The following is a 134923-nucleotide window of genomic DNA, read 5'->3' on the forward strand; positions in this document are numbered from 1 at the left end:
AATGCACCCACTGTGCTATCGATGGCTGCTATAGCCTGTTGCTAAGTGATCACTCACAATATTTAGCTTTGAGGCAATAACAAATGGAAAGTGGAAACTCTTGCTAAAGGGACTGATTAGTAGGGTTGCATAATCGTTTCAGTGCTAAATTGGAAACGAAATTTAGGAATAAAAATGTAAGTGTGCATAACAGAGATCTGAGAAACGAGGAGCAACTAGAACTTTCTACAGATTTCTGAGCATCTTGTATTGCCGTCTTGGGGGTTTCCTAACTGGTGGGTGTGTATATCTATCTTACTGTTTCGACATGAATATTTGAGCTCCTAATAAAGAGAGAGGGAGGTCCTCAGGAGATTGAGGCCAAAGGAGAGACTCCTCAACACAAACCCAGTCAATCATGTCTCTCAGGGATAGCAAACCAGGAAGCTGTTCTTCTATATCCTTACTCAGCTGAATGCCCTTTAAACTTAATAGATGTCATTGGACACACCATGACAAAATCCATTTATAAAGACAACAATGCTTTTCTGAGACAGTTTTTTGTTGTTGTTGTTTAATTTTGATTTTTTGTTAATTTGTTTTTTGTTTTTTGAGACAGAAAATAATGTTTTCTCTGTGTAGCCTTGGCTGTCCTGGATCTCACTCTGTAGACCAGACTGGTACTGGGATTAAAGGCAGGTGCCAACACTTCCTAGATAAAGACAACAATGTTAAATGAACACTCGGTATCCCTTAGGACCAAAGAGCCTTGGGTCAGTAGGACTCACAACTAAGGCTGATAATATGAATGAAGGTTCTCACATTGACCTGTTTGAAATGTAAACATGATCTGTTTTACTACAGCGTAACTGCATGGCCCTGAAAGTGATGCTCCCTTTGTGTAAATAATGCAATGAGATCCCCGGAAGGGTTTGAAGATTTTAACAGAATTTGAAATTTTAGCCACTGAAGCCAGCATGCTTCTTCCTTGAGCATCATGCCTCATTCTTCTATTTGACTGAGACCAAATGAATCATGGAAAGTGAACTCGGGTTCCACGCTTTTTCATGAAAACACTTGTGTGAGTTCCACTTTAAAACAAGAATCCCAATTTGGCTTGTAATTTTGAGGTGCATGTTAGAAAGCAGGTTACAGTACAGTTCACATGCTCTGAATTGTAACTAAATGGGTACTTATAAAAATAGAAACTTGGGAGCCTGGAGAGATGGCTCAGGAGTTAAGAGTACATACTGCTATTACAAAGGACCTGAGTTTGTTCTCCCAACTCAGGGTGCTCACAACTGCCTGTAATTCCAGCTTCAGAGGGTCCAAAGCCTCATATATGCATATTCACACATAGGCACACACACCTACACAAAATTAAAAACAAATGTATATGTACTCATAATTACCTGAGAACAAAATAAATAAACTGGGTTCCTGTGTTTTTCCAGGGACTGAGTTAGTCATTACCCCCAAACCCACAAAACTGTGATTATTTCTGCATGGGAGAGGAGATATTTTTCACTTTCCTATCTGTCTTTTTAGAAACCATGCCAAATTTTATTTTGTATTTAAGGATAATATTATGAGGATTGCTCTAAAGATCAATGTCACATAAATAGATCTATTCCCAACATTTCACTAGACATGTTTCACTGCTGTTGTATGACATGTGCCCTGAATTATCTCTAGGCTCCAAAAAGCTCAGGAACCATAAAAACAAGACGTCATTCCAGCAGAGGTGGAAGAACAAGCCTTGAGTGTTCCTGGATTTGGAATATACAGGCTTGTCAGTAGCGCTCTGATAAACAGCCTGTTATTTGTAATGAATCATTTGCATGTAGAAGCTGGGAAAAACAGATGTGGCTGCTTCCCATCAACCTCAGGCTAGTGACAGGGGAAACAGACCTTGCCCAGCACTAAGTCTTTGACAAGGATGCTGTAGATAGCAAGAAGGTACAGCCTGGGCTTGACAGCTTGTGACCAGTTTTCAAATATTCTGACATTCTTTATTGGACCAATCTGAAAACTGACATGCAAAAATTATAGCCATCTAATCTCCTTTGCTACCTGTCCATTCTAATATATTCTTCACTGAATATATATGCTCTGGTCTTCGGTTCAGGCAGGGAAAAATGATGTATATTGTCAACCTAAACAGACACACTACGAACAAAATATTTTAGGGTGCTATTGCTTTTCCAAAACATAACTTGTTTTGCCTTTTTTGTTGTTGTTGTTGGCATAAGTAAGCAGATTTTACTATATCTGTTTTGCAAACATAATGACCAGTCTTGATAGAAATTCATCAGCAACATGTGGACTCTTTTCTAGAAGCTCTTCAGTTGATAATGAATTTCTGTCCAGCCAAGAGAAAGTCAAAATAATGTGGATGCCTTCTACATTATGAGACAGGACTGGATATGCTGATTCCATGCCATGCCATGTCCTGGGTGGCAATGTCTTGTGTAATGGATCGTGGTATAACTAGAGAGGGAAATGGGAATTGATAAGTCCAGAGGGCTGGCTTAATCTCTGTTAAACAGTTTTCCCGCTTTGCACAAGCTTGAGACTAAAAACCCTAGCAAGGGTTCTGGAAATTAACAGTCCTCATTGTGTTCAAGGCTGTTGCAGTTTCCCACATGGAACTGCATGAGTTGACCGTCCTATGAGGGAGGGTGGCTGTTATTGCTGTGGACTTCCTGGAGCTTCGTCAGTAGATGGCAGGTGGGAGCACGAGTCGAGGAGAAGTGCTTTGGTCCCTTGATGGAGCACAGGAGAGGGCCCTTTTATTGAGTCTAGTGTGCTAAGAGTTTGCAACTATAGATTCCTCTTCTATCCTATAAGCCACTGCAAAAACAAAACAACAACAACTCCCCAAGACTACATATTGGCTAGTCAACAATCCGAAGAACTCATAGACCGACAATTACCAAAATCTTCAAACAGGAAATATCTAAGAAATCATCTTTGTCTGTCTCTTTCATTAGATTATAGATTAAGCCCTAGAGAAATGAAATGATTTGCCCAGAGCCACACCTCAGGTTCTTTCCATAAACTTCAAAGCCAACCGACTTCCTTGCCATCTTCAAGGACAGCTTCACTCAGAGTTGCCAGTGGTGATATTGTGAAAATGGCTTGTTTCCCATTGTGACAGTGTGCTGACTGGGAACTGTCTTCACTGTTGTTTCATCCCAAGAGACCATCATAGCTCTTCTCAATAGCTCAAGAAAAGATCAAAATTCCAAAGTGCAAGCACAATTTCTCATGAATTCACGTCACTCTTAGACTATCGTGAAGCCAAGAGATCCACAATTTGAGCCCTATTAAGCTTGGACTGACCACCTGTAGAGCATTTGACCTGTCCCACATAGGGCTAAATCAGCCTGAACTTCCCTTAATGGTTGTCTTTGGGGTAGGTGTTGAATGTAGCTTGATGGTCTGCATAGGAGATGGAGAGGTTGTCCCCTTTCTCTTCAAGCTTAAAGGAATTCCCCATTTTCTTGTATCTCCCAGACTCGTATGGAGATACAAACAACCTAGTGACTAGCTAAAAGCAAACAAGGAAAGGATTATGAAGCATATGGTATATTCCAACGTCACGTCTTCATGTTTGGGTAGCAAACTCTTTATAGACTGATTCATCTCCCCAGAACCTCATTAACAGCAACATTGATTTCTAAAATGATAAAATATCAAAACTGCATAAAGATGTGTTTTGAACTGTGCTAAATTCTAACTCTGTTCTTTACTGGGTATTTGCATAAATCACTCAAGGATGTAATATGCATTCTGTGTCTTGGCAAAAAAGAGATAGTGGTGTTTGATAGTGGGTTATGTTTCTGTGTTCGTTAGGTTGGGTCATAATGCCCACATGTGTGGTCAGACATTGTCTTGGATGATCTGAGAATGTGTTTTTGTAGCTAACATTTTCTATGTAAATCGATGTACACTGAGTAAAGAGATTGTCGAGATTCCTACCATGTCTCTCTCATCCTCTACCTTTCACTTGGATCCTTCTGTGGCTTTTGTTCCTTTCAACCTACAATGTAATCGATACAACCAATAAATATACTCACTGACATACTCCTCTGACTCTGGGTTAATTCTTTCTCACTCTCTAGAATGGAAGAAGTGCTAGAGAATAGGTTAGGCTTAGGCACATCATCAATGACCCTTTCCAAGATGTCTGTGACAGTATGAAGGCTAAGTGAAAAAAAAAAATGCATGAATGAAGGGCATTGCAAGCTTTCCAGGCAGAGGGATCTCAAAAGCCATCTGATTCATTCAGTGACTTAAAATTAATTAATTAATTAATTAATTAATTATAACTTATCCTCCAGTTTAGAATACTTGTTGATAACCTCATTGAGACCATTTGCTTAGATATTCAGGTTTAACCACAAATGGGCAGTCCCTCCTGAATGAAAAAAAAACAGAAGAAAAAAAAGAAATAAAAAGGAAGGACATGACTACTGCTAGGTATGATGGAGAAAGTTTACTATAGATAGGTTGGAGAGCATAGCCACAGGCAGACACATCTGGGAGAATCCAGGGCACATGACCCTGGACCACATGGGAGAAGGGGAGAGGAAGGGAGAGAGGGTAACTAAGTACAGCAGCCAAGAGGTCAAAGATACAAAAGAAGCAAACAAGCAAGAGAGTGGGTAACCAATATGTCTGGATTAAATAGGGAACAGCCTCTGTGGGAAGGCCAGCCCAGTCCCTGGACTGGAAAGTTCAGGGTAGAGGGCAGGGCATGCCAGCCATGCCCTGTAACAGGTAGGGACTGAGGAATGCTGGGAGAACCTGGAGACCAGTTCTGCTTTGATATGTTAAATAGGCACCTCAGCCAGTTGGCCCCTGTTTGACACTTAACGGCTCCTTCATGGGCCTTATCTGTGTATTTACTTAATTGCTTTATTAATTCATGTGATAAAAGTATAAGTTAGGGTTCTGTGCATATTACAAGTATAGAACCAAATAAAACAAACAGAAGCCCCTGTTTTCTTAGAACTTTCACTCAAATTAGAGAAGACAGAAAATAACCAAGGACTTACATAAATAATACACCACACTGTCCCAAGTGCGGTGGGAAGCATCTTGTAGATTAAGAAGTCTTAGATTTCAAACCCACTGGGCTTGAAGTCAGTTAGCTCTAAAATTCCCATCAAGCTACAATATTCCTATACCACAGTGGTCTTCCCTGCAATATGCTGATAGGCACACGGCCTGCCTCACAGCAACTTCTGTTAGAACTGAGAAAAGTATTTGAGAGGTGCCTAGGATGGTGTCCAGCTACTCATTATTAGATGTGTGATCAATAAATAACAGCTCCCCCCAAAAAGAGAATTAAGAACAGCATCATCCAGAGAGACCCCCAGTTGACGGTAGGAGGTTGCCTTCCCACAGTGTCCTCATGCCAAATCCCCACTTGTTTAACTCAACTACCCAGCAGCGCTTGTCCTCTTCTCATCCAGGTTTCACCTTAGGTGCTTTGGCTGACAAGTAATTGTTAGTTTTCAGAGAAGAAATGAAGTGAAATACGGAGAAGGTGGAAAATAGGCCAACGGCCCTTCCACGTCGGTCTGAATATTTTCAGCAGACCAGGAAAAAGGCTCTCAGGCCCCAGCTCTTCCATGATTCAGGCCAGTGCCTTTAATGAGTCAGAAAATGGAAAGTCTCGATTTCCTTCATTGGGTTGGGACTTGGCTTGGCTTCTCCTGACTTTCTCGAAAATCAAGTGACACCTGTGTTGTAATGTGAATGCATGGTTTTCTGAAAAAATGACTGAGCCTCGGCAGCCTGTCTCATGAATCTCTCTGATAGGACACTGCATACATTAAAAATTCACCCATACACTACAGCCCCACAACCAAGCACTAGGTTCATTCACATGCAGAGCCAGGTGCCAGGCATCAGATTGGGCAACACCTTAAATTAACAAGGCTCTGGATTTTCTCTGGTTAAATAAGAAAAAGGAGACCTGGGATCACACACATCTGAGGGGCGGGGACTCCTATCTCACTGAGTGGTGGATCAGCACAGTTCCTGGAAGTATGTATGGCCTTTCTCGATACCAGAAGGTCAAGAGTAGATGTGAACTTCAGCACAAGCTCTTCTTCAACCCCAGGCACAGTTTGCACACGTAATCCTCACAACAGCCCTGGGAGAGAGGCGGCGCTTTCTCTCTGAGAAAGCAGGTGACATGCTCAAATTCCTGCTAGCTGTTGGGAAATTTACACCAACCTCTGCCTTCAAATTAGATAACCAACCGCTCCACTTGGCTGAATGTGCTCCCTAAATATGGGACTTCGGGTTAAAATACAACCATCCTAACAATATTGGGACAAGTTGGTGACCCTGTGTTTAGCAGAGTGCTTTCTATCAGTTGGCTAGTTGTGGCTTACATGAGCTGCTGCTATAAGATAGCCTGGTCATCCCCCAACCCGCTACCTCCATTGTTTGAAACACGAGAATTTCAAAATAGTTAAAAATGGCCTTTGTCTTTCCCTTCTCAACCTATTCCTCCACAACAGCCTGAAGCTCCATCTCACAATGTAGCCGACAGGTTAAGGACCTGCACTTATTTTGCATTTCTAGTCACTGCCCTGAAGACTCAAGAAGGGTGTTTCTCATGGACCATGGAGGAGGACAAATAGATTGTTATTGAGAGTCTGTGAATGGGTGTAAACATTCACATTAGTCCCCTTCATACCCCAGGACACATGGCTTCTTTGCTGATTGGCTGGATTATAGTGAAGTACTGGCCTGACCTTTTCATGATGGAATTTATATAAGACTAAAGAAATATGTAATGATCACTCAACCAAGGCCATCCATGGACCTTATGGATTTGAGTTTGTGATTTGGATAGGAAATAATATCTCACATGATACTGCTACAGTGGCAAAATGACAACCCAACTTTCATGTTTTGGGGGAGGGGTAGGTGATGATAAATAGCTCTGACTGGCCAAGGATGACCTAGAGTTCCTGCCTCCATGTCATGAATTTTATTTTCTTTTGTTTTTCTTTCTTTCTTTTGAGAGATTGCTATTTACTTGTGAGCAAAAACTTTCTTAGGAAAAAAAAAAGCAAAAACCCAAAGCAGTAAGACTCTCTTAAGAAATGCTAAGGGAGAAGATATGATAGCTCATTAATTGGTGTATCAGTTTCTATATGATAACAAATGCTGGATAGAAGTCATTAAATATTGTTATTGCACAAGAAGTAGTCAGCGTCCCTATGACAGCATCTGAGGGGCTTTACCACATCCTGTAAACTACTTTCTGGCATCACTGTACTAGTATTTCTCCAACAGAAGTAACTGTTTGTGTATATGTGTGTGTGTGTGTGTGTGTGTTGTTTTCTACAGATACTGAGGCTTCTTCTGAGAATCCTTTACAGTTCCTTTATCTATATAAATAGATATCTTCTAAAAACCTCTACTCACATCTCATCATTCAATGCAAGAACCTTAAAGATGACATTGAAATAATAAGCAAGATAGTAACTCTGGTTTTTTGAATGCCGCCACCCCCCCCACTCCCCACCTTCACAATCTACATGTTGGCTGCCAGGGTAAGGACAGTGAGAGTTTCTTAGAACACTTGATCAGTCCCCAGAGAGATGTCCCCTTAAATTTTGCTCCCTGGTACCTCTCACACTTACAACTGTCCTGATGGCTCCACTAACCAGAATGGACTAGGGAAACGGGCTTTGCCTAGCACTCAAGTGTGTGATTTAGACTGTATACATTCTCACTTGGGTGACAAATTGGTGCATTTAATGTCTTTCTTGTGTAGTGATTTCAAGGAGCAGCCCCCATATTAATATCTGCATTTACAAATACTTTCTCGTGTGCGCAGCTTTCTATCCAGTCCTCCCACCATTTTTCTTCCACATAATTTATTCTGAGAATATATTTCTAAATTGGGTATTTTTAAAAATTATATTCAATTAAAAAGATAGCCTGTTTAAGCCATAAAGATCACAGGTGTTCCTACTCTACAAAAATGTCATTCCAACGAGCCTATATCCCATGTTATACAACAACACAATTGTGTTGATCCTTCAAATAATTTAAAAATACCTGGGTGACTCCTTTGTGAGAAAGCCTTGTAGGCCATACGTTGCCTCATAAGCAAGGGATTGGGAACAAGAGTATACTGAGGTCAGAGTCCTTTGGGGGAAGTCATTCATGGTGATAGCTCTGTTTTATCATCCATCTATCTATCTATCTATCTATCTATCTATCTATCTATCTATCTATCTCTGAGCTAAGGATAAAACCGAGGCCTTGAATATGCTAGGGAAACATTAATTCTTCTGGGGCTTTTATTGTTATTTGGGGTTTTGTTTTTGGTTTGTTTTGAGACCCATTCTTCTATGTTATCTAGCCTGGTCTTGAATTAGTATCTTGAATTAGTAATCATATATTTAATGGTGTCTTGACTCTGTTCCCTCTATTAGTCCCTATATGAGGCAAGTGCAGAGGAACAACAATGATGCATTTGTGTGTATTTACTGAGGAGTCAGATTCAATGGTAGTCTGAGTCTGTCAACTTAGCTGTTTTGCAACACCCATGCTCATTTCTGTCTAAAATAATGGCATATTTATCTAGTTCAGCGCAAAGACATTCTTTAGCCTCTTCTATGGCTGGGTGAAGCCACATGAGTTTTAGTGAAGGCTGTCAGTAGAAGTGTTCTATGAAACTTTCTAGAAGCTTCCTTAAGAGACAAGGCATTCTTTGTTCTCTGTCCTCTTTTTCCATCCTTCCTGCTACATGGATCACAGATGTGATTCTCGGAAAGCCATTTGGACCATGAAAGCTGAGGACAGCCCTGAAGCGGTACAATAGGCAGCTGGGCTTCTGAGGATCCCAAATCACTGGCCTTTGGGGCTTTTTAACATGAGAGATGCATCCATGGTTTTCCGTATTAGCCAGTGATTAGGAATTTTGTATTTCTTACTCTGTGTTTATTATCTCTTCTTCAGAAACCCTTCAAGGTAGGCATTGTATAATTCTCTAGTGAATGGAAGTAGGAGCACTGGAATCCTCAAACTCAAAACCGACGCAGCTCTTCACACGGTTCTCTGCTGCCCCCTAGTGCCTCACTTCTCACTCTCACTCTTATTTTCCACAAGAAAAGATCAAGCTCTTGAAAATGACATCAAAGCAGCCAATTTTTTTATTTTTTGGATCCCTTTCCCCTAGCTGGGCTCCCTTGCCTGGCCTCAGTGGGAGAAGATGCGCTTAGTCCTGCTGCGACTTGAAGTGCCAGGGTGGTTTGGTACCCTTTGGAGGCTTCCCCCTCTCTGAGAAGGAGACGGGGGAGTGGACGCATGAGAGTGGAATTGGGGGGAGAGGAGGAAGAGGGCTGGGGTCAGGCTGTAAAGTGATTAAATAAATTTAAAATAACTTTAAAAGCAGTCGTTTTCCAATTCTTATGGCCCGAAATGTGTGTCACATTCTGCTTAACGAAGCCAAAGACCAGGGAAGCTAAGTACATTGGCCAAGGTCACATGATATAGGTGGAATGGAATCCAAACCAGGCAGAGAGCACTGTGTGTGGAGGAATGATAGCTGGAGTAAGCATCGAGGAAATGAGATGATAGTCAAGGAAGCGTACAATTTGGCATGAGGGTTTACTGCAAAGACAGGGAGGGCCACAGGCTTGTTGTCATTACTGGTTTTAGTCATCCTTCTTGATGTGAAAGAAAAGGGTAGGAAGATTTCTCATTTTACCTTTGATGTCAGAGTAGTCAACTGTGGTCAGGAGAGTGGGGACTAGGTTGGCAATATCAAGGCATGCTGTGAACTCTTCATTGTCTTAAGGAAAGAAAATAACAGATCTTAAATTCTTAGACATGGGGCCCGAGGGTTCCATCTTTGTCTCTGTCAAGGGATTTGGAAGTGATCTCACTTGAGATGGAGCCAGCTGTGAAAAGAATGCCTGCAGATGATCGCTAGCTATTTCTGCCTCCAGTGGGAAGGTATGAAGCTCTTAGGGTGATTCAAAGCTAGTGAAACATTGTAGTCAATCCTTCTGATAGGCAAGAGAGCCAGACACTCTTTCCACTGCTGCCCCAGACCTCAGGGTCCCAGGGTGTCAAGGTCTCAGCTTCTAATCCAAGCTTGCTTGTCAAGGGATTTTCTCCAGAACAAATACAACACCAACACCCTTCTAAAAACTGGCATTAATAGCTTCACAGGCACTGAGCAGTTTTATAAGAATTTTTTTCTTTCTTTCTACAGGACACTCAAAATGATGCAACAGGTAGGTGTCCTGGTTTTAGTTCCATTTCTGTGATAAAATAAAAAAAAGTAGGGGAAAGAAAGGTTTGTTTAATCTTGCAACTCGAGGTTACAGTCCATCGCTGAGGGAAGTCAAGGCTCAAGGCAGGAACTGGAAGGAAGCCCTGCTTGCTATTCCATACAGCATTACCTTCAACCAAGGAACTCACTTCCTGGGCAAAGAAGTGTGGTGTGAGCCACAGAGGACACTGCTTGCTAGCTCGTGCTGTTAGCTTTTTATGCAGCCTAGGGAATGGTGCTGCCCATAGTGGGGTAGGCCCTCCCACATCAATCATTGATCAAAACAATCCCCGAAGATATACCCACAGGCCAATCTAGTATAGGGAGCTCAGCTAAGGCTCTCCTTTCTCTCATATGACCACAGGTTGTGTCAAGTTGACAGTTAAAGCTGACAGTGACAAACGGTATTACTGTGACTCTCATTTGAAAAAAGAGGAAATCAGAGCCTACGCTAAACAGTTATTTATATGAGGTCCTCACATCAGACAGATTTATGGAATGAATTTGAGCCTGATATAGAAAGCAAACATCAGAACCCATCCATACCTTCCATCCACTTCTGTAAATTCTATTCCCAGAAATAGCCATGACCGTTCTAGCACTGAAGGATAGATCAGTGTCTAGAAGGCAAGCAAAGATTCTTTTCCCTTTTCAGTGGAGCGACTGGAGATGACGCTTTTGCCTGAGTGCCTTTGAACTCTGTTTCATGCCCTTTTGGGGAACCCATAAAATCTAAATAGCATTTGTAAAATTTAGTCAAAGTTGTATTCTGTTGTTGCAGTGAGAGCAACTGATGGCTACACTGTGTGGAGTGCCATGTGATAGTTTTCTCTCTGTGTAGGTCTGCTCTTTGCATAAGTTTTTAGGCGCTCTCTCACATTGTGTCACCTAGCAAGAACTATGTGTTTTGTTATGTCACTGCAGCACATCTTTGGAGAACAGGTGAATTTTCTCCATAGAGAACAGATGTGTTATTGCACAGTTTTCAAACCAAAGATTTTTTGTTTAACTCTGAAACAAAGAAACGAAGTTTGCTTATGAGCAAATACATTGTCCATTAATCGAATCAGGAGCTGATTCCTGGGCAGCTGGTTCTTATGGAGGAAGAGGAAGCAAAGGATATATGAGAAGAGGAATGCCTTAGGGGAAGCTGCGGCAGGGAAAGGAGAAGAGAAAACAGCAGAAGGAAGAAAGCCTAAGGGGAGAAGGCCAGTAAAGAGGTAGAGAGCTGACATGAGATCCTATGCAGGAATGACCAGGCCACATCTCACTGTCTCAGTTGGATCAGCTGGGCCTGCTCCAGAGGAAGAAGTTGCATCTTGACGAGGGGTCATCAGGAGGACCTCGTGGCCTGGAACACATGTAGAAATGGCGGCCCCGGTTGGGACCTTGTTTTTTCACAGTCCGCATCACACATGGCTCCCTGTGGGCTCTGCAGAGGGGCATGGGTGAAGGACCCGTCAGCACAGACTTCCAGAACAAGGTCTGTATCTCCTTCTCATCTTTGACTTCAGAAGCCTTGGCCTGCTCATCCACCGTTGTGGCTATCACACCCTCTTTCAGAGACTTTGGGTTTACAGGAGTGTCCACCAAAGGCAGTCTGGGTAGTTCTGCATCAGGAGAGGTTTGAGAAAGGCCAGGAGAAGGCTGAAAGTAACTCATCAGGTTTCTCTGGTGTCTTCTGGACCCACTCTTTTGAGGCCTGGATGTGTGCCGGTAGGCTTGGGCTTTTCGTTGTTTACATGCCTGGACTGGCCTGCTGAGCTGCAGGAGTGACTGCTCCCTCATGGGTTCTTGTTCACGACGGGCTAGGAAGCCAAGAATCTTGAGCTGGGTCCCTGCAAATTCAGGGAGAAAACGAGTACACAGAGCTGGGCATTGTTTGGCTGGCACACAGGACACATTCAAGGCAGCTCCCACAGGGCAGTGGTCAGAGCCCATCACCTCAGGGAGCAGGTAGGCAGCTTGGAGACTGTCTATAATGAGAGCCCTATCTCCTAGTATGTAGTCAATTCGGGCACCATAGTTGAGACTGCGGGCACCACTGATCACTGACCAGCAGGTGAAGGCCTTCTCCTGTTTTGGATAGAAATAGCGATAGCTATCCATGAAAGGCCCGACACGGGATCCAGCCTGGTACTCCAGGTTACTGAGCAGTCCATCCATCCACTTGCGTCCCAGGTCTTCTTCAAAGCACTCCAGACTACCAGCATCACAGTGGTCAATGGGACGGTGGGCTGTATTCAGGTCCCCCAGGATTATCACATGACTGCCTGCTGCCAGGAGTGCTTCTGCCCGGATCTGCAGCAGGCGATAGAAATGCGTCTTAAAGGCCAGCCGCTCAGGCTTCCCAGGATCTGCATGCGGGCAGTACACATTGATGAGGGTCAACGGCGTCTCTTTCCCTTCCCACGTGCAGATCTTGTGCTGTGTAAGGAGAGCCCGACCCTCACTATCCAGAGCCCGGAGCTGCTCTTGGGTGAACTCGCTCATGTTTCCATAGCAACCGACATCTCTGTTCAGGGTGGCAAACTGACCCGTCAAGCCTTCTTCAGCAGCTACTGGGGTGGCACTGTCCTTACAGAAAGTGGCTACACCAGAATAGCCGCTCCGGCTGCGGCTGAAGCTGAAATAGGAGTTATAGCCCTCAACAATAGCCAGGGGCTCTGTCAGCACAGCTCTGGTCACTTTGGTCTCCTGGAGACAGACAATATCAGCGTCCAGCTCTTTCAAAACGTGTTGCAAGGCCATGGCACAGTTGCCGGGCACCTGGTATTCGAGACTTTTCAGGGGCCTCCGGATGCCGTTGATGTTCCAGCTTACCACACGCAACATTTTGGTAAACGGTGCTGTTTCTTAAAGAATGTAGAGGTCCTGGCAAATTCTTACCCGGAAGTTCACTAGCTCCCATCGTCCTAGTGCGTTTGCGCAGGCGTTCTCAACTCCCAAGCCACCAGAGCTCACAGGCCCTTCTAGTTCTCTTTAATGGGAGTTGAACTATGATAGAAACCCCAGAAGGGTGGTGCAGATCTCAAAAAGGAAGAAAAGCGGGGTTGCACATGCTTGTAACCCCAGCACTCAGGCTTTCACCCTAGCATCTGGTTCCTGATCTTTATTGGTATAATCCAGCGACTGAGAAAGCTGCAGAACAAATTGAGCTGTCATTCCTTAGTTGCCTTCCACCTTGACTTTCAAGAGAGCATCCCTGGATCCTGGGTTTATCATTTAGGCTGGGGGTGTGGAAGGGAGCTGGAAACCTGTTCTTCATTGTTGAGATTCCAACAGTGCACCTCCGTTTTTAGTGTTTTATTGGTGGTGGTAGGTGGTGGGGTGTTGAGACAGCCATCTTTTTATGTGACCCTGTCTGTCCTGGAACTTGCGAAGTAGACCAGGCTGGCTTCAAACTCACAGAGAGTCACCTGCTTCTGATTCCCAAGTGCTGATAATTTTTTAACATGTTGTTTGGGGGGATTGAAGTCAAGACCTCATTCTTTTTTTTTCTAAGTCATTTAATTTTATTTTATGTGAATTAGTGTGAAGGTGTCAGATCCTTTAGAATTGGCATTCCAGACTGCTGTGAGCTGCTGTGTGGGTGCTGGGAATTAAACCTGGGTCCTTTGGATGAGTAGACTCTTAAACACTGAGCCATCTCTTCAGCCCCAAGGCCTCATTCTTACAAAGTAGCATTTAATGGGCTGAACCATCTCCTGGTTCCCAACATCATCATGGAAGGGAGCAAGCTAATATCTTTCAGTGGCTTTTAAAAAGTTTAGAAAACAGATATATTGTTCAAAGTCACAGAATAGTGTCAAAATATAAACACAGAATTAACTGCTCCAATATCTATGCTATTTTCAATAAATCAAGCAAATTATTTGAAGTTATATCAATTTACTTTATTAGTATCCATTAAACATTTTAAAAAAAACTAAAAAATTCTCCAGATGTTGAACAGTAAAAAAAAAAAAACAACAACAACAAAACAACAACAAAAACATTTCTAAATAACAATGAAATTGGGAACTATACTAAAGGGAATGGTAACCAGTGGAAATACTCAGAAATTCAGCGCTACAGTGAAAGCAGGGCTCCGAGGAAACTTACAACACTAAAATACACGTGTAAGAAAAGAAGACAGGCTAAAACAGCAAAGATCTAAACATTTGTCTCAAAAAGCTGAATGAAGCTATTCAAGGAAGTCAGAAGAAATTTCTATATTTCTGAAAATAAAGACAACAATTTAATTAAATAAAATAAATGAGAAAAGCTAAAGATTGGAGCTTTGAAAAGAAAAACAAAACAACAAAATTGGTAATTCCAAGTAAGACTGATCTATGAAAAAAAGGATAGAAAATATAAATTGCCAATGTCAGTAAAAAAATATATTTTAACTTTTAACTACCTATAAGAGGTACCAAGAATGAGGAGAAAGACAAAGAGGGAGCTTTGCAACCATCCATAAAAATCCCATTTCAGATTCTATTGCATTCAATTTAACACAATAGCATTTGCTGGACAATAACATAGGTTACTATCAATCTGGCAGTAAAGGCCTAGAAAAGAAAAAAAAAAATCATATGTTGTGGCCTTTGATAGAAATGAGTTAACTCCAGCTGTAACCACAATCCTAAGACTGTGATGTTAGGAAAATCAACAACCTCTCTCGGCTCCATTTAAAGCTCCTCACCAAGTTCATGCCAAACTTATTGGACAGATGTTGCAAGGGTTAAAGATTAGAGCAACCGGAATGTGGGTTGTCCCCACAGAGCACCTTCCCTATAATGACCCATGACCTCAGGTTTATCATTTGAATATTTATAGGAAGAATGCAAAAACATAAAAAAGTGAGGTCATTCATTTTGATAAGCTTGATGTTTCATTTTCTTTGTCCATTCTAACAGGGGATATGTGATTGCCCATTTTTCAATAAAAATGATGCTATCAGCTCGGCTGAGGGTTGAGCTCCTGGTATATATGCTTATTTACCAGATGTGAAAGTTCTCTGGATTGAGTCTCAGCCTGATTAAAAGAGAAAAAGAGGATGTTATTAATATTTAAGCAATATGAAAGTACCACATGAGAAAGTTAAAATGAAAGAGCAAGCACAGGGTGGAGGAAGGGAGGGATTGGGACGGGAGGAGGGAGAGAACCACAGGGGGGACACAAAGTGAATAAAGTGTAATTAATAAAGAAAAAAAAGAAGTATATTTAAAAAAATAAAAAGAAATGAAAATGAAGGAGCAATATGAAAGTTTAACTCTGCATTATGGAGTAACTTTTCTTGAATGTTAGTAGTATATAGTAAGAGCTAAGCTGAAGGCATAATTTCATCATAATTTGTTGGGAAGGTCTTCCATCACTGGTGTTGACATTGTATTGGAGTCAGCTTTCTACCAGTGTTTCTTCTAAGTCCTTCATCTTGATGCATGCACAGGAGCTCTAAGATTGGAACCAGGGATATATTTGATGACACGATGAATGCTCAGGATTCTTCACACACTGAACAAATCTGACAGGCCTGTGGTAGAGGAGCAAGAAAGGAAGAAAATCAGGGACAGAAGGAGGACTGGCAAGATGGGTCTCAGGGATAAGCGGTTCCCTGCCATGCCCAGTGACCTGAGAGTTTGACCCCCAGAGTTTATGTGGTGGAACAAAGCACTGACTCTTACAAGTTGTCTGATGTCCATATAAAGGGTATGGTATGTGTACATATGTATACACCCATACAAATACGGTAAGTAAATGAATATAAATGTAACAAAAATTTTAAGAGGAAAGAGACCAAATGATGCACCTATACTCCAAATCATTGATGAATGAAGACCAAAGGAAATCATTGATGAATGAAGACCAAAGGAAAATGGACCACTGAGCATGCACACACGTCTGTGTGCTCAGCAACAGAAAGGGATAATCCAGGAGTAAATGACTTGAAAGTGTGCCCCAATTTACTTGCAGTTCAATGTTAAGTCCCTAGCAACCAATACCAAGGAGGGTATGTGATGGTAACCCATGGAGGTAAAAATGAACACCTGGCTCAAATGTGTGACAAATGTAACAGCTGACGGTCATGAAACTGCAGATAAGGCCACTGCGACCAGACCCACACTCAGTTTCTTCCTGAGGATGCTGCTTTTCTCAGGTCAGAAGCTTCCTGATGAATTTTGGGTGAAAGCACAAGACAGCACAGAACTCGGAGACCTTCCTCAGGAGGTGTGGACACCACTGTCAGAGGACCGTGCTTCCTCTACAGGAAGCAAGCTTTAGGTAATGCTCTAACTGTTAAATTTAATTTAAAAGACTATCATTTTCATAAATGTGAGCTAACAAAACCACAGGGTCTATGTTCCTCAACCTGTTCCTGATCTGCCAGTACTTCATTTCCATGAAAACCATCATTGAATGACTTAACCTCGCCAGCTGTCTACAGGGTTTCTTTTATAGTTGATCTTCTCTTCTCTTTCTTTCTTTCTTTCTTTCTTCCTTCCTTTTTTCCTTCCTTCCTTCCTTCCTTCCTTCCTTCCTTCCTTCCTTCCTTTCTTTCTTTCTTTCTTCTCTTCTTTTCTCTTCTCTTTTCTTCTTCTTCTTTTTCTTCTTCTCCTCCTCCTCCTCCTCCTCCTCCTCCTCCTCCTCCTTCTTCTTCTGCATTTAACTGCAGCATCGTGACCGATTTTTTTTCCTGGCAGTTTCCACAGAACAGACAGCTGATTGATGGGAAATTTGGGTCATCTGGGAAATAAGCCATCCATCTTTTAAATCTGTCATCCTGCTTTTGAGATATGGTAGGTGATGTGAAGAGACTGAAAAATATTCCGTCTCTTCAGCTTGTACATACTTCAGGAAGCCTTTTCTCTCTGCTTTAGTCTTGGTGGAATCTAGTCCTCAGAGGAAAAGCTCCAAAAGTGCTTATTTGTAGAGGTCCCTGACTGTATCATTGTCCCAACCAGTTAAAAACAATGAGGGGAGCCCCACTTTTGAAGTTAAAGGAGACTTTAAAGACAATATATATAGGTTAATGGTAAAAATTTTTATGAATTTACATTAGTTTGGGTTTTAATTTAGGAAAGATAAATCTTGGTAGACTGCCAAGTGGAAATTTACCAAATTTACATTTGAATCTAACTAAGGAGATTTCACATGCAAATTTATAGCCAGTCACAGGACTTTAATACTTGGGCGAAAGGTCTTGTCAAAACACATTTCTAGTCCCCTAAAACTCAGCAGTAAAGCATGAAGCAAGAGTGAATGGCTCCTCTCAGAGCCATTCAGTTTCTGGGCCAGTCACTGCTTAGGGCTGGTAGAGAAGGAGGAGAAGAGGATGGAGGGATGGGCAGCCTGATTTAAGCCATTGGCTAGGGAAACAAGTTAGGGTTGATGTCAGGGCAGAGACCATGATATATCACACCATGGGAGCACCATTAAGCCCTAAGAGGGATTCCCAAAGCCTCCTCAGCTCACACAGCTGTTTTGTTCACAAGAAACCATTTACCTGTAGTTATCCTGGCAGGCAAAGGTAATATTCCTTTTTTGCACAATCAACTTCAGCTCATTAATGGAGGAGCTCGAGCATGAGTTACTAGGGAAGAAACACAATATTCAAATAATAAGATCTTTCAAACATTCTCTTATTTCCTCTGCACAACTGCTCCAGGGAACAACACTGAATAGTGGGGAAGCAGAAATCCACCTCGCAGGCTTCTCGGGTCAGCAAGAGCTGAGGTGTGGGGCAGTCGCTGTTCTTTGTGGAGACTGTAAGGAGGGCTAAGCGCAGAGCAAAGCCTGTTCGTCTGCTGAGCCAGCCTGTTCCCAGTGCATTCTTGTGACCTTGGACTCCTTCTCAGGCTGACTTGTAGATTGTGGCTCTGCTCTAAAGTATCTCTGTACCTGAAAGCTGTTTCGATGTCATGCATCACCCAGGCCTCTAGCTTATGAACCTTATCCGGGTCCAAATTAAAGACTTCCACACTTCCAAAGGTGCTAAAACAGAAGAGATAAACAACATCACTGACCCCAAAGCAGAAGGCAGGGCATCCATTCCTCTTGTCACAGTCCAGCCAGGTGGACATCATTGAGTAGAACCTACCTTGCCTCCCACCTTTCCTCATTCAACGTGACTCCTGGTTACCAGATTTTCAAGATAAGACTTTTAACTATATTTTGATGCTGATATATATAATATAACATATATAACTTATTAGTTATATAAATTCATATATTTTATCTATATATTATATAGCATATATTAATATGTATATAATATATATCAGCTATTCAAAGTGTAGCACTACTAGAGAGTTGATTAGAACCACACGAGCTCCACTCACCCACAGCTACGCCTCCTGTGGCAAGGGCTGTGGCACCAGCCCTTCCACTCAATGCCCATAGAAAAAGATGAAAGGAATAGTGTTGCTTTGTAAAATTAACTATTGATACAAAAGAGAGGAATGATTAATTGAGGATACTACAGTGCCCAGAGAAAATTAATATGTGTTCCTATTTTCAGAAGCACTTTTATCAGGAAAGATTAGAGAACAAAGACCGTGGCCACGACACAAACTAAGACGAGAAGGGGGCCCGAGAAGGAATGCTTGAGTTGTGAGCCAGTTCAGCCCTGAGGATTAAATGAGGAAATAACTGTTGATATGCACTGGGGAGTTTTCATTAGGCATGGAGCTCAGCACTGTTCACATCTTACCTCAGTTTATCTCTAGAGTATCATCAATGTATCACTTAAGTATTCAAGGTCTCAAAGAGGCCAGATGCCTGCCCAAGGTTACACAAGGCATGTGAAAGGACTTGTGGTGTCCTCACGGTTAAACCAGTACAGCGCTTTCCTGGTGATGCTACCAGGAGAGAATGAACATTGGAGCCCAGCACGGTTTCTGATGTCCCAGTAAGACTTCTACTGCTGACGTGGGGTTCCCATTCTCCACAAGGGAGAGAAAAGTGAGTCATTATTCCCGAACCATGAGGATGCAAATAGGGAGAAGTGGGAAGGAAGAACAGACAGTATGGGTGAAATGGGAGGGTCGAATTCAAGGGGGAAACAAAGCTGAGAATATTATGTGAAGCCCCCAAAAGACAAGCATGATAACTGGAAACCTAAAATGACCTTTAGGAACACTGGAGGATTTTTAAAAAAGGAGAAACCAGAGCAAACCTTGACTCAGAAAGAAAAATATCCTCAGAGACTACATAAGCATTACACTTTTTAAAGTTCAGCTCTTCAGGACCAATCTGAAACATGGAAAGCACATTCTTTCAAGGAATGCCATGTCTTACAGGAGAGCATAACCAACTGTTGCACATGAGATACAAAGAAAGGAGCCAAGTACCTGTTTTTGTGAAACGGTTCACTGAGGGATCCATTGAGCATCACTTGGACCACACCACACGCATCTTCTGCAAACTTAAAAAAGAAGTCTGTTAGCTGTGCAGTGGCAGTGCACACCTTTAATCCCAGGACTTGGGATGCAGAAGCAGGTGGATCCTGTCTCTGCCTGGCCTATGGAGGGAGTTCTAGGACAGCTAAAGCTACACAGAACAAACCTGTTACAAAAAATCCAAAACCAAAAAAAAAAAAAAAAAAAGTTCATTACTATTCTTCAATCACCCTCACCATGGAACTCTTAGTGCCAAAGGCTGAGATGGGAGTACAAGAATATGCTTAGTCTATATAAAACATGACCTGCTATAGAAGGTGCTAACACCCATGAAAAACATTCTCTGAAAAAACAAGCAAGCAAAAATATACAGTGTCTCTTTGTTTTCAAAACATCCAGTAAGTCTTCAACAAACACTTACTGAATGGGTTCTATAACTTAGCAAGATAGTGGTATTTTATTTAAAAGCAGCAATAACTATCTAGAATAGGCATATGTTGATCTTCATTTGGTGGAAATGAAATGAGGAATGTCCAAGAAGATGACTTATTAAAATGTGTCCCCTCAGAACAAAGCCCTCTGAATCAACTAAGCAAGGCTCAAATGAACCCACAGAGACAGGCAGCAAGTATGTATCTGCATGGGTCTGCACCAGGTCCTCTGTATATATATTATAACCTTCGGGTTAGTGTGAACTGAGTGTGTGAACAAGTTGGTCTCTGACACTTTTGCCCATTCTTGGAGATCTTTTCCTTCTGTTGCGTTGCCTTGTCCAGCCTCAGTGTGATATTTTTCATGTTATCTTATTATATTTTATTTTATCACATGTTTGGTTGTTATCTCCTAAAAGCCTGAATTTTTTCTTTTTTTTAATTTTTTTATTTTTTTTATCAGTTACGTTTTATTAACTCTGTATCCCAGCCGTGTCCCGATCCAATCCCTCATTCCCTCCCAGTCCCTCCCTCCCTCCCGAATTTTTTTCTAATCAGAGACAGAAAGGGAGTAGATCTGGAGGGGAAAGGAGGTGGCAAGGAACTGGGAGAAGAAGAGGGAGAGGATACTATACTCTGGATATATTGAATAAGAAAAGAATCTATTTTCAATTAAAGGAGGAAAATGAGAAAAAAAAACTGACTGAACTATTTACTACTAAAAAAAAAGTGTCCCTCACTTCCAGGTTAATTCTCTATCTCAGCACACTCCTGAGTCCTCTTCTAGTAGGAATTTAGTCAATCCAGGAAATTAAAGAAGAGCAAACGTGCATTCAGACAAGTGCTCTACCGCCAATCTAATTTCCAGACCCTAGCCTGCCATTTAAAAGACATAATCGTTAAGCAGACAGCATGTGGAATAAAGGCTATTGTCTAAAAGTAGGCTGACTTATACTAGGATCTCATCCCTGCTACTTACCGGCCAATGGCCTTGGGTTAGTCTCTTTTAAGAAAATTTTAGTAGTCCCTTAAAGAATTTTTTTATGATGAGTTTTTACCATATTCACCACTTGCCCAACTCCTCCCGGATGTAACTCCCCACCACCCAGCATAGTCTTTTTTTCTCCTGCTCATCAAGTCCAACTTCTGTGTGGCTTGTCCGCAGAGCATGGTTGACCTACCTGTGGCAACACTCACAGAAAACTGAATCCTTCTCCCAGCAGCTGCCAGTTGTCAGTTGCTCCCCTGCTAATAGGAGACTTTGTGACACTCCCTTCTTTAGGCTGAGAGTTGGTCTTGGGCTTGCACAAGTCTCGTGGCTGCTATCACAACCTCGATCAGTTCATATGAGCAACCACCCTGTTGTGGGCAGCGGACACTGTCTCCTTGTATTCATTCACTGCCTCTGGCCCTTACAGTCTTTCTGCCCCTTCCTCTGCATTGATTCCTGAGTTTCTTGAGTGAAGAATATTAGGTTCCTCACCTCTAATGTGAAAATTTGTTAAATTCTTATACAACTTATTGAGAGGATGAAACGGGAGTGACATAGAGACATATGGCTTGTCGAGCATGAAATTTGTATGTTGCTATGGTTTGAATGTGTGTTCTTTCACTCTCATCCTTGAATTCATAAATTAGAAACTGGGACCATTGTGATCTTGTTAAAAGGTGGGTATTTGGGAGGCGATCAGAGCACAAAGGCTCTGCCTTCATGAATGGGATCAGTACTCTTGTGACATGGCTTGGGGAAACTCTTTAAGCACTTTTGTCTTCTAACATGTGGGGACACAGCAATGAGCTGGCATCTGAGAAACACAGAACATCCCTCATTAGACATCAGATCTGCTACCACCTTGACCCAACTGAGGTCCTTTGTAAATTAGACAACCTTAGTTTTTTTTGTTGCCACAGTGCAAACGGACCGAGGTGCAAATCCAAGTCTATACCGGCCACACCTCCTCAGATATGTGTTTAATTCAAATTTATAATCCATTTCTTAGACCTTTTCCCATTTCTTTCACTTGTTTTTCTTGATTCTGTTTATTCTTTTCCCCCATGGTCTACTTACAAAGAAGCTTCTTCTTGCACAGATGCAACTAATGAGAAAAAAGTAAACATGCATATGCAACTTCAAGGGCAGTGAGATGAAGATATGCGGTGAGAACACTGATGTTTCTCAACCCAGGTTCTACAGCTGGAATCAGTTAATGGCTTCAGTGCTTGCTTGCACCTCCGTCTGGCCATGTGCAAAGTAGCCATGATATTGATGGTATTTCACATGGTTGTTATGAGCATGGAGTTCTTAACTCCTGCAAAGAGTTGGACACATATTAAGTAGTGTATAAATGAAGAAATTGAACCAATACGCGGGACCCAGGACTAAAGTAAGCCTGGCATCCTGGTAGATGCAGCCAATGAACGTTATCCAGTCATTGGGTATAGGTATTCTGTCCCTGATCTCCCAAAGCCTTTGTAGGTGTTCTGAAGTTGTGTGGAAGAGTTTTCTGGCATGTAACCCTGAGCATTTGTTCTCAGCAAAGATTTCCATGCTTTCATACCTAAAAGAATCTATGAACCTAAAAGGGTAAAAAAATTAACCAATCATTGACCGAACAGCATCTTCAGTCAAAACTCTAGGATTTAACTGTTTTGGACTTACCTTTTTGGAAATCACTTTCCAGTACACAGTGATAGGGTTGTTGGGACAGTTGTCCCTCCAATGTGGGCAAGACTCATAGTTCATGTCTAAAACACATAGTTTATAGAAAACAGTTAAAGTAGGAAAAGAAGTGCATCTTTAGGCTCTGTTCTTGGCTGTCCAATCACGGTGGGAGAGTTTTCCAGCAGCATCTGCGCCAAGTCAAACGCTGGAGAATGAACACATCTCAACTCAATTTAACTAAGTGTCCCCTGAACTCCTTCCAACTTCTTACCTCCCCTTCCAGTTCCAAGACAGGAACACTGTGATGAGTTTTGACTCACCATTCTGGGAAGTGGCAACAAAAGTGTACCCTTAAAGACACTAGCCCCCATCACTTCCCCGGAGTCCAGGAACACTTGGCGAGAAGGCCAGGTGTGTTTGGGAAGAAGATGCTTTCCCCAGACAGTTTTCTGATTCCCGGTAATTCTCTTGTGGAGCATTTTCTTTTCAACCTCCATAAGCTTGGGGCTCAGGTGGGCTCAGGCTTTCTATAGGCAACTCTATCAAAACAGGCCCAGCCCTTGGTGTGGTACAGAGTACAGAGTGTGGATTCTACAACTCTGTTCTCATGGTTATCTGCAGTAATATTTAGTGAGGGCAGGGTCTGGGGATAGAGGGGTGAACCAGGTGGGAGCCCTGCCTCACATAGCCTGTGAGGGAGTGAAGTCAAATAACCAGAGGAAGACTATCTTGGGTTGTGCAATATCACCAGAAAAAAAAAAAAGATTTAGGTTGAAATTTGCTTTGAAGAAGAATCACAGTGTTCAGAGGGACTCTAAAGAGAAGGGCGCTCTATGCAGATAGCAGGTGCAGGGGCAAAGAGCTGTGATGAGCTTTGAGCAGAAAGAGGAATGGAGAAGGGAATGATGGAAGGTGGGGCACCTGAGACAGAGGCCAGGCCAGACCAAGGAATTTAGCCTAGGGCAGAAGATATTTTGTTAGGTTTAATAGGGAGATAGAAAAAAAAAAATCACATTTTCACTGTAAGAAAAACTCTGTGGTGTCAGATTGAGACTGACCTAGAGGGGTAAGGAATGATCAGTAAAAGAGCATTCCAAGCTGGAAGGAGAAAGTGTTAGTGTCTGAATTAAGCCAGTGCAAGGGGAAATGAACAGATGGATTACGAGGCAAATAGATCCTGATAGGCTATAAAGGGGAAAGAAAGAGATCACCTTAAATTGACACCTTAGGATGTCTATGTTACATATCTCAAATATAATAATCAGTTCCCCACGCCTACTTACATCCAAACATTACACTGTACACCTTAAATATATATAATTTAAAACATTTTTAAAGTGTGTTCAAGAATAGATAATGCAGAGTGAAATAATATATAAAGATTTAGAGGGTATTCCTTGCAAAAAGAGAGGAAGAGAAAGTGGAAGTGGAAAGGGAAGGAGGGAAAAGAGGAAAGTGGGAGAGGCAGGCAAAGGGTAGAAGGAGGAAAATGAGAAGAAACTGGATTTGGGGGTATCTTACCTCAACCGCATTGTAAAGTAGCACTGTGGTTTAATACAGCTGCCTCACCAATGCTCACATTAAGCTTAATTCTCTACTGCAATGTGTTGAGTTGATGGGACCTCATGAGGGAATCTACCTTCATAAATGGATTAATGACTTTTTGAGAGACTGGGCTATTTTCCTCTAGACTGTATTAGCTTGAATGGGACTGGATTGGCTATCACAAAAATGAGTAATGAATGAATTTAGCTTTCTTGGCTCTCGGCTGCTTCCCCTCTTACCACATCATTTTCTTCACCTGTACGCCTACTGCTAAGAGATCAAGGAAAGCTCCAAACCCTGAAGCTGATATTTCAAAAGGACAGTGATTACTGTTTTATAAGAGACTGGATTGTCACTAAGGGAACTGATGGCCTTAGGGTATGTGCCTGCTGCCTTGTCCAGCTCAAAGAGCCTTCCCCATTCATGCTGAACCATCCCAGGTGGTTCAGACCCTTACCTGAAGTGCTGGGGTCTCCACACCACCTGAGGTCATCAGCAATGTAGCCCAGCAGCGTGTCCTCCAGAGTGAACAGCTTCCCCTGGACCCAGGTATACTTATGGGCCAGGTCTTTGGATTTGCTCCAAAAGAGACTCTGAGAAGGAATAAAGACACAAGTTAGTGGGTTCAAGAATAAGTGAAAGGGCTGAAAGTGGGGCTCGGCAGTAGGATTAGTGCTAGCACGTGAAACTCTGGGTTCTATTTTCAGCACTGGAGTCAAGTGATAAATCAATCAATAAATCCACCTTTTATAAATGAAAGAAAGTAGAAACTCTCAGAGTCAATCACGCACCCTGAAGACATCAGTTGGTTATGGCCTACCACCCTCCTCCTCCATTCAGAGCACTGTACTCGGTACTCCCGGGGGAAGAGCCTCAAAAACCTCCGGCTCACTAACAAGTGGGAGGAGAGGTGATACTTGTGAGTGGTTTGAGGACATCACTTAGCTGCAGACATGTTAAGTTTTGCTCATATGCATCTTCGGAAAAGTTGTACCTCGTGATAGACCTTTTCTATTATATTCAAAGGAGTGAACATAAGGTCTTGTTTTATTTACATTTCAGCTAGTCATTGAAAGCCTCTAAGGTGACTTTTTCTTTTCTTTCTTTCCTTTTTCCATTCTTTTTGCTGTATTTAAAATTTTTATTTATTTACTCACTTTTACATCCCTGTTGTAGCCCCCTCCCTCCTCTCTTCCCAGTCCCACCCTCTGATAGGCTCCTGTCTGCAAGCATAGCACAGTATCCTTAACAGTGTCCGGGGTTGGCTCTCTTCTATGTGGTGGGTCTTTCGTTGGGCCAGACATTGGTTGGACATTTCCTCAGTCTCTGCCCTGTCTCTTCTATCTTTGTCCCTGCTGGTCTTGTAGGTCGGGTAAGTTCTAGATTGCAGTTTTTGTGGCTGGGTTGTTCTCCTTCCACTGGAAGTCTTGTGTAGTTAGAGTGTTCTCTTTAGTCTCCACGGCCCTTGCTACTAGGAGTCTCACCCTCATATCCTCCCAGAGGCCTATTCTGAAGTAGGTCTCCAGCTTGTCATGGAAATGGCCCCACCCACAGTTTCTCTTTTCTCTGCAGGCTTTCTGTCCTTCCCCCGCCCCCGCCCTGTCCTTGCTTTCCCCAGGTCTGATTTCCACCCTTATTTCTCTCTGCACTCCCTCTTCTACCTTGTTCCCTCTCTTCAACTACTAACTCTGTCTATTCTGTTTCCCCTTCTAAGTGAGACTTAAGCATTCTCCCTTGGGTCCTTCTTGTTACTTATCTTCTTGGTGTTTGTGCATTGTTTATGTTTATCCTCTACTATAAGGCTTAAATCCATTTATAAGTGAGTACATACCATATGTGTCTTAGGCGATTTCTTTTCACCTAAACTCACCACTCCTGAGCTTCCCTGCTGTTGAAATAAAGACTCCAATATGTGGTTTGCCTACTCCATAGAATGGCTCTGAAGAACTAAGAAGATGTAAAGAATAAAATCACTCCAACGAGGGGGTTAAGGCTTCTCATAATATTTCCTATAAGCCCACACCTGTTTGTTTATATCCCCCATTTTTATTCATTATTAGCCAGATAGAGCCAAGTAATTGTGGTGATGACACTTGCTTTTTTGCCCAATGCTGGAATGCTAGTGAATTTAGGTATGCCCTGGTTACTCGCATGCCTCGCTGGGTGCCTGTGCCCGTTGATGCCCCTCACGCTATGACTCTCTTCAGACAGAAAAGGGATCTTGGAACTACAGCCGCCACTGTTACTGCCATCTCATTGGCGGCTGTTGGAGCTACCACCGTGGCATTAGCCAGGAGTCATACTGTGCAGACTGCTCAGACCCTGAATAATCTTTTAGCCAATGTAGCTCATGCCTTAGATGTACAAAAAGGAATTAATGCTCAACTAAAAGGAGGATTGATGGTGTTCAATCAGAGGATTGACCTCGTGCAGGAGCAAATTGATACCCTATGGCAAATTGCTCAACTTGGCTGTCAATGAAAGTATGCTGGACTTTGAGTCACTAGCATACAACATGAGAATTTTCCCTTGCTGCAAATCTGTCTAAACAATTGTCTAGCTATATTTTAGGTAATTGGACTGGAGAATTCGATACTACGATGGAGCAGCTGAGAGTGGCCATTATCACAGTAAATTCTACCAGAGTGGACGCAGGACTAGCCACAGGATTATCACCATGGATTGCTGCAGCCATGAATCATCTGAAGGAATGGGCGGGCATGGGAGCATTAGCAGGCCTTCTGGTGTTGGTCTCCTTGGTTTGCCTGTGGTGTATATGCAAGATCAGAGTCTCACAACAGCGTAATGCAGCCATGATCATTCAGGCCTTTACAGCCATTGAAGCAGGACAGTCTCCCCAAGCATGGTTGGCTACCATAAAAAGCTAAAATGTTATGCTCAGGATGCGAGGCTAAGCACTGCACTGAGGGTCAGCCACTTTGGACCCAGAGAAGAGCAAGTCTGATTGCATGCGGGTTGATGCCCCAGGTCCCGCCTCTGAGAAAAAGGTATCAGACGGGTCTGATGCTCTTTGGGTGGATGACACCTAAATGAACATCAGTACAAAGTCCCAATTTATTTCTAATATTAGAGATCAGACCTCTACTCTTGCCTGATGCTTCTAAAACAAAAAGGGGGAACTGTAGAGAGCTGCGTAATGCCGCGCCTTAAAGAAGGAGCTGGTTTCCGCCTTCCACCTTCCTGATGGTGAGTGCTCTCTGTCACGAACAACTCCACATTTGGCTAAGGCTGAGGATCTGGCTTGCTTCCATGTATGTGGACCTATCTGCATTGTCCACGTGGCACGCTGGGGTTGGCTACCCAGAGGCTATTTAAGCTGTGGGCTGGCTTTCCCCAGGGTCAGATGATTGTTCAAGGTTCCTGAATAAACTACATTGAAAAAAAAAAAAAAAGCTAACACGAAGGAGGACCCTGGGTAAGATGCTCAATCTTCATTCAGAAAGCCAAATGGGCTAGACATCAGAAGAAGGTAAAAACAAGGAACAAGACAGGAGCCTACCAGAGAGGGCCTCTGAAGGACTCTACCCCACAGGATATTAAGTCAGAGGCTGAGACTCATAGCCAAACTTTGAGCATAATGCAGGGAATCTCATAAAGAAAAGCATGATAGAAAGACCTGGAAGGATCTGGAGCTCCACAAGGAGAGCAACAGAACCAAACGAAATCTGGGCCTAGAGGTCTTTTCTGAGACTGATACTCTAACCAGCGACCATTCATGGAGATAAGCTAGAACCCCTGCACAGAGGTAGCCCATGGCAGCTCTGTCTCCAAATGGGCTCCCTAGTAAGGGGAGCATGGGCTGTCTTTGACATGAACTCAGTGGCTGGCTCTTTGATCACTTGGGGAGCAGCCTGACCAGGCCACTGAGGAAGACTATGAAAGCCAGTCCTGCTGAGACCTGATAGGCTAGAGTCACACAGAAGGGGAGGATGTCCTCCCCTATCAGTGGACTGAAGTAGGGGCATAGGAGAAGAAGAAGGAGGGAGGGTAGGATTGGGAGGGGATGGGAGAGGGGGCTACAGCTGGGATTCAAAGTGAATAAACTGTAATAAAATAAAATTATATTAAAATACAATTTTATAAAATAAAAAAAAAAGAATAAAACCACTCCTCAAATGTAACTTGGTCTTGTGTTACCGTTTACTTATTTATTACTATCAGAAGCCAGGGGAAAGTTCCATAATTATATAAGCCTGGGTTACTTTGTGTGGTATGGGGTTGATGTTAAATTCTCTCTTTCCTCTGTGTCTGCACCTCTCTCTTACCTTCCTTCCCCAGAAGTCCTAAACCATGATGGTACACCAGTTCTCCAAAGACTGCCCCCTATCAATACAACCCCACCAACCATATCAAATGATCCCTAATGCCAAAGTATCCTCTCTTTCTGCCTCCTAACTTTGGTCCTGGGACCTTTTCCCTCTGGCTTTTATTCTCAATTTAAAAAAGAAATAACTTGCCCTCGTTACCTTGTTACATGGTATGGTTTGAGTGGCCATTTTAACTAGTGGTTCATAGTCTTCTGTTGTGATGTTGCAAGGGTTCTTGGAAACAAATGCTCTTTTGAATGCACCCAGTAGCTTCTTGCAGTCCTGATCTCTATAAAAGGAAGCATGAAATATAGATTATAAAGACATTTTTGAAGGGTATGAAGAGATGCCTCATCAATGAAGAGTACTTCCACATGGTGGCTCACAACTGTGTGTTCAGCTCCAGAGGACTTAACCCCTTCATCTAGCCTCCATAGGCACTGCCAGCACACGGATGGCGCGTGAGCATACATACCAGCAAAACTACACATGAAATAAAAATAAATCTTAGGGGCTGGACACATGGCTCAGCACTTAAAAGCATTGGCTGCTCTTTCCAAGGACCCAACTTCAATTCCCAGCACCCACACAACAGTTGACAACTGTCTACAACATTCAGTCAGAGGGGATCTGACGCCCTTGCACAGACATACATGCGGGCAAAACACCAATGCATATAAAACAAAAATGAATAAGTAAGAAGGAAAAAAAATAAAGATTCTTTTTTTTTAAGAACTTAAAGATATTTTTGGAGCATAGGTAACAAGAGAAACGCCCTTCATTTGGGAATCATGTACTCAGTGGCAGTCGCTCCTAGACACCATCCCATCCGACGTGTGCAAACATTCCTATCATATGAAAATTGCCTGAGGCTGAAGCTCAGTGAGATTAAAATGACCCAAGTGCCCGATTACGCTAATAAGAAGGCAGGAAGAAAACTAATGCTTTCTTTTTCATGCTACAGCATGAACTTAGTGCCTTCAGAAAAAGCAAGGTTTGAAGTAGCTGAAGTGACAAGAGTTTCCAGTCACTATAATATGATCGTTATATATTGTGTACATGGACTGAAATGCCACATTGTGCCCACAAATATATCCAATTACTATGTGTCAATTCCAACTTTAAATAAGTAGCATCATTGCAGTTGGACTTGTTAATGTAGGGCAGGACTAGAAGTCGTGTATTCATACCCCCTCCCCTAGGCAATTCTGTCCATAGTTATGTGGTTATGCGGTTATGTTTGAGAATCAATGAATACAAATGAAAATGGGAAAGGCCCAATAGTGTTTTCTTTTTCAACATCTAGACATAATAGTTTAAGTTCATTAGCACCTGCCTTTGAAGACTATGCCAGGAAACCATTAGTGACCTCTCTATCCGTACCTTTTACATACATAAAAGGAGAAAGTTATGACATCATGTACTTTAGTGTCAATCAAAATTTATGGGGTACCACCACAGGCAATTTAGAAAATAGACATTTGGCAGATCCTTTGCTTTCAGTGTTTAAGTTTTCATTCCAGTAATTAATGCAGTGGCCTTCTCAAGAACTCTCTGTTCTAAGTCCCAACTATCATAAAAAGCTCCTCTACTATTTTCCTTTGAGGCATCTTCATGGCTTCCGGCAGAACGACATGGAAGAGTGAGAAAATTTCCACTTCAAAAAGGACCTGATGGGATAGAGAAGTCATCCAGCACTGAGAACCTACCACATATCAGACTTTTTCATCAGCGATCTCTTACTTAAGCACCAAAACTCACACCCTTCACAGATTATTTTTATGCTTCTCTTTCTTCTCTTAGGCCTTACATTCCAGTTCAAGAAATAGTAAATATTTAAGAAGCCAGAGGAGAGACCAAAACAAGGTTGTTGACCCTGACTGGGAAGAGTTGATTCTATTTTGGTGAGTTTGTAATTTGAAAAGAAAAACAAAAACATCATCTTACATACATTGTGAATATTGTTTTTAAATATTCCTACCCATTTAAATTTTTTTTCACTTGTAACAGAATAAAGATAATGTTAGGATTCAAGTTTTAGGGGCAAACTCCTAGATTAACACACTTTTAAAGTGTCCTTTTCTTTTACCATCTAAAACTATTTTCTTTCTTTAGAAAGTGGCGCATGCCCAGAGTTGTGTATTTACTGGCTGCCATCTTTATGACTCAAGCTGAGCATGCCCAGAAGTGTTCCTGTCCACAACTGTAATACTGCAAGTATATGCTTCACAATTTTTAGCTAAGAATGCCCCCAAAAGTGTGCTCCATCTTCTCTTCTTGAACCTGCTGTTTGAAGTGAATCTTTCTCTGATCTTATTTCTCAGCTATGCTTGTCTTTAGTTTGATCTCAGTGAGGTGGAAACTCCACTTTGGTTATAACAAAATTTATGAGTAACTGGGACTACAGACACTGGACACCACTGTAGTAACAGTACCAGATAGTTTTGTTTTGTTTGTGTAGTACTAGGAATTCAATTCGAAGTGTCACATGCTAGGCAAGTGTTCTACCACTGAGGTACACCTTCCCGTCCCATCTTGACTATTTGTAAATGTACAGATAAATACAACCATGATGTTTTGCCAGCCATTAGCATCAACACCCCACCCTTCCTCTACCCAGTCTCTCTATTTCCTTCAAGTTGGCTATGCTAGGTATCTCACAGAACTGGAATCTTTCCACATGGCTGATCTTACTTAGCATGATGTTCTCAGGTCACTTATATTGTATCACATCTTAATTAGAGTTATTACTGCTGTGATCAGGTTACACCATGACCAAAGCAACTCATAAAGCAGAGCTTTTAGTTAGACTTATTAAAGTTTCAGAGGGTGAGTCCATGACCATCATGGTAGGGAGCATGGTGGAAGGTGGATAAGCATGTGCTGGACCTGCAAGCAGCATAGAGAAAGAGAAAGAGACAGGCAGAGAGAGAGAGAGAGAGAGAGAGAGAGAGAGAGAGAGAGAGAGAGAGACTGGCAGGCAAGCAGGCAGACTGGGCTTAAACCTTAATGCATGGGCATTTAAAACCTTAAAGCCCACTGTAATGAAAGTTTTGTTTTCTTTGTAAACTCAGTTATATAAAATTTTTGTTTTAATCCCAAGTGTGAGATTTTGGTTGGGCTATAGTTTGTCCAAGGCTGTTAATTGTCTTGTGCAGAGCATGGCTTTTGCCAGCTGGTCATGGCCTTCCATGTGCAGCAAAAAGAGGGTCATGGTCTATGACTGAGGATATAAATGGAGAGCCCAGAAAGAGAAGGCGTGGCATACAGCGTGACCATGTGGTGTTGGCTAGTGGCAAGAAGCAGTGTGAAGAAACCAGAGAGGAATGGTATGCAGTTTAGAGCAGACAGACAGATAGAAATGCTGCGGGACGCAGCAGAAATGCTTTGGGGTCCAGAGGCATGGAGGAAACTGCTGTCTGCGTTTGCTGTTGATGGATATTGGTATAAGCCTAAAAGAAGTTTTTGACCCTAAACAGCTGGGAGAAAAAAGGAGCCCTCTCTCCCTACTAACCTTTTCTCTCTCTTACATAGGGTTGGGAGGTTGGAAGGGAGGTTGAGGCAGAAACACCCCAAATGAAGTAGCATTTTAAAAATGAGCACTACAGCCCGCTCCCAGTGGTACACCTCCAATAAGGCCACTCTTCCAAATTATTCCTAAACAGTTCAAGTGAGAGCCAAACATTCAAATATATGAGCCTTTGGAGGGGTCATTCCCATTCAAACTACCACATAGTGTATATTAAATTTCCTCTCTTTTGAAGGCTGAACAATATGCCATTGTAAAATGGTATCAGTTTGTCTGCTCATCAGTCAATGATAATGTAGGTTGCTTCTTCTATACATTCTTCTGTTTCATATTTTATGGGGGACAGCCGTAGCTCCTACAGGAAGCTTCCTCCAGGAAGCTATCAAGATAAACATTTCTGTCCTTGGGGCACTTGAACATAGGAAGAAAAAAAAACCACTACTCAATACTGGAGCAAGTATCCTTGGTCTTGACCTGAATGTTGGCTCTTACTACAGGGTCTTGTTCCATCATCCATTATCTTTTCACATCCATTTTCCAGTTAAGGTCCATGTAATCAGGTAATACTGAGGACAGGTGTCCAATCCTCATCCTCAAACCCAAGGATGTGAAATCTGGGATAAGGAAGAAGGCCTGCAGACTTTTACAATGAAAATTTTTCTCCAACTTTAAAACGTGCCCTTGTTAAGTCACACACAAATCACAGATGGTTGCCAGGACCAGACTTTGCCAGCCAGGTCAAGGAGATTGGCAATGAGAAAACAAAACAACAACTACAACAAAAAAACCCACTCAGACAAAAATGAAAAAGAGATGGCATACCGTGCTGAGCTCTCTGAGTTTCCCTCTCTTTTCTGTCTAAGGTACACACTCTTTAGATCAGAATAGAAGGAAGGTCATGCAGCTCTTTCTGTTGCTGGAAGAAAGTGGTTCCATGTTGTTCCCCTAGCGCTCTTTACTTTGTGTGACTTTTCTGGGAGTTATACCTTACAGGTTCTGAATATATTTTTTGGAACTGATGCTGTTAGCATAACAAACTCGAGGGCATCCTGCTAAGGGCCTAAAGAAGTAAGGTTTTGTTCTGGCCTTTATGGTTCTTTCATCTACTGAGCATCCAGATGATAAGAAGACTGGTTCAGTTCCCTGGTTTCTTTCTTTCCCCTGGGAACATCTCTCCCCAGACTGAGTCAACTGGTGGCAGGCCAGCTGCCTTAGCTCCTCCTCCCCAGGACAGGAAATGCACCAGCTGTTTGTGGAGATATTGAGGAATGAAGGAGTAACAGCCCTGACCGCAGAGAGGTCAAACTGTGATCTCATTCCTAAACCACATCTTAAGTTTCAATTCACCACAAGCATTTCCACCCAACACCCACATCAGATAGAGCAAAGGTAGATTTCAGTTTCAATAGAGACAAAAAGGAATCACAAACAAGAAGAAATGGTAGTAGAACCATCCTTGCGCCTGGCTGATAGAACCGATAGCTGCATTTTAGCTTGTACAAACCTTGGCCTTCGTCCTGTTTACAGCCTGGTAGAAAGAAGTTTATCAAGATTTCATATCAGACAATTAGACCCATCCTGTTGACTCCCTAACACCATACAAGTAAAGACAGCTTCCTTGAATGTTTCCTTAAACTCTTAAAACCAAGCCAAATATCCCCAAGTTCCCTCGAAGCCATGCCTGCCCCCCCATCCCGAACCTCTGCTGTTTTTCTTCTTACAGAGAGCAACAAACCCAACTCACACTCTTATGGAATGCTCTCAGTGGTCTTGCGTTAAGGTCTTGGGTACAGCAATGATTCTCAACCTTCCTAATACTTCGTACTTCCTAATACTTCCTTTAATGCAGTTCCTCATGTTGGGGTGACCCCCAACCATAAAATTATTTTGTTGCTACTTCAAAACTATAACTCTGTTGCTAGTGCGAATCATAATGTAAATATCTGATAAGCAGGATAACTGAAAATCAACCCCTGTGAAAGGGTCCTTCAACCTCCCCAAAGGGATCACGACCCACAAGTTGAGATCTGCTAGCCTAGACAGTAGTGAACAATCTTGGGGTACAAAAGATTCTAAAGGCATGACAGCTGGATGCCTTCGTGACTGGGCAGAAGGCACACTGGGCAGAAGTTTCACAAGATACCTTTGTCATTCTCTTGACTTGCTGGAACAAAGGCTTTTCTGGTGGGGAGAATCTTGATCTTAGGGCAGTTTTTTTTTTTCTCCCCTTGCTTTCCAAAATGGAGTTCTAGAGGCTTGCCATAAAGTAAATTAGCCCATATGTCAGGACTCAAGGTCAATGGCATGTACTCCTTTTTTTCTACCAATGTTTTTGTTTTGTTTTGACCAACAGGCCTTCACTTGATCTGCTCCCACCACTATAAATCACTTCTCACAGTTTTACCTTGCATTCCTTCCCTTTCCTATAAGTTACTCTGGGTGAGCAAAGATGAAAAGCAGCAATAAAGCAAAAGATGGGCAGTTGTGACCATGCCATAATGTTACCTGTGATCCATCCACTACCCAAGATGCCAATGACTCGTGCTTACATCAAAATCTCACATCAGCCAGTGAGGAGGACTCTATGTTTCTTACTTAGAAATAAAGAGACCAGAGCTCAGAGCAGTTTAGTTCCTGTCTGAGGTCAGGTAGGTAGCTCCAGAACAGCCCTGAAGGCTACATCTTGCTCTTTCTGCTAACCAATGCTGCCTCCCACAGGAAAATCAAATGTATGCACCTATGTTCCAAATAAAGTAGCTTCTCAAAGAAAAGAAAGTCATGAGTCCTAGGAGAGTCGTATCTTCAGGTCCCAGTAGACATTCAAGGTTAGAACAGGACAGTCATTTCTAGATGCTAGAATAACATAAACAGGGAAAAACGGTAAGTCTTGGACTGACAGGGAAATAGATAGATAGATAGATAGATAGATAGATAGATAGATAGATAGATAGATAGATAGATAGATAGATGTTAGACCCAGTTGTTGTTATTGTTATTTTTCTCTCATATATTACATCCCGACTGCAGTTTCCCCTCCCTCTTCTCCCAGTCCTCCTCCTGTGCCTCCTCCACTAACCCACTCCTCCCCCATTTCCTTTCAGAAAAGTGCAGGCCTCTTAGGGATATCAACCAAACATGGCTCATCAAGTTGCAATAAGATCAGGCACCTCCCCTCACATTAAGGCTAAACAAGACAATGCAGTGGAGAAAAAGGATCCTAAATGCAGACAAAGGGGTCAGAGAGAGCCCCTGCTCCCACTATTGGGAGTCCTGCAAGAAGACCAGACTGCAGAAACAGAACTATATGCAGAGGCCTAGGTCAGACCCATGAAGGCTCCCTAATTTTTTATTCAGTCTCCATGAGCATCTATGGGCCAAGATCAGTTGGTTCTGTGGGGTTTCTTGTGATATCTTTCCCCCCTCTGGTATCTACAATCCTTCTTCTTCGTCAGGATTCCCTGAGCTCCATCTACTGTTTGGCTGTGTTTCTGTATCTATTTCTACCAGTTGCTGAATGAAACCAGTCTGATGACAGTTATAGGCTCCTGTCTACGAGTATAGTAGAATGTCGCTTATTAACTTTTTTTTTCATTGCTGGTCATGTTTGCTTCTATCTTACGTGTCTGGGCTATCCAGCCTCTGGTTCCTGGCCCTCCAGGCACGTCAGGGGTGGGCTCCCTCTCGTAGCATGAGTTTTATGATGAACCTGTCATTTTTTTGGCCACTTCCCCCAATTTCTCTGCCACCTTTTACCCCAGCACATCTTGTAGGCAGGACAAGGTTTTGACACTCTATCGGTGTCCCAGTTCCTCCACTGTCAGTCTTGCCTGGTTACAGGAGATGGCTGGTTCAGGTTCCATTTTTCCCTTCACTGTAAGTCTTAGCTGGAATCACCCTTGTAGATTCTGGGAGTTTTCATTCTCCCTACGTTTCTAACTTAACTGTACCCCAATGTCCCCAGTTCCAGTTGTCTCTTCTAGTACACTCTCCCTCCATCTTCCCCTGACCTCATTCTTCCTGTCCCCGTCCCTACCCACTGTCAGTCCACCCATGACACCCGTGCTGCTTCGCCTTCCCATCGAGATCCCTATGAGTCCTCCTTGTTATTTAGCCTCTGGGGCTGTAGCAAGATTATCCCTTTCTTTACAGCTATGAATCCACTTATAAGCGAATACATACCATGTTTGTCTTTGTGTGTCTGTTGTTAGTATTTAGGCAACCTGCTTCTGGGTTGCCTAGCAACCTACGATATCATCATGGGCCCCCCACCAGATAGTCCCACCTGGCAGGCGTGGTTCAGTTGCTCCATAAAAGGACCAACCTGCCACTTTGTCTCTCTCTTGCCCTCTTGCACTCTTCCTCTCTCCCCTTTCTCTCTCAGGGGTGCCCCTCCCACTATCATGTCTCACTCTCTCCTTCTCTCTCTTTCCATCCAATAAACCTCTTTCATATAAAATCTGTTGTGCATCATCATTTCATCTGTAAACCCATTTTTTTTAAAAATTTATTTATTTTTATTAATTGCAGTTTATTCGATTTGTATCCTAGCTATAGCCCCCTCCTTCATCCGCTCCCAATCCTATTCTCCTTCCCTCATATCCTCCCATACTCCTCCCCAGGTCCACTGATAGGGGAGGTCCTCTTTCCCTTCCATCTGACCCTACCCTATCAGGTCTCATCAGGGCTGGCTGCATTGTCTTCCTCTGTGGCCTAGAAAGGCTGCTCCCCCCTTAGGGGAGGTGATCAAAGAGCCAGCCACTGAATTCATGTCAGAGACATTCCCTGTTCCTCTTACTAGGGAACCCATTTGGAGACTGACCTGCCATGGGCTACATCTGTGTAGGTTATTTCCATGCATGGTCATTGTTTGGAGTATCAGTCTCAGGAAAGACCCCTGTGCCCAGATTTTTTTTGGTTCTGTTGCTCTCCTTGTGGAGCTCCTGTCCTCTCCAGGTCTCCCTCTTCTTTCATAACATTCCCTGCACTCTGCCCAAAATTTGGCTATGAGTCTCAGCATCTGCTTTGATACCCTGCTAGGTGGAGTCTTTCAGAAGCCCTCTGTGGTAGGCTTCTGTACTGTTCCCTGTTTTCTCCCTTTTCTGATGTCCATCCTGTTTGCCTTTCTGAGTGAGGACTGATCATCTTACCAAGGGTTTTCATTCTTGCTTAGCTTCTTTAGGTGTACAGATTTTAGTATATTTATCTTATATTATATGTCTAATATCTATTTATAAGTGAGTATATACCATGTGTGTCTTTCTGCTTCTGGGATACCTCACTCAGGATGATCTTTCCTAGTTCCATCCATTCTCCTGAAAATTTCATGATTTCCTTATTTTTAATTGCTGAGTAGTAGTCCATGTACCACAATTTCTGTATCCATTCCTCAGTTGATGGACATCTGTTTGTTTCCAGATTCTGGCTATTACAAATAAAGCTGCTACAAACATGGTTGAGCAAATGTCCTTGTTGTATACTTGAGCATCTTTTGCATATATGCCTAGGAGCGGTATAGCTGGATCTTGAGGTAGCACTATTCGTAATTGTGTAAACCCGTTTTTTTTTTTTTTTTTTTTTTTTTTTTTTTTGTTTTGTTTTTTTCCCAATGCAGTTTATTCAGGAACCTTGAACAATCATCTGACCCTGGGGAAAGCCAGCCCACAGCTTAAATAGCCTCTGGGTAGCCAACCCCAGCGTGCCACGTGGACAATGCAGATAGGTCCACATACAAGGAAGCAAGCCAGATCCTCAGCCTTAGCCAAATGTGGAGTTGGTAAACCCGGTTTTTATATCAACAGCCTGTACTGGGTGTCAGAATGCTCTGTCACCACTCTAAATGTATACCACTCCCATAATAAGCACATTTCTATCTTCGGAGTGTTCTATCTTCGGAGTGTTCTACTTCTGTGGGAGGCTTTCACACCCTGAACCCCTTTCCTTCGACACATTTGGCTCATGACGGGTAGGGATACACATTTTATGAACTTTCCAGCTACTCGATCCTCCAGGTGAACCTGTCTCTGCGCTAAAAAACAAACGTAGCTCTTGGGTCTGCTGATTCTTGCCTTTGAGACCACGACAGCCTGTATTTAGAGTGGAGACTGCCACCTTGTGGAGAAGTCAGTGATCGGTGAGACACAATGAGGATTCCCCCCCTTTTTCTAAACAGGGTCTTAAAAATAAGAAAATTCTTGAGGTTAAAGGTGTTCCTAGAAATGGTGAAACCACAAATCCGGAAAATATTTAAATAAAATCTGCCATACTCTAGGTGCAGAGAGCAAACCCAAGATCATGACAAAGTCTGTGAAAGTTATAGAGCATGTTAGAAAGTTCCAGATTCTGTGTGAAAATAGGGAAAAATGACTAGAATAAGAGTGTTGGGGAGGGAAGCAAACAATGTTCAACATTATAAAGGTGGGGACGTTAGATGACATTGAGCAACGACTTGAAGGGAGACAGAACCTCACAGCACTAACATCCAAAAGAGTAACATTCTGGATAGAAGGCCTGAGTATCTGATGTGTCCAAAGAAGCCATTTTTCTGGAGCAAAGCAAGCAAGGAAGAGCTGATGGAAACAAAAAAAGAAAGGCAAATTTGATCTTCGCCATGGACTTTTGTCTGTGGCGGAGTTACAAACAACTTTGTGCACAGGAAATAGGAGATATCACTTAAGTTCAAAAGATACTCTGCTCTCTTTGCAGGGTGTAATCTAAAAGGAAAGGGGTGCAGGCACCCGGATTAGTCCTCCTGATAAGAAGAGCTGACTTTGCACCATGGAGAGAGAAGGGAAGATATTGGTCAAGATGGGAAAATGTAGCCAGGCATGGTGGCAAACATCTTTAATTCTAGCACTTGAAAAGCAGAACCAGGATGATCTCTGAGTTCAAAGCCTACCTGGTCTGCAGAACAAGTCACACAGAGAGGCACCCTGTCTCAAAAACAAACAAAAAAAATTACAAAAACAAAGAAGCAAAGAAAAAATAAGATGGGAAAAAAGTGATAGATTCTGAGCTCACCATGGATTTACATGTTTACCGTGGACTGAGTTTAAGTGAGCATATGGAGTTAGACAAATTCTAGAGTCAGTAACTAGAAGGCTTGGGGCTGACAGGCTCAAAGGATAGATTCAAATGGAAGAGAGCTTCTAGCAGAAGTTGCCTTGACTTAGGATTGGTTTTGAAATAGTTGGAGCTTGGGAGGCTTATATGACATCCAAAGAAAGTCATAGAATAGAGAAATGGATTTGTCACAAGGACAAAGAAGAGATGATGATGAGCTCAATAGGACTGAGTTTCGAGGCACCAACAAGACGATGCCAGAAGATGAGACATGAATCCCATCAAAAAAGCAAAATAAAGCGTTGTGACAAATGCTAAGTGAACACAATCTGTGAAGTTGAAGGTAATGTTCCACAGTGACAGATCCTCCTGATAGCCAAGGATGAGGAAGACTGATACAAGACCATTAGAAGCATTGGGAAAAAATTTGTGCCAAGAACTGTATGGTTTCTATATGTAATGGCAAGGGTAGAGAGGATCTATTTTTCTTTCATTAATGTCAAATATTGTATTTTGAGAATTAATTTGGGAGAATACTACCTTCATTTAAATATAAATATGTCATGAAGAAAGCAGTGGACCCAAATCCATCTTCCATGCCCTCATTTCCTTGCCCATTTCAAAGCTTAGCCAAGTTTCCTTACCAGTCCTCAGTTTGCTTGGAAATTTTCCTGAAAGTGTAAATCAGAATGAAGCATCAAAACTTTTTTGGCTTATCTATTATATGATAGTTATTTGTAATCTGTTCAAATTCCTGTCTTCTCTAAAACCTATTTACAATTTTCTCTTAAAATTCACAACATCTTAGCATATGCTTTGATGCACTCCTAGGTAGAGTCTTTCAGAGGCCCTCTATGGTAGGCTTCTGTCTTGTTTCTTGTTTTCTCCTACTTTCAATGTCCATCCTATTTGTCTTTCTAAGTGAGGATTGATCATCTTTCTCCACATCCTCCTTCTTGTTTAGCTTCTTTAGGTGTACAGATTTTAGTATTTATCCTATCTTATAGGTCTAGTATCCACTAGCAGTGTATCAAAGCAGATGCTGAGACTCATAACCAAACCTTGGGCAGAGTGCAGGGAATCATATGAAAGATGGGGGAGTTATAAAGACCTGGAGAGGAAAGGAGCTCCACAAGGACCAAATATATCTGGGCCCAGGGGTCTTTTCTGAGACTGATTCTCCAACCAAGACTGTGCATGGATATAATCTAGAATCCCTGGACGTAGCCCATGACAGGTCAGTCTCTAAGTGGCTTCCCTAGTAAGGGGAACACGGACTGTCTCTGATATGAACTCAGTGGCTGGCTCTTTGACCCCACCCCACCCCCTGAGGGAGGAACAGTCTTGCTAGGCCACAGAGGAGGACATTACAGCCAGTCTTGAAGAGACCTGATAAGGTAGGGTCAGATGGAAGGGGAGGAGGACCTCCCCTATCAGTGGACTTAGAGAAGGGCAGGGAGGAGATGAGGGAGGGAGTGTGGGATTGGGAGGGAATGAGGGAGAAGGCTTCAGGTGGGATACAAAGTAAATAAACTGTAATTAATATAAAAAATAAAAATTAAAAAAATTCCCAATGTCAAAAATGCAAATGTATACGATATACTTATCTGACATACTTATCAGATATCAGTACAGTACAGCTTGATCTGTTCTATGTGAAAGAGATCACATCATGAGGAAGCAGTCCAGAAAGAGTCCTTTCCCCTTCCTTTTCTTGTTTTTGAGGTAGAATCTCATGTAGCCCAGGCTGGCCTTGAATTCATCATGTAGCTGAGGATGATTTTGAACTTCTTATTCCCTTGCCTCCACCTCCCAAGTGCTGGGATTACACCATACCAGGTTTTACGTTAAGTTCTAAAGACGAAACTCAGGGCTTGGTGCATATTACAAATCACTCTACCAACAGAGCTACATCGCAGCCCATAGTCTTGTTTTTTTTCTATAAAACCATCTTAGGAACTAACTCACAGCAGGACAGGGGCACAATCTCTTCTCTGAGTATTATCTTAATGACTTTATTACTTTTCTCTGGGCCCTGCCCTAAAGATTCTCCCACCTCTTACATCAGCACACTGAGGGCTAAGCTTTGAGAACATGCTCTTGGGCGATGTACTCAAACTGTATCTATCCCTTTTAAAACACTATTCTTTAAAACTATATCCGTACCTTTAAAACTATCCCCAGCAACAATTTGGTGGCTTCACAAAAAGTTAAACACTCATCTGCCATTTGGTCCAGCTCTTTGTTTCCCGAGAGTTGTCTCGCCCCAAATGAAAACATATGCCCATACATTGATTTATACACTAATGTCCAGAGCACCTCTATTTACCACATTCAAAATGTGAATATAAGCTGGATCTCCATCAAGCAGTAAGTGGATAAATAGTCGTATACACAAACAGTTGACTTAGTTATAAAAGGACACAACTTTTAAAATAAATTATGTATGTGTGTGTGCACATGTGCAAGTGTGGGGTATGTGTGCATGAAGTATGCATACATGTGTGCAGACACATGCACTTTTGCACACACTCACAGAGGCCCAGGGAGGACAAGGTGTCCTGCTCTATGAACCTACACTTTTGAAATAGGGTCTCTCATTGAACTGGAGCTAAGCTTCTGACCAGCAAACCCCAGTTATTTCCCATCTCCCACTCCTTACATCTCTGGGTTATAGGCCCTAGTGCAGTCTCCTCTAGCTTCTCACACAAGCACTGGAAAATGAACTCAGATGGACAGTGGAAATGGCATTATCAACCCTGGATTAAGGTGAAATGTTCAACAGATAGCATTCACATAACTGATTATACACCTGAGAGTGGGAATAAAATCATTTTCCTAGTTTCTACACACACAAAGACAAATTCCAGATAGTTAAAAGACTTAGCTATGAAGAGTAGTGGTAAACATTTCTAAACCTATACAACTTACTTTTATAATGTCACATTAAAAAATATCCAGTCTCAAGTACGGTACAAAGGCGCTCACATAAGAGAAAATATAATTGCAATGACATTTAGATTTTTGGGATAAAGGTTACTACAAATAAAGTCAAGAATGAAGCCACAGATTGAGAGAATATGTTTGTCAACCATATAATTAACAAGAGATTAGAATATTAAATGTGTAAACAAACAAACAAACAAAAGACTATTCAGTAGTAAGATTGGCAGAGCAGAAGAAGCAATGACCAAAGATTGCATAAAAATTATCAGTTGGCCTACCTGATCGGGGAAATGAAACCAGAAATCACTATCACAATTCCAAAGAATGCTCAGAGTGATCATGCAAAGAGACTCAATTCTGCAAGTTTGGAGAGTAGATTTCAATGTTTTGGCCATGTGTTATGTATCAGGCACACTTGGCCCTAACCAAAAAAAGATTTCCTTCACCGTTCTCTGATTAGATAACATAGCTCCAATGAAGATTTCAAAGTATCAAATATTTCTTGAACCTCCGTACTCCTTGAGTTAGCCATGCAAGCCACTTCTGGCCAATGAAACTTAAGGAGAAGCCAGAAGCGTGGAGGAGGGATTCGGGAAAGACGTTGTTATCTGATGAGAGGAGTCCTAAAGCCCAGTCTCCCTGTTCTTTTTACTCTATATGTGAATATTTGAAGACACAATGCCTAGAACTGCCACAGCCATTTTTTTTATAAAAGGCTTGAAGACAAAAGATATCCCAGGACATGACAGACTAGAAAAAAAGAGCCTGGCTTTTACTGAGCTGCTGAGCTGACCCTGGGTCACCTCACTTGTGAGTATTATTTCAGGGCTGATCACTTGTATTGGATAATCAATTAGGGGGCTCATTCAAGAGAAAGGAGAATTCACCCAAAAAGACCATCAGTTGGAAAGGAATATTATAGAAGGATCATGGGAGTGGTTGCAGGGAAGAAAGGAGGGAAATAAAGTGATGTAATTATATTTTAATTTGAAAAAATTAAAATATTTTAACTGCTAAAACCCATCTTTGTAGATGATCAGTTTTCCATGATGTCACTGAGACAATTCCACATCCTGTATGACTAGGCTAATGTAAAAAGGGAGAATTTGGGATTGGGGTGATGGCTCAGTGGATAAAATTCATGCTGCTTCAGGGTGAGAACCTGAGTGGAGAGGAGAGAGAGAGAGAGAGAGAGAGAGAGAGAGAGAGAGAGAGAGAGAGAGAGAACAGAGTCTCTCACAGCCCGCAGGAGCTGCCCCTGCCGAGATCTCCATTTTTTACTTCCAGAATTCCAGACAGTCAGGTAGTACATTTCTATTGCTGAAGCCACATTTTTGAAGTACCTGTTGCAGCAAACTCAGAAGCCAGTGAACGTAACCATGGAGCATTCTATGGCTCATATTTATGCACAGATAAATGGCACCAAAATTGTAAAATACCCTTTACTGGAAAAAAAAAAAAAACTCAACAGTTAATTCCACATAATAAAAGTGTTTGAGGAATGTCAAAATGAATGCCTACAGATTGGGAAAGAATCTTCACCAACCCTTTATCTGACAGAGGACTAATATCCAGTATATACAAAGAACTAAAGAAGCTGAAAAGCAGCAAACCAAGTAATCCACTTAAAAAATGGGGAACAGAGCTAAACAGAGAATTCTTGACAGAGGAATATCGAATGGCAGAGAAACACTTAAAGAAATGCTCAACCTCATTAGCCATCAGGGAAATGCAAATCAAAATGACCGTGAGATTTCACCTCACACCCATCAGAATGGCCAAGATGAAAAACTCAAGTGACAACACATGCTGGAGAGTCTGTGGAGAAAGGGGAACCCTCCTCCACTGTTGGTGGGAATGTAAACTGGTACAACCACTTTGGAAATCTATCTGGCGCTTTCTCAGACAATTAGGACTAGTGCTTCCTCAAGACCTAGCTATACCACTGCTAGGTATATACCCAAAGTTTGCTCAAGTACACAAAAGGGATACTTGCTCAACCATGTTTATAGCAGCTTTATTTGTAATAGCCAGAACCTGGAAACAACCCAGATGTCCATCAACGGAGGAATGGATACAGAAATTGTGGTATTTTTTACACAATGGAATACTATTCAGCAATCAAAAAGAAGGAAATAATGAAATTTGCAGGCAAATGGTGGGATCTAGAAAAGATCATTCTGAGTGAAATATCCCAGAAGGAGAAAGACAAACACGGTATATACTCACTTATATAGACCTATAAGATATGATAAACATAAGGAAATCTATACACCTAAAAAAGATAATCAAGAGAATGGACATGGGGTAAGATGATCAATCCTCGTTTAGAAAGACAGATGGGATGTGCATTGAACGTATGACAGGAGTCTACTGAGGGCACCTGAAAGACTCTAACTAGCAGTGTTTTCAAAGCAGATACAAAGACTCATGACCAAACCTTCGGCAGAGTACAGGGAATCATATGAAAGAAGGGGAGTTAGTATGATGGGGAAAGGATAGGAGCTCCACAAGGACCAAATATATCTGGGCACAGGGTCTTTTCTGAGACTGACATTCAACCAAGGACCATGTATGGATATAACCTAGAACCTCTGCTTGGATGTAGCCTGTGGTAGCTCAGTAACCAATTGGTTTCCCATAGTGAGGGGAACAAGGACTATTTTTAACAGGAACTCAATTACTGGCTCTTTGGTCTCCCCAACCCCCAAGGGAGGAGCAGTCCTGTTAGGCCACAGAGGAGGGCTTTGCAGCCAGTCCTGAAGATGCCTGATAAAACAGGATCGGATGAATGGGGAGGAGGTCCCCCCTATCAGTGGACTTGGAAAGGCGCATGGTGGAGATGAGGGAGGGAGGGTGGGATTGGGAGGGAATGAGGGAGCAAGATACAGCTGGGATACAGAGTTAATAAAATGTAACTGATAAGAAAAAAATAAAATTAAAAAAAAAAGAACAGACTGGACCTAGTACCTTCTCTTACCATACTGGCAATCAGCAAGCTGAGGAGGACACCTGGCAGAGTCAGGGTGTGAGGAAATGGAAGCATTCCCTGTGTCAACAAAAGAACTGCCCTGTGAAGAGAAACTGGGCATTGTTTTGACTTCAAAATAAAAAATAATTATGTTTTAACTTAGCAAATATATTCTTAAGATTCTCTTACACACCCACAGACACAGAGAAAGAGGGAAGGAGAGGGAGAGGGAGAGAAACTTTCTCATAGCATTGCTTAGGAAATATTGCAAAAATTAAAGCACTGAAAATGCCTCTGGATGCAAATCCAGAGTAAAGTAAGTTCAGCTAGTGTGGCTCTATTAACTGTGAAGATGAGACCCAGCTGTGCTTATATCATCAAAAACACCGTTAACTGTGGAGGAAGAGGGAAGTGAGACATAGAAAATATGTTGAAAACAAAAACATATGCTGCCTTATGCTGAGAACATTTCTAGAGAGCTATGTGCTATCCACCCACTTGCTGCTGCTGCGTCTGCTGTTCTGTTTGCTATTGCTGGTGTGCTGGACTGCTGGATAGTCTGACGAAGAAGATTGGCATTGCACCAAGGAACCCAGCATCCCTAAACACAACATTAGCAGGAAGCAGCCTACAGAGCTCTAAGCTGCCTTTTCCCTCTAACCTTCTTTCTCTCCTACCTAGTGTTGGGGGATTGGGAAGGCTTGGATGGAATAAGGTTTGGAAGGGAGGTAGAGGTATAAGAACCTAAATAAAATAGATTAAAAAAAATACCCCTATAGCTACAAGAGAAACAAATGGCAGGATTAGTCTCTGAGAAACGGGGGAAAAATTGAGGGAGGTATTTTGTAACCATTTATTTATAACTGAATTAAAATAACAATTTCAAAAGATTCTAGGATCATTGTACTGGCTAGTTTTTGTCAACTTGACACAAGCTACACATGCCTAGAAGAGGGAAGCTTAACTGAGAAATTGTCTGTATTGGACTGGTTCTGTGGGCACATCTGTGGAACATTTTCTTAATTGCTGATTGATATGAGAGAGCTCCTGCCTAAGCTGTCCTCAAACTCCACATATAATCCAGGTTGGCCTCAAGACATGTTCCTCCTGATTCTTAATGATGAGATTAATGCATGTACCCACATGAACCTAGATATATTTTGATAGTAGAAGCCATTTAATTTAGTTTGTGATTGCATATGAAATGTGAAGAAAAAAAAAGAAAAGAGAAGTGATACCAAGATTTTTGAGTTGGAAAATAAGTTGCTATTTCAAATAACAAGAGGATGGAATGAAACAAGCTGAGAAAGGCACCAGGGATTTGACTTTGTACAACTGCATTTTGTAATGCCCACAGCTGTCCAAGTGGAGATTTTTCAATAGGAAGTTGGGTATGTCAGTCTTGGGTAGTAAAGTTTTGGGTGGGGCTATACCTTTAGAAGCAAATAGCGTATAGAGAGACTAAGGGAAGAAAATGTTTCAAAAGGTGGGTGTGAAATCATTCTTTCAAGTCATTCTGATCGGTCAACTGAGATGAAGGCCCGAAGCTAACAGCAGACTGATGAATCCAAAAAGATTGATTTAAGATAAATAGTAATGACACTGGAATGAACCAAATAAAAATTTACTTAAGAGCTTCTGGATAACTTTCTTAGTTGAATATTTGTCTTGCTACTATTTATCTATTCACAATGAGAGAGCCAACATGATCTTTAATTAAGCAGTAACATGCCAATACATAGTATTTTCAACATACATCACTAGTGGCATTAATCCTGTCTCTGAAGGTCAAAAAAAAGACCTTGAAGTAAAACTTGTGTCACTTAGAATATAGTGTTAACAATAACAATAGCATAAGCATAAAATATAAATATAATAATTACATATCACATATCCAGAGACATGATTATATTGTTATTAGGAGCTAAGATTTTCAATATAAGATAAATTAGATACAAACATAAAATGAAGGCTATTAAGGTCTTGTGCTTATACTCCAGATTGAGGTTATAAATGCGAACTCATAATGTGTCTGTCTCCCGTTTACAATCCTATGTCTTCTAGTGGCCAGAGAGATGATTCAGCAGCTAAGAGCATGTACTGCTTCTCTAGAGGGCCTGAATTTGATTTCCAGCTCCCAACTGCCTGTAACACCCACCTCACAGGGGACCCGAAACTCTCTTCTGTCCTCCAAGGGCACTGCACTCACATGCGCAAGCATTCACACGTGTACACACAATTTCAAAGATAAAATATTAAAAACGCTATATTCTACAACTATCTACTGAAGTCCAGAGAAAGCTTTCCAGGTTGCCGTGAGCAGCACTGACACACTCTCTAAGCTTTGTTTCTGCCAATGGCAGTCAGGGTTCCTCGTCGTAATAGCCAATGCCATCTTGAGGGCAGGACAGTCACAGAGTGAGTTTGGGATACCTCTGACTGGGGATTGGTTCTTGCCCTGAGAGTGTGAGCTCCTGCCTTGTACATCAGAGGTCCCGACTCCATGGCCCTGGGATTCCAGGCCTTATATCAGCAGTCAGCCTGACCCACAGGATTTTGGTCCCAGATAGAGGGTCACATTGCTGGCTCTGAGGCCTGAGACTTGGGACTGAGCAGTGCTGCTGGCATCCTTTGGTCACCAGCCTGAAAAGGCCAGCTGTGAGAGTCCTCAGTCATCATAACCCCATGAGCCAGTTCTGCTAGCAAATTCCCCTCTTATCTGCCCAGCCACATCTTTTACCAGTAGCTGTTTCTATGAAGAGTCCTGACTAATACATTTGCCACCTGACCGAGGAAGAGAAAGAATCAAGCACTTATTGGCCTTTCTTTTATGAACTCTTTTTCAGGACCACCAATGAAGAAAGCCCATTCCCCCAGAATTTAAATATACAAAAGCTCCCCACACCCCACCTCCTTGAGTGTTCTTAAAAGAATTAAACACACACCAAAGGACTTTCTCACTTACAAAATAGTCATTGGCTAACCCCTGTGGAACTGGTCAATCTTGGTCTCTTTTCTGCCTTCCAAGGGCTAGAAGGATTATCAGATGCCATCAGACTAACGGGATGAAAAGTCATTGCGGAATCTAAGAACATACGACCCTACACAATGCCCAGCTCTAATAACCTTCAAACTCTGGGACAATGTGACATTCTGGGCCGTTTGATGTGATGCTGGAAGAAGGCTTCTCTGTGATGTACTTCTGCCCACCCCCGAGTCTAATCAGCTCTAACCCGGCTGTCAGTTGCTTATAGAAGAGCATGTTAAGCAGCACCATGGAGGCCAGTAAGATGATGCAGCTGGTCAAAACACCAGCTATACAAGCCTGACAACTCCAGTTTGTTCCATGGGACCCACACGAAGGCGGAAGGAGAAAACTGACCTCCACACAGGCACCATGGCACATGGGTACCATGCCCCTGTGCCCTCGCAGACATCATACACATCCACACAATGATAATAAATCAAAGCACAAAAGTAAACACCACCACATGAATGTTATCATCCTAACCCAGAGGGTGGAAAATCCTAAGCCAAAAGGCCGTTCTGTCCCACATACTAATAACTATCTGTAAATGGAGAGAAAATTGTGGTAAGTTAAAGAAAATGCAATCTTGAACTTAATCATTAATCAGTGTAAAATATGACTCCTCAGTAGAACAAATCCAAGTTATATTATGTCTTTAAGAAGACCCTGGAAGATTAGACATGGCCTGGGCATTACTAAAATGTCACCTTCCAGGGAAGCTGTCCTTGTTGTGCTCCCATAATTAAAAATGTAAGCCCTCTTCCACATTCTTGCTATCTCTTCCCACCATGTGCTATATTGTATATGTTCTTGCTTTGTTTCCTGCCTACCTCTAGTTGTGAGAATGCAAGTTCCTAAAACTAAAAGAATTCTGTGGGTTTTGTTCGCAGTTAGGAGCTAGAAGAATCTGCAAGAGTTCAGAAATACAGCTAACCCTTTGTGCATATGGCTGCCGCATTTGTGGATCCAAACCACCTCAGACTGGAAATATTCAGAATAAGTTGCCTCCAAACAGACACACAGTTTCCCTCTTGCTATCATTCTCTGGACCACAGGACATAACAACAATTTATGTAGCATTTATGGTGCATTAGCTATTTTAAGAAATCCAGAGAAGATGTAAAATATGAGTGCAAAGTAAAGATTATATGCAAATATCTCAGAATTTTATAGAAGAACTTTAGTACACAGATTTTGGTTGCCTTCTGGGAGTCTTGGGCTTCCTAAAACCAGCTCCCCATAGGTACAAAGGAATAACAGTATTCATGAATAAATATGTTACAAAATTCTTAAAACTTTGAAGGAAGGCCAAAGACAAGCAGCATATCTTTGCAGTGTCATACTGGGATGTTGCTATAATTTGGATATTGTCTGTGTCCGTATCCCAATGGTTTCCATTCTGGAAGCTTGGCCCACCTTTAAAAAGTGGGACCTAATAGAAGATGTTAAATTAAGGGTCATCACTCTCAGAATAAATGAATCCTGTTCTGAAGGTGAGAGTTAGTTACTGTGTAAGTGATCTGTTCTGTGGGTTTCATCATGATGGCATTTGCCATGCTGTGATGTAGCCAGGAGGCTCTGACCAGAGCCCAGGAGCTACAGCACCAAGTTCTTGGACTTCTAAAATTGTGAACTAAATTTAACTTTCCTTCATCTATTTTCCAACATCTTATACTTCATTATACTAATAGCAATGGAGCAAGACGGGTACTGTTGGAAAGATTTACTCAAAATACAATTATCCAGTAAAATATGGCTGTCATTCCTTTTCATATAAAGGTATAGCTCCAACCTTTTAAAGTTAGAGAGTTGCTTGTCATTCTTGTCTGTTAGAGATACAAGTAATTTCTTTGCAATAACAAGGTAATCACAAAGTTTCTGCTTCATACTGTCTTCAAGAACATTAGCTAGGTGTATGTCTAACCTCTCTATCTGAGTCTCATATTCATTTCAAGTACTAGCAAATACAAAGTGCCTCAAAATATTTTTGAAGTGAATTTATCATTTTACTGACTTCCTCATAAATGACTATTTAAAGCCAGGCCTCTCTATCTCCATGTCCTGTTCTAGTTGCTTTCACCTCATCACTTTCAAGTGTCACTTTCACCTCATCACTGTCACACATGAAAAAATGTTTTTAAGTTGTAATGAGTCAGGCAGCTGTTGAATCTGATACTTGTTCTAGACTTTTCCCCGATGGATCAGTTTTCTGTCCCTGTAAGGGAAGGCCTGATACACTCTTACGTAAAAGGAATGGGTTTATTTTGGTTTACTGGTCTGGCAGTTCCAACCAATATCAGGAAGTCTTTACCCTGTGTACCAATTTTCTGCTTTCATCAAGACTTAACTAAAATGCTGAGACTATTGAAGTAGAAATTATAGGGAAGTAAAATGCACGGACTTGGCCTCCAGACATTTTGAAGAGGAAGAAGCAAAGAATAGTTTTAAAACAAATGTAACCTGAAAACAAAAGAATAGAAGGGCCAGCAACCTAAGAAAGAAATGAAGCAGGAAAACCGGGGCGACTGCTCTGACTTTCTTTCATCCATTTGCACCCAGCCATCTTGATCTTGACGTAAGTCTGTTCAGTTCAAAAGGATTTGCTTGACAAAGAAACCAGAATGTGAAGAACAACATACAAGATAGCTAGGGGTGGAGAGATGAATTAGAACCCCACCTCTCTGGGTCTCAGCATCTCCTGTGGCTGGAATGAAAAGATCTTTCACATACATGCCTGTTTATATATCTGTACTCTTGTTTGGACCTCCAGTATCTGCAACTGTTATCAGTGGTTGACATCCCCATCATCTATTGGGGAAGCTGATCTTCACCAGATGGGAGAGTCCTGGTACTTAAGTCATATCAATGAGGTCCCTCTCTAGAGACCCATCTTGCTCCACGGGATGGATCTCCAGCCCACCCTCAGACTCTCTTCTACCTCTGCACATATTCTGAGCCCTGACTATCATGCTCTCCCACAGAGCCAAGGGGTAACTATCAGTGTGCTGATCCTCTCTGCACACTTTGCTGAATCTTGGACATGTGTCTCTCAGTATGTTTACGGCCATCTTAGTTAGACGATAGCTCCCAAGTGTAGCCTTCAAAGGAGAGCTTGTTCAGGAGTATTCTGCATTTAATGTCCCTGGCTCAACTTAGAGGGTTGAGTTTCATCTTCAAGGACATGGTTTGATATCATCTTCCCATGGGGGAGGAAGTGGAGCTCAGCCATGGAGTATGTATACTCAGCACACTAAGGAGCCCAGGTTCAAATCCCATGTATTGGTTACATTTTTACTGCCGAGGACAAATAACTGCTACATTTATTGATTTTCTTTTGAAAATACTTAACAAAAGCCACTTTAAAAGGGAAACCTTTCTTGGAGCTCACAGTTTGAGCCACAGTCTACCATGGTGGCAAAAGCATAAGACAGAGACTGGTCACATTGTTTCCACAGTAGAAAGTATTGTGGGATTAGTCTGGCTGCCTCCAGTTTACTCAGTCCAAAAGCAAAGCCCTTGGAATGATACTGCCCACACTGATTTTGGGTGGTCCTACTTCAATGAACCCAGTATGAAAATTTCCTCACACATATGGCCAAGATCTGGCTCCTAGGCGATTTTGGGTCTAGAATCATGAGTTGAGTATCTGCTGAAGTCTGTGTACCAGCTGCAGTCATTGTTGAGGGATGCATACCACCCAAGCTGAGAATCTTCATTTTTATGCAGGTCTGTGTATACTCTTACATGTACTCTGTAAATTTATTATTATTGTTATTATTATTATTATTATTATTAATAATAATAATAAACACATTAGACCCTGTAAGGTACTTTCTTAATCATGCCAAAGACTGAGTTCTTCTGTGTGTAATGACCTCCCAATTCTTTTTTCACAATGCTCAGTTGCTGGGGTTCAGGATACATCACCCTTAAATATGATCATAGGAGACTATAATTTGATAGCCCAAGTTGATAATCAGCATAAGCTCCCACGGTTCACATAAAATGACTCAAGGAGGGCATGAAGGCTCCAGGAGTGGCTTAATCTGTGACCCTGACTGAGAGGTAGAGTAGGGAAATTCCAATACAGGCGTGTTTTTTTTCCCTCCCTGAGCTTTTTGTCCAGCCCAGGATTCCAGCTCAAACGATGGTGCCACCCACCCCAACTCCATGTTTAGAAGGGGTCTTCCTTCTTAGTTAAAGCTCTCTGAAAATTCTGCAAAAAAAAAAATTAAATAAATTTAAAAAATCTAAAGGTGCTTATGCTATAAATAAACCTTAACCCAATCAAGTTGATAATGGAAATTACCCTGACATCCAGCACAAAAAGCAAAAGATAGTCTGGTTGATGAGTTTTATGAGGATGAGAAGAACATCTTTTAAGAACAGAAGGGAAAGGAGCAGGTAAGAAAGATAAGAATCATGAAACCTGCAGTGTAGAGAAGACGGCTCCACTGGTAAAGTACTGGCCTTGCAAGTAATAAGGACCTGAGTCCTGTTTCCAGAACTGTTAAAAATTCAAATGTGGTGATGTGTAAATCAGTGCTGGGGAGGCAGAGACAAGAAGATCCCGGGGGTTCACTGCTACACAGAGACACCCTGTCTCAAATAAATAAATAAATAAATAAATAAATAAATAAATATGAAATAAATAAAAAATAAAAGTAGAAATACTGAAGAGACCCTGGCCTAATAGGAAGAAACCATGTGTTGAGGACCATGCAGAGACAACAAGAAGAAAAAGACAGTCACAGCTTCTCCGCTGAGCCAAGATATCAGTCACGAAAGCACAACATCTTGAATGATGCCCAGGCTGATAGCAGACCCCATGACATCCAGTGAGACAGGCCCCCAGACAGTCCCTGTCCACTCACAGAAGCATGAAATTTAAATGATCCTTGATGTACGTCACTGAGTTGGGGAATGGTATTTTATTCTAGAGACTTAGAAGATGGTACCTGGCAATAAGATTCTACAGGGGAAAAAAAAATCTTGAAACAGATGAGTCATTGGAAGTATCATCACTATGAGGCAAGAGCACACAGGCATGTGCTTAAACATATATGCCCACTGCTGTGAAGTGATCTATGACATGAAAAGCATTAAATCAATCCCCTGGTAGAAAGGACCTCAGGCACCATAATTGTGAGTGGGCCAAATCTTATCAAGCCTTTAGACAAAGACTCAGATTCCAGGAGGAAAGAGAATCCTTCAGACTAAAGCTTCAACACTGGCAAATTTAGAGCTTCCAACCTGTTGGCTTGGGCTGCAGGTTTTTTTTTTTTTTTTTTTTTTTTTGCATTGCCAGCCTCCACGACTGTATGCTCCAACCGCACCCCCACCCTCATTATTTTGATTTGTCTAGAGACCCTGTGACATCAGTACTGACATTGGATGTCAGGTAAAAGAAGAAATGTCTCAAGGAGCACCTGCCTGTTCACGTTTTCTTGATGGACACACAGGAAGTGGTTATTGGAGGCTAAAAGGAAGGCAGCCCCTTGCAGAAGTGATATAAGATGTTGTAACTCTGTCAACAGCAAGAACGAAGATGCAGAACACCCCCTCGGAACCCAAGACTTTGGTTCAGAAGCCTTAGAGTAGAAGCTGAAAGTTCAATATTTTTTTCTTTTTAGCTGTGCAGGAAAAAGTGCAGACTCAGAAAGGAAAGAATTATTGATTATTAGAGCAAAATAGAAAGTAAACATTTCCAATCTGCTAGGTTTGAAAGCAAAACTGCCATTCCCAGTATGTCTTGCTAAGGGTATCAAAATAAAAAGTAGCCCCAGGATAATAATAAAACTCAAGGCAGAGGTCTCAGCAATGTGTCTAAGAGGTATTTTGTGTATGTGTGTTAATATTAACTAGAACACAAAGAACCCCCAAACACATATGTAAGTAACTCAACAGAAAGGGTAAGTATCTGGACAAAAACCAGACAAGAACTAAGACTTGTTAGAAAACAGGGAACAGATATATACTATTTTTTTCCTATCATTCTCATAATTTAAAATAGTTGAAGACCTCCACTCCAAAAGACAAAGAGGATGGACACCACAAGAAGAAGAAAACAGGAAACAAGTCAGGAGCCTCCCACAGAGGACCTCTGAAAGGCTCTGCCCTGCAGACTGTCAAAGCAGATGTTGAGACTTACTGCCAAACTTTGGGCAGAGTGCATGAAATCTTATGTAAGAAGTGGGAAATAATAGTAAGAGTTGGAGAGGACAGGAGGTCCACAAGGAGAGCAACAGAACCAAAAAAAAAAAAAAATGAGCACAGGGGTCTTTCCTGAGACTCATACTCCAACCAATGACCATGCATGGAAATAACCTACAACCCCTGCACAGATGTAGCCCATGGCAGTTCAGTGTCCAAGTGGGTTCCATAGTAATGGGAACAGGGACTGCTTCTGACATGAACTGATTGGCCTGCTCTTTGATTACCTCCCCCTGAGGAGGGAGCAGCCTTACCAGGTCACAGAGGAAGACAATGCAGCCACTCCTGATGAGATCTGATAGACTAAGATCAGAAGGAAGAAAAAGAAACCCTCCCCTACCAGTGGACTTGGGAAGGGGAGTGGGTGGAGAAGGGTAAGGAAGGGAGGGATTGGGAGGGGAGGAGGGAGGGAACTAGAGGGAGATACAAAGTAAATAAAGTATAATTAAAAAATAAAATAAAATAAATTCTGCTTTTGATAAGCATTTCATAAAAAATAAATAAATAAATTCAAATTATCAATGTCACATCCAAAAAAAAAAAAAAGAAAAAGGCAATGTAATGTTAATGAAAGGACTCATAAAAAAATAGTTGAAGACATTCAATAATGGTCAGATCATGAAGTAGGCCCTGTAGACTGAGGTGGGAGTGGGAAATCATAAAACTATTTCAGAAAAGATTTTGAAACATGTGGAATTCAAAAGCCACTAAAACAATATGCACTGTGGTGTTTTGAATGAAATGGCCCCCATTGGTCCTTTAGGAGGTGTGGCCTTGTTGTACTAGGTGTGGCTTGGTTGGAGGAAGTGTGCCACTGGGGGTGGGCTTTGTAGTTTCAGATGCTCAAGCCAGGCCAAATGTCTCTCTCTCTCTCTCCCTGCTGCCTGGCAATCCAGATGTAGAACTCTCAGCTACTTTTCTAGCACCATGTCTGCCTGCATGCTGTCATGATGATAAACCCCTGAGCTGTAAACCAGCCCCAATTATATATTTTCTTTTACAAGAGCTGTTGTCATGCTGTGGGTATACTGTCTCTTCACAGAAAAAAAAAAAAAAACTAACTATGACATGCACAATCTCCCATTTTACCCACAAATTCCATCACCTGTCATACAGAGTCTGTCATACAGAACTCTCCAGTATGCACGTGAAGGTGTAAGATGAAGAAGCTCATTGCAGACAGAGAGCTGTGCATGAATTGGAACCATTATTCCTGTGCCACCAGTAGCCAGACCACTGCCTGGAACATAGTAGGGGACCAAAAATATGTATTGAAGAATGAATGAATAAACGAATGGATTTGAAAAATCAGAAAATGGGCCAGAAAGATGGCTCACTAAATAAAGGTGATTGCTGCCACGCTTGAAGACGAGTTTGATTCCTAGAACCTATATAGTGGAAGAAAGAACTGAGCCCCTCAAAACTGTTCTTCGAGTTCTGCTCATGCCCTGTGGCACACGAACCCATGGCACTGCCCAATATAATAGAGGTACATAATTAAAATTTGGAAATTAAATTTTTTTGTCAACTGGAGATGGTTACATCTGCCCTATAAAGAGTGAGGTAGATTTGGGTGGCCCAATATGAAAGACCCCTACCACCAAGTGTTAGGTTAACGAAACAATGTAACTTTCAGCATTGGAGGACTGAATTATGGGACTATGATTAACACATGAATGATGGTACTTAATCTGTATTTTTGTGGGGAGAGGGATTCCACAACACTGCATTTACACAGCAGTGACATTTCAAGCATTTACCCTGACAGGATTATTCCTCTCGGTCCTCTTCATTTCTCTAGGTGCTGGGTGCTGTCATTAATGTTTCCATCTGACATGGTGAGAGCACACCACAGCGCAGATACACTGAGGACCTAGTCCAAGGTCATACTGCAACAGAGGTAAGGTTCAAGCTCAAATGATGTGGCTTCAGAGTTCACATGCTCCAATCATGGGAGGATAAGGTGCTTTGTCTTCAGGTTAAACTTACTGACTCATTATCATGATGGTTACTATTTCCCTTCTGTTTCAAAGGTCTCCATACACAACCTATAAACTTCACACCCACTCCGCCTACAAAGCATGCATAGGCAGTTAGTCTGTTGGCTAGGAGTTCAATCTGTACAACCACATGTCGACAGTTTACTCAAACCTCCTGACTCGGTTTATTCATCTATAAAACAGAGCAATCAATAGTAACTATCTCTGCATGGTTGTCTTCTGTCCTATTCTATCCTGTTCCATTCATTCCTTTCCTTGTGATGGGGATGAACCCAGGGCACTGAGTAAGCTAGGCATGCACTCTACCACTGAGCTGTATCTCAGCTCTGACATGGTTGTCAGAGGACTACATCACTAATCTAATCATATAAAACCTCTCTGTCTGTCTGTCTGTCTGTCTGTCTCTCTCTCTGTGTGTGTGTGTGTGTGTGTGTGTGTGTTGTGAGATGTCTGAAAAGATGCTTATCACACTATTACAAGGTTAGGTCATTGGGGTGGACCAATAGGTAGGTATGTTTGCTTCTAAACCTAATGGCCTGGGTTTGATTTTCAGAATGTATGCAGTGCACACACATGGGCACACACACAGTAAATGCATATTTTATTAATCCTGTTATTTTTAGATCACTATGATTTAGCAAACACAAATAATCATTAATACTTGCTGAACACATACACATGAATGGATAGGTTGAAAAGTACTCAACATTCACATGCCACAGGGTTAATGCTAAGCACACATCATGTCAATGCCATACACCTGCTTTGCTGAGACAGTGAATTTACTCAAAGTGATTCAACAGCCAACATCATTTTTAAAAATCTGTAAACAAAATATTTATCAGGACCCTGAGAGTGTTCCTATATGAGCATTTTCAAGTAAGACCAAGACCAAACCCACTGAGCATGTGAGGAACTGGGGCGTTTGTGCATCTGAAAACAGAATGTGGAGCTGGGCTTCTGGGCACGCCTTCCTTCTTAGCTGGCTGTGCCTTCTGTTTGACTTCAGACATAAGCTCTACATTAAAACAACGCCCTTCCCTCTGAGACAGGGAGTGAGTGGAAGGGGGTGTGAGAGCTAGTTCTAAGGGCTGCTTCTAAGGACCGAGAAAGATGTTGTTGCCGAGGGTCTACACATGTCCACCAAGCTGACTCAGCTTACCCGACGAGTGATATTTCAGTTTTTATAGTCTGTCTTGTTTTATATTAAAGATCAGGTGCAAAAAGAATCAGGATGCTGTTTGGGCTTTTGCTTGCTTGCTTTGTGTTAGTGTACTTATTTTGAGCCTGGTCTCCCTTTGTTAACCCAAGCTTGTCCTGGAGCTTACAATGTAGCTGCGCAGCCTTGGCTAACCCTGAACGCACAGCAACCCTCCTGTACCCGTCTCCTTAGTGCTGGAGTTACAGGCATGAACTGCTACTCCAGGATGCTGCTCTACAAAGATAAATAGAACTCCAGGCAGACAGCTGCCCTTTCTGACTCCCTCCACCGGCGCCGCATGCTCAGCCAGCCCCCCCCCCCCCCTTAGTCAAGTGTCGCCTGTGACCATAACTCTCTGGACAGGAACGGTGGCTGATCAAAACCACAAGCCAAATGACAACGTGAAGTACCTGAGCCTGTGAGTCATTCTCTGTCCCTGCAGCACGGCTGTGGCCAAAGATAGCCCCAAGGGCTCTTCTCAGGACCCTCTGTAGGAGCTGAGCACCTTTGCAGAGCTCAGCAAGGGTCAGCGCCCCCCATCTAAGGTGGTGGTGCGGGGCAGTGTTCTGTTAACTTGCACGGGGGACCTTCCCCTCGTTGGAATCCTACTCAGCACTGCCCCTTGGCTCCCAGCTGATCTGCAACACAAGATTCTTTGTTTGGGAAGATCAGGACGCTCCCCCCCCCCTGAGAACTCCAGCTGGGTCACAGTCTCCCGGGTGTCCCGATGGCACTGTGCACTGTGCCTAGCGTGTGCCTCAGGTGTAAACTCACCTCATCTCAGGCCGGAGGATTTGAGTATAGACGAGACAGCGTCCCAGGAAGATCTCAGGAAAGTGCTTCGTGGTAGGACTCCCATTCCACACCAGGAGTGAGCGAGGCCACAGAACTATGACCAGGATCACCACCAAAGCGATCAGGACCAGGAGACCCACTCCGAGACAGATCTGGACGTTCCTAGAGAGGCGGCAGCAAGGTCTGTCCCCAGATATCTGACTAAATTCATAGTTGGCCATGGGGTTCCTGGAAGCCAGCCCAAGCTAGGCAGGAAGAGAGCACAGTGCTAGCTAGGTCAGAGCCTGCCCCTCCTCCTTTCTTTCACTTGCCTTTTATCTGCTTCCTTTCCCACCCCCTACTACTGCTTCCAAGTTTCACGGGGTGACTGGACTAATAAGGCTTTAAGGATGTCAACAGGCATTCCAGATGCTTACTTCCAGACTCTGGAGCTGATGGACCAGAGCCTCCCTCTCCCGGAGAAGCCAGCACTTTAGCCTCTGCAGGTGCACAAACACCAGCTTGGGGACATTCCTGGCCAGCAGCTCCTGTCACCTGTACACGGGACACTTTTGCTACATAATGCTGGGGGGGGGGGGAGAGAGTAAAGTCTCTTCTCTCTCTCTGTCTGTCTCTCTCTCCTTCCTTCTTCCTTCTCTCTCCTCTTCCTCTCCCCTCTCTCCTTCTCTCTGCCTCTTTTTCTCTCTCCCTCCCCTTCTCTCCCCCTCTCTTTCCCTTCTCTTTCTTTTCCCTCTCTCCTCTCTCTGTTCACCCAATGCTCAGCAATGAGTGGACTACCTCTACTTCTGAGCTTTAATGAAATCTTGCCCAGATCTTTAAGTCTCAGCTTCAGTCTGCTTCTCCTCTCTGGAGGTATCAGTTCAAACCCAGCCCTTGGTTAACCCAGGTTGTTAGAGCGCTCACCTCTCTGAACTAGATAGATGTGAATAAGATTAAGTACATCACAGCTTGCTCTGATCAGATGTGTTGCTATCTGCTAGGTGTGAGCACAATCCCTAAGGCATGATAACTGATTACTCAAAAAGTTTGTTATTAATGCTTGCTCTAGGAGGCTGCCAAAGTGATAGGATTTTATAGCTGATAGGATGTTTGCCGCCTGTCTCATATGTGCTAATACTAAAACCCAAGTGGGACCCTCAAAATACAGAGGTTCTTCCTGCTTCCTCTTTCTAAGAGGACATATATTACCTAAACAGGGACTTGTCTTGTCACATAATGGATCATAACAGGATTTCCATGGGACCGTCATTTTCCAGTCAGAGAAAAATACTAGATACAAAAGCTGAAACGGAAAAACTCCTTCTCCTATTTTAACGTCAGAATGATAGCCAAGCAGTGAGAAGAGAGGATGGAAAGAGAATCAGGGCAGCAGGAAAGCAGGTCTCTGCAGCTCTGTAGGACAGGTGGACTTTTTTAGACTACACATTTCATTAAAAAATTTTTGTTGAAATTTTGCTTATTCATTTTGTGTGCATCTGTGAGAGAGAGAGAGAGTGTATATATACCACAGCATATAAGTGGAGGTCAAAGGGTAACTTTAAGGAGTCCTTTCTGTCTGTCTGTCTGTCTCTCTCTCTCCCTCTCTTTCTCCCACTTGTGTCTAAGGAGTTGAACGCAGGTCATCAAACTGGACAGCAGAGAACTGGACAGGTTGGCCCATTTTACCAGCTCACATTTCAGTTTCAAACCATTCAAGGTCAATGAGTCATCTAGTGCTACAAGTGAAAGGCTCAGCCTTTCCTTGGAAACAATGATGGAAACATAGAGACCATTAACCTGTAAAGTAGTAATAGAGTAGCAAATTTAAAAATTATCAGACTATGGAAATGGTTCCAAAATAGAAACAACAGGATTGACTGAGTAGGATGTGGGTTTGCAAGGACAGAAGGAGTCAATCATAGCTCCAGTATGTTTGGTCTGAGAAATGAAAAAAAAAAAAAAAAAAAAAAAAGACACTATTGCTAGGTATAAAAATCCCTAGCCAGGTGTGGTGGATCTCAGCACTCTGGGGGGCAAAGGCAGGCAGATTTTTGTGAGTTTGAGGCCAGCCTAGTCTACAAAGCAAGTCCAAGACAGCCAAGGCTACATGGAGAAACCCTGTCTCAAAAAAAAAAAAAAAAAAAAAAAAGAAAAAAGAAAAAGAAAAAGAAAGAAAGAAAAGAAAGGAAGAAACCTGAGGAGTAGATTTAGTTTGTAGGAGTTGATATTCCAAATAGAAGACACTAAGTTAGGTACAAATACAGGGTGATGACAAAGGGCCACAGCACACAGTTTGTAAAGAAGATCATAAGGTCACAGAGAAACTGTGCAACAGAGAGAAAGCAGAAGTTTCAAAGTCCCATGAAACATTCTTGAAGCAGGAGGCACAAAAGGTAAGAATCCCAGCAAAGGGAACTTGGAAGGGTGACTTCTGAATGAGAAAGAAGAGAAGCTCAGAAGTTCTTGACAAAAGGTAACTTAAAAAAAATTGTGTTTGTGTTTGTGTGTGTGTTTGTATTCAGGCTTGTATGTGGGGTGTTAATACAGGCCAAAGCTGGGCATCACATCCCCCAGAATTGAAGTTGTAAATGGTGTGAGCTGCCTGATGTAGAGTCAAGGACCTAACTCCAGTTTTCTTCCAGAGCAGCAAACAAGAGCAAATGCTGACCTTTCTTTCCATGCCCAGGAGGGGGCATTTTCAGGAAATGAGAGGACACATCTCAACAGAGTAGGTTCAAGAGTATGTGTGAATGTTCTATCAGTAGGTTAGAGTGCAGTTGTGTTGAAAAGGGAAGGTTTTTTTGTTTGTTTGTTCTTTTGGTTGGTTTTTATATTTATTATAAAGGAAACAGAAATAAGGATACAATTAGAAATTGAGGGCATTATCATTTTATATGTAAAATCCCCTATAAGTTTATGATTTTGATCTCTTGATACTCAGGGAGAGGTGATATTTTGGAAGGTTATATAAATTTAGGGGGAGAAACCAAGATGGAGGAATTGGGTCACTGGTTAAAGTTCCTTGAAGCTGTGCTATCCCTGACAATTTCCTGTCCAGGTCTCTGCCTCCAGGTTGGTTCATGAAGTGAACTGCTCTCCTGTGCCACATAATGTTCTACCCAAAAGCATGAGGCCGAGAGGCCATGGGACTTGAGCCAAAGCGAATTGGTTTTTCTCTTCAGTTGTCCCTTTGGATATTTTCTCACAACAGTGAGAAAGTAAGTAATACCCCCTGGGATTCAGAAAGGAGCATCCTGTTCTGAGATTAGACTTCTTCCCAGCACTTTTGGAGGCTGACAAGCTGACTCACTACCACAATAACACTTAACAAATGCAGGCGAGGGAGAGAGGAATCTGAGGCATGGTGGGGATGTGGGCGGGATCTCCACCCTTCAAAAAAAAAGAAAAAAAAAAGGTGGAGAATATGGCTTGGTGGTTGGTTGAGACTTTAGAGGTTTTGATGATAAGGAAACAAGGACATTCTCTCCGGACTGCTTCTTCCATGAGGTAAAAAAGAAAGCCCCTGTGGGGAGTGGATGCATTCTCAGGGTGTCAATAAATGGTCAGAAGTTCAAACCCAAAAAAAAGGACAATTAGTGAACCAGTGTTTGTCCAAACACACCCACTGTTTAAACAAAAACTTTAAAAAAGGACGCAGCTAGGTCAGTAGCATGCTAGAAATGCCAGAGCCATACACTGTATGGCTTAAGCAAAGGAAGCATGTTGTCTTGCAGTTCTGGAGGCTGCAAGTTCAAATCAGGCTTTCTGCATGGTTGGTTCCTTCTGAGGCCTCTCCATTTGCCCTTCTTCTCTGTCTTCATTAGCTGAAGAGGTCTACAATCTGCGACCTAATTTCCAGTTTGTATAAAAACAGCCTGTGATGGATTTGAGCCCTCCCTCAATCATCTCATTTTAATTACTTCTATACAGGTAATTTGGCTACCTCCAAATACAGTTGCTTTTTGAGACACTGGGGTTAGTAGGGCTGAAACCTAAGAATTGTGGGAGTCATCATGAAGTCCCATAGTCCCTAACAGTGGGTAAACACGGAACTGAAATTTGAGCAAGGACAGCATTTAACTAATGGACCATGGCTCCTAAGCCCTACAGAAACTGAAGTGAATGCAAAAAGAAGATAAGAAACAGTGAAAAGACATAAGATATTACTGCCCTGATTCTGATGGCACTGCAGGATTATTAGAGCAGGAGACATTATGCTTTCACGACTTCATATATCAAACTCAATGTTAAGTTTCTCCTCTAACTTGCATTCTTCCAGATTACTTCTTTATTGAAGTAACAAGCATCAAATTCTTTGACACACACCTGCTCAAGCTGGGAACTTCTAAGGGATCCCTCTTCCTCATCCCACATATCCCAGGGAGATTGGTTTCTTTTGCCTGCAAATGATCCATTGGATATTGTGTTCTTCATCTCATATCTGACTTGACCAGTCTCTTTCTCGCCTCAGAGTAGCTTTCAGCTCCTTTCCCAAGTCCAGTCTGTCCAGTCTCCATTCATTCTCTGCACAGCAGATGGGGAAATGGTCCAGTTGCCATTTTTTTAAAGATGCAATTTCCCCAACATACTTTTGTCTTTCTCGCTACCCAGCTTGCTCTAGACACTTCCCACAGCATGTGGGCTTCTCTCTGCTTCTCCTCCTTCCACAATCACCTCGGCCTCCAACCTCCATGCTCCTTCAGTGTTTTGGTCTTCTCTGTCCTCAGCCGGTTCAAGCATTCTTCTGCCTTTGACCTTCGCAGGTCCTAAACGCTGCTGAGCCTTCAGGTTGAGGCCTCAGGACACCAGGACACACTTTCCAGGAAGCCTTCCCAAAAAGAAGCAGGCATATTAGATGCTTTGGAGGTTGCTGTGACAAGCTAGCTGACAAGAGCAACTTTTGAAAAGGAGGCATTGATGTGAACTTACGGCTTGAAAGTTTTTCCACCATGACAGAGAGGATATGGGGGTAGCATGAGACAGTTAGTTGCTCTGTAACCTCAATCAGGAAGCATAGAACAATGAGAGCTAGCGCTTGGTTCACATTCTTTTCATTTAGATCAGGATCACAACCCATAGAAAGGTGCTATTCATACTTGGTGAGTCTTGCTACCTCAATTAATCCAGTCAAGAAATTCCCCACAAAAAATGTCCAATGCCATTTCTGCTAGGTGATTCTAGAGTCTATATTCACCATCTCCAGGTTGTGCATGCTCCTGGCTGAACAGCACAAATGCCAGCAGATCTGAGATAAGACAGATCTCAGAGGCTTGAAAAGACATGAACTGCCCAGCCACCAAATACAGCTTTGGAGAGTTCCTTCTAGGCTTCCTTCTCACGAGGCCAAGTATTTGCTAAAGGTGTGGTTGGAAACAATTGGTGATTTTTCCCCCTCTTTGTATCCTGTAGTTCAACTTGAAGTCTTAAGAGCTTGTTACACAAATGAACGCATGACTTTCCTAGTTTACACCCAATACCCAGTTTTTCTGAGAAGGGGAGAGAGATTCCCACATGCTGCGTCTAGGCTATTGAAGTGAAAATCAACACAAAATGCTGCTCTTTCTTGGCTTCAAGATTGCTTCCCTTATCTTTGACCCTGTCCTGCTCTCCCACTTTCAATCACCCCTTTGCCGGGGGTTTTCTTTCATGTTACCTCTAAGGGCAAAGCTCAAAAAGTTACTATGTAACAAACCTTTACCTCCCTCTTCCTTGTAAAATAAAACCATACCTGCCCCCCCACAACCATCATTTAAAAATAGTATTATTAATTTTTTCAAAGACATTTATTTTTTATTTGTATGAATATGTGTGAGCCTACATGTGTTTATGTGCACCAAGTGTGTTCAGGGGTCTGTGGGGGTCAGAAGAGGGCATCAGATTCCCTGCAGTTAGAGGTAGAAGAGTTTGTAAGCCATCCAAGGTAGGATCTAGTATGCAAATTCAGATTCCCTCAAACACTATTCACTCTAGACCAGTGTGTTTGCTTTTGACAATAAACATGATAAATACACATGGAGCAAAGTGGTAGATGTAAGAAAAAAATGTTTTTTCCCTTCCCTGGCCTCCTTTTATGTTAATAAGCAAATAAGACATATATTTATGTATATACGTATTCACACATACATAAACATGTACACATGCATCCACACATTTATAGACAAATCTTTATTATATCACAGAAACACAGAATGTCATGTCCTATTTTTTGCCTGGATTTTTTTCCCATAATGCTTGCATTGACAGCATTCAAAAAGCTGACTGCTGAACCAAAGTTTTTTAAATGGCCTCTGGTATTGCAGTACAAAAAACATTATGGTTTGCTTAACTAGACCCATATTCATGGCCACTGAAGTGGTCTACGCCTCTGTTATGACATTAAAAGCTACAGTACACATCTTGGTGCTCACGTATCTTATGTTCAAGTGCATGCATTCTCCAAAAAGTAGACTTCCTGGGTCAAAGGGCACACAGAATAAATATAGTTTGGCAAGATAGTGCAGGCCAAAAAGGTTGTACCAAGTGACACGTTCACTGTGTCTAGAATGTGGGTTTCCTGGCATTCGAATGAGTAAAACAGCTGTTTTCACCTTCTTCATTTGTTGCTATTAATCATCAGTGACCTGGGGAAACTTTGGCTTTTAGTTCCTCTTTCTGCTAAATATAACAAAGACAGGATGAAATGAATCCAAAATGGAGCCTGTAACTCTTGATCTCTGGGAAGTCACTTGATTTTTGAGCTCTCTCCTTTTGTACTTTATTTTTCTAAAAGATGCCCAGCACTGTCTCTGACATGAACTCAGTGGTTGGCTCTTTGATCACCTTCCCCTGAGGGGGGAGTAGTCTTACCAGGCCACAGAGGAAGACAATGCAGCCGCTCCTGATGAGACCTGATAGACTAGGGTCAGATGGAAAGGAAGGAGGGCCTCTCCTATCAGTGGACTATGGGAGAGGGGCATGGGAGAAGAAGAGGAAGGGAGCATGAGGGGACTAGAGATGGGGCTACAGTTGGGATACAGTGTGAATAAACTGTAATTAATAACAATATAAAAAATAAATTAATTTAAAAAAAAGAGCCCAGCAATGGAGTCTGACATGCTTTGAAAACTACATCTGTACCCAAACTGACCATTTCTTCCAGCCATAACATACTGCTATGATATGACTGGGGCCTGGTTCCCTACATTTTTTCATCTGAAAAAACAAACAAACAAACAAAAAAACCAAAAAACCATTTATGATAGTGAAACAATACGGCTGCCTAAGACCTGATCTGCCACAGCACCAATAGACATGATATTATGGGAAGAGGAAATCTCCTGGGACTCTACCCCTAAACAAAAAACTACAGGCAACTAATGACTGCTGAGAGAGGGAGAACTAATTTTCCCCAAGGAGGAACTCTCTACCTGGCTATACAATACAAATGTAAATAAAAATATTTATTGAATATATGAATATAAAAATATTCCAGGTCAGCCTGGAATCATATTCATACAAGAAACACAGCAGGTGTTTGTTTATATATTTGCAGATTTTATTTATATATATAAGCAGGTTTTATTTATATATTTGTGTGTGTGCATATAAAACAAAACAACAATAAGTGTAATAATAGTAATAATAATAAAGAGACCATGAATTTGGGATGGAGTGAGGCGGTGGTTAGAGGGTTTGGAAGGAGGGGGGGGATGATGTAATTATATTGTTTTCAATAATACATTTTATTTAACTTCATAAATCATAAAATATTTTAAAATGTTTTCTACAATTTATTCATTTCATATCCTTATTGTAGCCCCTCCTTCATCTCCTTCTGGTCCCATCATCCCTCCCCCTTCCCCTAATCCCCTTCCCCTAGTCCACTGAAAGGGAAATCCTCCTCCCCTTACTGACAGTATCAGGTCATGACCTGGGATTCTATTTCTAGCTGATTCAAAGAGCTGCAAGTTTCTCCTCCCACATCCTGAAACTAAGCAAAACCGAATCTCTTAGTCCCCATTTTTCTTCTAGATTTTCTGTAAATAGGACCTTACACAATGCCTTGAAGTATTTCCAATTCACTGGAGCCTCCTGCCCTTCCTTGCAGGCTGCCTGTCTATTTGGTATGAGTAGAGCTCAAGAGTTTACAAAAGCCAGTGCAGCCACTTCCAGGACAAACACTAATCTTAGCCTGTGTAATTATGGTGACATTTCAGCTCCCCTTTCTCTCCGAATCCTCCCCCTAGGTCCTTGCTCTAGTGAACTTTCAGGTGACCCTTTAAAAGCACTACTTTTGACAAGTCTTGATGGGTTTTGTTAAGTCTTCTCTTATGGGTGGCAAGTCCTTGTGATAGTTCAGGCCCACCCTATACTCTCTGAATTCTTTAAGAGATGAACTTATTCTTATTCTATATATTGAGGTGTTTTGCCTGAATGTATGTGTTTGCAGTGCCCAGGGAGGCCAGAATACAGTGTCATATGACATGGACCTACAGAGAGCTGTGAGCTTCCATGTGGGTGCTGGGAATTGAACTCATGTCTTCAACAAGAGTAACTATATTTAACCACCGAGCCTTCTCTCCATCTCTCCAAGCCAACCCGCATCACTGAAGTTCTGGTAGTTTCCCCACCTCCACCAGACTGTGGATGGATACCAAAGTAGTCTTTGATTCAGTTATGTCCCAGGGACTAGAAAGTCACAGGAAGCTAGAAGTTACTACAAAACTGTTAACAAATATACTTCATTGCAATGATTTTGTCTTTTATTTCCTTATTTATCCACCTATTCATAAAATACTTATTGTCTATTTTTTATGAGCTGTTTTAAGTACCAGGTATCCAAAAACTAAAAACATTTAGTCCTATAGTCTAATGGAGGCAGGCATGTAATAGACACACTCTATAAGTAATCCAAAACACCGGCTAAGCAGTGACAAGGGCCAGAAGACCAACTGAACAGGGGATGAGGTATGGACCTGGAAGATTGCTATGGGCCTAGAGGATTGAGGAGGATCTCATGGGGAAGGCTATGATCTGAAGAAGGTGAGGTAGCCTCATAACACAGACAGACAGAGCAGGTGAAAGCTCTTAAGACAAAAGTAAGCCACATGTGCTTACTTCACAGAGCAGCAAGAGCAACTAGAGGAGCCTGGTGGAAAGAGTGGGAGCTAAGAATAAGGATGCCATTGCCTGTGTGTTGGCAGTTGGTGGCAAGCAGACACATATGCAGAGAAGGACACCTATGCATAGACTTTGATTTTATTAGAATCCTCACTGAAATGCAACAGAAACGAGGCCTAAAGCAGAAACATTTAAGAGTCTGTGGTGTCTGGATCCAGACAAGAGACAATGGTGTCTTGACCTGGGTTAGCTTTGGCAGATCCGATTAATTCTGCATGTGGCTACCAGGACTGGATGCTGGAATAGACAATAGTGTCAAAGGCAACTGTGATTTGGGCCTGAGCAGCATGGAGGATGGTGATGAATGAGCAGCTGGGATGAAAAAGATGTCACTTGCTGAACTTAGAAAGGCTGAGGAAGGAAAACTCATTTGGTGCCCAAGTTGGCAAAGCCCATTGCTTTCCACAAGTAAAAATGTTGAGAACACAGACACTCTTCAAGGCTTTACAAATATTAACTCGTTCAGTTCCATAATAAATTCAAAACTCAGCCTGTGAGCCAGCTGAGAGAAAGACTAATCTGATAGAAAGACTGACTTACTAGTAGCTGGTAGAGCAGGGGCCTGGGATTTAAACCTAGAGAACGGACACAGGGCGCTTGCCTCTCTTCACTCTGCCACCTGTGGCTAGGCACACACCTGGCGCTTCAGTCTAGCAATTAATATCCCAGCATGACCATTGAGCTCACTCCTGAGACTAACACTCCGTCAATGACTAGAGTGTACTTTAAATCTGAGCAAATCCTACAGCCTTACCTTGCAAGTGGAGCCCCAAGTGGACTGTGGATTGCGTGAGAGAACATTCCCTGGTGGAAAGTCAGTTCATGGACACTACAAAAGAGTGAACTGACACTGAATATCAAAAAAGATCAGACTCGCTGCTTTAGTCAAATTTAGCCCCCTCATCCCACGTGTGCTGTTTACACATGAGCTATTCTGTATGTGCATTGCCAACTCACCCAGAATGCCCATGGGTGCCAATTTTTATTTCCTCAACAGATTCTCTTATAAGTTGTTTACTTCATTTCTGGAGACGCTTATGCTTTCTGTTCTTACATTCAACACCAAAAGGCTGAAGGTCAGATATCTTAGCTGGAGAATTCTGGGATAGCTGAGGGCCACTGAATAATGGTCTCTCAGCCCGGTATCATTTGAAGCAAATTAAATACAAAACAAAACAAAGAAAGAAACAAAAACCAAGAGAAAGTCCCAAGTGGAACCTATATGAAGACTTTGACCCTAAATATCATTCACTGTTTTTAAAAGCTTTTTTCCATTTCAACTGTGAACTCTTTTATGATGTTGATGGCAAAACTGAGCAGGAAATACGATTCTTACATGTTCCTTTCCACCCATGGACCCCCACTCAAGCACCCGAACCCATGTATCCCCACAAGCCCCTGTACACTCCACTCACGCACCCACCCTGCTAGGTTGATTAATATTCATTATCAATTTAACTGAAATTAGAATTACCTAAGAGACATCACTCTGAGCGTATCTGTAAAAGAGTTTCCAGAATGATTTGATGGAGGAGGAAAGACACACCCTGAGTGTGGGTGGTGCCATCCATGACTGGGATGGAGTCTGGAACTGAATAAAAAGGAAAAAAGAATAGGAAGAAAGAAAAGAAGAGAGAGACTGAGAACCAGCATCCTTCTCCCCCATTTCCTGGACTGAACGCAGCAAGAGCAGCTGCCTCACACTTGTGCTACCTAAAGAAACCTTTCCTTGCATTAGTTGCTTTTTGCAGGTATATTGTCAAAGCAATGAGAGAAATTACTGCAGCCCCTGACATCAGTGTTGCCCACAAAAGTGAATCCATATGTTGATGAGATGCCCTGAATAACAGAAACATCCAAATCCGTTGTTTATACTCAGGCTCAGTCCTGTCATCCTACATGCTACGAGTGCATGTAAATGTGTGCCTAATATTTTACCCTCCACCTATCCATGCTGTCCCCTCTAACTTCAGGTAACCATTGTTTTTCTTGATAATTTCTTTTTTTTTCTGGAATATTACAGTTGGAATTGTAGATTAGGTCACTCTATTTGATTTCCTTCATGTGTCTGAATGTTCTGCCTTACATGTGTGTCTGTGTACCACGTGCATGCCTAATCCTTGTCAAGGCCTGAATTGGGCATCATGTTCTCTTGGAACTAGAGTTACAGTGCGTTGTGAGCCACCATGTGGGTGCTAGAACTCCTATCATCCAGTCCTCAGGAAGAGCAGTCAGTACTCTTAACTGCTCAGCCATCTTTCCAGCCCAAATAGGCTGCCTTTGTAGATACCCTTCTTTGACCCAGCCATACACACTTAAGGCTCTCCTCTGGCTCTTTATGACTAAAGAGTTCATTCTTTTTTGTGCTGAGTAGTATCCCATTGGTTGGATACACCACAGCTTCTATCTATCTATCTATCTATCTATCTATCTATCTATCTATCTATCTATCTATTGATCAATTGGTTTTTTTTGAGACATGGGTTCTCTGTGTAACAGCCCCGGCTGCCCTTTGTAGAAAAGGCTGGCCTCAGACTCACAGAGATCATTCTACCTCTGCCTCCCAAGTGCTGGGATTAAAGGTGTGTGCCACCATGCCCGGCTACATACCACAGCTTGTTTTTCCATTCATCTACTGTAGGGCATCTTGGTTATTTTTTTTTCTGAGACTAAAATTTTACCAAGATAGTAAATTATAAAATCCTGCTTATTTTATTAATTAGTAGTCTAAGTAAAACTCAAACACATATTTTCAAAGATACCACTTTTTAAATAAGAACAAGTTCTACAGATAAAATTTTTTAGATTGTAATAACGATTTTGGCTTCATACATAACTGAAAAAATTATAACATGAAGAAAAAATTATATTGCTTCCATAACATAGAAATAATTAATAGTAATGTTACTATTTTGGTGTAAAGTATAATTTCTTAAAACTTAAGTCCTAAGATTCTAAGTTAATCTTATGAATTATCTACATTCTTTCTTGGTGTCCTTCCTAAGTAGAACCTTTAATTGCAAATGGTCCTGTGTAGTTATCTATTTAATCATCATCTTGTTTTCAAATATTTCCACCCTTTTATTGAGATGCAGTTACATCCTAAATATAATTTCCAATAACTGACCTCTTACATTTTTCTTACAATAATTTTCTGGAATTTTAACAAAAATGTGGTTTTGTTGTTAGAAGAAAAGGGACAAAATTTAAAAGGAACTAGGAATTTTTTAATGTTCAAAGCCTTTACTTATTCGGAAAAAAAAGAGACATAGTTTGACTGTTTAATGTACATTATTTTTCAGAGCATAAAGTCCTGGGAATATGGCTCAGTGTCAGAGCACTTGCCTGCCAGGCCTGAGTTTGATCCTTAGCACTGAACAAAGAAATGATGCCGAATTTGGGAGTCAAGCCTGGCTTGTGATGATGGTCAAGCCTTGCAGTGATGGTGCATGCCTTTAATCCCAGCACTCAAGAGGCAAAGGTGCACTTTGTGTGTCTGAGCCAGCCTGGTCTACAGAACTAGTTTCAGGTAGTTTTGAAGAAGAAGAAGAAGAAGAAGAAGAAGAAGAAGAAGAAGAAGAAGAAGAAGAAGAAGAAGAAGAAGAAGAAGAGAAAAAATCTGTAAGTCACAGATTGAGGATGTAGCACAATTTAAAGAGTGCCTCCCACCATGCATAAAGCCCTGAGCTTGATTCTCAGTATCGTGTAAATTTAGATGTGGAAGTGCCTGTCTGTAATTTCAGCATTCAGGAGGTAGAGACAGGAGGATCCAGAGTTCAAGGTTATCCTCAACTACACGGTAAATTTGAGGCTAGCTTGGACTACATAAGAACTTGTCTGGAAACATGGGGGAAAAACACAGAAATGTTATTTTTTATTTTTAAATTTGTATTTATTACACACGCATTGCCATACAGCATCGGAACAAGTTTCTTTCGCAACCTAACGGGAAAGCAGGGCCCAGGACTCCTGCAGCATTGCCCACAATTGTCAAGAAGCACAGCTGAGGGGGACATCAGCGAATGAGTGTCTAGAGAGATTGAGATGCATGGATACAATGGAACATTATTCAGCCACAAAAAAAGGAAATTCTGCTGGTTTTACCAGCACAAATGAACACAGAGGACAAAGAGGAAGAGAATACAACAAGGGCTATAGGGAACTGGGGGATGGTGAAGTTAGGAAATGTTGGTCAAAACGAGCTGACTCTGACACCATGATATCAATGAACACAGGTGCTGATTGGCTCACTAATTATCTGATTGTGATAATCACTACTCAGTGTGTGCTGAGTCAGCATTTTGCACACCTTGAGTATATCCAGGCTTTGTCTATTGAGTATTCCATAACAGAATAAACTTTTAAAAATAGATAGACAATGCTGGAGCTATTGCTTAGTGGTGGGGGCTTGCCTAGTGTATGCCAGGCCTTGGGTCTAACCCCCACAAGAAAAAGAGAAGATAGACAACATTACAAGAAACAAAGTAAAAACCACCATCATTAAAGGACCTCAAGGCAATTCATGCTTTTTCTTTAAAATTGTGTATGTGTGTGTGTATGATAAGAGAAACAGGGAAAAGCTGGCATACAAATATACACATATATAAATGCATGGATTAGAGTTAAATTCTTGGCCCGGATCTACAGTTGGGTGACCGAGTGCTTGCTCAGCATGTAGAGGCACTGGTTCAAGTTTTCAGCACCACACATGTGCACACAAACATTTATACCAACACACATACATTATTAGAACTTCCTGAAGGAATAATGCCTGCCTTCTGTTGAAAACAGGGGCATCTTGTTCATCCAAAGTCATAACAAGAGAAACAGTCGGAGGTGCCCTAAGCGTCATTACAAAGGCTGGAAGGCGAAGGCAAGGGAAGGTGTGGGACACTAGTACATTAGTATATTGTGGGCTGAGAACAAAATAGCCTCCATATTCCTGAATGTATGTTAAGACTTTACTTCAGATCCCATCATTAGCCGGTAAGCAGCACCGCTGTTTACCACCCTACCAATCCGGAAGAAGCACACACTCCCAAGGGCTTGCCTTCCCTTCCTGAACTTCTCTGCTCCCATGCTCACTCCACATAGCCCCACAACCCTTATCTGTGCGGATGCACGTTCAAGACCATTAGCTAAGCCTGCCTCCCTCAGATATTCTTTTTAAAAATGAGTTGTCCTTAACTCTGGCCCAGTGGACATTTTCCGGCTGCTCTCATACTTGCCTGTATCAAGTTGCACAAGCATGTCCCTACACCTGGTCTTTCTATGGCAGAGATCCCGTGAGCTCAAGATTTTGAATTTAACCATCACAACCATCTAGAGCAGTAGAACTGGTTGGTGTTTGACCTTGAGCGCAGGGGGGTGCATTGAAGATGATGATGGAAAGGTGGCTACCCTTCACACTGTGGGCTCTTTGGCTGGAATATAAATTAAGTGGACACAAACAGATTAGCAAGGGGGGAAAGGTACGTTTAACTATACAGGGTATCTGGAAGTCCCAGAAAAATATACAACTTGAAGAAAGAGCAAATAGTTAGAGTTTATGCAACATGCCATCCATGGTGGTGCACACCTTTAGTCCCAGGCACCTGGGAGGCAGAGGCAGGTGGGTCTCTATGAGTTCTAGGCCAGCCTGGTCTACAAAGCTGGTTCCAGGATAGTCAAGGCTACACAGGGACAGCCTGTCTCAAAAAACCAGAAAACCAAACCAAAACTAAACAAAACGTTTATGTAACACATCCTTATTACAGAGAGGGATGAGGCTTGAGGCTTCTGGGGAAGTGGGCAGTTACCCAAGATATGGTAAGGGTGGGGAGGAAATGTGCCTGTCTTACAAATAAGTCTCCCAGAAAGAAAGGTTATCTGGATACTGTCCTCTATTTGACACACAAGTTTACCCTTGTACATTTCCCTTACAGATATGTGTGTGTTTACAAAAAGAAAGCTGCTCAGAGCTACTACTGCATCTGAATTTCTCACGACAACAAGACCCAAATATGCCAAGCGTGTTTTGAAGTATAATATTTTGGTCTCCTATGATCATATTTAATGGTGATGTGACCTGAACCTTGGTAACTGAGTACTATGAGAAAAGAATTGGCAGGTCATGGCACATGAGAAACTCAGTCTTTGGCATGATTAAGACAGTACCTTCCATGGGGTCATATATTTATTTATAATGATGATGATGATGATGATAGGTATACAGAGTACATGAAAGAGTGTGCACAGACTTGCATAAAAACGGAGATGCTCAGTTTGAATGGTAGGTAGCCCTCAACAGTGACTGCATTTTTTTGTACAGTCTTCAACAAACACTCAACTCACCATTTAATTTTTTTTCGTCTTTTGAGTTTCTTGCTCACAGAGTGGCTCAACAAAGAGTCACTCTTGTTTTTACAGTCATATGACCCCTGACATAAAGACTGGAAAATTTCTGGGTCAATGCAGAGTAATCTCTAAGCTGTATTAACGGGAGAAAAAACAATGCACCAAGGTTTGTGCTGAATTCCTTCTTCTTTACATAGGAAAAGATAAAGTGCAATAATGTGTGTTTGTATCTACTTATATATTTCCCAAAGAACTCCCTGATAGGTGTGTATGAATCTTTAAAGATGTGGTAACCAGAGTCGGGATGGGATCAGAAGAGGTAATGAAAGTGGGATTCCAGTCTGACTGTGATCTCCTCAACTCATGTTGAAACTTACTTGCCACTTAAAAACTATGAAGTGAGACTTTTAGGGTGTGGTGATGTCAGGGAACTTCTGTCACCGTGACTGATTCAGTGAAAGCTGCTTCTGTGGGAGTGAGTTACTGTCCAGTGTGCTCCTCATAAAGGAGAGAGAGGTCTTGATTCCTCTCTCTGCCTGCATATACTGGTTTGTCCCTTCTGCTATGTCATGACACAGAACTGATGCTCACCATGTGCTAATACTGTGTTCTTGACTTTCCCAGACACCAGAAGCATGAGCCAGATACATTATTATTATTCTTTTGGTATGCCAGGTTTTTATTATTTTTATATTTGTAACAGAGTCTCAACCTGTAACACCGGCTATTTTGGAACTTGCTATGTAGCCAAAGTGGCCTTATAACTGACAAAAAACCTCCTGCCTCAGATTTTTGCATGATGAGATTATAAGCATGGTATTTTTCTATAGCCACAGAAAAGGGGCTAAGAGAGATGAAATGTGTTTTTACAATAATTTTTTATCTTTTAAATGTATGTGCTTATTAGCTTTTCAAAAATAACGTTAAAAATTACCAGATGTAAACTAAACAAATGTATTTGTTTCTATTATACATAACAGTGGGACACTGAGAAATAGCTTTTGTTTCCTGTCACCAGTCAGGCTTATAAAATCAGCCACAGTTGAGAGATCTGCAGAAGAGCAGTTTCCCTCTGGATAGAGCCTTGTTTTATCTTAGCATTTACAACACACTGATAGAAGCTTCCTTCTTCTCAGGGTCAGCTTCTGCTGTCACCCCAGAGGCCCTGAGTACACAGCAGAAGATAAAAGGTTCAGATGCCTCTTACATGGCCCTGTGTGACTTCCCCAAACAGAGCCACCAACCGTGGAGCAAGTGTATAAACACCTGAGCCGATGGGGGACATCTGCCATCTAAACCACTGTGCAACTGAAAGTGATGCTCAACGAAAGTGCAAATATGTTTAATATTCTTAAATTCCAAGAGGATTTTTCTGCTTAGACAAGTCTTATGTTAAACATACTTTACGGCACTGGAACAAATCTGGTGGATCTTGATGCAAACTTTTATGCTTGTAGAACTGTTGGCGCCAAACAATTTTTTTAAAAATAACACTTGACTTCATACAAGTCAGTTGCGAAGTCTGAATGTGATTTTAAGTGTCCAATTAGGCAATAGCATTTTGCCATTTGCTGAGACACGATAATTTTCACAGGTTTGAGAACTAGAAAGCACAAGCTTTTGTTCTCTGTGATCTGTAAAGACCCCTTAATGTACTCTTTCCTGTCTTTTGTCTGTCCCCTGAAGTCAGATGTCCCCCACGGACAAGCAGATGCCCTGGTGGCAGGTTCTCTGGCCTTCTCTCTCAGCCCCTTTCTGTCTCAGGAACAACTGTCAGCCGCAGCAGAAGTTAGACACAGGTGCCCTGTGTGAAGGCTGCTTGCGCTGCGCTGGCTTCCTGGACTGAGTGATACACTCCCCGGTTTTCTCCCCGCGACAGACTTACTTACTGTCTGTCACAGGGTCTGTTTCTGAAGAAATATAGCTGATCACAACTTCATCTTCCCATCTTACGTAAGGAATAAAGGGGGTTTCCTGACCATCAACACGGGGAAGGGGCATCGCCCAAGCCCAGAGATACCGCTCTCGGCTGTGCGCCTGCTGGGAGGGAAACACCCTAAGCAGGGAGCCCTTGTGCTTCCTTTGGCTTCCCCCTTTACTTTCGTCGGGTAGTAAATGGGACAAAACCTACTAAGCTTCTGCTTCTTTTAGGCCCTAGGTCAGCAAACACGTTGTGGACCGGAAACGAGTACTTCCAGCTTTGATGGCTTCCCATTTCCGTACATCTATTCAGTACTGCCATCTTAGCAGAAAGCATTACACGACACACAAGGGAAGGAGTGCGACTACATTCCAATCAAACTACGTTCACCAACTCCTGGAATTTCAGCCCATTTTCTTTTCAAGACCATAAAATGGTGTTCTTTATAAATATTTCCAGTCATTTCAAAATGTAAAACCCAAAATGTCAGGCCACTCACAGGCTGACAAGAAGCCACAACGGGAAAGGTGCTTGCTACCATGCCTGGTGACCTTGGTTTCATTTCCAGAATCCACATGGAAGAAGAAGATATCAGATTCCTGAATATTGTCCTCAGACCTCCACAAGCATGTCACATGCACACACACACACACACACACACACACACACACACGTACACAAATAAATAAAATAACGAATAAATAAATAAATAAATGTAATTTTTAAATGAATGAAAGCAAATTGACCTCACTCATAACCTCCAGGCATACAAAAGCAAGTAATATGTAGATTCTGCCCATTGAAGGCCGTCTACATTATTTTTTTATTGCCGTAACAAGATACCATGACCAAGGCAGAACATAAAAGAAAGCATCTAATTTGGGTCTCACAGTTCCAGATTGATGGCGTCCATTGCCATCATGGAGAGGAGCATGGCAACAGGCAGGCAGGCAGTCATGGCACTAGAACAGTAGCTGAGAGTGTTACATCTGATCCACAGGCATGAGGTGGAGAAAGAGAAAAGGGCTGGGAGGGAGAGACAGAGACAGAGAGCTAACCAATTAACTAATGGCATGTGATTTCAAAATCCCAAAGCCCACGCCCAGTGTCACACTTCCTCCAACAAGGCCACTCCTCCTAATTCTTCCCAAATCCTTCCAGCAGCTGAAGACTAAGCGTTCAGCTATATGAGCCTGTGGGGGCCATTCTCATTCCAACCACCACGTGAGCCATGGACATACACACTCTGGAATGCTGTTGACTATGATTTCCTGCCAAGGTTGTATCGTAAGCCACTTTGCAGCCTGGGAGATCTCATCACACCTCTCACTGTGATGTCTCATGAGGATTGCCAAGGGCGTACACAGACTAGCTTGCCCCTGCTTATGTGCCTTGGCTCTCTTCTTTCCACCAGCCACCCTTATTAAGAAGAGCACTTAACAGAATTCTAAGGAGTCAACATCTCTTTCACACCTAGGTGAGGGTATCATACTATGAGTTTGCTGCCATCCTTGGCCCAGCTACTTCAACTAGGAACAGGCCTTAGTACAAGGCTAAAAAATCCAGTTATTAAATGATTGTGTTAGCTTTCCATCACTATGATATCAAAGCTGGAATAATTAGCTCATGGAAAGAAATGGTTTCTTTTGGCTCATAAGTTAGGGAAGTATCATAAGAGATGAATTGGTCTTATTGTTTTGTGCCTGTAGCAAGGCTAGGCATTGTGGAGTATGATCTTCACCTCACTCATTTCCAGGAAGCAGAAGAGAATAGGGAGAAGGTTGGAGTCCCACAGTTACACTCAAGGCCAGTCCCCCAATAACCTAAATGCCTCCTGCTTGGCCTTACTGCTTAAAAATATCTGCAATATTCTGCAAGTTTCACCCTGAGGACCAAGCTCCTAATGCATGGGCCTTTGAGGGTAGGGCATTCAGGATCCAAACTACAACACTAATGATAACGGAACTCCAGCCCGCGATTTTATTGGTCCACAGCAACCTTATTAGGCAATTTCATTGGAGAAGATGAATGCAGGGCAAGCTCAGTGTCATGTCCTTGTGTATAGTACTACCATAACACTGCATACTCCTCCCAAAATTTCTAGTCAAAACAGAAAGTCTGGGCAGAGTAAATCTGTTAGTGTGAAAATGCTGTATAGAAACTCAGATTTAGAGAACATAAACCTTTATATACATCAGTGTCCCATCCACGCCTTTCAGTCTGACCTCTCTCATCGGCTACACAACTCTCACCTCTTCAGTCCCCATCACTTTTGTTTTTTCAAAGCTTTCCTCCCATGATGCTAGGCTAGGCTGAGTCTTTCACGCTGAATCCTGAGGCTCCCTAGGTAATCTTTATCACTTACATAAAAAAAAATGTTAATTGCTAGGTTAATTACCCATTGGTGGGTGTCATTTCCCCCTCCTCCCCTCCAACTTACCTGCTCACTGTGCTTCGAAATCACATCGGTAACAGCAATGGTAAAGAATAGTGTTCATATAAATATATACATATTTATGTATACACACACACACACACACATTGCAAATTTTTGTTTCAAAAACCAGCCAAAAAAAAAAAATCGGTGTGCTCTTAAAGCTTGGGAGCGCAGGCTTAGTATCAAATTGTTAAGTTTTAAAACACCATCTAGGTAGGACTGGTGTGCCACATTTTCTAAAACGTGCAAAATCATGCAGGGTAAGTTGGGAGAAGCCAAAATAAACCACCCTGCTTTGGCATGGAGAAGGCACTCATGCGTGAATCACCTTCTCAACACACATTTTCCCCAAATAAATTAGTCATTTTCATAGAGAATGTGGGTAATTTTAGCAGCTGCCACATGACAAAACTTCTCAAGGAGAGAATCAAACAACCAGGAGTAAATAAATATCCATTAGAAAAAAAAATGATGTATTTTTAATCTTTGGAGGTTGAGCAAAAACAAACTGCAAAATGCCAAGTAACTTAATACTTATTTCTTACTACTGGGATAACCTTTCTTTGGAGTTACCAAGAAAACAAAAACACAGTAAGGCTTCAAGCCATGGTGATCGTGTTGGAATTAGCACAGTCCAGACTCTACAACCTGCCTTGCTGTTTATTAATGTGGCTCTTCACAGTCCTTGCCAGGTCTTAGAAATCAGCTTTCCAGTCTCAATGATCATTCTACACTGGCTGCCAGAAGCCTTCCAGTCTGCCCCTCTCCTTGATGCCAAAAGCATCCTGAGAAGGGAAAGGCTGAGGTCTGGCTTTCAGAGAAGCCTGTTGATTGAGTTCCCGCAACTGTAAAGTCTCCGATGAAGATTCATTTTCTTGGGTCCTGCTTTCTGCCTGGAAGAATGTTGAGTAGTCCTTATCAGTGGGAAAACAAGCGCAGGGTCCAGCTCAGCTTTGTTGGAGTGAAACATGACTACTTTCTAAAGAGATGCTTTCTCCATTCAAGTCCATTCTGTGCCCTCTGCAAATCTTGACCTTTACCAGAATTTTAAAAGGGACTACTTCTGCACAGGCATGATCCTACACTCCCTGGGAAAACGCTCATTGTTTTACTTGTTTGCTAAGGCAACTACAACAACATATGGAGTTGAGGAAAGACTGTGTTTCTTAGTGAAATGTTACTATGACAAAATGCTGTACACAATGAGCTTAAATCAGAGAGAAGGTTTCAGAGGTTTCCATCCATGGTTGTCTGGACCATCACTTTGGAAGTGGTGATGAACATTGTGAGGAAAGCACGTGGAAGAAGAGATTGCTCATCTCTTGGTAGCCAGGAAGCAAAAAGAGAGGAGAGGTCAAGATCGCAGAATATCCCCTCAAGGACGTAGTCCAGTTCCTTCTACTAGGCTGTCCTCCTTGAAGGCTCCACTCTCTCTAAGTGGACCGAGGACCAAGCCTGCAGTACATGGGTCAGACTGTGGTAGGAAGGCAGCAGCTGAGTACCCTCCTACCAGAACCTCTGAGAGGTCACCTGAAAATTTGGGGTTTTGCCGCGTTCTCCATATCGTCACTATCATGGTTCCCACAGTTTCATCTTTAGGTTCTGGGAGTCTCTTGTCATCAAGGCTGTTGTGTTAGAGAGAAAACAGTCAAGTGGAGGGAGGCTAGCATGGGAACCTGGTGGCCAGAGCAGGAACAAAACAAGAAATCAGTTTTCTCAGTGTCCACAATCTCTCTCTTGTGCTCTGAGGATTTCCATAAGCATTTATCCTTGGTCCAAATGCTTGTCATTCATGCACCCATTCATCATGGCCGCATTGTATATCCTCTCTGTGTCACGAGTTTGCTGGCGCTGGGATCTGTCTATTAATAAACACATGGACCTCCTGCTGAGGCTTGCTGCCCTCTGACATGGGTAGGGAAAAGCAGAGGCCATGGGAGGTGTCCTTGACCAAGTAAGTAATATGCTCTCTGTGATACTGTACTTTCCTCTGTAAAATAGGATAATAATTGCAAGGATGTCACAGGGCTAAGAAAGAAGTAAAATGGACTGTGTGTGAAGATGCTTCACCCGCACACACCGCAGGTAGCAGCTCACCTGCGCACTGTTTTGGCAGGTGTTGACTGGAGAACTATAAAGCAATTATATCTGTGATGATAACACCAACAGTAATAAGTGCCAGCACTTGCACAGTACTAAAGACATGCCTCATATGTTTCTAGGTCTGCCATGCGTGTTCCCTCCTTATGAGTTCTTACAGTCCTTACAGTCCTTACTGGCTTCACAGTTAGCCAGTGACAAAGTGACTCTTGGTCTACAGTGTTCAGCCCCAGAATCCATGCTCTTGGCCATACTGTTGGGCTGCCTCCCTGAGATGGTTTCTGTTTTTGCTGTTCCCCAAACCTGGTAAGTCATTCCATTTCATTTATTCTTTTCTTAATTTTTATCAGCTCTTTGAGAATTTCATACAATATATTCCGATTGTATTCACCACCCTCAAGTCTTCCCAGACCCTGCCTCCCTTTTCTTGCCTACCTAACTTTATGATGATTTCCTCTTCTTTTTCCTTTGCGTCCTCCTCCTCCTCCTCTTCTTCTTCCTCTTCTCATTCTTATTTGTATTTTATTCTCCTTCTTCCTCCTCATCAATTAAAGTCAGTTTGTCCTATCCATATACTTCTAGATATCTGGCCTTCCACTGGACCTTAGTTGATCTACCAGGGAATACATATTCTAAAAATACTGATTTTTCCCTGCCCCAGCAACTATCAAATGTCAATAGCTACTCAGCTGAGGTGGGACTTTGAACCACCTTTCTTCACCATGCTGGAATTTTGTCTGGCTTGAGCTCACATAGGTTCTGTACATGCTGTCACAAGCACTGTGAGTTCTTAGGGGTCGCTACCCTGCAGTGATGGGAGAACACTGTTTCTCTGTAGTTGCCCACCACCTCTGGCTCCACCCAGTCTGCTGCAATGATCCCTGAGCCTTAGGAGGAGAAAATGTGATAGACATGTTGTATTTAGATCTGTACATTCCATATTTTCTTTCTCTCCACTGTGACAGATTGTGAGTCTTAGTATTAACTGCCATCTGCTGAAGAAAAAAAGCTCCTTTTGATGAGAGTTAAGAGATTCATGCAAATCCAGTAATAATTCCATCATTCCTCCACTGTCTACAGCAGCATGAGTCATCAGAGTGAAGCTTTGTGACAGACATGGGTCAAATGGATGAGGCCAACATCCTCAAGGGAGACGTCACAATAAATATAGCTAAGACTCAATGAAGCTAGGGTTCCACAGAAAGAGGGCAAATTGCCTGCTATAAGAGGGAGAGTAAGGGATTAAATTGGAGGTCACTGAGGAGACTGCAGCTCTGTGTCTTATGACACTCAAAATGCCCTTTTTGTGGCTAAACAACCTTTAAGCTGAAGTGGCTTCTGTATCAGAGGCTGGTGTCTGAGCAGTTCCCAACTGCCACACTCGACCACGACAGCTGTGTCCTCAGAAGCCCTAACTTCCCTATAATAACATTTACATTGTGGTTTTGAGCTCTTCCCGTGTGGTCTTTTCCAAAGAATCATGGGAAGACTTTCCCTAATATGCCGTATCATGTTTATCATTACTTGGAAAGGTGGGGGGCAGGGAGGACATCTCACCCTGTAAACACACCACTCAACTCATAAATCATCCTAAAACTTCCTGAAAATCCACAATGCCCAGCCAACTGTGTTGCTAGACCCTTCAGACCCGCCTCCCTGTCTCTCTTTGGAGTGTAAGCTTTGTTTTGGCTGTTCTCTAGCCTGACTTCTTGGCTATGAGAAGGACTGCTGTGAAACCCTCACCTGCTAACAGTTGGACAGCAGGCTGCTGTCAAGGATGGGGAACTGGGAGAAGGCATGTGGTCATGGACGCTCCATCTTGGCACAGGGCTAGAAAGATGGTTTGAGAGCATAGGGGGAGGTGGGCACTGTGGCACACTCCTGTAATCCTAGCACTTGGAGGGGGGCAGAGGCAGGTGATTCTCTATGAATATGAGGCTAGCCTGGTCTACAAAGTGAGTCTAGGACATCCAAGGCTACACAGAAAAACTCTGTCTCAAAAACAAAAACAAAAACAATCAAAAAACATAGGAGGATGATCTCGAACACTAGACTTAAAAGTATAGAGTTTTGGCTGGCATGTACCTCAGTGGTAGAGTTTTAGGTTATAAAATGGCCAGAGCCTGAATCTGTGTTAGGCCAGTGCTGCAGACATTTAAAAATATAAACATATGCAAACACACAGGGAAAGATCTGATACATTGCATAGGTTAACAGATAACATCCATTTATTGTCTTTTCCCCAGTTTTTCGATTTTTTTTCAAGTGATCAGGCATCATCAATTTTATGTGCAGAAAAAAAGAGAAACACTAATTTTATTTTTAGAAAAAGAAAAGCCTTCTCATTTGCACAGAATTCCAAAGTGCAGCATCTAATTAAGTCACAGGTTAGTGTGCTGTGGGTGACTGTATAAGGGGCCCCGTAACCCAGGCAACTGACAGAGTGGACACTGTGTTCTCTCAGCCAGCCTAAGAGACACCTCTTGGCTGCTGCCTCCATGAGATCAGCCTGAGGAGCTGGTTGGCCCCAAAGTAAATTGGGCCTTTTTCTTCTCTTTTCTCTGAGCCATACAGTCCTCCTCATCATCTTCCCTCTCTCTGCTTCCTTCACACACAACAAATACCCCACACTTCAAATATTTTATTGAAACAAAGAATAAATACAGGAAAGTGTGGCTCAGCCTAGCTTGAATACTGTCTCCTTCCATTCCTTGTCTTCTCCAAGAGAGACTCACACCCTGTGTATGCATGTGTGTGTGTGCTTGGGGTGGAGGTTAAAGCTTAGTTTGCATACATATCCATTTTCTCATTCAAACACTTACAGGTTGTCCATATTTCTCAAGCACAGCTTAGCCAGGGCTGCAAAGATGGGTAAGTCCACAAGGAAACCAGGAAGCCACAGTCCAGGTTAAAGTCGGACAACCCCCCCCACACACACACACACACAAAAATGCAAGGGACCTAGTTCATGGAGGCAGAGGTGGTAGGAGAAAAATAGTGAAAAGTAAGGCTGGGCAGTGGTGGAAGACACCTTTAATTGCAGCAGTTGGAAGGCCGAGGCAGTGTGTCTCTGAGTTTGAGGTCAATTTGGTCTACATAGTTAGTGAGTTCCAGGAGAGCCAGGGCTACACAGAGAAATGCTGTCTAAACCCCCCCCCCCCAAAAAAAAACAACAAAACAACAAAAAAAACAACCAAACAACCAAACAAAACAGTGAAGAATAGGAAGGATATAATGGGATGGGTGGAAATGGTGTGACTGTTTCTCTAAAACTACAAAAGTTCTAGGCCTTATGTCTGCCAGAGAGATGAGAGAGCAGGAAGGATGGTCAATGCAGAGGAAACAGCATGTTCAAAGACCCCCAAAAACGGGAAATAGGGCACATGTGAGCTCTAGCAATGAAGTGAGGTAGGCATGGCTGCTCCAAGAAACAACAACAATAAGCAATGGAGACTGGATCTAATGAACCTTCTACCATAGGCCAGGTCTTTGTTCCTCTGCAGAGACTCACTTTTCACGTCTGTTTTCTTCACCCTTCTGAATTTGACCGTGTACTCCACACTGTCTGGGCTGTGACTCGTGAGTCCCAGAGTGTCCTAGTATAGAAGGAGAGATCATAGAACTGCCAGGTGCCTGGGTGTGTGCTGGGTATAAAAGCTGGAAGGCATGCTGCATACAATGCAAGAACTGCTAGCTATAGCCATGGTGGTAGTGACGAGGATAAAGGCGACTGTAGAGTATTCGTCTTTTGACTATGACAACACAACTCATGTTGGCTACTTAAGAGAGAAGCAAAGTTTATTTGGGCTCAAAGCATAGGAAGTGTTACGTCTTCCCATCTCCCATCATGATATAAGTTCTACTGAGGGTGCATATATCTATGTGATCTGTCTTAGCCACTTTTCAATGGCTGTGAAAAAAATACCATGACCGAGGCAACTCTTTTTATAATACTTTTTATTGGTTATTTGGGAATTTTACATCATGAACCCCAATCACTTTCCCTTCCCAGTCCTCCCAGGTCTGCCCCTCGACCTAGGGACCACCCTGTCCTAATAAAAAGAAAAAGAAAAAGAAAACAAGAAAGTCTAGCTGTGTGGCCCATATTACTCACTGGAGAGTGATCAAACTCCTGGTGGCCAGTTCCTTAAAGAAAAGAGTCCTTCCCTACCCGGAAGCCATCAGTTGTGGAGAGCCACACTTCAGCATCCTTATCACAATTTTTAAGAGTTCTCTTCAATGGCTTCCTATCTATTGCTGGGTAGGGGTTGACACAGAAGCCTTCTGTGTCCCTCTTTCTCAACTGTGAGTCTTCAGTCATCAATACCATGGCAAAAGTAGTTCCCGAACCCTTTACAGTCAGCAGGAGCATGGATCATGGACTTACACATGGTTTCTGACAATAGCACAGAGGTAACAGGTCACAGATATCAACACAGACCCCAGCTGCAATAGGACCATGGAGAGCTCACAGATACCTGGATGGTCTCAGCTGGTAGCCCAGAACAAGGACATGTATGGCCTTTGGTGGCAACTCAGGCCAAGAACATCAACATGGCTTCCAGCTGCTGTAAGACCATGGGCCTCCACGTGAACTTCCAGCATCAACACGACCTGGAGCAGCAGACCAGGGATACTAAAGTGGCCCGCAGGGATAGCACAGACCATAGAGGTCTTTCAGGGAGGTCCAATACAGAAAATGAGCCGTTCTTCATCTTCATCATGTTATTGCTCAGAACCAAGGCAGTCATGCAGCTGGGCAGCACGTTCAGGGGAGGAGTGCAAGCTCCAGACTGCTGCACATCACCTGTAGACCCTACGTGACAACACGTTCCCCTGTCCACCACAGCCCTCTCTCACACCTATCTCTGCAGTGCTTCTTCAATTATGCCTCTCTCCACTGCTTACTCACAAGGCTCCATTCCTCTAGCTTTCCCTCCTCTTATCAAATATTCATTTGTCATAGTGCATTGAAAACTGCTGTATGTTACATAGCATTTTTTTTTCCTGCTTGCCCAGATAGCTTTGCATGCAGATATTTGTTGCAACAAGTCATTGGTCTGGTCAAGGTGGTAGCACAGACTGCGGACATCTGCATGGGCCACAGACATCAACACAGACCCCAGCTGCAGCAGTACCATGGACCCACTCTCTGAAGCATCATAAATACTAGACCATTGCCAAAACTTGTCTCAGCTATCCTCCTGTTGGCGTCCAGTGTCAGGGTGATGTTGCAGCTAGCAGGGTGTCTGGGGAGTGGGTTCTGTGTGAGCTCCTGGCTGCTGCACCACTCCCTGCCCTCAATGTCTGCCATCCCGAGGCTCACCAGGTTCAGTCTTATAGAAGAAACAGTTTATTGGAAGTTTACAGTTTTAGAGGGTGAGTCTATGACCATCATGGTGGGGAGAATGGCAGCATGCAGGCAGGCTTGGCTCCAGACCAATAGCTGAGAGCTCACGTCCTTACCCAAGTTGAAGACAGAGAGAGCTAAGTGGGCATGGTGTGAGCTTTTAAAGCCTCAAAGCCCACTCCCAGTGACACACCTACCCCAACAAGGCCACACCTCCTAATCCTTCCCAAATAGTTCCACTAACTGATGACCCAGCATTCAAATATAAGCCTGTGAAGGCCTTTCCCATTCAAACTACCACATGGTCTTTCTCACTTCCCTTTTAAAGCCACCAGGATTTAGTGACTTAAGCTAATCTACTTCCCAAAGGCCATACCTCTGCACACAATAGAAGCAATTAATGTCCCTTCTCTTAATCTACTAAAATAAAATCTGGAATGTTAAATTCCTACATGAGTCTACAAAGAAAACCACAGGAAGTGGCAACGATCAAGTGTTGTCTCCTGACGCTGGAGGAAAAACCCCTAAATGAGCCTCATGGAGCAAATTTTTTTGTGTATTCCAAAGGGATGGAGTTGGTAAAAAATGAAGAGGACTTTTACCTAAGGAATCAGAGATAAAAGGCTGATGTTGGTATAATGTTCCTTTGAAATGTATACACCTTACCCTTGTTCATTCAAATGCTGATTTCTCTCCCCCACTCTCTGGTTTCAATCCAGACATTGCATTGTGATACTTATTCTAAGCATCACCTGTCTCAACTTTGTGTAAACATGCCAAAATAAAGCAACTAGCCACAATGTTGAGCAATAGAAAGGAAGCAGGAAGAGAGGGAGGAGCCAGAGGAGAGGAAGGTGGGAGGCAGAGGAGGGGCAGAGAAGGGCAGAGGAGAGCTGGGAGTACAGAAGCAGGGGAGAGATCTTGGAATGATCTTGGAGAATGAACCAGACCTAAGATTTCACTAAAAGCAAGTATAATGTGGGAAATCTAAATGTTAGGAAACTATCAGGGTTTGTTGGTTTATGATGGACTAACTATTGCCCAGCATTGTGTTCTAGGTTATTAAATAAATCATAGTCTCTGTGTGGTGACTTGGTTATACAGTTGTTTAGGATTAACAGCAGCATTAATAAAAGATAATTATTAGTAACTATTAATTGTACTTACAACAGGCTGAGAAAGTCAGAAAGTGATTATGTAATTTACACATACACACACACACACAAACACACAGTGGCAGGGAGGGGGGAGGGAGGGACTGCCTTGGGAGGTAACCTCCACAGTCTGTAGTCATAAGGCTGAGTTGTGAACCTCTGCTGAATACACTGATCTTTAAGAAGATGTTTTGGTTTTGGTTTTGGTTTTCAGGTTTATGGGGAATGTTTGTGTAAGAGGCCACAGGAATTGAACATCAGCGCTGTCTGGAGGTCTCACCTGGATCAAGTGACCACAGCAAGAAAAGACTTCATGCACTCAACGCTGCAGTGTTGGGCACAGAACCATAGAACAGGCTGCCGGGCAGTTCTCAGAACTTCCAGAGGTTACTAGGCCCTCCAAGACGGTCAGGGCAATCTCCTGATGTTCTACATGCTGTAACAATTTCACCCCAGTCCCAGGCCCCCACCCCCACATCAGCATCAGGGAACTCTCATGCCTGATTACTAGTGGTAGAGAAGAGAGGTGTCTGTGCCAAGATTCTGTTTTTGTATTTTTCTTTCTCGAAATGTTCTTTGTCAGACCAAATTTCTGCATATATATGGTGTGTGTGTTTCAATTTTTTATTATAAAAGTTATATACTGTAACTATAGTGTAATATTAGAAAAATATTAAGGTCAAACATAGAATGTCTGTGAGGTCATTATCCAGAGATAAACTGCACTGTGCTTTGGGGTATTTTCTTTCATTCATTCACAGTGCATATTTTATGAACACGCATTCATGATGGGATTTACTACATATCTCCTAACACTTGTATCATATTATGAGTAGTTTTATATCCCATCTCTTACACTTACTAACATGAAGAGATGGCCTCTCCCTCTGCATAGATGCCGAGGCTCTGAAAAGACTAAGGGAAACAGAGACAGAGTCAGAGTGTAATGTCCACTTTCAAAATCGCACATGCACACCACAGAAACGAAATTGTGTGATTAAATGTTCACTGAAGACAGAGATTTTGAATCTCCATCCAGTGAGATTTATTCTTTCTGAATCAAAGCTCTAAGAAAGACAAAGCTCTGAGAGCTTGGAGAAGTACAGGCTTACGCGAGATGTTACCAGGGTCCTTCTCTCTGCTTGTTTAACTGAGTCCTCATACCTCATAATTCCCCCATACCTCATGCCCCCCTCCCACCCTCCCTGGAATCCACTGCATTCCTCTCTTTCCCCATAGCTTTGTCTCTTCAGAACTCTGTATCTTTATCTTGCTGTGTACAGTCGTTTCGCCGGGCTTCTTTTCCTTAGCACAGTGCACTGGAGTTGCTCTCCGTACGATTATATGTGTGTAAATACTAGTTTTGATCACTGGCCAGTATTTCCCAGTACAGAATGTGCACCTTAAAGAATGTTGACTTAACTGTTCACCAGTCAGTGATACACATGACTTTCACTTGTTAAACGAATATTCTATCCTATGGGTATACAGAACCTTATGTAGCAGTTCCCAATGTGTGTGTGTATGTGTATGTGTATGTGTGTGTGTGTGTGTGTGTGTGTGTGTGTGTGTGTGTGTGTGTTTAACATTTTAGGTTGTTCCCTTATCATAAGTATCCATTAAAGAAACATACATATATGTATATATATGTCTTTGCATAACATTTATATTTGTATACCTCTATATACTGTATGTGTATCTGAAGCTCTTAACAAGCATGTATTGTGTCTTTCTAAACACAGGAAAATACAAAAAAATATAAAATACAGATGCTTCCAAAACTATATTTAATTATATAAGATTACACTACACTCCACGTCTCAGCACTCCTAATTTTATCATGATTAAAATAAGGAGTTATACTTTAACTCTGTGGTCACAAATTCTGCCTGCCAAGTGGGACTAGCCAAGTGCTTTGTTTCTTGAATCATGAACATGAGTATGATTGGATTCCTATCCGGTTACACTGTTCATAGAAGGACATGTCTAGACAGTAGGCTCCCTTGGTTTACACAGAACAGGTGGGCTGTTCAAGGGTAGATGCAAAGCGGGTTCTATTAGAACAGCATGGTGATTTTCTGGTCACACTTGAGAGCTTGAAGCCAAAGCCACCAACAGAGAAATGATAAGGGTGGCATCTCCTGCTGCATGAAGAGATGGCCTCTCCCTCTGCATAGTTGCCAAGGCTCTGAAAAGAATGAGGGAAACAGAGACAGTCAGAGTGTGATGGCTGCTTTCAAAGTCACACATGCGCACCACAGAAACGATTGGCTGGAACAGAAAGTTCACAAAGCCAAAAGTAAAAATTCTTAATTTCCCTATTTCCAGAGAACTGCAGCTAATAATTTCAGTTGTCCTTTCAAGAAACACACACACAAACACAGCACAGCACACACACGCACTCACTCTCTCTCTCTCTCTCTCTCTCTCTCTCACACACACACACACACACACACACACACACACACATATACACACACCTCTTGATGAAAATATACGGAATGCAGTTTGCTTCCTTTGCCTAACAGTGCCTCTTGGACATAGTTCATCCTGGTGCAGATGGAGTCAGTTCACTTTTCCTTGTGTATGAATTCTTATTGTACAAATGTTCCAGAGTGTTAGCCAAGTTCCTTATTGGTGAAGAGTGTATCAGCAGGGTTTGGATGGTTTAGAAAATCCTGTTCTGACTAAGACACCAAGCGTGGCCTGGCCAAAGCCCATTTATACTAAAGAAGGTCTGACCTTGGAATTTTGAAACAGAAATTATTGCATTCTTTTCAATCAATTAAAAAAAAGAATTTCTTAAATTAGAAAACTATCTTATCTGGACTAGTGGCCCTGTCCTTACCTAGGGAAAACGTCCCTTGAACTTTGACGCCCCTTCTTTATTAGACAATGCCTCCCCCTGCTGGACATTCACTATAGCTGCATTTCTGGTTCAGTTTCTACTTAAATAGTCATACTTGAATCATTATTCCCCTAACTTTTTTTTGGGGGGGGGCACTTAAAATAGTTAACTAATTAATATCCGGATACATTTTATTTATTTATTTTCAACAAAATAAAGTAACAAAGCAAAAACCAATACATACAAGTGTCTCCCCTGATCTTTTTGCCATCCTTACTCTCTTTCCTAGAAGTTACAATCAGTGGTGTGGAGTTCATCTTCTCAGACCCATTTCTGTTGTCTTCACCCATTACCATCACAAATGAAACACACAGCTTTGTTTCTCTTTGTGCCATATTTGTGGGTCTATGGTAGAGATACTGGCTTGAAATATTTCACAGTTAAAGTTAGTTGTGAGACACTGTTTGGGTACTGGGAATCAAACCCAGGTCCTGTGGAGCAGCAGCCAGCGCTGTTAGCCACAGTGTCACCTCTCTAGCCCTAAAATTTATTTTCTTAAAAAGTATAGAGGCATCTCCAAGACAAATCCCATAACTGTCTCAATATTATCATTTATTATAACTGATATAAGAGCTTTATCTGTGTTGTATGCGTGCATATCCGTATATATATACAAACTCACACATGTGCTGTGACAGGAGTCTCATACTCTGCAAGGACACAAGAGACTATAGAAAGAGCTCTTTACCTATTTTGAGGAAAGAAACTTGGTAGCATAGGAATAAAGAAAAAAAACACGGTTCACTCTCTTGTCCCTTTTTATGATTGTAAACTTTGTTTCACGCTTGGATATTAACTTTAAAAAAAATAAATTAGGATTTAGAAGGAAAGATCCCAAGGGCCCCCTGCTGCCGCACTTCTAGAATGCAGTTGCTAGGCAGAGGGTGGTGTCAGGCATTTGGGTAGAATTGGTTCAGCCTGCAGATGTCTGTGGAACTTGCAGCAACGTAACTAACAGATTAGGGGGATGCAGTGCAGAAGAGCCCACTCTGCAGTGGGTTAGCTAGGGAAGGGCCAGAAAACCAGACTGCAGTCCACCTGTGTTCTGACTTAAGCCATTTACTTACGAGTTCATCACACAGTCGGGGTGAGCACTGTGGTCCACACACATTAAGAACTTCACTGGTCTACAGAAGGAAAACAGTACTTAGGAGGTTATCCAAATAATCCACCCATTAAGCATTTGAGATGTGCCTGCAAGGTGCTGGAAACACAAAACTCATCTTTGAAGATCCCACAAGCCACTCCTTTATAAGCAGTATCAGCTGGGCTGGGAGTCGTGGCGCATATCTCTGTGAGTTTGAGGCCAACCTGCTCTACATAGAGTTCCAAGATAGCCATAACTACACAGGATGACCCTGTCCAAACACCTTTCTCACAAAGCCATTTACCAAGCACTTACTATGTGCCTGAAAATTTTTGATTGTTTTATTCAGATCATTTCATTTAACCCTTCAACTATCCAAAAGAGTTGCAGACTGAACCTGATCATCCAACTGTGTGTGAAGATTTATAATTTTTCTGTATATAGGTTAGATGTCCAGAAATGTGTATTTGCTTAGTTTTCCTTTAAAGTGGAGAGTAGGTGGCACCTAAGCTCTGCATTTGTGTGAGCATGAGCAAAGGTGAGTCAAAGGGCAATGGTTAGGGTCAGGGAGGACTGAACAGGGATGACATCACCCACACCTCTGGAGGCTTTGGTCAGTTTGGAGAATGGTACAGTCCATTCAACTTTGGGGAGGCAGAAAGCAACAAGATTATGGTGCTGGGCAAGAGTACTCCTGATGCCGTTTCCACCCAGGCACATCCATAGTGTCTAAGAAAGCTTTCTGGTGTTGAACTGAAAAGCCATCAGGCTTGCACACTTAAGAACTGAGATGGTGGTGGCAGTGCACGCCTTTAATCCCAGTGTTCAGGAGGCAGAGGCAAGTGGATCCCTGAGTTCAAGACCAGCCTGGTCTACAGAGTAAGTTCTAGGGCAGCCAGGACTATATGGAGAAACCATGTTGTGAAAGGGGGAAAGGAGCTAGAGAAAGACAAAGACAGGAATTCTGAGCCCAAAAGAGGATTAACACTACCCCAAGCTTAGAGCCAAGCTTTGCTAATGCTTAGGTAGAAAAGCCTTTGATGACACCTGAGGCAAAGCATCTAAAGTGCAGATCACAATGTCTCAATAAACAGTAGCCGCTATGATTTTTTTCTTCCATCTGTGGTCAAGACCCATCTTTCAAGCAAGTGCCTATTTCACTATCTTTTATAGTGTGATTTGAAGATGTGGGAACCACAGCGCTTGGTCTCCGATCTCATCACACATCAAAGGCTGGAGGGAGAAAGCAGACATGGGTAAATGATAAACTTCTGCTTTCAGGACCTTCCGGCTGTCCTTAAAATGGGCTCAGGAAGGTTTTCCCTGCCCCCACAGTCCTTGGCAACCCAGAAACCACTATCCACGGTCTAAACCAACCCTTTGACTCGCTCTAACCCCGCAAAGTGGTGATACATAGCGCCACCTACCGGTAGTCATCGGTACAGCTGTGCTGGAACCCCAGGGCTTCCAGTCTGTCTTCCAGGATCTTCACACTGCCTTCGCCACAGGATTCCCTAAAACACAGACAGGTATTTTTTTTAAGCAGATTAGAGAAGGAGGAAACGATAGAAGAAGCTGTTTCAGAGTTAACCAAAGATCTTTAGGCCACTCCCTGATGCTCTTCCCTCACGAAGAACACGGGAAGGCGTGTGGTCTAGACGCTGTTGCTTCTGGGAAACCTACAGTCTAGCAGAGACTGCACTGAACACCCATCTCCCGGAGAGAAGCACAGGGGGCCAGGGACGGCTCGTGCTCTGCTGTTTGCCATATGTAGCCATGAGGGCCCGCTGCAATCATTTGCGACGGTCCCCAGGGGCTGACAGGATGATAACTTTGAATCTGCTTAACCTACACTAAAAGCTTCAAACAACAAAAGCATACAAAGTTTAAAATGTTAGAGAAAGCAAAAGAGGAAAAGATCATTGCAAGTGTCATCCCTAGACATAATTACTGCTAACAATTTCTAGGCGGCATTAACCCCCACGTGCCCGCAGTCACGCATTCCACAATTCAGTTAGCCAGTCGATGTTGGCCTGCAAATTCTGAGTAGAAAATTACATACGCAAAACAATTCAGACATTTTCAATTGCACTCCATGTTGATCGGCTCAGGGAAATCTCTTACTGACCCACCCTGACTCACCAGGGTGTGCATCATCCGTGGACCAGCAAGCCACACTGGATAACACCTGTTCATTGGTCACTCTTAGATGTCAGATGGACTGTCAGGGACTTGTAACACTTATTACTGTTCTTGAAATACCAGACAGTCATACTGGCAGTCTGGATATGCCAGAGGAGCTGTGTGCTTTCTCTAGTTTAGATATATGGATGCTGAGCTGCTGAGATTGCTAATCCTAGAAGAGAAACTGTCTATGAAATTCTGCTGAAGAAAAAAGAAATTATGTGGTTTTGCTGCCATACTCCGCAGCTCAGAAGTTACGCCCACAGTGCATGCACACACGGAGTCGCTCTTCATTTCAGCTTGGCTTGGAGGCATGTATACAGCACAAGGGATATTTTCAAGCTAGATCACATTCATTTTTTTTTACTACAGTATAATATTGTTGTTCTATTTTATTACTACTTATTATTGTTGTTTCTTAGTGTGCCCAATTTATAAAAAAAAAAAAACAAAAAACTTCCTCCCTAGGTTGTACAGAGAGAAAAAAAATGCAATCTTCCACTAGGCATTTGAATCACATTCCCAGGGCGGAGGAGCTACAGTACATAAACTTACACTTCCCATGAGGCTTTGTATGCATAGCATTGGCATGCTACCCAGTGTTCTTTATGTGTGCTTTAGCCCGTGTCTGCATGTATCTGGATAAATACATGCACACACACACATATACCATTGTTTGTAAACTCTGCATGTGTAATATATACATATGTCTATATATAAGTATGTATACATATATACAAATATGCCACATTTGTAAACTCTGCATTTAAGCACACATATGTATATATAAGTATATATGTCAGTTTATAAACTCTTCATGTATGTATGTATAGATGTGTGTCTCTATATATAATTATGTATTGCACATATGCCATTATTTATAAACTCTGCATGCTCTCCCTAACAGATCACATTTCACATAGCAAACTCCCTGTTTTGAAGACTTAAGTTGATTCTTGTATTTCATTGTCACTTAAACTATAACAAAGCTTGTTGAAAATTCATTTTGTACATATTAATTTTCTGTTTCTTTGGTATAAACTCCTAAAAGTAGGCTTTCTTCCACCAAAATTTAAAATTCAATTTGAGGCTCGGAATTTCACAGATTTTCTAATATAATCTTAGCAACTTCAGCATAAGATTTTTTTCTTATTAAGTCAAGAATTTTTACCTAGAGAAAGCTCACAGCTTCTGTGGCATATCCAAGTTGCAAGCATGACTTTTCTGGTGCCTTAAGGACAATAATAAGAATTGCAAGTCCATGACAGCAAAATCACACATGCTGAGCATGTCCACTACCCTCATTCCAACCAATATTAAATCTCTTTCTCATGATGCTCACAATTAGCAGTAGGACTAAAATATCCATGGTAGACACATTGCTACAAACCGTGGTTAGGACAGAGTCCTGCTGAGTCTATGTGGAATGGGAATAGAAGCAACCTCCCCACCATTAAGCAGGTTGGAAGTGAATGTTCAGTGAGCAAATGAGAAGCTGGAGGAAGTTTCCATAGAAATAGAGTTCCAGTCGATATAGAAATGAAGAAGACAAAGTACTGGGTGGTGGCTTATTTTAGAACTTTTGTCAGAACTTGGAGCTGATGCCCTTCTCTGGGTCAGGCTTACTACTTAGAAATTTTTAGCCAGCAATAGCATGAGCCTCTAGGATGTTGGACACAGGGACAAGGAAAGGATTCTTTTATAGCCACTATAGAGCCAGTTAAAGCTACAATGCTGACAGTTCTCAGACTGGATGTTTTATGTAAATACATGTCACTGTGTTCAGTTGAAGCTTGTCATAGGATGTTTTAAGATTCATATCTATAGTAAGATCATTACCAGCAAAACAGGTTGACACAGTTCTCACCTCATGCTTGCTGCAATCTGGTTGCCTAAAATTAAGCCCTAATAAGATATAATTTATAAGCTGTAATCTTCATTGCTTTCTTTAGATTTTACGTTCAAGTGCCTACTGGTTAGCTCCTAACCTGCAAGCAACTCTATCCTGTGGCTCAAATGTTCAAGCAGGTCCACTTCTTTTTGTTTATTTTATTTTTTTATATTAACTACAGTTTATTCACTTGTATCCCAGCTGTAGCCTCCTCCCTCCTTCCCTCCTAACCTCACCCTCCCTCTCTCATCTCCTCTCATGCCCCTCTCCAAGTCCACGAATAGGGCAGGTCCTTACTCCCTTCCATCTTAGCCTGTCTTATCCAGTCTCATCCGAACTGGCTGCATTGTCCTCCTCTGTGGCCTGGCAAGGCTGCTCTCCCAGATCAGGGGTAGGTGATCAAAGAGCCAGCCACTGAGTTCAAGTCAGAGACAGTCCCTGTTCCCCTTACTAGGACCATTTCATGGATATAATCTGATCACTTCTAAATCCCTCTTGCCACAGAAATGAGATGAGATGATGTTAAAATGACATTTTCTAAATGTAGGGTCAAATAACAAAATCTAATAGATATGACAACATAAATACTGGAAAAGAGAAATTCCTTACAAAAAGTAATTTAAAAAAAAAACAAGATATAATGCTTTTAGGAAACTGTAAGTATAATTTGTTTTCTAGGAAGAGAAATGCAGATCGTGGTATAACTTATATGAAAAACAGTTTCCAAAGCTGTTGCAATACATTACCCAAAAGGGGGCAAAAATGCACATCATGAGGTTAGACTCAGGGCATGCTTCATGTTAGAAAGGGAATTTACTCTTGACACACACACTCAGTAGCACATGCGTCCTTGGGTTTGGAAATATTCTGCACACAGCGTCAAGGCTCTGAAGATTAGGGCCCAGCTCTCCTCTAATACAGGCTGTGGCCTCACTGCCAGGCTTTGGGGACAAATGGATTTAACTTTTTAATCTGGCAATATTTAAGGCACAGGTTTGCAAACTGTGAGGTAAGCAAGTGTGTGCACATGTGCGTGTGTGTGTGTGTGTGTGTGTGTGTGTGTGTGGTCTTAGGCTCCTTGACAGTGATGTTCATTTCTGGAAAAAAAAAGAGCTCTGCCTTTGCTTATAAAAGTTGGGTAGTTGTTGAGAAGCTGTGGGTCTTCCAAGTTCTGGTCCTCACCAGTTAGCAGTGCCTAGTTGCAGAAGAGCAAAGGCTTCATCACAGAGCACTGGGCCGATTTTGAAAACCCTTGTGAAGGATTGACCCTTCAAGTGATAAGAAGAAGAAACTAGTTTTGACCCTCAGAAATATAAGAAATTCATGTACCCAAAGGAATCATGAAGGGTAGCATGTGGTGGGCTGGAAGCACACTGGCATTCCCAACTGTTGTCCTTCTCTTCATTAGAAGCAGAAGGCTGGTGGGTCCCAAAGCCAGGGCTCTAATGTGTAAAAGGGCCCTGATCAGATCATATCCAAGCAAAGCAAGATCTCACAGCTAGCACCCCAAAGCCCCAATACTTACACATTGGGTCCCCCAACTTCATGCATGACCCAGATCTCAATTCTTGTGACTTTATCCTTTTGTAAGTATGGGATTTCAAAATCTGCAAAAAACCTGGGAAACAGAGAAGACATTTATTTTTGTCTGTGCTTCCATGGAGTTGAGGCTGTACAGCTAGGCCAATTTTCCAGCATTGAGCCCTGTCTCCAGACAAAGAGAACAGTTCTTCAAGTCAACATAGTATGATAACTCTCCATCTTGGCTCTTAGTTTATTTATACATTAAAATTTTTGAAAAGTTTCCAGGAAAGCCAAAAAGGTGTGTGTGGTGGTACACACCTTTCGACCTAGAACTTGGGAAGTAGAGGCGGATGCATCTCTTGGAGTTTGAGGCCAGTCTGGTCTACATAGTGAATTCCAGAATGATCAGGACTATTCAGAGACCCTGTCTCCAAAAACAGTTTCTAGGGCTCTTTTTACATATCATTTACATGCACGTGTTTATGTGAGGGTGCACATGCTTGTGAGTATGTACAGAGAACAACATTGGATGCCATCTAGTCTCTCACAGTGTCCTGGAACTGGCCATGTAGGGTAGGCTGGCTGGACTAGTACTCCCCAGAGATCCACTTGTCTCTGCCATCCCAGCACTTGGATTACAAAACTGCTACCACTCCCAAATTTTTCACTTGGCTTCTAGGGATCAAACAGAGGCCCTCATGTTTGCAAAGCAAGCACTATCAATTTACCTTGTACATTTGGAGGCTTTCTCACATATTTGTCAACTAGCTATCTGTCTGTCTGTCTGTCTGTCTGTCTACAGCCTGATCCTAACCCCTCCCATTTCCCCCTCCTCCCATTCCCCCTTTCCTTCTTCTCAGAGAAAGGGAGGCCCCCAAAGGGTAGCAACCCAGCCCGGTATCTCAAGTCCCAGGAGGTATTTGTCAGCTCTTAGTGGTTTAATGGTATAGAGATGGCTCTAATCACTACATCATTCAACTGTTTTATTTTACCTGACTGTACAAAAGCAAGCATTAAATTGGCCCTGGAAAGATTCCCTAGACTTTATTTAGTATCATCTGTGTTGTTTGTTGGTGTTGCAGTTCTTACCCTTTCACAGGATAGGCTCCTTTTGGCTCTGAGCCATTCAGCATGACGCTGATCACCCCAGAACTGTCTCTTGAATACTGCAAGAAGAAACAGAGATTTTGGCACAAGTGAAGTCACATCATTTTTGTGCTTTAAAAGCAACATTTCTTCGGGGTCTTGTTTGTTTGTTTTAAATTGACAATATTTGGACTTTTTAAAAACTTATATTTGTGTTTTGGCTCCATGCATGTATATGTCAGATACCCCTGGAACTGGACTTACAGACAGTTGTGAACTGCCATGTGGGTGCTGGGATTTGACATGGGTCCTTTGGAAGAACAGCCAGAGCTCTTAACAGCTGAGCCATCTCTCCAGGCCAGACAATTTTTAGCAGGGGAAAACTTGGTACTCCACCTGGCTAACAGAGATGCACATTGGTTTATTTGGAGAAGCAAATTACCTTTTAAGTTCCCCTTGTCGTAACTCAGGTACCCTGACCTGAGAACATGCTAGAGAATGCACGCCATCATGTCTGCTAGAACAAACGAGGCTAAGCAGATGTGACAGGTAGCCTCGACATCGCAGTGGCTTCACACAACAATTCACTTTACGCCCCCACTGAACATTCACCACGGGTTCATGGTGGTTTGGCCCTTTGAGTTCTCAGTATGAGGAAGTCTCAACACCTGCAAAGTTATTGACTGCCAGGAAGGGAAAAGGGCCAGTCACACACATGTCACTACCACTCACCTCTCATTGGCCCATGTAAGTCGCACACGAACAACTGCTTGCAGCAGAGTACAAACCACAGGTGCAGAAAGCCAGAGTTCTTTGGTAAATAGTACAGTCTCACCACATGCACTGCACCCAGTGCAATGTGGCATGGCTAGCAAGACCAAAAACATGCTCGCTGGCTTGAAACAGCAAGAGAGTGGTGCAGGATTCCCAGGAGGTACAAACGTAGCACTAAAGCCTGAATTATTAAAGTGCCACTGGTAAGAATCTATAAACATAGGAAATGCTTACATTGGAAACAAAGTGCAAGATTAGATGGACAGAAGGTGAGTTTCGATACAATATAATTGAGCAAGGCTGAGGGTGTGGCTCAGACATACTAGCAAGCACATGTCCTTGTGTTCAGTCTTTGGCACCAACAAACAAACAAAAAAGTAAATAAGTAAATAAGTGGCTATCTAAATAGTCTAGTTCTCAGGGTGGGTGGTTAATGTGTTATTGAGCCTCATAGGACAGGCTTACTCACTAATAAAATGACGCCTGGTACCAGCTGCTCCTAAACAGAGATACATTTTGTTAGTACTGCTTCCAGCCAGTACCAACAGCAGGAGTTACCTCTTGTGACGCTGAAGGCTGACAACCTCTGTACTAAAGGGACAGCATTTTGGTGGCAGGAATATGGGTGATCTCATTTTTCTTTCTGTAACTTGCCATTCTTTACCACAAGCGGTGACTGCACTGACAATGGGAAAGAATTGAAAAGGGTGTGGCTACACATGCAACAAAGCTGTAGACAGTATTGAAAGGAAATTCAGTCTCGGAAGCTAGAGAGTCTGTTTTCAAATCCAGTTCACCTACTTACTACAATTTTAGCTTTGGGAAAGTCTTTTCACCTCATTTTCCAAGTCTGAACAAACAGCTACCTCAGAGGATAGCTATAAAGATGAAACTTTTAACATCATGACATTTAGCCTGGGAATGTAGCTCATGGTAGGACCTTTGCTTGATAAGTGCAAATCCCAAAGGTTGATTTCCATCACCACAAACAATAATGATAACAACAACCTTTATTGACTTCTTATATGGTCTGAGCCTTCTCATTACTATACTAAATTAGTTTTTTTTCCTGCTTCAACTCTAGTACATTCTAAGGGCTTAAAAATTGAGATGCTCTTTGGGTGGATGACACCTAAATGAACATCAGTACAAAGTCCCAATTTATTTCTAATATCAGAGATCAGACCTCTGCTCTTGCCTGATACATCTAAAACAAAAAGGGGGAACTGTAGAGAGCTGCGTAATGCCGCGCCTTAAAGAAGGAGCTGGTTTCCGCCTTCCACCTTCCTGATGGTGAGTGCTCTCTGTCACGAACAACTCCACATTTGGCTAAGGCTGAGGATCTGGCTTGCTTCCATGTATGTGGACCTATCTGCATTGCCCACGTGGCATGCTGGGGCTGGCTACCCAGAGGCTATTTAAGCTGTGGGCTGGCTTTCCCCAGGGTCAGATGATTGTTCAAGGTTCCTGAATAAACTGCATTGAAAAAAAAAAATTGAAGGCACTGATACTACTTTCCCCTAATAACATCCTGTTGGAGCACACACCTTAAAGCCAGGCAGATTCATTGTGGCATGTGCTACAACTCTTTGTTTGCTTGCTTGTTTGCTTGTTTTCAAGACAGAGACAGGATAGGGCTTCTCTGCGCAGCCTTGGCTGTTCTGAAACTAGCTCTGTAGACCAGGCTGTCCTTGAACCCACAGAGATAGGGCCTTCTTCTGTCTTCACCTGGCTTAAGTATATTTTACTCCCTGTTCACACGTCACTCTTTTATAATGATATGTTTTTAAAAGATTTTATTTTAAAGGTTTATTTTTTTTTCTTTATGTGTACAGGTACTTTGTCTGCATGTGTGCCTGCAGACCAGAAGATGGCAACAGATTGTGAGCCACTGTGTTATTGCTGGGAATTGAATTTAGGACCGGAAGAGCAGCTCTTAACTGCTTTGTTTATTTGTTTATTTGTTCATTTTTACTTTCTATGCATTGGTGTTTTTCCTGTGTGTATGTCTCTGTGAATGTAACAAACTTCCTGGAACTGAAGTTACAGACAGGAGTTTACCTGTGTGTAACGTGTGGGTGCTGGGAATTGATCCGGGGTTCTCTTAAAGAGCAGCCAGCTCTCTAACTGCTGAGCCAGCTCTCCAGCCTATTACAGTTCTTTTACAGGCAGAGTTGAAATGATACCTCTGTAGGGGTCTTAACCCTTCCAGTCCCCAATAAGAGACTCTGGCAGCTGACTGGAGCCTGTATTTCAGAGGAAGCCCTCCCTCCAAAGGTGGGAACAAATGCTGCTCCCAGTGGAGCTGTCAGGAGTAGATGGTGCTCAGCATGAGTCCTTGTGCTTGCAGGAGGTCCTTTGCTTAGCCCTGGTGGAAGGTTCGATCAAAGTCCTTCCCCCTATCAGTAGGCCCATAGAACAGCAGGAGAGCAAAGTAGATAATGGGAGGCAAAGACACCTCACTTCTGAAAGGGAAGGGGTGGAAGTACGCTGTCCTCAACTTGCTTCTTGCACAATAGATATTTAATCACCAGCACTTAGCTGAGGACTTAACCCTCTTTGTTTCTAATCTTTTTTTTATTAATTACAATTTATTCACTTTGTATCCCAGCTGAACCCCCTCCTTCATCCCCCTCCAATGCTACCTTCCCTCCCTCTTCTCCTCCCATGACCCTCCCCCAGTCCATCTGACCCTAGCCATATCAGGTCTCATCAGGACTGTCTGCATTGTCTTCCTCTGTGGCCTGGTAAGGCTGCTCCCCTTTCAGAGGGAGGTGATCAAAGAGCCAGCCACTGAGTTCATGTCAGAGACAGCCTCTGTTCTCCTTTATTGCAAAGGTTCAGGCAGAGAACTTAAGCTACAAATGACACCATTTCATAGTCACTGATGGCCATTATCAATTGTGGGGCCAATATCCTTTGAGACTCAGACATGTCTTAGGAACATTTCTGTTAATGTTCCTACCAGTAAGACTCCAGCTTACTGGTAGCCTATCAGCTCTTCTCCCATTTAAGATACTCCATGGACACTTCTGATACCCACAACTAAGTCTTCAGCTTCCCAGGCTCTTCTGTAAAATAGTGATTACTCCTGTTTTTCATAGCACTAAGAATTAGCATGGCTTTGAAACACTAAACACAACCACACCGCAACAGAAATGCTGACTATGCACTGCCCATGTATAGCTAACATTTGCCAAATGCTTCTCTCTGCACCAACCACTGCATTAAGTATTTTATCCCCTTAAACCCTCACAACTTTGTGGAACAGAGAAAAGGAGTGAGAGCAGTCATTAAAGTGGAAAGGAAGATTCATTAAGGTAATCTTGACCAAGGCATTCCATCTAGGGTCCAGGTCATAGATTCCACACATGCTCAGCACCCACTCACCCATCCCAGGATTACCTGCATGGATGCACTTTTCCAGTAGGCATCCACAGCATTGTTTTCACAGTCTTCTGATGTGGGGCAGGACTGGTAATCAAGTCCTAAAAGAAAAGTACACAAACACATTTCATGTTGGAAATGTATTAATTCTAAGTACATGCTAACTCCACATTTGGCATGGATTCTGAACAATGTGCACAATGCATTTACCCTCTCTAAGCCTCAATTTCTCTTCTGGAAAATAAAGAGATGAAGGCAGAGTCCTGCTGGATGGGCATCATAGGCTCTGAGATAGGAGTGCAAGACTATAGAGCCTGTTCACTATACAAACCTAAGCAATTCCCTTAATCAGGCCATGCCTCCATTTCCACAACTGCCAGAATAGGAATAATGGTAGGAGATAATGTGTGTATTCTAGACTTAATGGGTCTAAAGTGCTTGTAACCACACGTGGCAAGGTAGATACACTCTTCCTGTTGTTGTTATTACCAATTCCTATAGATACCACTTACCTCATAAGATTTGGGAAGGATTTAAAAGAGATGAACACATATGAAAACTTCCAGCACCGGAGGTAAACCCACAGGTTGAGGAGCTGCGATGAGTACAAAGGTCTTACCAGAGGCATTTTCCTGGCGACACCAGCTCAAGAAATCCCCAACCTTGCCGTACAGAACATCACACAGGGGCATGAGGCGACGGGTGTTCTCTGCATAGCTGGTAACGAGTAGGTGGTTGTTTTCCCAGAACAGTGACTGATGAGAAACAACCAGGAGTTAAAATACAAACTAAAATGAAAGCGCATTGATCGCAGTGTTATCAGGATGAGCCAGCAGCCATTCCTCAGGGAATCTGGCCTGCTGCAAGCCTGCTGCTCTCTTTTTCCTTGTGGCTGTATGGAACCATGTAGATGAATGGTTCTCAACCTCCCTAATGCTGAGACCCTTTAATAGAGTTCCTCATGTCGTGACCTCCAGCCATAAAATGATTTTAGCTACTACTCCACAACCGTCATTTTGCTACTGTTATTAATTGTAATGTAAATATTTTTGGAGCTAGGGGTTTGCCAAAGGAGTCTCAACCCACAGGTTGAGAACCACTGGCTTAGACTATGACATAAGTCTTCTGTAGTGTAAAATAAGTGCACCACTGGTACTTTTTTTAACCATTTGTAACCTTTGCATTAAAAATTATTAAAGGACCAGGGTTAGAAGCCTGGCTTTGTCCATGCTAGATGTGTAATCTTGGCCAAGGCATTTCATCTCTCTGAGCCTCAGTGTCCCCATGTGGAAAATGAGAAGCAGAAGCCTTTGGCTTAGTTCTGTAGCTCTGATTAGGATGGTATGCAGTAACACAATGCAAAGTGCTTAAAAACACCTCATTTTTTTAATTTTTAAAAATTTCTTATTTATGCATTTTTAAGTGTAGGAGTGCTTTGTCTCCATGTACATCTACATGCCAGAAGAGAGCATCAGATACCAGTATAGATAGTCATGAGCCACCACGTGACTGCTGGGAATCGAACTCAGGATCCTTGAAAGAGCAGCCACTGTTTTTAACCACTGAGCCATCACACCAGCCCAAAACACCTCGCTCTATATAGCACACCTGCTACCTTCCAGGATAACTAGTGTCTCCATACAGCATATGTAACAATATTTCTGGTCTCTGTCTCATACAGTCCTAGGTAGTCCAGCCTCTTTGAAGATTGGAAAGGCTACAAGAACTGTTTTGTACATTGGATCCTTAACCCTCAAAACAATACCAGGAATACAGAAGAGTTCCAGTACGTTATTTATTGTGTTCATCAAATATCTCACTAAACCTATGAGAGATGTAAAATTTATAATTATGCACCTGCCTTTTACCAACAAAGAAGTAGAAAAAATGGAGTACAAATGAAAAAAATACGCTTTTGGTCATATCTGAGGTGTTTGTGCTTACCTTGTCTCTAGGAATGGAGTGCCTGGAGAGGCTAATGAAGAGGTCGTAGTCTGAGGGGAGGACGGAGCAGGGATCCTTGTCTAGCACCACTCTAAAGGCCTCCCAGATGGCTGTGCAGTTTTTGTTCCTGTGCAGAAGAGCCAGTCAGGGCTGGGGACATGGTTCCCAGGGTAAGGCTGCTTGTGCTGTAAGCACAAGGCCCTGAGTTCAACACCCACCACCCTGCCCACGTGGCTGCCTGTGCCTCTAACCCCAGCATTGTATGAGCTGGAGACGAGAGAATGACTGGGGCTTGCTGGCCACTAGCCTAGCTCTCGCTTCCAGACAAAGTTCAGAAGATGATGGAGTCAGAAAATGACAGAGCAGGAGACCCATTGTCCTCCTCTGAATGGGCACAGGCACATCACACACACACACACACACACACACACACACACACACACACACGTGCACATTCATGTACACACACCACAGTGCAAATTGTAAAAAGAAAACCCAATGTACCATGATGCACTGGGAAGCATTTCCACTGAGAGAAAAAACAGAGTCTAAGTAATATAGTATCTTCCACCCACCCCAGGCTCACAACATAAACAGCCAAGGCCAGAGACAGAGGTACAGATAGAAGGTGACAATTTCAATTTCAATTAACAATGCGGCCTCTGGTTTTCAGATGCGTACAGTGTATGTGTGTGTGTTTGTGTGTTGTGGAGGTACTGAGCATGAACCAAGAAGCCATGAAGTCAGCTGTCCTACCAGTGAACCGTATCTCTGGATTTTGCCTATCCATTCTGACAAAAAGGAGGAGCCCGTTGTTCTGGTCCATTGGAAGGTGCGTCTCTGAGCCCACTCAGGCCATGTCAGGAGGCAAGACTTGGGAAGACAGGAGCAGACGCCAAGCTTTGGGACAGGCTTCTCCTGCTGAGGCAGAGTGTGGTCTGGGGCCAGTTTTCGTTCCTGCGGTCCAGGGCAACTTTCAAAATCTCTTGCTATGGCAATGATCACTTTTTCTTACCCTGGGTGAGTGATGTCTAATCCAGTTCTTTATGTTTTTCTACCATTTTCTTTAACTGAGATGCATCACAATTAAAAACGACCGGCACGAGAAAAGATAGTGTAACAGCACAAAAAGTGAGCCCAAGGGAGGAAAAATATCAGCAGGAAGCACAATGTGCGCAAGACAGACGGAACCAGAATCTTCTAGATGAGACCAGAGGACCTGAAATTCCCGAAGGGCGCTCACTTCGGTAGTTACTGCTAGCGGCAAGGTGCTGTCACTGAAACTCACCTCTAGACCGGTACGGGGCTCCCACACACACCCCTCTCGCCTCTACAACCGCAGGGGAGCCTCATCTGCAGTCCCCTGAACCTGAAGGTCCCCTGCACGGGGGCTCTGTCCCTGAGACTAGCATAAGCATCTCCTGCCTGGAGACTGGCCAGTCCCTCCGCCTGACTTTCCAAAGCCGCCCTCCCACACCTTTCTGCTTTCTGGCTTAGCACTTACCCCGGCTGGAGGCTCAGCAGTGTGGTGTATTCCGCGCAGCGTCCCAGGAAGATGCTCTGCAAATGCGGCGTGGTTCCCGCCCCGCTCCATCGCGCTCCGGCGGCTCTCGGCCCCTGCAGCAGCAGCAGCAAGAGGGACAGCAGCAGCCACAGAGACAGCGTGCATCCCTGGACGGCCATCTAGGACACTTTGAGTCCTCCAACCCATGGCCTCCTGGGCTCCTCCCAGCTTCTCTTCTACCTCGGAGGCGGTTCTCCTTGGCGCGGGTGAGACACCCATCCTGATTCCTGCCCCCTCCGCTCCGTTCACCTCTTTGCTCTTCCGTTCAGTTGCGAAAAACACTAAACTTGGGCCATTGTGTAACAAAAACACCTCGAGGAGGGGACTTAAAAGAAAAAGAAGTTTGAAGACGTAAGGATTTCAGCCATAGGGAGAAAAAAACGTTTTTCGTTCGAAATGGCAATACCCTTAGCAGTTGTCCTCTCTCCCAAAGACCAAAACTGGGTGAATTTTGTTTGTTTTCAGGAAACAACACACACACACACACACCTAGAAATCAACCAATCAACCATCTGTTTCCATATGAGCACAAACAAGCTTAAACCCAGTTCCACTTCAGAGGGTCCTTCCTACCTGGGTTTACAATAGTCTTCGGTTTTAAAACTTGGGACAGTTAATTAACTTCCCTGATACCTCAGTTTCACTCTCAGCTAACCTTAAAGACCGTCTAGAGAGCCGGAGTGTCTACGTAAAGTGCGAAGCCTCACACCTCACCTCGAAAACAGCTGTGAACTTAGACTGCTGGAACAGTAATCTATAAACATGAGGTGTGTGTGTGTGTGTGTGTATTTGCATCCCTTTTTGTTGTATTCTCCTGCCCAGCTTTTTCTTAAGTAGAAGTTCACAGTCCTGTGATAAGTATTTTCAGTCCTTCCAGCATCCATCCTCTCCCTCCTTGCTTCCACATTTCCACACAGGCATAAGGGCTGTCTCTAGGTGATTTTGTTTTGAATATTATCTTTGGCTTCTTACCGTGGAAAAGTAAATTGTCTCTGCTCTCTCGTTTCCCACCCCTCCCCACTTCCACCCTTTTTACCCTTCATCCTCCCAACAAGGTATTATCACAGATTTAAATCTGCCATGTTGCATTATTATGAGCTTGTGAGCAAGTTCATAGCTGAGTGTATAGCATTTTATTTCCTGGTGGCAAGAGGCAGTAAATGTCTTTTGGACTTTTTTTTTTTTTTTTCCTGCTTGGGTTGGCATTCTGGGCATACACTTGAGGTCATAGTCCACACTCTAAGTCAAGTAAATCTAGTGCATTAAAAACCACCAGTCAACATCCTTCCTTGAAACTATTTCATTTCCTCATTCCAGGAGGAGTTTGTTGCCTTTGGCTGTGCGATTGTCATCCTGGTTGGTCATCCTCCCTCTCTGCTGTGTCACGTACCCTTGTTTTTAGCTCGTTTTATTAAGCACACTTTCTAATTGATTGATTAAATAAAACAGAATGAGCTAATGGCGAGATGAAGCTATGTTATGTAAGTGCAGGTTTGTTAGGAGCAGCATGGGAGGAAGAGGAAGAGTGCAAGCTGGGGGGCGGGAAGGACGGTGGGGGCAAGGGAAAGAGAGGGCAGAAGGGGGGGAAATGGCAGGAAAAGGTGTTTGAATTATACAGTGAAGAGCCTCTGGGTGAGGAGAAGCTCTGCCCCTACGTAGAGGGCAGGGTGTGCCAGCCACGTCCTGTCCCACAGCAGGACTTTAACATCCCAGCCTTTTGTTGATAATAAATGGATAACAAGCAAAGAATCTTTTCTGGATACTTCTGGCTGACATTAGGGGCACTGATTTTGGGGGTTGCGCAAAGAGCTGGAATGTTGGCCAAGTCCCAAGTGCAGGCTGTTCTATTTGCCCAGATGTGTGAGACCATCTGCAGCTAGGAAAATGGAGGTTGGAGGTCCAGATGATATAGTCTGTGAGGTTTAGGCCAGAGCTCTTGAGGAAACAGGATGCTGGAACATATATATATATATGTTAGGGACAGAAGATAAAATCAAGTTTTTTAACTTTAAGCCCTATGGACTTTTAGGCCCATGGTCTTGGCAGTTGGAGGAGGGAAGTCCCAAAATCAGGGGAGGAATCCCACCCTCAGGAATAGGTAGGCTGGGAAACAGGCTGTTGATTTTCAGTACTTATCTAGAGCCTGACCTGTGGATTCCAGTGGATCTCCTGAAGCTTACAAGAATATTTTTAAGTTTATAAAATGAGACAAATTGGCTTGGGAAATAATTAAAAATCTGATTAATGTTAAAGCTCTAAATAGTTTATACAACAGTAGCATAGTGGGGGAAAGAGTTTTTATATACCTTGAATTACTTTCTAATCACCAACTTTAAAATACCTTCTCGGGGCTGGAGAGATTGCTCAGTGGCTAAGGGCACTGACTGCTCTTGCAGAGGACCTGGGTTCAAATCCCAGCAAACATATGGCAGCTCACAACTGTCTGTAAATCTAACATCTGACAGTCTCACATAGACCTACATGCAGGCAAAACATCAATGCACATATAATAAAGATAAATAAATTAAAAACTCACGTTCTCAGGCTCTCACTTTATCAGAAGCTCAGACTTTACATAAACTGTACATTAATGGCTTCTTGAAATGATACTAGGAAATTTATGAGACATTTGCATAATAGAAAATATTACCATTTTACACAATTTTAAATTTGAAGAAATTTCAATTTGAAAATTTGAAGTTTGAAAAAACATTTTTCCTTTATTTATCTCCTTCTCCTATCCTAGTAGGTTTAGAAATTTTTTTGTTTTGTTTTGTTTTTGTTTTATCACATTGAGTATGAATTTTCAGAGAAAAATTTGGGGATTACATTTTATTCAGTGTTTTGGTAATCAGTGGAGCCATTCACTATTTGGCTAATTATTTAGTTATTCACTTGGTTCTTTATTATTAATTTATGGTATTAATGAAATCGAGCCCAAGATATCAATCATTGTAGTCAAGTATTCTAACCCTGAGCTATATCCCTAATGTTCTTTTTTTTACTTTTTATTTTGAGACATAATCTCACTAAGCTACCTACACTGGCTTTAAATGGACTGTGTAGTCTGGTAGGTCTTGAACTGGAGCTGCAAACTTGGAAAGGAGGGAAACAGATATTTCCCTAGAACGTCCTAAAATAAAGGGCTTTCAGGTCTTTAGCAAAGTAAGATTAACTCAGGACTTCAAACATCTAATGAGTGTGTGTGTGCCACTAAATTAATAAATATGCCACCAATAGGGATTAAATACAGATTTTGGCACCCAAAATTGTTCTTTCTGTCCTATTTCCTTCAGTTCCAAGACTGACTTGTGGGAACTACAGAAAATGGACTATACTTAGCTAGTCTCAAGTGGACCATGAGCAGTACCCTCCCAAGTGAAATAATGTAGGAGAACAGTTCAGTCAATCAAAATGATTTTTTTCTGGCCCCAAACTGCCTTCACAAATGCTGGAAATATTCGAGTAACTGTTGTACAGTCTGGGAGAATTTTTAAAAGCACGGGAGAGAGAAGGCTTAAATTGCCTTCAAATGATTAATAAAACATGGACATAAGCCAGAAGTGAAGAACATCATAAACTCTGTAGCATCTTAGCTATATCTAAGTTATCAGAAACTGTAGGAATACAGGTGTCAAAAGCACTGCTAGGGAGGACCCAAAATAAAATGAGGATCATGTTTGGACACTGGAGGACAGGAAGCTCATAGTTACATAGTGATAAAAAGCTGAGAATTGTTTTCTACAATTTTATAGGGAACACTTTGCATTTAACAAATCAGTTATACTTAGTTGGGATTGCCAAACCAGCCACTGAAGGAATGATTTCTTGTTGCATTAACAAAGCATAAAATAAATAAATAAATAAACTATTAAAACCAGAACTAACACTATGATTTGGGGGATTTTCAGCCTGTCCAGACTGTGAAAGATGCTGAAGTACAGGGCCATTGTGGGGGAACACATACTTTGCGGTGAAGACAGTTATGTGGCTGGACATTCTTATTTTAAAATATATATTAAAATTTCTTAAATTGTGGTAAGATGCACATGAAATTTCTCTTCTTAGCCATTTTTAAGTAGGAGCATCATTATCTTAGTGTTTGAGGAGTGAAAACAAAAAATGTAGTCATAACAGCGAGTGTTTTGGAAAGTGCTATGATTCATGGATCCCTCACATATCTCAGAAAACAAAAACAGTGCAGGGTTGCTTAGGAAAGATCCATGGAAGAAGCTCTCTTGTAATGGAGTGAATCATTGTGAACCACAAAGCATTTAAGACTGTCATACCAAGGAACACTAAGGAGGACTAAAGGAATAGAGAAAAAGAAATAGTTTTAAAAATAGACCTGACACCAGGCATGGTGGCTCATGCCTGTAAAAGTGCTTACTCAGGATACAGAGGCAGGTGGATCTCTTTGAGTTCAAGGCCAACTGGTCTGCAAAGTGAGTCTAGAACAGCTAAGGCTACACAGAAAAATCCTGTCTCAAAAAGAAAAGGAAAGAAAAGAAAAGGCAAACGAACCAACAAACAAAAAAATAGACCTGGCAGTGCAGGGTCGGGGAGGAAGGCTGTTGGGCTACCAAAACTTTATGGGCAGGAAACAGACCAGTAATATCATTCCAGGACAGACATGCACTACCCTTTATAAAAACTGATGGTTTTCAGTGAAGCCACAGGTATAGAGGGCACAGACAAGAACCACACACCATTCCTAGGCTTTGAACTTTACAGGTGGACTTTGGATATGACTGTTTGGTCATTCTGTTTTGCCTTTCATTTTCTTCCTTTGTGAGGGACGGTATCCACAGACATTACCCTCCACCTGCCCCATTCGTTCTGGAGCACAGCACTTGCTTTCCAGTTTCAAAAGTATACAGCTAACCTTGTCCCAGAATACAGTACGATCAGAGCTAGACCCATTTGTAATTTGGGTAGTTCAGATGTGAGGTTTGGGACTTGAATTGATACTAAAATAAGTTCAGACCTGTGGGGGACATTAGAATGGGTGAAGGTGTTTATCATGTGGGATGGATGTGAGTTTTTGAAATGGCAAAGGATTAACTATAATCAAGCTGAAATGCCCCTCACAGATGTCTACACTTGTATTCTGCAGACCTGGGGCTGTTGCCTTAATGGTAGTACAAAACTGATATACATATATATCAAAGAGCCAAATCCTTAGGGTCTGAAATACAACTTACAGTTCACAGAAATGGCATTATATTGGACCCCATGCTGCAAACCCCTCCATGTGACAGATCAGGCCAGGTGTTACCTTTGCTTCAGTGGCTCATATATACCACAGAAGAACCCTAACTTTTGCTACACTAGGTTTTTCTCTGTAGGGAGATTTCTGGGACCTAAGAAAACAATTTTTTGTTTTTACCAAGTTTCTACAGGAAAGTCAGGTGGGGGAAGAAAGCTTTTATCTTTGTGTGTGTCTGGCATAACTGTGTGTGCATGTTCCAGTGTTTGTGCGCCCCTAGGTGCATGCATGCATGCATGTGAGTGTGTCTACATGTGTGTCTATGTTACTGTGCCCTTACCTGTAGAGGAGCATGTGCAGGCAAGAGGCAGATGTCAGCTCTTCTTAATCACTTCCCTATGATATTTTCAAAGGACCTGGTCCTTCTTCAGGTAGCAGGCTTAACTCAGTTCTGGATTTCCAGTCTTTTACCCAACTGCTTCCTTAACATTAAGCACTTAAATTTCTCTTCTGGAAAGACACAGTTAAAGGTCTGAGCCAGAGAAAGAAAGATGTAACAACACTTTGAGTTCTTTCAAAGTGTTTCCATTAACAATATTCTCTATAAATGTTACATAAATATTGGAAACATAGTAACTACGATTCACTTTTAATCCTTGTTTGCTACAGTAACAATTTTGCAGTCTTAAACTCAGTTCATTAAGAAATGCCAAAATGTCAGTGTAAATACGTCAACTTTGTTACATAAACATCTTCAAAATTATTCCTAAGTGAATTTTTTTTTTCAATGAGAAAAATGTGAATCTCATACTCTGCGTAGTATTTTCTTTTGGGAAAGCCTACAAATCTTATTGTGCTAGAGTAGGTAGGTATGAGTAATTTCAATTTCTGGACCAAATATTTCAAGAAATTCAATAAATTTCCTTGAATAAGTTAAAGAGTTTTCACTGCATTTTCAATGCTTTGGTGAGAATCTGTGGAATTTCTCTGTATGGGAAGCTTCCCAGTGGATGACACAGTACCTCTACACTGACCTGTTACTAGCCATTTCTAGCATTTTGTTAGTTAACCTGCTATGTTCTTGATGATGCTTGCTGCTCCATGTCTTGTGCTTTATTTCTAATTTTCAGCTTAATTTATATTGGCCAACTATATGCTTTTCTAATTCTTTAAAAGTATATAAAGACTTAGATGTCAGGTTAAATTTAAAAGGCACAAAAATCCTCCATAAAGCCCTCTTGCCATGTACATCTGACATAACTTAAAAAGGGTTGTGCAGCTCCTCTTATTGGTATTTTTTTTTATCAAGCTGAATTGCAAATTCTATCCCAGATTGTACCTGAATAATAGGCACCAGTTCTAAATGTTCTGCAATAATACAAATTTGAGGAGCTATTGTTTTATCACTAAGCAGTGTTTTCAGCTTATCTGCTGAATTTTCACCAGAAATTGTCCACATCAGAGCCAAACATGCTAGAAGAATTTCTTCTGCGTCTGTATGAGACATTCAAGCATTCTCACTATCAAAGGGAGGGCAATTGTGTTGATAGTTTTATGTCCTTTTTCTTTCTTTGAAAATATTCAAGAGGCTCACCATTAAATTCATCATTCTAAAGCGTGCCCCTTTAGTTTGGAAGGTTTTACACTTTCATTTGGAAGAATATTATTACAAACGATGCATGGGGGTCTTTCATTTTCAAAGAGTTCTGCATATCTGATAAAGCCATATTTTAAGTGATCTTCATTATAAGGTTTTACACTCACTTTTTCCTTTCTGAGATGTGGCTCAATTAAAGTTGAAGCTGGGAAATTAGAAAGAGTATTTTTTTAAGATTTATTTATTTATTATGTATGCTTGCATGCCAGAAGAGGGCACCATATCTCATTGTAGATGGTTGTGAGCCACCATGTGGTTGCTGGGAATTGAACTCAGTACCTCTGGAAGAACAGCCAGAGTTCTTAAACTCCGAGTCATCTCTCCAGCTCCTAGAAAGAGTATTTTTCTCCATAATTGTCAGCATTCGCACTCACAGATCCAAAGCTGAACTTACATGTGTCTAGGCATTCCTTTTTCTTTTAATAAAGAAATGACCCCTTTAAAAAGTAATTATTCATTTTAATTGAAATATCATAGTTGCTACTAATAAAAATGAATGAAAACAGCTTAAATAATAGTTCCAAAAATGCACTTAAGGTTTGTAATTGAATCTGTTGGGTATTCTAGACTTTATCTCTGTTTGCAAGTCATGGTGATGGAAAACTAGACTGCACAACATTACTTTTGTTATTATTAATACTAAATGACATTCACAGGCAAGCTATTTAAAACATGTTTTAGCCAATATATTCATCATCTCTCATTCTTTTCTAGCGTATTAAAACTGACTCCAATAATCCTAGACATGTGCAAAATTTAGGCAAAAATTTTATGCAAAACATTCTGGGTTTTTTTTTTTTGTATGTTTTATTTTGCTTCTAAAAAGCTGATCATGTGGCCAACAACTGATTTAATGGCTCTAAGATATACTGGGGTAAACACTGGTACAAAAACATTTTGTGCTGTCTGCTTCTTGAGTGTCTGAGGAAGAGACGTTTGCTGACTAGTAGACATTTAGGACTTGCTTAGGTATTTTTTCAAGTAGTTAAAATACATCCCAGATTTTCATTGCTGATGCCTTTTGACGAGAAGAGTTTTAAGAATTCTTGTTACAGACAGACCTAGTGAAAATACAGTGAGTTTTTCCATGGTTAGTTCACTTATCAGGGTGGAGTTAGTGATATATTTTCCAAGAACTTTCTTGGAATGTATAGTCTCCTATACACTAAACCTTAAAGACAGCAACTTCCAGGTACCAGTATTAGAATGTAACTATCTTCCCAGGAGATTCCTGACTGTTTGCTCCCGACCTCTAGGGACCCAAAGAGTTTAGCTTCATTAAATGAGCTGATCTGTGTATCTGTCCCCTGGGATACCGAATTTTGCCTCATTCTCTCAGCAGAACTTAATTCATTCCTGAGTTATATCTGAAAGGTCACTTTTTCAGGTCCATCCCCATTATAAGCTGCCTTTCACTCTTTAAGGTACAACTCCATCATAAGCTTTTTTTCCTTCACACCCCCAGCTTCAGACCTCACATTTAATCCAAGCTGCTGTAGTTCAACCAACCTGCTTACCACTGTGAAACACCATTTTAGGGCTGAACCGGGACTGGCCTATATGTGTGCATGAATCCTAGTGCCTGGCAAGGATCCCATTTCCCTATGCTGATTCAAATGCTGTTCGAATTGTTGTGTGCCACCGCCTCCTCTCGTGGGAGTTATTTGAAAGTGTATCCAAGTGGGTCTCCTAGTAAGGGGAACAGGGACTGTCTCTGACCTGAACTCAGAGGCTGGCTCTTTAATCACCTCCCCTGAGGGAGGAGCAGACTTACCAGGCCACAGAGGAAGACAATGCAGCCAGTCCTGATGAGAACTGATAGGCTAGGGTCAGATGGAAGTGGAGGAGGACCTCCCCTATCCGTGGAGTTGGAGAGGGGAATAGGAGGAGAGGAGGGAGGGAGGGTAGGATTGGGAGGGAATGAGGGAGGACGCTACAGCTGGGATACAAAGTGAATAAACTGTAATTAATATAAAAAAGAAAAAGAAAAAGAAAGGAAGGAAGGGAGGGAGGAAGGAAGGAAGGAAGGAAGGAAGGAAGGAAGGAAGGAAGGAAGGAAGTAAGTTAGTTCTGGGGGTAACTGGGCTTGCAAGGTCTGAATCTGAGGAGAACTTGGGGAACTAGGGCAGAAGGTGGTCTTGAGCTGCAGGTCCTGTGCTCATGGGCCGTGGAGAAGCCCCGTGAAGGAAGCGTTTATCCTGGTGCAGCATCAACATCAGAAACACCGAGGCTCCGGCTTCCGGCTCCGGCTTCCGGCTCCAGCCGCGACCTAGGTGATAAATCATAGAGTAGCACACAGCCCTTATGGAAATATAGCGAGATTTTTGACAGTTAGAATCCGGTCGACCTTGTTTACTTATTTAGAATGCTATAGTGTTTTTAGTAATCACAGTAGTCTTGTGTGCGCCTTTAGGCTAGGCCGAGCATTGATTTTTAAAGTAAGCTATAAATTCCTTAGATGTACATATGTATTTTTCCCTGTAATGGTTTTAATAAAACACATTTTAAAATCACTAACAAGACAGAGCAAATGCATGCATGTCTGTCACAACCCATATTGTTTTCTGGTTGATGCATATGTAGTCTTTTATTACAGTTTAAAAAGAAGAGGGGCTTAGCGATTAAGGCGGCTCAGCGGTTAAGAGTATGTACAAATCTTAAGCAGGAGCTAGATTGGATTGCCAGCACTCCCATCAGGTAGCTCACAACTCCAATTCTGAGGGATCCAGCATCCTCTCCTGACTTCTAGGCTTGTACACACTGTTAGCCTATAGGCAGCCTGCCTCTAGGTTGCTTAGCAACTGGTGACGTCATCAGCTGGCTCCTGCCAGGGGCCCAGGATAAATAAACCTTGTCTTTTACCTTTCTCTCTCCTCTCTTGCACTCTCTGCTTCAGTTTCTCTCCTAGGGAAACCCCACCCTCTCTCTTCTTCGCTCTCCCACTGTCTCTGTATATCTCTGTCTCTTTCTCCTCACTCCCCACACCCGCACGGTAAAATCTCTTCATATCCAGGTCTGTTGTATGTGGCATTTTAATTTATATCATAGCACACACACAGTTTTAAAAATGGAGAGAAAAAAGTTGGGCACAGAAGTTTGAATTTCAACTCAAACTTTATATGACCTTTACAGCATTTCTGTTCCTTGAGCTGCTAATTTCATAATTTGAGAGGATCATTGCATCGGTCTTTAACAATAATAACTTTAAGCATGGTTAAGAATAACTTTCAAGTAACATAGTAAGTTATGTTACTATGGTTGACAGGATTTGCATATTTAGAGAAGACTTCAAACATTCCCACCGCAAAGAAATAGTAAATGTTTACTGCAAGGGATAACCAATTAACCTAGTCTCCTAGGCATTGCACGTTGTATTTACCTATTGAAATATTACACAAAACTGAACAAATACATACCCACTGTGTGTCAATTAAAAGTTAAAATACTCTTTCATTCTCTCCTTTGATTTTTAAAACCATTTGTTGATTAGCAAATATTTATTTTATGGCTCAAAGTATAAAAAAAAATCACTGAGAAGACTCAACCTTCTTTAGCTCACTTCTGTCTTAGGTTGATTTTTTACTGTCTTGACAAAACACTGTGACCAAAGCAACTTATAGAAGAAAGAGTTTATCTGGAAGCTTGCTTACAGTTTTAGAGGATAAATCCATGACCATCGTGGTGGGAAGCATGGCAGCAGGCAGGCAGGCATGGTGGTAGAGGAGTAGCTGAGAGTTTATATCTGATCCACAAGTACCAGTCAGAGGGGGACCGCTAGCTCAGAATGGCATGGACTTTTGAAACCTCAAAGCCCATCTCTAGTAACACATCTCCGTAGGCTTCTGTTTTTCAAAAACTTACTCTATTTAGGGTTCACAAATACCTCTCTACCTCCAACCCTAGTTAAAAGAGAAAGCAGGTTGGTAGGGACAAGGGACAGAGACCTCTCTAGCTACTTCCTGCTGGTTAGAGTTGTTGGGTTCTTTAGAGCGATACCACTCTCATTCATGCAGATTCCAGAAGTCCAGTCAAACAGTAAATGGTAGTAACAACCTCGAAATGTTCTCTGGAGCCTTTCTCTCTAAGAGTGTCCTGGAGCGAAGCAAAGCAATGCCAAACAATGAAGAGCATAGAGAAGCAATGCAAAGCTCTCTGTCTCTGGGCTCTTATTTGTATGTTCGAAGAGTCCAAACAAGGATGTTTTCCAGCTGGCAAAACCATGCCTCTCACACAAGGTAGTTTTCAGCTGGGAAACATCACTCGCCTCTCACATTCTCAGAATACAACCGAGTTTTTAAAGAAACCAAAACTTCCAGTACACACTTCCTCACACAAGGTTACACCCCTAATCTTCTCAAATAGTTCCTCTAATTGGAGAGCAAGTGTTCGAACATATGAGAATGGGGCCTTCTCATTCAAACTACCACATCATCCAATACTATTCCTGATAGTCCTTTACAGGTAACAACTTTAAATTAACGCCTTGTTTATTTTTTTCATTCTACAGTAGACACAGCAAATGAGTATATTTTTTTTTATTTTGTTGTTGAAATGGACTCATAAAACTTATGTAACCAAGAATGATCTTGAACTTTTGATCTTCCTGCCTCTACCTGGCAATCCCTAGAGTCACAGGCTTGAACTACCACTCCTGGCTGAGAATATTGTCATTATTATTATTGTCATCATTATTAACCTCTGGGGTAATTTGTCTTATGTGTTTGGTGTTTTGATTGCATGTATGTTTGTGTACCATATCTGTACAGTGTCCATGGAGGCCAGAGAGGCATTAGATCCTTGGGACTGGAGTAAATGACAGTTGTGAGCCACCAAAACTCAGGTCTTCTGGAAAAGCAGCCAGTGAGCTTAACTGCTCAGCCATCTTTCTAGCTCCAGAATGTACATTCTTATCTCACTCCATTCTTTCTTCAGTATTTCTGAATCACTCAGCCCTTTTTTATAAACTTAGTGTATAACGGAAATTTCTCTTTACTAGTATTTAATTAGCCTTATGTATTTTTTTCTGTCACACATTCCATTTCCTCAATATAATCAAAGGCACTTGTGTTGTTTCTAGTCTGTAAATATTAGAAACATGGAAGAGGTGCCAATGAGAACAAAGTATATTGACATGAAAATGCCATAACGAGACTTGTTTTTTGTATAATAATAATAATCTGCTGGAGAGATGGTTCAACAATTGAGAACACTTGCTGCTCTTGAAGAGGACTGGAGTTGGGTTTCCAGCACCCATGTCATATGGCTCGCAATTACCCAGCCGCTCACAATCATCTGTAGGCCCAGCTGCAGGCTCTGACACCATCTTCTGATCTCCAAAGGCACCAGAACATGTGCACAATCAGACATAGTCATACACTTAGGATATGATCTTTTAAAAAAAATAGCAAACCATTTTCCTTAACAGGTTCATCATTCATCAGCAGAGAATGGAAGGTATTGTTGGCTTTTTGTTTTGTTTTTGAGGGTTTGGCTAACTCTAAGTTTGGAGGCTATTCTTATTCTCTCCGTGAAAGGTTTGATAATGTAATATAATGACAAAATTTGAGGAAGTGCTATATGTAAAATGCCAGTTTTAGTGTAAAAAGACACCATGACCACAGAAACTCTTACAGAGGAAAACATTTAATTGGGGCCTCTTAGTTTGTGCTTCTATCCTAACAGACCTGTGTCTTCACACTGGAAAGTTATTGAATGTGGTTGTGTGAATATTTTTACGGGAACTTTTACAATTACTAACTATCTATGGTTCAGCTGTCTCTAGGCCTTCTCCTACCTTTAGAGATGTAAGGATGAGTTGAATAATCCAACTCCATATACTTAGTTGATTGCTCTACTGACTAGTCTATGGCCTGGAGCTACCTAAGACCTCTACAGTCCCATTTCTCAGGTGTCACTTCCTTAGTATAAATTCGGGTATGATTTGAAGGAGTGAACTACAAAAGGATTCATATCAGGAAATAGCAAGGATTTAAATGGCTCTGTACTAGGAACCCAGGACAAAGAGCAAGTATCTTTTTTGTATTATGCTACATAAAAGGATAATAAGATAAAAGCACATACTTAGCATCCATGGAAAAAACAATAGAGGCATGGTGGTAGCTCATACCTATAATCTCAGCACCTCAGAGGCTGAGGTAGGAGGATTTCCATGAGGAGGCCAGTCTCAGATGCCATGTGTGATTCAGTTAAGAACTAGAATGCTAAGGCAGCTTCTTATGTCTCCCATGACCCTTTCTGACTATATTCCTTCTAAGTAGAAGAAGCCACTACCACAAATTTTGTGTTATTTATTATATTACTTTTATTTTAGTTAATCTTTTAGATATTAAACATTTTGTATCAACTAATAGTGTTTATTCACATTATTTCTAATTCAAATTTGTGTGTCATGCTTAAATAACACAATGTTCTTTACAACCGATCTTTCTACATATGTCTAACAAAGTGTTGTGTAACTTGTTCTCAAAAGCTAGATTATGAAATCTTATAACTTGCAAGTATTGCTTGTAAATGTTCTGCAATGGCAGAAAAGTAAATAATATTAGATGGAGGCAACAGATCCGTGGTAGAACGGTTTCCTAGCATATACAGTTCCCTGGTTTTGATTCCTAGCACACAGTTTAAGAAAAAAAGTGAGTGAGCTAGTTGTTTGTTACTCTGCATCAGTTTTAATTAATTAGCTGAGATATCAAGGTGTGTACACATTTATAAACATGTAAGGGAATATGTGAGCTGTTTTCTGCCCCAGAGTGGGTATTCAATGAAAATAAGCTTTCATTAATAAGAGTGGTGGAATAACTAAAAATTTAGGCAGGACTCTTGAAGATTAGTTTTTAATTTCTTTATCAAATAATGTATTCCCCCTTTCTTCTTCACTGCTATTAATTATGTGCATCATTGTACACACCGGGAAGCACTCTAACACTAAGGTACAGCCCCCAGTTCATAAGTAGCATTTAAAAATTTAATATTCAACTTTTATTTCAAGAGCACCACTGATACACTTGATGAACTCACAGGCTAAATGAATCTTTAACCTATATCTTTATTATATCTTACTTCCTTTTTAAGAATGTATTTTGAAGTCAAAATTAAAAGTTTAAAATAAACTTTCAAAAATAACATTTTTTATTTATTCTTTGAGAATTTCATGTTTTTCTCATTTTCTTTCCTCTTGCTCAACTTATCCCGAAATTCTCCCCTACTCTCCTAAGTACCCAAGTTCATGTTCTTTCTCCTTTGTAAAAGGAAAGAAAAGAAGCCATGCAGTCTGTTTGTGTTGCCCTTACTCCTGAGCATGGGGCCTGTCATTGAGTGTGCTTGGAACAGTGACTTTCCCTCTCCCAGCTGTTGTCAATTGCAAATAGCTTCTTGATTAGAGGTGGAACTTTGTGCTTACTTTCCCTCTTCTGTGCTGAGACTTTAAGTGGCCTGAACCTGTGGTCTTCTATATGGTATGACAACAGTTTTCTTTTTTAATTAAAAAAAGTATGTAGGGGTGGGCACACATGTTCTATAGCAAATGTGTGAGAGCGCATGTGTGGAGGTCAAAGGTGCATGTGTGTAAGACAGCTTTCAAGATTTCACTTGTTCCTTCTAACCTGTGAATTCCAAGAGTCAAACTGAGGCCATTAGGCCTGGCAGCAAGTGTCTTTACTTCCTGAGCAATCCCTCTGGCTCCAACACTTTTCTTTACATTGTCACTTATTTTGCATATTAGATCTAGCAATGGAACTAAAATGCTGCTTTGTTTCCCTTTTGCATTATTTTTTAAGTTTTTAAAAGGTTTTAACTTTTAAAATTAGTCTTTAATGTTTACGATATTTCACATATATATAAATATATATTTTAGTAGAATGTTGGCATTGGAGGTATGTCAGGGGGTAATAATACTTGCTGCCCAAGTCTTAGGACCTTAGGCTCCACCCCCATAGCACCAGTAAATGCTATGTTTATGTATGACCCGGTGCTGTGTAGCTTACTGAATTACATAACTAAAAGTGTAGTTGTACAAATGTTAGTGTTTCAGTTAAGGTATAGTTATACTGACAGACAGAAATTCCACTGAGAAGGTAGCAATCAAAATATCCTGTCAACTCAGGTTTTATTTAACATATCATCTTCATTAACTGTTTCTCTTAGTGGCTGCAGATGGCTATGACATTTTAGAGAATGGAGTTATTGCTGAAACTTCAAGTAAATTATTCTGCTGGGTTCTGTTAAAAAGAATTGTTGGTTTTAGGGCTGGGGAGATTGCCCAGTGAGTAAGAACACTTACAGAATAAGCATGGGGACCTGATTTCAAATCAGTAGCATTCACATAAAAAATATGGAGTGACCGTCACCTCAGTGGTGTGGAGGGCAGATAAAGGTGGCTTGCTGGGGTCCTCTGGCTACCTGCTTAGCCCTAAGTTAAAAAACCCCATCTCACATGAATAAAATGGAGATAGAGTAGGATACCTGAAAAAGCCCATCTCAGTTCCTAGCATGCATGAGGGGCATTACTGTTTTCAATTCATATTTAGTCTGTGGCCAGAGGTTTTAGCCTAAGTTAGGCCAATCCCCAATAAATTGTAGTTTCATCAAAAACCTGCACAATATAAATAGCAGCAGCAACCACCAACACCACAACACTTGTAGTTGTAAAACTGGAACAGTCAAACGAATCAAAAGATTTCTATTACATGGGCAGGTTAGGGGAAAACAACAACAAATGCCATTGCTGGGAAAGTGAGGCAATTCTGTACATCCAACCACGAGGGAAGTGAATCAGCTTCCTCTTGCTTCATCTTGGAGGGTGTGGTGGCATGTAGTCTTGGATAGTGCACTTACTTGTGACCCAGATTCTTCTAGCAGGTTCTAGAACAATAAATGTGGACAGACTAAACTCACATTCTGTTTCCCCCCCTAATATGCTTAAATTTCAGGGTTTCTGTGCAGTTTTTGAGTTGTGTCATTTCCTCTCATAAGCAGATAGTGTAAATTTATTGTTATAAAAAACAATCATGAGGGATTTTGTGTGAACAGAACCCTGGTAGGCAATGGAAATGGGTGTGGAAGAGTGAGACAAATTATATATTCCTAACACTAAATATAGTTACTTGGGGATTCAAATAGTTTTAGGCATATTTGGTAAAGTTGTAGATGATCTCACAAAGTTCTGACAAACGTATTAGCTACAGTATCTATTCTGAAGCACACTGTTTATGAAAAGAAATGATCTGAGCCAGCAATAAAGCTATTGCTGGGAGAAAGTGATTATGGTGTTATATTAGCTACTTATATTTCACTGTTACAGACCACCTTCAGTTCATTCCTCCACAGGGATTTCTGTCTATCATGGTGGAAAGCATGGTGGCAGGGATGAGTGGTAGAGCTGTTCATGTCTTGGTAAACCAGAAAGCAGGGACTGTGGCCAGAACAATGGTTTTTTCAATCCTTGAAAGCCCACTTCTAGTGGCCTTCTTCTGCCACATGGGCCCTACCCCATAAAGATGCCATATCAGTCCAAAGCAGTATCACAAGCTGGAAGCCAGCATTCAATACACAAGCCCATGGGAGGCACTTCAGATTCAAACCCATAACATTTTATCCCTGCCCTGCAAAGGCTTCTGGTTATCTCAAATTCCAAAATGGCTTCAGCACAACCTCAAGAGTTATCATAGTTTTAACTAATGATACTGTTGAAGGTCTGAAGTCTAAAATATCTTCTAAAACTCAAGCAAATCTCCAAGCTGTATACTCCTGTAAAATAAAAAAGTTCCAATATTCAGTGACACAGAGTAATAATTCCCATTCCATAAGGGAGGTGTCCAGAAGATAACTAGAAAGGATTGGATTAAAGGAAAATCAGAATATATTGTATGAAAAAGAACTATTTTCAATTTTCAAAAAGCAACATTCAGATTTTATTTAGTTATTTAAATGGTATTTAAATATAAAATTTAAATATTAGAAAAATATAACTGTTAAATCATACTTGCTCTTTTATTTCTAAAGTTACAAGAATAGAGCCCTAAATAGAAGAGACTATTCTTACCCTCTGGATATATTTACAAAAATCTTTGTTAGAGCCTGTCCTGTAGCACTGAAATAAAACAAAATGATAATTGACTTGGCAATGATGAAAAAGAGAGAGAGACACAGAGACAGAGAGAGACACAGTGAGAGCGAGACACACACAAAGAGAGAGGTCAAAACCCGCAAGGGAAAACAACAAATCATGTAGCTCCATCCTCTAAGCCCTCCTCTGTATCTCTGACCTGCTTCACAACTGGCCTGTCACTTGAGCTGGCTCCACTCAGTGCCTTCAGCTTTCTTCTGGAGACATCTCTTGTTCCACTTCTTGAGCTCTCCATTGCAATTTAAACTTAATTTTCACAGCTTCATAAATAACTCTTCAGAGCTCCCTTCAGGAAATCTTACCACATTTTACATTGCCTGGCCTCTGGAATCTTGGTGCAAGCCTTCTTGACCCCATAGCTTTTGGATAATGGAGGCCTACAAAATCAGCATGACATGGATAATGATGAATTCTGGACCCTGGCTACAGACATCTATGAGTTCCTGCATACCTTACCTGGGAAAGCACTTGCTTGGACAGCCTTTTCCTGAAGAGTGCTTCTGTGGCTTTCTTTTCAGGCAGTTTTCAACATACATTTGTATTTGAAATCCTTACATCCTTGTATTTTCACATCTTGAAAAATGCCTGACCCTCAAGACATTTTCCATATTGCCTCAGTGCATTATGCATTGGGTACTTTTCAATGGTCTAATCTCTGTCACATTATGGATAATTTGTCTGCAAAATACCAATGTTAAAGCACTTGTCCTTCTTTCCTCACAAAAACTGAACATTTTAAAGTCTGTTCCCTCTACCTTTTATTCTAAGCCTCACAGTCATGCTGTTTAGCAGCAACAAACAATAGCTGTGACACAGCCTGAATGGTATGCTCTCTTGAAATTTCCTACACCAGCAATATTCTGTTGCTTTTGAATTTGGCCTCATTCAACTCTTTAGAACACTAGCAGGATACAGCTAAATTCTTTTCCAGAGTGAATCATGAATAGGCTTTATTTCAGATCCTTGTAAGTCCTTATTCCTGTATGAACCCAATGAACAGCCGCTACCATTCACATTTCTGTTGGTATTCTGGTCTTCTGAATTCCTACCAGAATAACTTGTTAAGCAAAGCTTACAGCATTTCAGGACTTCTCTCACTTAAACATTCAAGTTCTCCCAGGTTCCTCTCACAGGTTAATTCCAAAGTCTTAGAGAACCACACTGTTAGATTTTGTTACAAAAAAATAAGGCCACCATTCTGGTATCATGGTTTTTTGTTTTTGTTTTGTTGTTGTTGTTGTTTTGTTTGTTTTTTTCCTGCTTGAGTTTAAATGTGCATTGCTGTGATCAGAATATATAACAGCGAAACTTAAGGTAAGAGAAGTTTGTTTTTGTTTATATTTTTATACGAATTTCAGCCCATCTAAAGGTATGATTAGCAGGAAGAATTATGTCCATGGGTGGGAGTGTGTGTGGAACTCTTCGCTTGACAGTGGGCCAGGATGCAGAGGGAGAATGACTAGAACCAAGGAAGTCTAGCTTTCAGAAGCCTTTTCTCAGTGGCCTGTTTCTGCTAGCTAAGCCCCACCTTATCAGTGGCTCTACAGCTCCCCTACACAGCATAATTAATCGAAAAAGCACTCCAACACATAGCCTGTAGACAATACTTTAGATTCAAACCATAAGTGTATGACTGTATATCAAATTTACCCTGATATTTCAGAAAACTTAAAGTATTCCTGATACCTAAAGAATTACAGGACTCTAAGCAACTGCAAACTACTTCACTGAACATTTGGGCTAAGGCAATCCTCCACTGGGACTCTTAAGAATATGTTCATGAAGGAGTAAGTCATTCTTTTCTACCAAAGTACGTAAACCCACAATGACTGCATGAGAATGTAGACCTCAGAAGAGTGGAAAAGACATATTGGCTTACTTTTCATGTAGGGCGTCACCATAGCCATAGTCACCATACGTCCATAACTAAGCTTGTGGAAATTGTCTGTGAGGTCACAGATGCCTGTGGGTAAAACCAGGCCTGGAGGGCTCTGTTACAGTCTTCAGTAAGTTATGTTATCTCCTTTATTATTCTTTTCCTCTGTAAATCTCAGATGATTATGTTATTAACACTTCATATACTTATTCTGTGACTAGAAATGAGTTCATGCCCCCAAAGTTCTTAGAAAACTGCCTTGTATCCAGGTTTATTTGCTATCCTTATTTCTTTTAGGACAAATGGATGAACAATAATACAAGTCAGTGAGCTCTTTTTTAAAACTGGACATGATGGTGGATGCCTAATTCTAGCGTTTCAGAGACAGGAAAGAGGATCAGGACTTCAAGGGCATCCTCTGCTACAGAGTGGATATTTTGAAGCCAACTTGGGATACATCTTGCCTTCCAAACCAAACAACTAAACAAATAAACATACAAACAACCTCCCCCAATAAGCGAAGGTCAATAAGAAGATGGTGTCATAGTACACACTGAGATGGGTCATATGAGCCCAGTAGGTCAAGCCCAGGCTAGGAAACCTAGCAGACCTGGCTAAAAAAATCTTTAAAAGACAATGAGATGGGAAAACAGAATACCAGGCAAAGTAGGACAGAAAAAATGGTGAATCACATTGTGTTTGCTGAATAGTAACAAGGGAGCAAATTTTTTGGTAAGTGCTAGGCACTGGTCAAGTTATCAACACAGTATTTACAGACTGACAGTATTAGCAATGTTCTTATTCCAGGAAGCAAAAGGGTTCTGATTTACTCTGCTGGTAGTGAGACAATGAACCAGTCAGTACTTGAACATAGGCAATTGAATTCCAAAGTCAATATGTTGAGTTATTATTACAACCCATGTGTACCCACTGTTTCTTATGATTTCAATATTTGAGAGAGGGTATCCGATTTCATTTGTAACCATCAAGATCATCAAAATACCTATTGTAAGGGCTAATCTTTAATACCAACTTGGATTAAGAAGCATCTAGGATATTAGTTAAAGCACACATCTAGGTATGTGTTTGTGGGGGTTTTTGTTTTGTTTTGTTTTGATTTTTTAGAGAGAATTGACTAAAGAGATAAAATCTATCCTGAATGTATGCTTAGTCTCTAGTTGAAAGAAGGAAAAAGGGATACTCACGTACCCAGATATCCTCTGCTTGCTAGCTGCCAGAATGTGAGCTACACCCTCCCTGAAACAAGGGACAGAAGCCTCTGAAAACAATGAAGCAGAACAAATCTTTCCTCCCTTAATTTTCTTCTCTTGGGGTTTGCCACAGTGACTGACTATCATACCTATTGTTTCCTGGGTGGATGCTATGGCAGGCATTACAATCATTGTTTTCCCAAAGTATGTAGAAGCTAATGTTCACAGAAGTGCAGAAACATGCCCATAGTTGTGTATGTAGCAGAGATTTGAGCACAGGTCTTCTTATTGGGAAAACATTTTCTATTTCTATACTAATGTTTTAAATACTAAATTTTCAAATTTAGCATATTATATACGTAACCCTCCTTACCTGTAGGTTCCACATTCATGGACTCATACAACCATGAATTGGAAGTTTTTATGTCTTTCTGTGTATGTGTACATGTGTCTGTGCCTGTGACTACTCTTGTAAGGATGTGATCCTTTCTGCGCTGAACAGTACAAACTTTTTTCTGCTCATTATCTCCCAAAGAAGTGTGGTGGTTTGGATGAAAATTTCTCCTGTAATGTCAGGTACTTGGACACTTGGTCCCCAGTTGGTGGAGACCAGTTTTGGAAGTAGGACAGCCTTGCTGGAGGAGGTACATCATTGGGGTGGGCTTTGAGAGGTCAAATAGCCTTGACTCACTTCCAGCTGACTCTTCCTGCTTCTCATTTGTGGCTGAGGCCATCTCTCTGCTTTTTGCTCCTTTTGCCATACTTGCCACTTACTGTCATGTCTTCCAAAGAGATGAAGGTCTCATCTCTTTTAAACTGTAAGCCAGAGTAGACTCTTCTTCCACAGTTTCTGCATAAGTCGTGCTGCTTTGTCACAGCAACAGAAAAGTATTAGTAAGTCTATGATTCAAATGATACTGGAAAGTATGTGGAAGTATATATTAAAAAATGAAGTCATTTTATGCAAGAGCTTGAGTATCTGGGGATTGTGGTATTACTGAGTGAAGTTGGAAGGAGCTGATAAGGAACCAATCAACTGTACTTATTAGCATGGTATCATGATGCTACAGGCTTTGCAAACCCCTTTTCAGGTTTGAAAAGTTTTAATTACGGAAGCACTGCCAGTAACTGGAATGGTGTTTTTTACATTTTAGTTAAAAATGAGCATTATATAATCCTAGGACTTAATCCAAATGCATTGATTCAGATTTCCAGGGGTCAGACTCAGATGCTACATTGTTAAGATGCTTAAGGTTCTGATGCATGTTCTCCGAGGACCATACTTTGAGGGCACTGTGGAGGATGCTATGTCAATAATCTTGGTATTTAAGCTTTCTGGGAGAAGTTTTACTACAGTGGCATTGTCAGTACCATAGAGTTTACCACCTCTTATTTCTTACCCACCATCATTACTTTAGCTGATGGCAAGCACATAGGTAAGAACTTTGAACAGCATGTACTCTACCTCCTGCTGTGTTGAACGTGATTATCTACTATGGTCCCTTTCCACTGATGACTGTGTAGCTCAGCAAATCTACAAGGTCAAATTTGATTTTAGTGAGAAATAAACATGTAATAATTGTGATACAAGGGAGCATTGGTTAAATCCTATTGCTTGTGTTAACTTTGTTCTCCTCATCTGTTTACAGAACTTCTTTTCAATGTTTCAACATAACATTGTGCCAGTATATGGCCAATCTTGAAATATCTATTTTTGGTTATCATCAGTGCATAATACAGCCTTCACTTTGGAGAGGAGTAAAATAGAATTATTATGCTGAGGGTAAAGGAAGAATTATCATTTCTTAGGGGAGGGGAATAGGGAATAGGGAATATATGATTAAAAGGTCTTGTATGAATAATAATAATAATAATAGAATTGACTTGAAGTCTATTTTGTCATATATTAGAATAGTAACATGTGCCCCTGGAATTTCAACTAAGTCATTTTGATCAGGGATCATTAGTATGGGCTTTGTAAGTTTTAGAGAAGACAATTACCTTGTTTATTTTTTTCATGTTACTTCTGTCTTTGTGATGGCATCTGCCCATCTAAAGTTAGACCATTAGTTAAGACTTGTTGGTTTTGTTCTTTTAATTCATGTTGCTTCTTTTCTTTTAGTGGATTCATTTGCAGTGTTCAAGAGAGACTGGGTTGTAATACAGTTGTGATGATATGTCCGTGTTCCAGGCATTTCACTTCATCTTCAGTCTGTCCCTAGGGGTTCAGTACTGTCTTCAGCAACCACGACCATTCAGTATTTAATCCACTCTGATAATAGAGTAGCAGATGACTTCAAAACAAACTCTTGTTACATAAATTTTGGGAGTAAAGAGACCCTAATGATACTGTGTCTAGTTAATATGTTAGTATAAATGCAAAAAAAAAGAAAAAAGAAAAAAGAAACAAAGAAACACAAAAAGAAAAGAAGAGGTAAGCAATTAATCACCATGAGACCAGAGATGAGTATTGGGTTATATCAGAAGTAGAGGGGAAAGACATACACACAGGGGCGGAAATAATTGAGGCAAAGTAAGAATAGGGTGGATATGTGGCATTTTGGTTAATAGGCTATAAAAAGGGAATCAGCGTCTGGGTTTTAGGAGATAAAACAGTAAGAGGAATGAGTAGGTGGAAGAGAAAGGGAGAAAAGAAAGACGGGAAAAAGAAAAAGAGAGGAAGGAAGAAAACAGAAAAATGAAAGAAAAAGAGTGAGTTGGAATCAGAGAAAGGGGTGGGGAGTGCTTACCAGCAAAAAAAGTGTGTGAAACAGCAAAAGGTGAAAACAGTATCTTGCTTCAGCACTCTCCTGCACTATACAGATAAGAAGATAAGTTAAAGCAGGGTGGGGAGGGCTGGAGATAATATTATCACTGGCTGATAAGAATAGCTGTAGTGGTAGAGGTGAAGAGATGGCTTCACAATTAAAAGCACTTGTTGCTTTTCCAGAGGACACAGATTTAATTCTCATCATCCAGATGGTAGTTCACAACCATCCACATGGCCTCTTCTGACCTCCAAGGACACTAAGCATGCATGTGGTACACATAGATAGATACATGACAACAAAAGTCCCACACATAAGGTAAAAACAATATAAAAGTTAAAAATAAAGCTATAGTGGGGAAGGAGGGCTGGGTGGAAATTTAAGAAAATGAGATTTCTGGTCTGAATGTAGATCTCCTCTTCTTGGCTGATCCACAGCTTTGCTAGCTTAGTCCAGGTCTAGTCTGTGCTCCTCCTACATTTGCACATTCCCATTCTTCTCTTGTGGGCTCCAAGTTCCACTCATGCCTATTATGTTATGCAGGCAATTTGGTTGGCCTTCCCTCGGGGACCTTTAGGGTTCTAATAACACCCTGTGTCAGTGCCTACATCCTGTGACATCATCTGGGCCAGGTACTTAATGACTGGTCTGCCACTCCTGCTCTCTTTCTCTTCTTCTCTTGCTGTTGCTCTCTGCCCTTCTTCTGCTTCCTCCTTTCTCTGTTGGGGCAGCCCTTCCATCTCTCTCTCTCTTTCTCCATCTCCATCCAATAAACTTCTTTCATATAGTATCTGTTGTGTGCATGTCATTTTTACATAAATACTAACAATGCGTGCTTTCTGTTCTCTGGCATGTTGATAGCTGAGGCTATCAACTGCCCAGGCTTAGTTGCTTTGTTCTCACAGAGTCTGGAGTAGCTGATGGCTGTATGTAGCCACAATCAATGTTCATCCTTTATGCTTATCTCCCAACAGCTTTGCCTTTCCTTTTAGAGTGCTGATGGTGGCCTTGGAAGTAGTCACTGGGAACCTCTTCTGTGAAATCCCTAAGGCCCTGCTTTGTAGAGCTTCTGGTCAGTCATTTAGCCCAGTTTGCCTGGAGGAAAATACTCCTGTCAGTGGGGTAAGACAGGTCCTGTTGTAGGTAGTTTGTGGCCAGATGGTAGAAAGGGTTGTTTGAGATGTTAAGCAAGTCAATTCCAGGTCTGAAGAAGCAGCTGATGGAATGATAAAACATTCTTGTTCCCTTTCTTTTTTCCTAGTTTGTAGTCAAATACTCTATCTGATGTAGCCTCTAGTCTATTATTATAGGGACTCAGAGCCATGAGATTAGGGGAAGCTGGCCTGAAGCAAGAATGGGGTCCAGGCATGTCCAAACCCTGGAAATATCGTCCTGAGATGGGCAGGAACAGAATCACCTTCCCCCTCTCCCTGGCCCCCACCTTCACCCTGGGGGCCTTTGAGTCCTAGCTGTGCACCTCCACCTAGTTGGTCCTGTAGCTCTGTAACCAGGTAAAGCTTCCTTTTCCCTTATAAGATGTCCAGCAACACCTAGAACAAATTCCTTCTCATGCAAATGAGGCATCCCCAGCATCCTGGTCCTGGGTCAATAATGTATATTGACCTTGAAAGCCCCTACCACCCACCCAAAGGTTTAAGTAACATTTGTTCCCCCAATTAAACTGTCTCATTGAAGCTATCTCCCGTGAAGTCTGTTTCTTACCGTGCTCACAGCCAGCTGGGGTCTCTTTTAAACCTCCCCCCTCCACCTTCCCCTCTCAGGATCCACCAGTTGTGGGTTGATCTCACCATAACAGGTTGGGAAACAGCCTGAACAGCACACTAACTTACCCAAAAATCATTTTTACTTTTTATGAATATTTACCTACATGTATATTCATGTACCATATGCTTATTTGGTGCCCATGGAGGCCAGAAAAGGGCACTGGATCCTCTAGAACTAGAGTTTCAGACTACTGTGAACTGCCCTGTTGGTGCTGGGAACCAAACCAGGATTCTTTGCTAAACTAGAAAGTGCTTTTCGTCCCTGAACCATCTACTTTGCTGCAGTAAGTAGGTTTTTGTTGTTGTTTTGTTTTTTTAAAATAAAACATGGAAATTGTGAGATGGACAGCTCAGCACATAAAGCCTGACATCAGGAGTTCTGCCCAGAGACTCACTTGTTGGAAGGAGAGAACTGACTTTCAGAAGTTGACTTCTAACACAAGTTTTCCTTTGACTAACATACAAGCTCTTTGGTATTGTTAAACCTGGAAATTCAAGAAGAAAGACCAAATCTATGACTGTCCAATTAAAGTAAGTTTTCTCTTAGAGGCATACCTGGAATTGGCCAACTGGCTGTCGCACCCTGTTGGGCTTTGAGAGATCAGCCCCTTACTGGCTGTCGAGATCCCTTTTATTAGGAAAAGTTAAGGTTAATAGAAAACATCTGTACTCAAGTTTATAAAGGGGAGATAATTGTTAGAAAAAATAATTAAATATAAGAATAAAAGCAAGACTAAATACATCATTCCCAAGAGGAGCCATACATTAGGTAGCCACAGGTATAGATCAAGGTATCTTGAAAACATTTGGAAGGCAAAGGGCAGCCATACATCATTGGGTCATGAGCTCAGCAAAGTATATATCATGGGGTCCTGTATCACAGGGTCGCAAGTTCAGTGCTGGTTGAAAACATGTTTTGCAGAGTACAATAGGTTTAGTAAATAGAAATTTATTTTTATCTAGCAATAGAAACCTACTCTTACAGGGTATGGAGACTTAATAACAATATGGTTCCTTAACAAAAATGAGGCTCGCCATTGTTACTGCCATCTCATTGGCGGCTGTTGGAGCTACCACCGGGGCATTAGCCAGGAGTCCTACTGTGCAGACTGCTCAGACCCTGAATAACCTTTTAGCCAATGTAGCTCATGCCTTAGATGTACAAAAAGGAATTAATGCTCAACTAAAAGGAGGCTTGATGGTGTTCAATCAGAGGATTGACCTCGTGCAGGAGTAAATTGATACCCTATGGCAAATCGCTCAACTTGACTGTCAATGAAAGTATGCTGGACTTTGAGTCACTAGCATACAACATGAGAATTTTCCCTTGCTGCAAATCTGTCTAAACAATTGTCTAGCTATATTTTAGGTAATTGGACTGGAGAATTTGATACTACGATGGAGCAGCTGAGAGTGGCCATTGTCACAGTAAATTCTACCAGAGTGGACGCAGGACTAGCCACAGGATTATCATCATGGATTGCTGCATCCATGAATCTCTGAAGGAATGGGCGGGCATGGGAGCATTAGCAGGCCTTCTGGTGTTGGTCTCCTTGGTTTGCCTGTGGTATATATGCAAGATTAGAGTCTCACAACAGCGTAATGCAGCCATGACCATTCAGGCCTTTATAGCCATTGAAGCAGGACAGTCTCCCCAAGCATGGTTGGCTACCATAAAAAGCTAAAATGTTATGCTCAGGATGCGAGGCTAAGCACTGCACTGAGGGTCAGCCACTTTGGACCCAGAGAAGAGCATGTCTGATTGCATGCGGGTTGATGCCCCAGGTCCCGCCTCTGAGAAAAAGGTATCGGACGGGTCTGATGCTCTTTGGGTGGATGACACCTAAATGAACATCAGTACAAAGTCCCAATTTATTTCTAATATCAGAGATCAGACCTCTACTCTTGCCTGATGTGTCTAAAACAAAAAGGGGGAACTGTAGAATGCCGTGCCTTAAAGATGGAGCTGGTTTCCGCCTTCCACCTTCCTGATGGTGAGTGCTCTCTGTCACGAACAACTCCACATTTGGCTAAGGCTGAGGATCTGGCTTGCTTCCATGTATGTGGACCTATCTGCATTGCCCACGTGGCATGCTGGGGTTGGCTACCCAGAGGCTATTTAAGCTGTGGGCTGGCTTTCCCCAGGGTCAGAAGATTGTTCAAGGTTCCTGAATAAACTGCATTGAAAAAAAAAATGAGGCTCCTCTATGGTTTCATAGTCTGTGTGTAATATGCATCCATAATAAATTATTAAGTATAATAAATAAAATAACAAAAATACTTTTAAAATAATTCAAAGGCGAAGAGTTGAAATTGTATACCCATCCCTAAAAGACAGAACTCAATCACAAGCATATCAGTTTTATTATAATCCTGGATACAATGAAAATGATCAAAGTAACGAAAAAATATCCCTTGAAAGAGACATGTGGGATAATGAATGAACTAGTCATAATTATCCTGATTATACAAAGTAATAATTGATTATAGATGATGTAACCATTGACTGTTCAGTAATGATGACTGATTCCCCAGAACAGACTAACAGACTAGTACTTACCTGGCACAGTTATATAGTTATTTTTCCATGTGCTATAAATTAGATTAGCTAGTGTTTTTTGTTTGCTTGTTTTGTCTGCTTATCACTGAACAACAGCCCAGACCAAGGCTGCACTGGAGAAAGATGTGTCCCTAGGACTGTCATAGGCAGTGACTGAGGTAAGATTAGAATTCAGGCCAGTGTTTCTTGTATGCATGGTGTTTTAGAAGAACAGTGATTAGTCAGTTCATAGGAATTCTTGTCTTTTTGTTCACATGGTTCTTGGCTTTCTAAAAATTCATACAGTTACTTTATATAAGTATAAGGTTTTATTTTTTTGTTTTTTTTTTTTTGTTTTTTTAATGTGTGTGTTGTCCCATGACCCCCACCCACACCCCTCTCCACCTCGGTCAAAACCAGAGAGGAAGGAAGCAGATGGACATTTCTGTAAACATTTTCCCCTTTTGGATGGGATTAGGCAATTGCCCACCAGATTTCATCATTACAATGACTAAATCCAATAATTTACAGAAGCTTATTGTTCTTTCATTCTAGCTGCTTGTGATACATCTTACTACAAGGTAAAATAGCTGTGTTGAGCTGGCTATGAAACCAGGCACCCTCCTTTAGGCCAATACACCCTGCAAACAGCCCACAATAGAGGCTCTGATTGGGTGTCCAAGCTGGTGTAGAGTTGTAAATATTTTTTGAGAAAAGAAGAGGTCAGTAAACATTATCAAAGTGCATTGTAATCATGTATGAAATTCTTAAAGCATTAATAAAATATTAAAACAATAGGAGAGGTGGAAAGGTTATTACTTAAAATTAGTGTCCTTGCCTCAAATGACTAGGCAGCACTCCAACTTTAGCAGTTAAAACAGATATATAAACAAGTAAAAACAAACAAACAAACCACCCAACCAACAATAAAAAGACTAAAAGAGATGATACACAGATATGTTTCAGAAAAAATTTTATCTGGAATGTTTGCAAAGAAACAAGGTCCTCTGTACACATCACATTTCTATATTTGAAACAAAATAAAACCATGGTTTTATCTACTAACCTTTCTCAACAAAAGGAGATCTAAAAGGTAGGGTTGTAGATGTTGATAATCCAAGGCCTTTGGAAACCAAGGCAGGAGGACTGCCACAAGTTCTAGGTCAGCATGAACAATACAACTATACTCTACCCCAAGGGGGTAAAATGATGGTGGAGGATGTCCTAAAGAATAAGGACCCATCCACATTTGGGCACTTGAGTAATTTTTTGTATGGTTTATTCCTCGCTGGAAATCAGAGCAAGACCTTCTTCAGCTTACTATGTATCTAATAGGACTTATTCTCTTTTCTTGTTTGCTACTTCACTAGAACAGAGAATAGAATCATAACAGTAAACTTGGGTTCCAGCCCGCAGGCTAAGAGAACATATTATTGAGCATTCAATATGCTGATATAAACTAATGACAGAAATTGTCTTCTGAGCATCACATTAAATGTATAAGGCATTAATTTAGACCCTAATATTTTCCCATCATGAGTTCTATGATATTGGACAAACCAATGCCTGTCTTTATATATCACCTTCACTTTCTATTCAGTGGGAAAATTGTAACAGTTGACATAAAATTACATATGATCACATGGAAAACATCACAAATGTCTGAGGCCTGCATAGATGTATTTCAGTTACTGGGTTTTTTTTTTCATGTATTTTTTTCTTTCCCGTTTTCTTCCCTGCTCAGATTTTCCTCATCTTTAAAAGTTTTTAACACTTTTTATTTATAATGTGCATCCTATGGCGTAAGTGTGGAGGAGGTCAGAGGACAGCTTTCAGGAAGCAAGTTTTTCCTCTCTCCATGTGGACCCAGCAGTAAACTAAGGTCATCAGGTTTGGTGATAAGCACCTTTACCTTCTGAGTCATCCCACTGAATCCTCCTCTTTTTATTTACAGAAAATCTGTCCCTCCTCCCACTCTTTTTCCTCTATTTCCTCACTTACCATGTTTCTCATGACTTTGAATATGTTCAAGTATTTCTCATGTACTGAGTATCAGTGAGCTACCTCTAGGGAACAGAATTCTACACCTTCAGAAAAGTGCACACTATGTAGCACTTGCATTCCAATTTGATGGAATGATGTGCTGCAGACATGTTCCATCAGCCAGCTCTGCCGCTGTACACATGTTGACAGTGGTGAGAGCACTCAACTCCTGACAGGGACTTGAAAGAAGGAGCTAGAGTTCCTGTATCCCCTCTGAGATTACACTCCCCAGTGATTGGATAAAGAGCTACTAGGGTCTTCCTCTTAAAGGTCCTACAACCTCTCCAAAGCACTATGAACTGGGGACCATACCTTTACAACATGAGCTCTGAAGGATACTTACATAAATCCCAGCAAATGCAAACCTGAAATTTTGAAAACAGACACCAAGACTAATGGTGTGTACAGAAAAGACCCCAATTAGGAAAATGTCCAAGGTAAGACATGTTTCCAACCTTCTAATGGATATTTGGACTTTAAAAGGAACTGGTACCTACCTACTTCAGATAGTTT

At 41.8% G+C, this 134923-nt stretch overlaps 3 protein-coding genes across 3 annotated transcripts; all 3 read right to left on the reverse strand.

Moving 5' to 3' along the window:
• Positions 1 to 11587: 11587 nt before the first annotated feature.
• Positions 11588 to 13138, reverse strand: LOC110559150 (DNA-(apurinic or apyrimidinic site) endonuclease 2-like). Its single transcript, XM_060365228.1, has one exon. It carries the CDS (start codon positions 13136 to 13138, stop codon positions 11588 to 11590), a length of 1551 nt encoding a protein of 516 aa, XP_060221211.1.
• A 1046-nt stretch (positions 13139 to 14184) lies between these two features.
• On the reverse strand, positions 14185 to 58704 carry Cd38 (CD38 molecule). The gene is made up of 8 exons (XM_021654440.2): positions 58374 to 58704; positions 28812 to 28941; positions 24782 to 24917; positions 22777 to 22862; positions 19639 to 19712; positions 18188 to 18280; positions 17793 to 17879; positions 14185 to 15821 (listed from the first exon to the last, which is right to left on the reverse strand). Exons 1-8 carry the CDS (start codon positions 58613 to 58615, stop codon positions 15743 to 15745), a joined length of 927 nt encoding a protein of 308 aa, XP_021510115.1. The 5' UTR covers positions 58616 to 58704; the 3' UTR covers positions 14185 to 15742.
• Positions 58705 to 88598: 29894 nt separating this feature from the next.
• On the reverse strand, positions 88599 to 105389 carry Bst1 (bone marrow stromal cell antigen 1). Its single transcript, XM_021654441.2, has 9 exons — positions 105120 to 105389; positions 103616 to 103742; positions 102291 to 102426; positions 101690 to 101772; positions 97514 to 97590; positions 96426 to 96518; positions 92253 to 92339; positions 90806 to 90865; positions 88599 to 89018 (listed from the first exon to the last, which is right to left on the reverse strand). The coding sequence occupies exons 1-9, from the start codon at positions 105296 to 105298 to the stop codon at positions 88913 to 88915; spliced, it is 948 nt and encodes a 315-aa protein (XP_021510116.1). The 5' UTR covers positions 105299 to 105389; the 3' UTR covers positions 88599 to 88912.
• Between the last annotated feature and the right edge of the window lie 29534 nt (positions 105390 to 134923).

This window comes from Meriones unguiculatus, chromosome 12 (assembly GCF_030254825.1).
Source record: "Meriones unguiculatus strain TT.TT164.6M chromosome 12, Bangor_MerUng_6.1, whole genome shotgun sequence".
Lineage (NCBI taxonomy): Eukaryota > Metazoa > Chordata > Mammalia > Rodentia > Muridae > Meriones > Meriones unguiculatus.

Excerpts from the sequence above, each read along its gene's own strand:
- LOC110559150 (XM_060365228.1), bottom strand. The coding sequence starts at position 13,138 with ATGTTGCGTGTGGTAAGCTGGAACATCAACGGCATCCGGAGGCCCCTG.
- Bst1 (XM_021654441.2), bottom strand. The coding sequence starts at position 105,298 with ATGGCCGTCCAGGGATGCACGCTGTCTCTGTGGCTGCTGCTGTCCCTC. Across the intron at positions 103,743-105,119 it reads CTGCTGAGCCTCCAGCCGGG|GAACAAAAACTGCACAGCCA; the intron begins GTAAGTGCTAAG and ends TCTTCTGCACAG. Across the intron at positions 102,427-103,615 it reads ACTCCATTCCTAGAGACAAG|TCACTGTTCTGGGAAAACAA; the intron begins GTAAGCACAAAC and ends GTTTCTCATCAG.
- Cd38 (XM_021654440.2), bottom strand. The coding sequence starts at position 58,615 with ATGGCCAACTATGAATTTAGTCAGATATCTGGGGACAGACCTTGCTGC. Across the intron at positions 28,942-58,373 it reads ATCCTCCGGCCTGAGATGAG|AGATCAGGACTGCAAGAAGC; the intron begins GTGAGTTTACAC and ends TTCCTTTTATAG. Across the intron at positions 15,822-17,792 it reads GCCTGCCAGGATAACTACAG|GCCTGTCAGATTTGTTCAGT; the intron begins GTAAATGGTTTC and ends CCTCTACCACAG.